Below are 127,737 nucleotides of genomic sequence, written 5' to 3'. Positions count from 1 at the left end.
AGTAATTGCACACGACGAAGACATAACTCCTTCAATCTCCCACTTGTCTGAGACAAGGGTGCAATATTCAAATTTCTTAAGTCAATGTATATGTCGATTTGATAATATGATTGCATCACATGTCGAGATCATAATAATCTACAAATCGTTTCTTGAAATCTGAGTTAGAATTACAAAACCAAATGATTACTGAGTAATGCATTTGAACGCGGCCACGTATTTTCTGAATTCTCCCTCTTCAAGCGGCCATGACACATTTCCTAATTTAATAGGTAGACTCTATCCATCCAATCTTGTGGCAACCAAAGCTCCCACTCAACTCATGAAGTAACCGGGAAACATCCTTTATAATCTCCAGTTACGGCCAGACGTTTGAATGTACCACAGTTAAAACAATCATTGAATGAGATCAATGTTCCACTCATGTCAAAGGAATCCACTAATATATACGGAAGTTCTATACTTGAACTTCAAAGTAGGTCAATAGTTCGATCATGCATCATTCATGCATATCCAAGTGATTAACCGAGCATCACTATGCCCCTATAGCCCATGAAACTGCGCTATCCAATCAATCTTACATGCTAGTCCATTTATTGAAATCATTTATGTCCATTTTAATGATTTCGAACTAGGAACTTAAATAATATATGAAATTTGTTCACCTGTGGGGTTTCATTCAAAAGGTCATAAACCTAGTGAGCCCATCAATTCATAATTATTTTGGACATTTTATTTAATTTCAAACCATAATTAAATAAGAGAAATAACAATTGCTATTTTAAACATAATTCTGCAAATTGATGTATTTTCTTATGTAATATGTTTTCACAAACATACACAACTTAAATTTACATAATTTGCTTCAATCCAAGACTTTAATATGACTTTCATACCTTTGTCTATGGAAGGGGTTTGGTGATTTCTCACTCATGATAAAACTTTGCAGAACGTGACCTTCCGCTGGTCAATGATCTCATAACTGAGGCGATATCTCATATCCATTTGTTTGGATTTGTGATGTGACACTGGCTCCTTTGTTCTTGGGCAAAGGTGACCCTTTAGTCATATGACATTTTAATCCGAACTTCCTCTAAAACTATCCGACTATAGCTTAATACACATATTCTGACATTGAGCCTGCAATAATGCTCTGCTTTGAACTTTTCAAGCTCATTGTACTTCTCCATATTGACAAAATTGTGCGTCTAGATCAAAATCTAGAGTCATCTTGCCTGTTTGGAAAGAACTTGCATTCGTAAAACTTTTGACAACTTGTTTATCTTTAACACCATAAACTAGAAAAATTCCTTTAGTGCTTCTCAAGTACTCAAGGATTTGTTCTTGGTAACTTTCCGTATGCTTATTCTGTATTTGCTTGAAACTTGCTACACATGCACAAGTCATATGTAACAACTTGCTTTGTACATTTCATGGCACATGTAATGGACCCTTTTGCGAAAGCATTAGGTATACTACCTTTACAACTCAACTCTACTAGCCTTTAAAGGCATAGAGTTTCACTGAGTGTAAAACCATGAGGCATGGAAAAAATCCTCTCTTAGAGTCTTGCATCTTGAACTTGTCAAGAGTCTTATCAACATAAGTCTCTTGATTAGGTCCAGTCATCCTTCAAGATTCACTTTGTGGATTTTGATTCCAATATGTACTCAACATCTCCTAAGTCTCCCATATAGAAACAATCTTTCTAACCATTGCTTGACTTATTCAAGCATTGATATATCATTTCATATGAACTGTATGTCAACTACATACTAGACTAAGAAGACCAATTGCTCCCACTAAACTTCTTGTCTCTACAAGATTCCTTTTCATTCTTCCAAGGTAATCAAACTGTTTGATTTCCTAATAAATATTTCAACTCCTTAATGCTTACTTCAATCCATAAATGAATTTCTGAAGTTTGCAAAACTTTCTAAGAATTTCTGGAATTCAAAATCTTAAGTTGTATCATATACATCCCATCCATCAAGAACATTTCATGAAGGTGATTTTGATTTCCATAACTAGAAATAATCCGAATAGGCTTACATGACTAATAGGTTTGACCCTATTTGTAAGACTATCATGGACTAGCACATCTTTACAGACATGGAGTCCATTTTGGATTTCTTGGCTTTAAGCCACTTCTTGAGTTGGCACTTGTCCAAAGCTTGCTTGTAGGTATGGATTCTAACCATTCCAATAGGAAAATTTTAGAATCCACTACTAGAATTCCAACAAACTGTTTGTTTTAATCCTAAGTAACCTACGATAGGTGTGAGCGACAATAGAATTATTCTCTTCAACTCTTTAAAGTATTTCATTCTAGTAGGACGATAGAAGTCTCGCTACTTGAATTAGCTTGCTTCGACACATGTTTTATCAAATTAGCTGATTTCATGCGCATTCGTCTCTGATGTAGTGTTATCTACATCCCTTTGTTGCTCGTCTCGAATCTCATCGAGATCTAACTTTACTCCCACTTGGCTTTGTAGGAAGACATTTCTTTCTATAAAGACACTATCGCGAGCAACAAACATTTTGTTTTTACGCGATTGTAGGAATAATACCTCTGATTTAGGGTTTATTATGTCATCTTTGTAAACATTTTACATAAATTTCATACTCCCTCAATCCTGTTTAGAAAAGATTACTTTGGAACATTTCCAGTCTATAACATTTATGACATCTTTTCTACTGCTTTGGTTAAGTTTCTGTTTAGTATATTTGCAATTGTTGTTGTTCTAATGCATATCCTCAAAACGATATTTGTAAATCATTAAATCTTGGATCGAACCATGGCAAGCAAAGTTTGATTCCTGCTTTATACATACATTTTAATTGTAATGTTCCTGGATTGTGAACAAATTCAACAATTCCTTTAGATGATCATTTGTTTTGAGTTAAATATTTATTACAACAATCATATTGTGGTGCTAAATTGTTTATCTCAAACTTGATTTTACATTTCATTTTGGAATTTTGAACATTTCAATGATTCCAACTTTTATTTCATTAAGTAATTATCGACATATTTACTTAAATCGTTAATAAAAGCAATGAAATAGTTAAATCTCTTGCTAATTTTGAATTTATGGTACACTCACATCATATGTTTGTGTTCCAAAAGGTCATTTTAGCTCTTTTACCCTTTCAACTAAAAGGTAACTTGGTCATTTTATCAAGCATGACTTCTAATTCTCAAGTGATTCATAATCATATAAGAGTAAGAGTCCATCCATAACCTTGGATGTGCAAATGGTTTATGTGACCTAACCTTACTTTATTATAAGTAAGTTTACGTTGAATCATCTAATTTTACTTTTGTGATTTACTTATATCGATGTCATAAAATCAGAATTAACTCATATCTAGCAAAATGAAAACAATTTATTACCTTGGTCATGGATCAACGTTTGTCCAAGCCAAGTAAAACCAAATCAGTATTCAAAACAAGAAAACCGAAATATTGTTATCAAAAAATGGAAATAGTTCTAAATGTTAATGATAAACTAATCAGATATTAAAACTATGAAGCTATCTCTGGCCACTCAAATACTTCTAGTGCACCTTCAAGCTCCATCTCCATGCTAGCTTCACTTGTTTGCAGTTCCTGCGCAACATCATAATGTTAAGCTCTGCAACTTGGTATCACATACCTTAGTGAAAGTTAAAATGTTTATAACATAATACCTGAGGTTGATGCTCCATTCTTCTTCTTGAGGAAATCAAGGTATTTCTGGCAATTGCGTTTCCAATGCCCCTTCTTCTTGCAGTAAAAGCATTCACTCTCACTTGCAGCTTTGGGTTTTGGATTCGCCTTAGGCTTTTCAGGAGCCTTGGCAACTTGCTTGCCTTTGCTCTTGGCACTAGCCTTTTGCCCCTTCTTCTTGAACCCCTTTCCCTTTTGAATCATAAGAACTTCCTTCTTAGGTTCCTTAGGGATTTGTTTCTCAGCACTAACCAGCATTGCATGCAATTGATTCATAGTCTTTGCATTCGCGGTCATGTTAAAGTTCATGATAAACTGGTTGAAATTTTCTGGAAGTGAGTGGAGAATGATGTCTGTTGCCAAATCATCACTTATTGGGTACCCCAGTTTCTCCATACTTTGAATTAGGCCGATCATTTTGAAAACATGATCATGAACTGTGGCACCCTTCTCCATCCTACAATCCAGAATCTCACGATGAAGCTCATACCTTTCAACTCTAGCTTGTTTCTTAAACAAAGCTTTGAGCTCTTCCATGATTGAGTAGGCATCCTGGTCTTCAAAACGCTTTTGAAGACTAGGTTCCATGGTAGCAATCATCAAGCAAGTGATAGGCATAGCTCTATCATGAGCTTCCTTGTGCTTCTTGATATCTGCCGCAGTTGGATTTTCTGGCAGAGGTCCTGGTAATGGGGTATCAATGACATCCTCCTTACCTTCAGATTTCAGAACAAGCCTTAGCATTCTTTCCCAGTTGGAAAAGTTTTCCCCTGTCAACCTATCCTTCTCAAGGAATGGTCGTAAATTGTAAATGTTGTTGTCATTGTTATTACGGCTACCCATCTATGTCAAAATAAGGCAAAGTTTAAAAATTATGTTTAATTAAAATTAAAGTACCATAAAAAACATTTTGGTTACTTTAAAACACTTTATTCAATAATTAAATGATCCCTATTGAATTTTAAGTGATTCCAAGATCCTTTATTTGTGCAATAATTGACCAGAGTGAGGCCCTGCAATCAACCATTACATTTTCAAGGTGAGTAAACTCTTTACTGATTACAACTCTTGTAACTCTTGGTTGAATAATTAACCATCACATGTTTAATTATTACCCTTAGCTTCAAGGTTCTAAACGGTTTAGGTAACCTTGTTGAATATAACCAATTAAAAGTGTAGATATGCGGTCCTACCCCCACTTCCCCAAGATATATTATGATGCTCTGCTGAGGGCTAACCCATCATAAACGATCAAGGTTTTCGTCGGGTTTTTAATTGGAAAAGCTGCATCAATATTACTGGGATCTAGATTTATTATGTTGTGATTATTTAGTGAACTCTAGCGCATCATCAATCAACATAAATAAACCTAAACATGCATAATCTACTAATGCAATAAAATATGACATAGTATGGCCCCTTAGTCCTAAGAAAACTAGAAATGAAAAATGCTCCCACTTGAATCATTATGGATCTTCATCCACCTTGCTCCTTTGGGCCTTCACTTCATGGGCTTCTTTTGGGCTAACACCATTTAAATGACTATTCTATTTACATTAAATAAAAGTTATAAAAATACTCAACGGTACGCAGACCGTATTTAGATTACAAAAATACATCACGATGCGCAGATCGTATTTGAGAATCTATGGGCCATACTAGTCTATATATAGCAATATAATATCATATATTAGAAAAGTGCCATATAATAATTCACTCAACATGCTTGTCTAAACTACAACATCGAATGTTCATAATAAAGTCAACGCATTTCCTAAAATATCTTATATTTTAATCATAATTAGATAATATCATATATTATTCATGACGGTTCATAAAATATCATATATTTAATATAGTCATGAGATAGAATCAAATCATATTTTAATCTAGAAAAATAAATCATATTTAATCTTCCATGATTATCCTAACTAATTTAGGAGATTCTATCCTAATTACTAGCCAATCAAATAATTTTAAAATCAATTACATCCTAATCTAATTATGGGATAATCACATTATTTAAATCAATTATTATCCTTTTGGAATATGCTCAGAATATCCTCATCAATCTTATCCTTAATTAACCACTTTAATTTAGGATAATTATCAAAATAACAAACTAAATATGGATAATATCAAATATAACAACTTTTGAATATTTGATTTTATCCTAAAATAAAAGATTTTATCAAAATAAAACCAACTTTATCTTTTAAACTAAAAGATCATATTTTGAAAATATTTGAACTTATCCAAAATAAAACCAATTTTATCCCAAAATAATTCGTAATTATCCTGAAATAAAATTTTAAAACAGAATTATTTTTTTTTTGAAAAACCGCAACCACCAACGCTGGCCACCGTGGTTGGCTAGCCGAAGCTAGCCACGGTGGCTGGCTGCCGTGACAGCAGCCACTGCCGCAAGGGCAGCAGCGTGGCAGCTGCTACTGCTGGGGGTGTAGGCCACCGTGCGTGGCCAGCCAAGGCTAGCCACGGTGGCTGGCTGCCTTGCAGCAGCCACTGCCGCGCAAGGCAGCAGCACCCCAAGCTGGCAGCCGCGGCAGCAGCCGTGCAACGGTTGCACGCTGCTGCACACAGCCACCCTAGACCCCCGCCCTCCCTTCCCCTCCCTCTTGGACGCCACCTGGTCGGCAGCCGCCGTGGCTGCGCCACCCAGCCGCGGTTGCCGACCTTAAATTTTTTTTTTTTTTTTTTTCAATTTAATTAAAATAACATTTATCCTAATTAAATTAGTCCATAAGATTTAAAATTAAATCATATTTAATTTTAAAAATTAGAGTTCATCATAAAATTAATCCCAATTTAATTCTAACTTTTAAAATTAAATCTATGATCATACATAAAACATTTTTATGCATAAATCAATTCAATTAAAATTATGAAACATAAAACAAATCGAATCAAACCAAAATCAAGCACAAAAATCATATTTTAGGGCTAGGATTTTCGAAAAATTCGAAATTAGGGTTAGGGGTTCGAAAAATTCGAACATATTAGGGCATAAATTCGGTCCTCTTTATGGCTATTTGAGCATAATTAAATCGCATTTAACCTATTCCAAAAGTTTAATCACATTAAATATAATAATTGAACCATAATTAAATTAATTTCTCCCTCTTAATTGATTATAAAATTAACGTGGACATCAAATAATCGTATTATTATGATCTAGCGCGTTAATGCAAGAGGCTAACTGATACCACTGTAGGAGTTTATAGGTACTACGCAACGGAAATAATATATATGAATCATATTCAATAGAGTACCTAATCCAAGGATCGCATGCATAACACACAAGACACATAATCATACCTTTGAAGCGTGAATTCCACGAAGCTATTCGACAGGCAAATCAGGGAGAGAATAGAGCCCCAAGTGTTGCTCCTCTACTTAGTCCACGAGATTCGAACGAGCCGTCCACCAATACTAGATTGGTCGAGTGATTGAGGAAAACCGCGATCACCACCTTTTTGGACAACCGGCCACCGCACGAACCACCACCACCACGAGACACCACCGCGCCTAGGAGGAGGAGAGAGTCGTGAGAGAGGGAGTATGAGAGGGGGTTGGTTTCGTGTTTGCTAATTAGGGTTTGATCTAAATGATCAGTTAATTCCTTACTTGCAAACCTAGGCACCTAGTCTATTTATAATCTCATTATAATTAGACTAGGGCACGAAGCCCAATAGCCTCTCAAAGCCCCATATGGCCGGCCACCTAGAGTGATGAGGCCCATGATGGGCCTCGTCCTCTAATGCTCGATCTAGCCCCTTTGTGTGACCTTATAGGATCCGTCCAATTGGGCTTTGGCCTATTTTACTAGTCCAAAGATCGTTAGTACCTCTAGCTATGGCAAAACGACGACCCAAATGTCCGGACTTAATTATCTCCATAATTTGATCCAATTATATATCTAGTAATTGCACACGACGAAGACATAACTCCTTCATGGATATCCAAGTGGGGGTGGGGCGGGGATGGTTTTGGAGTTGTACCCGGTGGGGCGGGGATGGGGATGAAAATTGGACCCGCCGCGGGGATGGGGATGAAAATATTAGGTGGGGATGGGGATGGGAATGGGAAGGCCAACATCCGCCCCGCCCCGCCCCATTGACATCCCTACTCATGAGTGAGGTATTTTGTGTAAATTCACAATATATTTTAAGAAAAATGATATACACAACACATAGGGCGACATGTAGAATGAATTAAAACTTGAAAAAAATACATGAAATCCCAAAATTAAATTATTCATTATATCTACTACCTCCGTTTCGCATTATCTGCAACAAAGGGGTATTATTTGTGAGATATAAAATATTCCTTTGTTGCAAATAATGCGAAACGGAGGTAGTATATACGCATGATTTTGTCATGCATTTCTAAATAAAATACTCATTTGTAGCCCTAACAGTTACCTATATCATTATTTATATTTTAATTGTTTGTTGATTTGGCTCCAATTATCTGTAATAAACATGCAAATTTCATATCATATCTTAATATAATTAATTAAGATTACTTTTCAAAGTGCCCTTTTTCTATTAGTCAAAAGAATCAATTTTTATTCGTCCAAGATTCTTTAATCCCTCACTTTAACATTAATTTTTCTTTAATTGCTTTATCTATAATATTGTGCCAAGTGACATAGTTAAGTGGAACACATACTACTACCTCCGACTCTCCTACTAACAACTAACTAAACGAAGTTTCCTTAAACGTTGTCGTTTTGCCTTCTTTTTCCAAACCAACCTAAAATTCTAAGCATATATTAAACATTTGTTTCCTCTAATTTAGGAAATATCTTTATCAGCCGACCACGGTTTCTTCCATTGACGGTCCAAATTTCTTGTTTCATGCAATTTAATCAATTTACTTAAATAGTCAATTTTTATTTAGACACCTAAATTCCAACCCACACTAGTTGTTTCCTCATTCCATGCAGAAGATTACTATATAGATAATGTTCATGGTTAGTTATGGCAGTTGATGAAATGGTCACATGTATGGGCCCGTCATCAAATGGGCCCACACATCCAACTCCAAGCCCAATTTCTCACCACGTTACATGATCTTATGAAAGTAACTTTCAGTTTTAATTAGTTATGTTAGTTGGCCCAAATTTTGGGATAATGACTAAGACTCCGTTTAGGTGTGAATATTTTTTGGATAACGTTATTGATCAACCGACTTTGTTATATAAGACAAGAGTTTTCCATATATTTAAAATTAATGTTTAGAATGGAGTAGGTAATTTGTTATTTTCAACACAAAAAGTGAATTATGGAACAAGCAAAGGGTCATTTAATTCAATTATTTGTATTTTTTTACGACAATAAGCTAAAGATCTTAACAAATACCGGTCAAATTAGGTATTAATTGAATGAAGTGAAATTTAAATTACTCATTCAATTTCTATTTGTTAGTCTTATTTATAATATTTAAAAAATTAAAATTAAAATAAAAAATAGAGTAATGCTATAGATAATCATTAAGATTACAAATAAGCCTTTAATATTTTGCTTAATTTAATATTAATTTAAGAAGGGTATGACAAATTTACTACTCGTATTAAATCAGTGGAATTAACATTGTTGTCATTTGTTTTTTTTCCCAATTTTAAATCCTTATATCATTATATGTAGCCCTAAAAATTATGTTTATTATTTTTCAAATAAATATAATACGGAGTAGGTTATTTATTAAAATTCATTGTAACTTGTAAGCTTATCTCATCATCTAATCTAATATATGGAGTAATGTGTTTTGACAATATATTGATGTTCAAATCAAATATACGAGCATTGAAAACTAGAATAACGATAAATATGGCAAACAAAAAAGAAGCTAATAAAACATAAAATAGCAAGAGAAGAATGAAAAGTCATCAAAATCCTTAAAACTTTAATTTAATAATTACATAAAAAATAAATTATTAAATAAAAAATTACGTAAAAAAAACAAATTGATTAAAAGTTAACTAGTCCAATTTTAAAAGTGTTTAAACTGTTCGACCGACGCGTAGATCAACTCCTTATAGAGTTAGTTACAAATTGATCATTTAGAATTTTAGAATGATACTTTTATGATTTAGGTATATTAATCACCATTAATTGATTCACTTTGTACAAGCGGATCTAATCATGGAATTTTTTATCTAAAAAACATTTGCATGCAATTGGCGTCATACTACTCCATAATAAAGAACTCATTATTCCAACTTTTACTACGAAACTAAGGACGTTGGAGATAATATTGAATTTTAGTAATGTGATGATGTAAGAATATTTTTGAATATTAGATTTGATACCTGGCCTGGTAACTATTTTTTTTTGTCATTTACAAGGTATTCTGTAGTAAATATATACATAAAAAAATTGTATGGAGAGCTCGAAAGGTGGGGGTCAGGTGAATGGTAGGTGCCAGTGGGATATATGGATATTTGGTAAATAGCTGAATACCAAAAGCTAAATCTTTGTTAATGAATTTTGACTACCTGATTAATTACGTGATTTGAATAGATGATTATTTAGCGGGCTTATTGCATAAATGCACGATTTTGATGTATAGCTTATTGTATAAACTAAATGTGCTTGATAAGTAGCAGATTGCTTAATGTTATTTGAAAAAACCACACGGATTTGATTAAGCTTGTTAAATTGGCCAATAAGCTAAAATAGGCCAGGTCAAATCAACTAATTTTGCTTAATAAGCTCACCATCAAGCTAGGGATCAATCATTCTCCATCAAGCCGTTTATCAAAGGCTGATATTCACCTTACGGAACTCAACTCAATCTTGGAGGATGCTCTCTCCATCGCTTCTTGCTTTGATTTTGTACTTTGGTCTCATGTTAAAAGGGATGACAATTTTGTTGCTCATCACCTTGCTAGAGTAGTTCCTTTCGGTGTTAAACAAGTTTTAGTAAATCATTATCCTTGTGAGATTTCTCCTTATGTTTTGATGGACACTTTGTCCTTGAAGTAATAAAGCTCGCCTTTGCTTGCCGTCAAAATAAAAAAAAAAGCTAGGGCTCAATCATTCTCTATGTGATTATTATTGTATTCTTTATTTTGAATAAATTATATTCGTATTTATATGTAGAATTGATTTCTAGATGTTCTAGTAAAGATTTTTCATTTTCCCGTAGATGATTTAGCTTATATTGGTTAAAGATCGATAGATGTTTGGAAATGTCATCTTCATTCCATCTTCACAATCGCGGGGTCCTTGGGGTTTAAAATATGCATGTGTAATTAGCTTCATTCATCAAAACATATGTAGTCTTGTTTAGCATTATTGTCTAGTTGTCCCTTGTTAAGGGTAAAAGTAGACCATAAATTGTCTTTGACGGATTAAAGGATAATTGATATATGCCAACAAGATCATAGCTAAGGAACATATGTGCTAGGGCTCCGTGGCCTTGATCTTGAATGCCTCAATTTGATTTTTTTTTGTTTTTTGTTTTTTTTTTTTTTTTGTAATTTATATCCATTTTAATTTCTTCTTTATTTTTTTGATCTATTATTTTTATTATTTTGAAAAGCTTAATAATTTCATTAATTGTAACCATTCTTTCAATTCAACTTATGTATTGTACGTTTATACAAATTGTACTACCGCATGCTTAATTAAGTTAAAGTCATAAAAAAATGAAATTAGATCCTAGCCTTTTCCCTTCAATATCAATAATAGTTTAAATTGTTCAAGTTACTTTGAAAAAAAATTATAGAAATCATGAAAATAGATTCTATCTAGTGTCTAAAATAATTACAACAATATTAAAGTAAAAAAAAAAAAAAAAGCTTACAAGATCAAAATAAAAAAAAATCCATGTAAATTTAAAAACTTCAAAATGTCATTTTTTTTTTCTTTTGAATATGTGGATACTATGTACAACATTAAAAGGATTATATCTATTCAAAAAAAAAAAAAAAAACTATTCAAAAAAAAAAAAGGATTATATAAACCTTTACAAAATTACAATAGTCTTAGCTAAAATCTATACATATCGATCCTTCCCTTTGAAATTCAAGGGAGGATTTTTCTTTTTTTAAACAAACATAATCATAAATTACACACAAACCAAATTCTCACGTACATATTCTTCTAATTCCGAAAAGAAATTACAGAAAAAAAAATTGTGCTAATATATATGCACTAGATAATCAGCACTAGGCAGCAGATGGGGCGGTAACATAATGAAGAACACCAGCCTCCGTGAGTGCCGCCCTGAAAGGTTGCAATGTCTTCCGAGCCTCAACTTCCGAGTTGTAATCAAGCGATTCATCGTTGTATATGTCAAACCACATTTTCACCAGCATTTTTATGTCTTCTCTATCCATGTTCTCTTCTTTGCCTGTATACCTCCAAGGTTTTGAACCCTGTATGTCAAAAGTTAAGGATGATTAATAACATAATAAAACAAATTGAAATGGGTTGGATTTTTAGGTGGGTAAATACAAAAGACCCACTTAAAAATCCATGTAATAAAACTAATTAAGGGTATAATAGGGATTTCACTTACATTAGCACAATAGTGAACAACTTTGACTTCTTCTAAGTTGATGTTCTCTGGATGGCGCCATAACATGGCCAACACTAGGTTGTAAATTGGTGGGATGGGCCTATATACATCCTTGAAGTACATGTTCAAGAAATCCTACACATAAAATAATTACCATAATAAGTAAATACAATCAACAAATTCATCGATTTTCGAAAGTAAATCATACAAATAAATCTAAATTTGATTAAGGGTGTGTTAAATCTAAATTTGATTAAGGGTGTGTTAAATTGTTTTAATGTACTTAGAATTATTTCAATTCCTTTTTGTAAACTTGTATGTGTCTAAAATTTACTATTTTTAATTTATGTAACTTGAATATATATTATCTGAAATAAGTCAAAATAAGTTGAAGATGAAACAACCTAAGAAAAATATACGGTATCTCACCATCCAAATCCACAACAACCCAATTAGTTACTCCCTTCATTTTAATTTACACATCATCCACTTCTCAATCTTTTGATAAGGTGATCAACAATATGTAAGATTAATTAGCCATTAACTAGCATACCACTTAATCAACAAATTTGTGCAAATTAATCAGAATCAATAGAAAAATTACCTGTTCAGCAAAAGGAGTAGGAGGGGTGATTTGGAGAGTCTTAAGAAGATCATGATAAGTAGAGATACTGGGCTCATACACAAACATGCCAGCGTTGAAGTAAAGAGCGGGCTTTGGGCCCAACTCTTCTTCGGGCCAACAGACTTTATTTGGGCTTTGTTGGCAGTACCCAATCTTGTATTGTGGAGTATGACTCCATGTTTTCTCACAAAAACAGTCCATTACAGCATAAAAGTAGCCGTTTGGAAGGTCGAACAAATGGTCTATATTATCGTACACTTGTATATCCCCATCTAAATAAATCATCTTTGTGTACTCCACAAACTGAAAACACAAATCAATAAATTCGATCAGCTCAAATTATCGACAACCTAACAATTAATTTTACCAAACATGTACCTGACGTGCTAAAATCATAACAATACAAGTATACATAGCTAGGTGTAACAAAAATTTAATGAGATGAAAATTATATATTTATATTATTAATTTATTATTACCTCCCAAATGTGAAGCTTGGAGTAATTGATGACATAATAAGCCATAGCAAATTGGGTTTGATTTTCGGGCGGGTAAACGGGTTCAATCTCTCGAACGATACATCCTTGAGCAACCAACATTTTACGGTGGTCCTCCGGCACGTCGGGTAACACCGCTACCACCAAAGGGTAAGCTGATCGAGCCTTTCTTAGGCCCTTAGCTAGCCCAATAACTCCCTTGACGTAATCTCCGTTACCAGCCAAGAAGGTTACATAGGCCCGGCTCATATGCTTCCCTAGTGGTGCCATAGTTGGATCTGAGATCGCGGTTTCGAGGTTTGGTGGTGCCATTTTGTTCGATAGAGAGAAAAACTTGAAAAAATGTGTGAGTTTTGTGTGATTTTTGAGTGAAATATGCTTTGTTTGGTAAATACAAGAGAGCTTAAGTTGAAGTAATTGAGATGATGTTGAGGGAAATGGGTTAAGGGGCTATATATAGAGTTAAGGGTGGGTGTCTTAATGATGCATGAAATTTGATTAAGATAAAGTAAACCGTCATTTAAATATATTTTAATATTATTAACCGTCATTTTACGATTATAATATTGTTTTGTAATTTCTTAGATTCATCTAGTGATACTTGACTTTTCATGAAGCTAAGGTTTTGTTTGTTTTTTTGCAAAATGGATAGGCGTTTTAGGTTTTACTAGCTTTTACTTATTTACTTAATAAAATAAAGTTATCCAAACTTATAAAGTTTATAAAAATATTCTCGTCATACCGATTTTCAACTTGATCGTTCGATTTGGTTTTGATAGGGTTAGGCTAGGTTAGTTTAAGTCATTACAATATATTATTTTTTTTTTACGCGCACATCACATGTGTAATCGACGTATAATCAAGAATTAAAATCTGATTTAAATTTGAAATCAAAAATTATGTTGTTAATTAGGTATAATTATATGTATTATGTATTAAATATGTATGTTCGTGTAGAAGATGAGTATTACACTGTTCTAGCTAAGCTAGCTAGGCCTTATTTACATGTAATGAAGATCATTATAAATCCATATAGGGTATATGTACGCGATATGAAATCATGAAGTATATCTTAAACAAAACGTGTAAGTAGAACGGACTCACATGAGTCCGTTCTACACAATATTTTTTCGCTTAAGTTTTTAATTACTATATTCTTAATATTAAGTACATATCTAATACATACGAAGTTTATATAATTTGTATTTTTTTTTAATAATATAAAATGGACAATAAAAATTTGAAAATCGAAATAGGAGTAGTTACGTATATAAAAGAAAGAGCTTAACTCTAATTTCATGTAAGGAGTCATAATTAAGTAAAAGTTAAGTTAATAATTTCCAAATAATCCAAATGTAATACTAGAACATTCTAGCTTAAAATCATATTTGACCAAAAATGTCGGGTAATGTTGGAACACCCTACGTAATGGAGCAACTGTATTCATTTCGTCTAGTGAAAACTTTGAATTTTGTAGCATATACATGGTTCAAGTTAAAGCTAATTGGTTGGTAAAAGGAAGAAGCTAGAATCTAAAAATTGTATGGTTATCTTGCTTGATTAGCTGGCGCTTGATTATCATGCTATCCTCTTAGAAAGAAGAAAAAAGTTTGGATCTTTTACAAAGTATATCCAACAAACGTACATTCTCGGGATTTAACGATACATCGCGAAAGCTAGCTAGCTGCGCATGCAAGCCATCCACGGGTCGCCATCTCTAGCCATAACCCATATATATGTACATCGATTAAACAGTTAAACCATTGATTGAATATCATTGTATCAAGTCCGTAATTGAGAGTTCGAGAATAAGAAGGATAACTAAGGGACTGTTCATATTTATTGAAATGAGCTGAATTGAAGTGATTGGAGCTAAACTAAACTGAACTGAATAGAGCTGAAGTGAATATTTTATGAGAGAAGGAAATTAGGAGCTGAACTGAACTGAATTGATTGAAGCTGAACTAAACTGAACTGAAATTAAGCTGAAGTGAACAGTCTCAAACATATAAAATTTAATTTATAGATGAAATCTTTTGTACTTGTATATTTGTATGTTATAAGATATTTTCGTATAAGATAATGTTATGTTAACTCTTGAGTAGGTTGAGTAGATTGAGACTAATTATGTCACATTTATTGAATAAAGAGGAGGATGTTTAATATAACGTATAAGGTTGAATTATTATACTTATTATCCATTCGTTATTGATTTTAATTAAGAAGAAATATTGATAGGTTTTATTTCCTCTTATGATATAATATATGGCGTATATGATATGGCTATGTGCATATGTTGATATGTGTAGGGGCAAATTGACAGATCTTAACTGAATTTATTGGAGGGGTTGGAATTTGAATCTATAATTCTCAATCAAAACTACTCCGTAATTATTATGCCGTGATAGGATTTAATAACTAGTTAGTCCAAATATTTTTAAGGGTGCGGCCAATTGTGAGGTAGACCCATTGAAAATCTGCCATATATTCAATTAATTCGACATAGAATTTATACATTAACTATATTTCGGATGGCTACTTGTAGATAATCCTCCGTAATGTTGTATTTCTGTAGAGAGTCTAGAGACTGATGAAAATTAAACGTACAAGTGTCTTGTTAAACTCTTAATTACTACTCGTAAATGAAATGTGTATGAAATTATGCATGGCTCCAATCCATATTTATTATTTAATTAATGCTCATAATTTCCAAAGACACAATCATAAAGCAAAGCCACAAATCGTGCTATGCTTGACGCATAATTTGTTTGTTTACACAGTTGTATGTTTACATGCATGATCGTGTAATAAGATATTGAACAAACGTGCAAGCTAAGTATGAATAGAGAAATTAAGATAATATAGATACGGTGTTTTGGAAATTTACGCACAATTCACGATATTTGAACAAACATGTAATTGCAAGCAATATGAGACGGCGGAAGTATCAAATTTTTAGCCTAAACTTTGTTCCTTTTTTATCTTTTAACATGTTATTAGTCTCGTCTACATTTGCAGATTTAATGTGCTTATATTATATATCCACCTACAATACCTTCTTAAGCCTTGTTAAGAAATTCGACATTACAATATCATATAAGCAATCGCTATACACAAACCTTTTAAGCAATTACTAAAGAGCTAAATAAGGTTGAATCCAATTGACTATAGGGATCTCTATTCTTTTTATTACCTTGCCAACTTGCTTCCATGCTCCATCCTAAGTACAAGCTAAGTGAAATAAGGTCTAACTAAGAATGGAGTTTGGAGGACAGCCATATACCCTATATTTTACTCCTTTCGTCCCTCTATATTTGCCTCAATGCTGTGTATTTTTAATTACTTATTTAATACTTGTATTTCGTCTATTTGATCTTTGAAGAAAAATTGATGGGGGTCAAATGTAATGTACGTAGTACCTTAGTAAAGTAATGATTCCTCAACCTCAAGAGTCATGACTACTATTATGCTATGTTTAGTAAAAAGTGTTATCCTATGTTGAGTGAGTAGAAGTTAAGGATTAGAGTACAATAGGTAACAAAATTATTAATATGCCCTTACTAACTTTAACCCTTTTTTTTTTTTAATCCTAATAATCCACATCTTTTGATCCTTTTTCCCCCTTAGATCACCACCAAACTCCCCTAATAATCCTCCTCCTCATCTAGTTCTATTATCTCTATTCTTAAGGGAAAGTCTATTATCTCTTACCCTAGCTAACCTCTAATCCTCTCCTCTTTAGTGTAATGTTTGTTTAGGATGATGGGGATTAGAGGATTGTTGAGGATAGGGATAAAATCTCCTTGTTATCCCACATATCCTATATGCCTATAATTAGGGAGGAATGTCACGAAATAATTTCCGTAGTTTTCATTAGAGTATAGCAAGCGTATATATACAACCTAGCAAATAGAATAGGGCTCATGAGATAGGCCCGATAACTATACACTATACACAATAATAGGCCCTAATACCCCCCCTCAAGTTGGAGCATGCAAATCACAAATGCCCAACTTGCCAAGTAAATACATGAATTGACTTTTACTCAAAGCCTTGGTGAATATATCCGCTAATTGATCCGTTGTCTTCACATACGACGGACTAATGATACCATCCTGAATCGCATCACGAAGATAATAACAATCCACCTCAATGTGCTTGGTACGCTCATGGAAAACCGGATTCTTCGCAATATACAACGCAGATTGATTATCACAAAACAAACTCATAGCACGGGGATGCGAGACACCCAAACTCAGAAGAAGGGCCTTCAACCATTTCAACTCATCAGTAGTTTTAGACATTGAGCGGAATTCTACCTCTGAAGAAGACTTGGCCACAGTGTCCTGTTTCTTAGTCTTCCAAGAAATAGGAGAAGCACCAAGAAACACCAACCAGCCAGAGATAGAACGGCGCGACAAGGGACAACCTGCCCAATCTGAATCACACCAACCTGTAATATGTAAATCACAATCTGAACTCAAAAGAATACCCTGACCCGGACATCCCTTCAAGTATCGCACTGTACGAAGAGCCGCTTCCCAATGGTCCTGCCGCGGGTGTTGCATAAATTGAGATAAAATATGCACCGCATATGCCAAATCCGGTCTAGTAAAAGACAAATAAATCAGACGACCCACAAGCCGTCGATACTGCTCTGGATCAGAAAAGAAAGAGGACTCTGATTTCGCCAGAGTATGATTCTGCTCAATAGGAGTACCTGCCGGACGAGCACCTAGCAAACCAGACTCTGCAATAATGTCAAGTGTATATTTCCGTTGGCATAAAAATATGCCTTCCGGACTACGAGCTACCTCAACACCAAGAAAATACTTCAAAACACCCAAATCTTTCATATGAAAACAGTCACTCAAGTATGACTTGAATGTTGAAATCGCAGAAGAATCATTACCAGAAATTATCAAATCATCAACATAGACAAGAACACTAAGTTGAATAGAACCAGATTGCAGAGTAAAAAGAGAATAGTCAGAGTACGATTGCACAAATCCGTACCTTTTCAGAGAGGCGGCCAATTTAGAATACCAACAACGAGGTGCTTGTCGAAGACCATACAATGACTTCAGAAGACGACACACCAAACCAGATTGAGAACCATAAAACCCAGGGGGAAGCTTCATATAAACTTCCTCATTAAGATCACCATGAAGAAATGCATTGTGGACATCCATCTGATGCAATTCCCAATTCTTTGCAGCAGCAACAGCAAGAAAAGCCCGAACAGTGACCATTTTAGCCACAGGAGCAAAAGTCTCATTGTAATCAATACCCTCAACCTGATGATTACCAAAGATAACAAGACGAGCCTTCAATCTCTCGAGTGTGCCATCAGAATTAAGTTTGACCTTGTAAACCCAGCGACACCCAAGAGCTTTCTTACTCGGAGGCAATTTTTCCATTACCCATGTACCATTTTTTTCTAATGCATCAATTTCTGTTTGCATAGCCGCCTTCCACCCCTCATTTTGCATTGCCTCCTTGAAATTACGAGGCTCAACTACCGTATCAACAGCTGCAATAAAAACACGGTGTGGCACAAAAAATTTATCACAATTCACAAAATGCGCTAAGGGGTAAGGAGTACCTGAGGAGCATGGAGTAGGTGATGAACATTGCGAGATAGATGGACTAGGTAGAGATATAGTGTGTGCGACATAATCCCGGTGCCACCCCGGGGGTTGCCTTGGACGTTGATCACGGTCCAACGCAATAGGAGAAGTAGAAGAGGGCTCCGGAACAACCACATCAAGGCTGCCCGTACCAGTGACCGAGGAAGCAGCAGTGGGGACAGGGGACACCTCGGGACTGCCGTGGTCATGAACAGCAGCCTCAGGTGACCCGTGGGGGGTAGAAGCAGTAGCACGGGGTTGTGATGAGTTTTCGGGCACAAGAGAACCCTCACTAACCTCTAATACATATTCCAAATCATCAAGAAAATCGTGATCAACACCAACATAGTCATTAGTCCCACTCTCGGCACCCACAGTAGAAAGAACCGAATCACCATCTTCCACAAACGGAAATTCATTCTCATGAAATTTAACATCACGGGAAACAAAAATAACACCGGTTTCTAAATCATACACCTTCCAAACCTTTTTTCCATGAGGGTAACCCACAAACACACATTTCCTACTCCTAGGAGCAAATTTGTCACCCTTAGCCCTTTGGTTATGAGCAAAGCAAAGACACCCAAAAACACGCAATGTATCAAAATCAGGTTGTTTGCCAAAAAGCATTTCATATGGAGTTTTCTTATCAAGTAAGATAGAAGGAGTGCGATTAATAACATAAACTGCCCCAAGAATACACTCTCCCCACAAATCAATCGGCAAATTGCCTTGAAACATCAATGCTCTTCCTACATTTAATATATGTTGGTGTTTACGCTCTACCCGACCATTTTGTTGAGGGGTACCAACACAAGAGGTTTGAAATAGAATTCCATGTTCATCAAAATAGGGAAGCATGTGTTTGAATTCGGTTCCATTATCACTCCTTACACACTTAACAGTAACATCAAACTGAGTTTTAACCATAGCAAAAAATGAGAGAAAAGAAGAATAAACTTCAGTTTTATCATTCAACAAATAAACCCAAACACCTCTCGAGAAATCATCAACAATAGTCAAAAAATAATGAGCACCACAAGTAGAAGTCGTCTTATACAGTCCCCACAAATCACAATGTATCATTTCAAGAATACGACTAGCACGACTATCACTATCAGGAAAACTGTCACGGGTTTGTTTAGCTAGAGGACAAATTTCACATGCTTTATGTAAACACTTAGTACCAATACTACCTCGAATAGCAGGAAGCAATTTGACAATTTTCTCCGACGGATGCCCCAAACGACGATGCCACAACTCAAATGTAGAAATCGCTGGACCCGTGATTGCACACACTTTCGGGAGACGCCGGAAATAATATAGTCCATCTATTCGTTCACCACCTCCAATTAAGCTCCCCGAGGATTGATCCTGTATAGCACAAAGAGAATTAGTGAATCGGACAAAGCAATTAGAGTCATCAATCAACTTAGACACCGAAATCAAATTGCAATTTAATTGCGGAACAAATAGAACATTTTCAAGAGAAATGCCATCCGCCAAGACAACACGACCCTCCTTAGTAGTCATGGCCTTAGCACCATCGGGAAGACCAACAAGACAAGAAGTGATGAAGTGAGCATCTTGTAGAAATTTCTCATTGCCGGTAACATGATGGGATGCACCGGTGTCAATTATCCACGAAGACAATAAATAACCATCATCAGCATAATTAGTAGGAGGATCGAATACACCACCCAAGAGGGGAGTAGTGGCGTTAATAGAGTGTAGTGGTAATGTAGAGGAGGCAGCAGGGGCCACGGCCTGCCTGTGGCTGGCAGAAGTTGCCACGGACTGCCCGTGGCTGGCCCAAGTAGTTGTGGCAGTAGGGGCCACGGGCTGCCTGTGGCTGGCAGAAGTTGCCACGGACTGCCCGTGGCTGGCCGTGACAGCAGGGTTGATTACAGGGGCAGTAGCCGTGGCATACAAACCAGCAGCAGGTAGAGCTGTAGAAGCAGGAAAAGTAGCAGCTCCACAAGGCAGACCTTGCGGCATAGAAACAACAGGCTAAGAGGAAGCACCAAATAGAGCAGTAGAATCGGCAGCCGAGCGACGTTGATGACCATATTTGGTCAGCCACCATTCGGGTAAGCCATGAACTAGAAAACAACCATTGTAATCGTGACCCGTACGATTACAATGTGTACAATAGAGATTCGACTTGAGTTTGGGAGTAATAGAAGAAGACATAGGATGAGTGTCATACACCATTATCGATCAATGAATGTCTGAGAAATTCGAACCAACAATCCGAAGTAGTAGAATAGAAATTAGGGTCCAAAGAAATTAGTTTCCAATACCAGAAAATATAAATCGAACCAGAAATTAGTTTCCAGAATTTCGAAGCAAAATAATCGAGGTTGAAATTCGATTCAGATTGTAAAAAAAAATTCAGAAATGCAGTGTAGAGATTTAGAATATAGAATTTAGAAATTTAGGGATTTAGAGTTTGATTGGCTCCGATACCATGTCACGAAATAATTTTCGTAGTTTTCATTAGAGTATAGCAAGCGTATATATACAACCTAGCAAATAGAATAGGGCTCATGAGATAGGCCCGATAACTATACACTATACACAATAATAGGCCCTAATAAGGAAGGATAAGGACTAGGAATAACAAGACATATATGTCTTTTACGGTGTGTTTGGATAGAAGGAAATGGAAGGAAAAGAAGGGGAGAGAAATGGAGAGATGTGATATCTTTCATTTGGATAACAAATGAGAAAGTAAGGGAATTGGAGAGGAGAGAAATGGAGGGATTAAATTGTAGGAAAATGATCCCTCCAACAATGGAGAGATTTGGAAGGAAAACTCACCATTCTTCTCTCCCCTCCCTTTCCCTCCCCTCCTCTTCTCCTCCCTCCCCTTCTTTTCCTTCCTCTAATGTTATCCAAACACACTGTTAATGAAGGAGGAGAGAAAAGGAAAGAATCATTTTTTTGGTGTGTTAGTAAATTTGGTACTTAATTATTTCAAACATTAATTTTATTTCCTATTCTTATCTGGATCACACATTCTTATCGTTGTCTTTTGTGCTAGAAACGGTAAATAAGTTTAATACTAAAAAAAATAACTTAAAAAAGGCGAGTTCAAATTATTGGATTAATTACAAATTTACAATACATTATTTCAATATCAATTTTATTATACTAGTATTGGTTCAATTCACTTCAGTTTCCTAAGGGTCTGTTCTTTTCAGCTTAATTGCAGTTCAGTTCAATTCATTTTAATTTAGCTCAAATCAGTTCAATTCAGTTTTTAATTTCCTTCTCTCATAACAATTCATTTCAGTTCAGTTCAATTCAATTCAACTCTAATTAGTTTAGTTCAGGGCCTGTTCACATTTACTAAACTGAGCTGAACTGAACTGATTGGAGCTGAATTGAACTGAACTGATTGGAGCTGAACTGAACTGATTGGAGCTGAACTGAACTGAACTGAATTGAGCTGAAATTAATATTTTATGAGAGAGGAAAATTAAGAGCTGAACTGAACTGAATGGAGCTGAACTGAACTAACTGAACTGAAATTAAGTAAATGTGAATAGACCCTCAGTCCAGGTCCAATCTGAACATGTCCTTAATTGATTTTAAAAAACAAAAGGTACTAATTTAGTCAATTACCTATCAAAAACAAAAGACTCACAGTTTAATTCCATATGCCTTATTTTTGAAGCTAGATTAGGCCCTACAACTAACATACCTCATGCCTCCGCGTAAGCATACACCTGTACGTGTCACATCCATATTACTTTACCGTCATTTAAAATTAACGGGTCCCAGCCGACAATTTTATGGGACCCACCAAATATACATACGTGGCAACTTATTTGAGTATGTGGCTTCTGCAAATCTGCCAAATGTCACCATTTGAAAGCCTAACTTCAACCCACATGGCAAATTCAAACCTCCATAAACAACGTTAACCTCGCCATACGTCACGGCGTTTCGCTTTCCTTAACTGATCTTAGACTAATTCTAGTAGTTGGTGTTAGTTGTTAGTTGGTGGATTATAATTAAATTTAATTTTTGGATTAGAATAATACTCCACAAGTAAAGAAATTAAGGATAATTCTAGTATAAGTATGACTAAAATTTGGATAAGATGATTATTCAAATAAACTTTTTAAGATAATGTTTTTTTAATTATTTAGTTTTTTGGTACAAAAATATGAATAAGCCACCGACGTTTAGTTGTTAAATATTTGACTTAGGTTACTACCACCATGCATAAAATTCGAGGTTTCGTGTTATGGTAATGTTTTTATATTATTGGATGTTGGCTATTTAAAAATAATAAAGACGGGATGATAGTTTTTAGATTTAGTCGGTAAAGTATGTGAATGATAATAGCTAACATGTGTGATTTTAAATCGTGTTTTAACATAAAATAGCCACATATTAATTTTATAATAACCTTCTTAACAGTATAAAATAGCCACACATTAAATTACAACCTTCTTAAAATTATGAGGTGATTAAATTGAATGGATGAAGTAATTTTAAAATTGGATGGATTCAATCAATGGCATTATTATTTTCTGTAGATTAAGGGTCTGTTCAGTTCAGTTCAGTTCAGTTCAGCTCAATTCAGTTCAGTTCAGTTCAGTTCAGCTCCTAATTTCCTTCTCTTATAAAATATTCAGTTCAGTTCAGTTCAGTTCAGTTGAGTTCAGTTCAGTTCAGTTCAGTTCAGCTGAGTTCAGTTTAGTTCAGTTCAGCTGAGTTCAGTTAATGAGAACAGACCCTAACATTCCTCAAATTTGTGTGCTATTAGTTGACTAGTTGGGCCAACAACTATTAATGAAATTATTTGTATGGATCAAGCCAGCTTCCAAAAGCCTTATGAATTTGGGCTTCAACTTTTTTTTTTTATCAAGCCCAGTGGATAGCCCATCACAGATTTCAGTGCAAAAGCCGTGCATCATGATTGAGAGAAAACACAATTTTGATTTTGGAGGGCTAATTAAACAAGTCTGAGACATGACTAATTACATGATAATTACATGTAATATATTTGCATCATTCATTACCCAGCCACACTAATCTCAGATTATAATCAAATTTTGAAGAGCGCGAAAAAATGTACTCTGTAGGTTACAACAAAATATTGTTGATCATAGCAGAAAACTGTTTTAGACAGTAGCAAGGGTCTTGCCCAAGATAATGTCATCTGTTTCAAAATCAGCTGCTTTCCTGAATGTTCCCTTTCCAAAGTCAAGGTTGTATGAGTCTGTGAGGCCTTCGACTAAGTCGAACTTTGGTGTCCAACCAAGTTCCTTCTTTGCCTTTTCTATTGATGCAAAGAAATGCTGCATTTAAGAAACAAATTTACGAATTAGGACTATATCAGTTTAGAGGAATCAGCTAAATGAGATGTTTGGAATTGGAAAAAAAAATAGCAGGGATAGAACTATGATGATTTAAGTAGTCAGCGTGTTGCAAGAAAAAACTGATTATAAGTGCAAGTTCAAGGCCTTCAAGCATCTATGCCATAATTCTTCTAGGAAACCTTGACAGTAAGGCCTAGATACTCGTTGGACTATTATGCTGTTACAATACTTATTATAAGTGCAAGTTTAAGGCCCTTCAAGCATCTATGCCACAATTCTTCTAGGAAAATCTTGACAGTAAGGCCTAGATACTCGTTGGACTATTATGCTGTTACAATACTTAAGGCAGCCGTGGGCATAGCATTGCATTCAGAAATTCAGGAAGTCGTAAACAGAATGAGAGAGGTTCCTTTCTGGATATGATCCCCAAACTTAATACTTCGTATCATCCATTCATATCATATATGGCACAGATTGGCAAGACTTCCTAGTGTTATAGTGCAATGGAACTTTTTTATTCCTAGTTATCAATTGTTTTTTTTTTTTTTTTTTTTTTTTTTTTGCAATACACATTTAACATCTTATTCTGATAATGTTTCCTCTTAACACATGGAAAATGAAGATGAAGAAATGACTAAAATCAAGCATAATCAAGTGATACCTGGTCACGGAATGGGAAAGGCTTCTTTTTACCAAAATCATACTCCTTGGGGTTATAGTGGATAATCTCAGGTTCTGGAAATCCACCAGCCTGAAAATCGAACGAAATAATCAAGAAAATTGATTAGATTATTAACAGTTAGGGGTTTGTTTTAACTTCCACAAATTCAAACTTCAGCAACATTACCTTTGCACATGCCCTTGCTAGTCCATCAAAGGTTACATACTTCTCTCCAGTAATATTGAAGACTTGTCCACTTGCTGCTTCATTTCCTAGAACGTTTACGAATGCATCTGCCAAGTCCTAGTACAATTCCCCTTTTGTTACTCTTTCAGTTGTAAATCTTGCCTTCATGCAAGCACATAATCTATACAGCTAGATAGTCTATAGACCTTGTTATCTTCAACTGATTTTTACAGATAAAACTGATTATTTCTAACAAAATTGATCTTTCCTGATTTTGATTTTTAAAACTCTGACTAATATAAGTTGAAGTGAACAAGGCATATTCTTTATCTATGAAGTGCAATTTTCTGATTGCTTATACCTGATAGCACTGATAAACAGCATAAAAAGGCGGCTATAGTTTGATTGTGAGCAATACTAGTGCACTACTTTCTGGTGGTACAATGATTTAAAAGCACATAACAGGGAGTTGTTGCTAACCTTAACATGACCAAGACTGGTAATTTGAATTCCTGAACCAGGGATAGGAATTGGGCGGCCAGCCTTGAGGCGATGGAAGAACCATTCTTCGACTGGGTTATAGTTCAATGGACCATATATGTACACAGGCCTTAAAGCAGTCCAGTTTACACCCCTTGTCTGAAGCAAGCTCTCTGTGTCAAGCTTTCCCTTGTGCCTACTCTTAGGATCAACAGCATCTGCCTGAAATATATTGTTACCAGTAATGTCAAAATATATAAGATTAAAATGCTGCAAACTGTTTAAACTTCTAGCACCACACTGTCAGACACTGTGCATTTGCACATCACATATGCAACTCTGTAATTGTAGTCATTGGATTACCTCACAGTGTGGCAAGAGGTCTGATTTGAGATAAACACCAGCCGAGGAGCAGTAAATGTATCTGGTAAGTACAAGAATCGATTGTAAGTCACTTTCTGAAATTAAATTGTCAAAGACAGACTTATCCTTGACTGTATGAATCTATCTGCCTGACTCCTGAAGAAACACAGTTTAGAAGGCTAGGCTTACTGCTCTAATTTTGGAAGTGCATCCAATATCGGTTCTACCTCAACTGCCTCTCTTCCTGTAATAAGACACTACATATGTAAATATCCAAGTATGCATCAAACAGTGAAGTGTGTAATCAGGACATACATATACAAGTTACCATTTATGTCGTAAACAACATCGTAGCCTTCTGCAGCTAGGCTGCTTTTAACAAAGTCAAAATCCTGTCTATCACCTTTCAAGTGTTGGATCTGTGAATCAGGTAATGTGATTACTGATTACAATAACCATAATGGTTAAGAAAAGAGCTAGAGAACTACTGTTGTAAAGTTGATGAAATCATATTCATTTTGTAATTTGTATTTGTCAGAATACCTTGGATGAAAAATCAGCAAAATCAGCTTCTGATTCACCAGGCAATTGTTGGGCAATTGGTGCTTTTCCTCTTGTGAAAAGTGTCACCTAGAATAAGGCATAACAGCAAACTTACTGTAATTTAGCCAATCAAGACGGTACAGAATATGCACGCCCATCAGGGGCACAGGGCCATCACACATAAAAATAGAACAGTTCAGTTCAGTTCAGCTCTAATAAGTTCAATCTAGTTCAGTTTAGCTCAGCTCTAATAACTTCAGCTAAGCTCAGTAAATCAGAACAGATCCTAAGTCCGTTTGTTGTCACATTTTACATATCAAGTATGCCACTTATTTCAACTGATCCTTAGAATGTGTTGCGCCATAGTGCTAATATAAACCCGTAAATTGAATAGAGCACAAATAGTGTGATGAATGATTCGGATTCAACATGAATACCTGATGTCCCTCCTTAACAAGGAGTCTTGACAAGAAAATACCGATGAAACGGGTGCCTCCCATGATAAGGATTTTCTTGGTACTTGATGCTGTAACATGTAATGCTCCTTTTGGCTGCACCACATTTCTCTTGAACTGCAACAATATACCAAGTAAGTCAATTTGTAACAAAAAAGATGCCGAAAAGCTTAGCACAATTGTAGTTAAACTCCACTATTCCAATTAGGCTCATTTAATTTGAATATTACTTCAGGATTACATGTATATAGAATTTATTATTCACAATTGTAATTTAATTCATAAGACATTGAATTACAGTAACCAACAACCTAAATATCAGCAAAAGCACTGCAAGCATTGTAAATTGGCATAACAACACCACTAACATTTCATTTTGATATGAATGATGTCAATTGTAAATGGGCATGAATAAATCTTTTCCACTAATAACTCAAATACTCGATCAATGGACTTACGTCTTTAAATACTCTTTTCGTTCATTTTTAGTTGTCACATTATTTCAAATTCTCGTTTATAACTAAAATAATAATATATTCATATGCGTATGACCAAAACTTAAAATAGTTTATGTGACTGTTAATTCCGCATAAAGAGTTATCAATGGCCAAAGCTGTAACAGCAATTCTAATAAAAGGGCTAATTAACTAATGAACCTTGAGCTAAATAAAATACCTGAACAGAGTGGGCGAGTCTACAGCCATTGAAGTCAGAGGAGAGAGAAGAATGAAAGAAAGCTGCTTGGTTTGGTTGAACCACTACCAATCTACTAGCCATTGTTTCTCTGAGTAGTTTATGGGTGTTTGGCAATGGCTGAATAATGAAGGGCTACTTCTTAGTGGGCTAAGTTTGGCCTTAATAATATTAATCATCAATATCATCTTTGTAGTTTGTGGTGTTCTTTCTTTCAATTGGTTTCTCCCTCCCATTTTCTCGCCAGTCACTTATAGTTAGGATAAGACTATGACCCTATCTCATCCCCACACTTCGGTTTATAACATCCACACCCTTTAATTTCCCTCCCCTTGTTACATCGGTCTCTATTTTTTTTGGCTCGGACCACTAATGTATACGGAGTAACAATTAAATTAAGTACTCTCTCTGTCTTAATTTAATCATTACTCTATTGAAATAGCTCTATGTATGAGGTTAGTGAATCGTTCCCAAAAAAAGAAGTGTAACAATTAAATTGAGACAAACGTAATTGAAAAGTGTAACGAACTAATTCCTAAGAAAAGAATGTTAAGTGGATCCAACAACATAAATATCATAACTCTATATTTCAAAACTTCAGAAATGCGGACTCTCCTCCACTTCCACATTAAGAACTTCATATTGTAGGAAAAATAATAATAGAGCTTAAAACGCAATTATAATTAAGAAAGAATAAAATTCATTTCAATTCAAACTTTGTTATATTTGACTTATTTATATTTGAACCTAACTTTATCGTATTATTTTGCTTGAACTATATTTTTTACGAATTTAAACATTCTGTCAAAAAAAAAAAAAAAAAAAAAAAAAACTAATTTAAGCATATCTGAACTTATTATATTTGAAATTAGTACTACGTAAAAAATTAAATAAAAAGGTGCTTAATTTCTTCATTTTCTACGTCCAAAAAAATAAAAAATTTCTTCATTTTCTTTGTATGAGATTCAACTGTTATAGACTTTTGGAAATAATTTGAGTCACCCCAGAAATTCAGCCCATACATCACAAGCCCAAACTAATCTTCCTCCTCGCATAGCGGGTCGGGCTCGGGTAAAAACCATTGAAACGTCTGTTTTCTGTAACAAACACAAACAAACAAAAACAAGAGAGAGAAAATACAAGGAGGAACGAGGTGGAAGAAGGAGAAAGAAGCAACACAACTCGCTTTTACTTCCCTCGATATTTCAAATACGAAGCCATTTCTTACAATTTCGCAATTTTCAACGCCAAATCTTTCATTTGTCTAGCTTTTCTCCATGGATCCGGTCCAAGTAATCTCTCTTTATCTGAAGATTGAATTTGATTTGCGTTTGTTAGAAATTCTAGGGTTAATTTGATGAATTCAATTGCTGATTGATTTTGATTTTGATTATGATTGTGGTTGTTCATTACTTAGATCTGACACTGAATTTGGTTTGATTATTAAGCTTTATTTGTTGCTGATCTTGATCTTAGTGTTGTTAGTTATGTTGTTCGTCTTGAATTTTGCGCTAAATCTGTGTATTACGATTATGATTTTGTAGTAATTGTAGCATGAACATTTTCTGAGAAGATAATGTTAGAAGTTTGGTCAATGTAGTTGGAAGTATTAAGAAATTTTGTTGATCTGCAAACTATTGTTTTTTAGGGAAGGAATTTGTTGCTAATTAATTTGTTCTGATGCTGTAATCTTGTTGTATTGTCTGTTATTGACCGTGATCATTGACTTGAATTGCCTAGATATTTAGAGCAAGTTAGGCAAATCGGATTGTCTGCTTGCAAACATTGTTGCAATGGTTTTAGGGGCCTTACTTGAGGGAAGTATTATAAAGAACTGTCTCTCATTCGGTGTTAGGTTTTCGATGTTTTGTCATGGATTTGGAAACATGACACTTCATTTTGGATTAGAAATTTGCAATTTTTCAATTGACTGCCCGAGTTTGCTGGTTTGATACAAGTAGACAGATTTGACTTTTGAGTGACAAAGCTTATTGTTTCCTTTGTTATATAACATAAAACCTGGAATACCATCATTTCTATGATTAATATGATTCTACTCCTAATTTGCAGGCTCCTACTGAAAACTATTCAAACCCAAAGACATGCTTCTTTCATGTATTTTTCAAGGTATGTTGTTATAAGAGCCAATGGTTGATGGCACGCTTGGTCATAGACTCTTAGTACTGGAGGATTTTTTTTAAAAAAAACTATGTATATGTGGCAACACTGTAATAACATGGGTGTTTTGTTATGCAGGGTGCAGCTTTGGCATTTTACATTCTCTCTGCACTTTTCTTCGATAACTTCGTGATTATCTTTGTGGTTACTGTCCTCCTCGCTGCTCTTGATTTTTGGGTTGTCAAGAATGTAAGTGGTCGCATTTTGGTTGGTTTGAGGTGGTGGAATGAAATTAATGATTTGGGAGAAAGTATCTGGAAATTTGAATCTCTTGATCCTGAGGTAAGTACTCATTATTGCACTAGAATTATTCTAATAGTCATTGCATGTTGAGTATTGCTTGACCATCTTTTGCTTAGCTGAATGGCGTGCCTTTCTAAGTTTCTCTTTATAAATTCATCTTTTTGTGCTGTACAGTCATTGGCTCGCATGAACAAGAAGGACTCGTGGCTGTTTTGGTGGAGCCTTTATCTCACAGTGAGTGAAGTTCCTCATTTCACTTTATTTTCTGTAAAAATATTGTAGTCCCTTCTTGCAAATAAATATCTATCTATTTTTTTGAGCCATTACAAATACAAATTGAAAGTTACGAGGTACTCTCTTAAAATTACATCATGTTCCTGAATTGGTACAGTTGCTTCCTAAAATAACTTTGTTAAGGACTTAATGAATTATACAACGGTTCCAAACATGTCTATCTTATATTATTTGGGATGCCGATTTTGGTATTTTGCTTGCTTCGACCCAAAGCGATAGCTTCTAGCTAGTTCAGTGGATAAGATGACTGCACTATCTAAGTCCAGGTTTGTTGATTTTTCCTTCTTTGTAGGCTGCTGCCTGGATCATTCTCGGAATATTTTCTCTGATACGGTTTCAAGCAGATTATCTCCTTGTTGTAGCAGTGTGTTTGTCTCTCAGCATTGCAAACATTGTTGGCTTTACTAAATGCCGCAAAGGTGAGTAAAATCTGTGTGCATCATTGTTGATTATCTGAACTAAATTAAAAGATAGTTTTGTGTGGTGTCCCTTTTTTGGTTGCTTAATCTGAGGAAAGTTCTAAGTATATAAGTTAGGGTAGGAAAGGGGAAAAATAGGTGGAAAATCCAAAATTTAGGATAAGCTTGGGAAAATAAGGGAACGGGTATTTGACACTGTGGGAGCTCTAGGGGGTCTTGTGGGGTCCTGGGGTATTGTGGGATGAAAGGGTTGTTTAGTTGGTGATGAGGGACATTGTTTACATGCTTGTGTTTATAAAACACAAGTAAAAACTTGTGGCGGGGTGACAAAAGACTTCTGTAGTATGATTGGATTGCAACAAGGGTTGGAATTGAATCATTTCCTCTTTGCAACAATATTGGATGAACTAACAAGACCTATCCAAGATGAGAAACTCAGAATCATTAGTATGTTGCTTACAAATGATAATGTTTTGGTGGATTAGACTAGAGTTGAGGTTAATGTCGAGGCAATACTTATGCATGCATCAACAATGATAATAGGTGAGTTTGGATTTGGTAACCCTTGACTACCTCTACATCATAAATCCGAAATAGCCATATAATGTGACAAAACTCATTTTCGGAACACATAGTGATATGTTATGGTTCTAATTAACTCTTATGACGAGGGACACTTCCTACATCCACTTCAAATTTGGAAATACTTCCTAAACTCTTCTTAGAAGCATGGATTATAACCTTAGGTTTTGTACCATTTTCGACTTTTTCTTGGCCTAAAAAAGAAGAGGAAAAAGTGCTTCCACATACCCCACAAGACCCCTTGGAGATCATTTGAGTGGTTGTTATCATCAACTTTGCCTTTAAAGTATCAATAAAGCCGGTTACGTACACACCTTTCTTCATAAACTCAAGGTCATCATGGGCCTTTATGTGACCGACTAGTGGTTGCATATGATTCTTAACAACATTATATGACCCCATGATGCATCTTGAATTTTTGACACCCTGTATTATTAACTTTATTAACTTCAAATTTTGCCTTCGGAGAGTAAAGTTAGGCATCGAGGTGCTTCCTAGCCCTCCCCTCGGAGACTTACTTGGTGCCTTGAACCATTTTATTCATACCTTACGACCTTAGCGCCTTTGCACACCCCTTGTTGTCATATATTAAGATGCCTTTATTTGGCTTTGCTTAACAAGCTTAGACACATGCTTCATATGCTAGGTCATGGTATGCCTTGCTCTTGGAGCAGAGCCTGGGGCTCAAGTTTCACTAAGTACTCTAGGAATATCCAGCATAAGCAGTAATAAGATTAAGATTGGCCATAACCACCTTATATGACCCCAGGACTCACCCCACGCATTCAGTTCATTTTTTGAAAAAATGTCAAAAATTGACCCAAAATTGTGTATTATAGCCTTTAATGGACAATTTTTCATTTTTTTAGTCCCAAAAACAAAAATTACCGAGATGCTTACCATGGACCCTAATACACCATAGGAGTCCATTTGGGTCGGTAAAACCATTCAATATGCCTTTAAACTGTCAATTTACCCATTTACAACTTGCATCGATTTCATAAACTCAGATGCTACTACGGACATTCATGACAACATATAATGATCATATATGGTACCAAACAACATTATATGACCCCGGGATGTATCCCCTACTATCTTGAGACTTTTCGACACCGAGTCCCAAAACCTCCGAAATTGTCCAAAAAACGTGGATTGTAGCCTTCAATTTTGCAAATTTATGACTTTTTTTTTTTACCTGGAAACAAAATTTATCGAGAAGCTTCCTATAGACCCTAATACCCTCCGGGAGTCCAATTGGGTGGGTGGAACCATCCAATTTGCCTTTAAGCATCCAATTAACCCGATTTCGTACACGCCTCTTGTATTGCCTATAAGCAAGCTTCCACGGGGCCTTTATGTAGCCAACTAATGGTCGTATATGGGTTGAAACAACATTATATGACCCGGGATGCATCCCATAGAATTTCACGTCGGGTCTCGACACCTCCTAAATTGCTCCGATTTCGTGTATTATAGCCTTCAAATTTGGTTTCCGTACATCTTTTTTTCACACATTGAGGTATTGCTCCGATATGTGCACAGATAATGACTGCAGGTATTGAAGGATAGTTGTGTGATTCAAGTCCTGTATAATTTATTCAGTATTTTAAGAACTATCAGATTAGGGGTGGGGATCTCTGTCTCAATGTGTAGAGGAGGTTGTATTGTTAGGTTATAGCGCTCCAGCCTTGGAAACATCCTCTGGATTTGGATCCCGGGGGAAGTACACAGCACCTAGTGTGTTAGTGTCAGTTTCTTTTCTCTGTCTCTGCTGCTTTCAGCAAAGTAGGGGATTGAGGAATTTTTCAACAAGCATAAATTGAACTAGAGAAAATACAGATTAGTATTTGAGATTGATATACATTCTATCTCACTCCCTAATAAACCCCCTCCCCTTCCCCCTTCACTCTCCCTCCAAACCCCACTTTTAAGGTAGGGAGATAATTAGAAATGCTATCTCAGAGATCAACTTATCGTTTCTACTTTGACCTGTATAGAAAGGCGTGGTGTGTTGATAGGTTTATGTGCTACTATCATTTAGCAAGTAATTAGAAGTTTTGGTGGCACACTATTACTGCCTGGGTTTACAATATGCAGATCTTATCTTTCAAGCTTCCTTCACATTGCAACCATGTAGATGATTGTATTTAAGGGTTTGAGTGGTTTGGCGATAGATTGTTGGTCTTCATTGCATGATTGAACTAACTGCACTAGCTTTTATCTAGGAAATAATGGACTATTTCTGGGAAAGCATGTGGAACTATGTTCTGTTTTTTTAATGGTGTGATTATATTGCGAGTCCTCAAGAACAACCTTGTGAAGTTGGATATGGATAATAATCTGGTTGATACAAAAAGATCATACATTCCAGTTCTAAACTTTGTTGTTTGAATTTTTCATGGCCATGCCATCATTTCTTTAGTATTATCCTCAAGATTCAACCCTCTGTCTGGATTTCCTTATTATAAAATTCGATTGGTGCACTGAGAGATTTTCTGTCTTCTGTGCAGATGCCAAGAAGCAATTCCAACAATTTGCCACCCAGACACTAACATCTCAGTTTACATCCACTATACAATCAGCCTTCAGTGTTGTGTGAAGCAGGAAATTGATGTACGTGTGATTTATGCATACATGTCAAACTGTAGAAGATATTCGAAGCTGAATACTTGGAAGAATCTGTCGGGGCCAGCTGCTGATCAACTTAGTCTTGACTGAATTCATTTTTGGTGTCTATTTTCTGTAAAGATGCAGCTCGAATTTCGTGAATTCATAATGATTTTGTATAAACAACTAAATTAGAGCGTAAAGAATACTTGAATCCTTTTTCCTATTCTCTGAAAGATGGCTAATCCCCCCCCCCCCCCCCCCACACCCCAATGACCTTATGCCACATTCATATCAGAACTAGTTCCCGTCTTTGTTGCCTGTGTCGGCTTGTCTAATAGACCTAATATCCTCCTGCAATTTTGTTTTACGTAGCCATTATTTAGAAGCTCGCCAAGCATGAAGAAAGTGACTTTCAAGTATCAAGTCTGCCAATAATCTCAAAATATAGCATAACTTTTGGTGTACATATGGTTTTTTGTGTATCCTTTTGTAATGGCTAAATTCCTACTAATCTACTACAACGTGCAAAGTACCTTACAAAGTGCAAAGTACCTTAAAAAATACCTTACAAAGTCATATGGTTTTAATAAATATCACATGAGGAGAGCAAAGCTTAATATAAACATCAATCATCGTCTTCTTGGAGGTCTTGCAACATGTAGGCATCCACCATACCATATCTTAAAGAGTAACTTATAGGGTTGTAAATTGCAAATCGATTGAAAATCAAAACCCATCAAAGCTCTAACCTTACAAATATTAGGACAAGTCAATATATTAATCTATAAGTTGATCAACCTGTGTATTTAAAGATAAGCTAATTTATCATTATTTGCGTGTTCTTATGTAAGAGAGTTACAAAAGACAATGATATAGATGAGATTCGATTTCAAGTTTTGGTTACACCCTAAGACTTTGACGAATTTATGACCATCTATGACAATGTAATTTTACATTTGTAGTCCTCCTTTTTTTTCTTAACCCTTCCCAAAAAAAAAAAAAACTTCACATTGATACATTACCATTTTACCTTGTAATTTTTTAATTTTTGTTTTTATATCCTTCTACAGTATATAGTTTTTCTCCTTTCTTACGGAGTGTAATTCTTCCTCCCTCAGTCCCTTGTCCCTTCAACTTTCTCACCAGTGACAGCAAAATCTTCGCAAACGAAGTTCAACATCTAAAATTCTACTCATATTAAATTTCTCAACGCAAAAGGTCGAAGCTTTAACATCTAAATCAACCATTGAACCTCATCAAAATCTCCAGGAGAGAGAAAATCTGAGAAAGAGACACAAACATGCTACAATGCATATTCATCTTATCAGATTCTGGGTAAAATTCTTAAACTTTACAATTCCAGATTCCCCAATTCCTTCAACAAATTTCAATCTTTCATACTAATTTCAATTGGGTTTTTTCAATATTAATGATTTCATTAATACCCATATGAAAATCCCATGTTAATATTTTTTTTGTGCTTGTGAATTTAGGGAGGTTGTGCTGGAAAAACAGCTGACCGGCCACCGAGTTGATCGGTCTATTTGTGATTGGTTTTGGGATCAAGCCAATTCTCAAGGTGATTCCTCTTCCAAGGTACCCTAATTTGTGTTTCATCTGCTATGATTTCTGTATGATTCATGTCAAATTAATACAACCCAAAATAATCATAATGTTGATTACTTGAATTTTGTGATAGCTTCCATCAGTGATTGCTTCACCAACACATTACATTTTCCACATTGTACGTGATGGGATCATATTTTTAGCTTGTTCTCAAGTTGAAATGCCGCCTTTAATGGCAATTGAGGTTAGATTATTTGCTTATTGCTGGAATTATTTCTGTTGTCTTTGTTTGACTTCAAAAGAATGGCCTGAGCTTTGGTGGGGTAATGTGTGTAAGTAATTGGTTAACTGGTTGCCTTTAGTAGAAGTGGAATTGACACTCAATGTCAAGGTTTTGTAAAAAGGAAATCTATCAAATGATGAAGAAGGGATGTTCATCTCCTCGAAGCCCCGTTAACCCTTTTGTAGGAGGGTAATCACAATTAATGTTTTGCTTAACCTTTGCAATTGTTAAAAGAGAAGTAGAAACTGCATTGCTAGTTTTAGCTCTAGCATATGATAACAGTTACTCCTTACTAATTAAAGCTTCTGCAAGCTAAACTTGCAACTTAGGTTTGGTTAACACTTCTGTCGTCTAGGCACAGGAACTGTTGCACTTTATAGTTTATATCATTGTCCAAGTTTCTTCCAAACATAATGATGTGCTCGGTTTTAGGGTAGCTTGGTGTGCTGGTGGTGTTAGCACAATCTTTGACAGATGGTGTATATCTTATGTTTTGCTCGTATGTGCTATTGTGGTTACATGTCTGATTGATACTACTTTGCATATCTGAATATGCACTTCAGAGTTAATATAATTATCCTAGACCTGCCAACCTTAATGTTGTGCTTGTTTTAGGGGTGGCCTCATTAAACCCTTATGTGATTCTGCATATATGCCCTTGGTTGGAGATGGCTATCTACTTATTTAATAAGGAATGCGCTAAAGTAGCAAGAAAGAGGCATATAGACCTATTTACACACTCCCTCAATCCCGCTAAATAAGTCCTAATAATGGTGATTCACAATATTGTGGGTCACAAATAAGTATGTACATTGTTTGTGGGTGGATGAATTACTTTATAGTGTATTTGGTAGTGAGGATTTGGTGGGAAAGGGGATGAGAGGGATTCTAAGTTATCAATTACCTCTAGTGTGTTGATAATTTGCTTTATCCAAATAAAGGAATAATTTTAGTGGCCAGACATGGAAATTTTGGCAAATTATGCAGACTATAGGCAGTCCTCTGTGCAATGCTGGATCTCATCAAATTGTTCACATTTAAATCATGCACCCTGGGTTTAGTACTTTTTTACATCTTATAATATGAATAACATTGCAGATGAACTTTAACTGTTCCACCTTTAGTTTCTTTGCAGAGCAGCTGATGTACTTTCAGACTATCTTGGAGGAATGAATGAAGACATAATCAAGGACAACTTTGTTATTGTGTATGAGGTAATTATAAGTTATCTGTAATCTATTTCTTTCGTTACCCCCTGCTCTTCCTTAAGTGCTCTTATTACAGGATTTTCTAAAGTAAAATTAGACCATTTCTCTGACAACAGAGCCTAACATCCTGAGATATTTAGTGTATGTTTGCTTTAGATATTTCTGAGTTTAGTAGACAGTATTTGACGTTTTCTTAATGCTTCTCCTGATCCTATCACCCAATAGTTGAAAGTTAGACCCTCGAGTTTATGTTTCAAATGAAATGAAGATTGAAGATACAATTCTGATAGTAGCACAGTGCTGATATGTGATTTTGTCTTGTCCTGGCATATAGTAAATCACCTCTGCTATATGTATATACTTGCTCCATTGTGGCTAGTTGTCATGAACCACCTCTTTGAATATAAGGTTGTTTTTCAATTTATTACTTCAGTCCGTAATATGTGTTATTCATATGTACAAGGCTGTCTTTGGGGTTTGCTTCTAACAAGAATTCAAAGTGACTCAAGTTGTCTTGCAGCTTCTTGATGAGATGATCGATAATGGCTTTCCTCTGACAACAGAGCCTAACATCCTGAGAGAGATGATTGCCCCACCAAACATTATTAGCAAAGTATTGAGTGTTGTGACTGGTAATAGTTCCAATGTTAGCAGCACGCTCCCAGGTGCAACAGCATCATGTGTGCCATGGAGGACAACAGAACTTAAGCATTCAAGCAATGAAGTGTATGTTGACCTTGTTGAAGAAATGGATGCAATCATAAATAGGTTGGCATTGTTATTTGACTCTGCTTCCACTTTGTCCTGGAATATTTATTACTTGTAGTGTATTGAGGCTTAGATGTTCTCTATTTGATGATCTTCTTAGTTCTTACATCTCGTCTATTATCAATGCCAAAGCATTAGTTTCTGGTAATTTGTTTTGTGCTAATTAGATGTCAGCTAGATACAGCTTAACATTTATAAAGTACTTTGCTTAACTACATCTTCTTTGCTGATGTTGCTCAGGGATGGCGTTTTAGTAAAGTGTGAGGTTTATGGTGAAGTTCAAGTCACTTGCCATCTTTCAGGTGTCCCTGACTTAACATTATCATTTGCAAATCCCAGCATCTTAAATGATGTGAGGTTCCATCCTTGTGTCCGGTTTCGACCATGGGAGTCACATCAAATCTTGTCTTTCGTGCCACCTGATGGACAATTTAAGCTTATGAGTTACAGGTGAGTAGATACACTCACATACACTTCCAATTATTACATGCTTTGGCTTCCTTATTCCTTGAGCTTTTACTATATTTTTATCTTCTCTTCTATTTACAGGGTTAAAAAGTTGAAGAGTACCCCGATATATGTCAAACCACAATTCACTTCAGATTCTGGTGCATGCCGTGTTAGTGTTATGGTTGGAGTACGGCATGATCCTGGAAAGACAATCGATTCTATAACAGTGAAGTTTCAACTGCCCTCCTGTGTTGTATCTTCAGATCTGACAGCAAATCATGGAACAGTGGACATCCTTGCTAACAAGGTAACATTTTTATATGATTCCAGCAATCGGTGCAAAGATTACCATTCCTTAATTAGCTTTGAATGAATGATTGTTTCGTTTTTTCTTTTTCTTCTTCTGGGGGGTGAGGTGTCAGATTTGACTGATCCATGAACTTACATTGTACACAAATCCAGGTCTGCTCTTGGTCTATTGGCGGAATACCAAAGGACAAAGCCCCTTCTTTGACAGGAACGTTAATGCTTGAAGCAGGCTTTGAAAAGCTTCATGTATTCCCAACTTTTGTTGCAGCGTTTCGCATCATGGGTATTGCTCTTTCCGGCCTGAAAATAGATAAACTTGATGTGTCAAATGTAGCAAATCGGCCATACAAGGGTTTCAAAGCTCTAACTCGAGCAGGGGAGTATCAAGTGAGGTCATAAAGTTAAAAGCTTCTGGATATGTGCCCTGAGACCTTGGGAAACAACTGTACAAAGAACATCTGCCGTTTTGAAGCTTTGCAGAAAACAGAGTGTTTCCTCGTATCTCAATCATTCATTACACCTTGGTGCTAGGAATTGCATGATATCAGTTTGTCAATTTGTGTGAGCCATCTTTAGAGCTTTTGGTGTATGTTAGAGTAGCTGATTTGTTTATTTATTATATGAGATACTTGTATCATGTGTGTAGACTTCAAAAGGAATTAAAAATTCACAAAAGTTCAAGTTCTGGGCTCTTTTATCCTTTTATTACCACTGTAATTCCGATAGCAATGGAGGCTAATCAAATCCTTTTACGTGATTTGCTTTCTCTACCCATAATACTGTTTTATAAAATGTAGAAGTGACTGCTAAAATAGACAAGCAAATACAACTAATAGCATTCATGATCATTACAGAAGAGCTGCTTAACATTGTAATAATGTAATTCAAAATGATACAGCTCATTGAGAGTGGAAATGGAGGACAATGGATGGAGTTGGAATCACAAAACTTGCTTTGTTGAACTGAATTTTGAGTAAAAATTGAGAGAAAAAATGACTTCCACTCATAATAAATTAAGCAGTAATCTTGTTCACTCTGAAGGAATCCATTACTTGACGAAGGTCGTTTTCCTCATCTCGGAATACATCTTCGGGTACTTGTAACCGCAACTCATACAGCCTGTTGTTTTCCACCCCGAGAACTGAAAGGTACCTTCGATCCCATTCCTTCCTAACCACACGTTCCTGGGGCATCACAGCCAACTCATTGTTGTTGGCATATGACTTAATGTTCACCTGTTTACGGCATGAAAGCATGTCAGAAGGAATTACAATACAAAATAAGCAAGCGAGTTATCAAAATTCATAAAAACTCAGTTGCTACAATATGACAACAATACTACTATTTCTGAAAGACTGAAAGTGAGACATGCCATTATATTTAGAAAGAACACGGATTGTCCTGCGAGCTAGAGTTTCAAGAATGGAGACACCATCACATTATTAAGTATCAATTACAAGCTCAACACACTAGCAATCAAAAGCAAGGCAGAACCATAATGCCATGCTCAGCTTATTTAGCTACCTGCCAAGAATGCCAACGACCTAGAGCCAAAAGTCCAATTCAGTTCACACATCATATTTCCGTCTCTGCTGGATCTGAGTGGATATAGTATGCTAGGAAAGCCAATATTATTACTAATCCTAAATCTCTGAACCTAAAATTCCAGCACTCTTATTTTTTTATGCTCTAATAAACATCTAATGTTTAGTTGTCAAGGCCAAAGTGAGCCAGACACATGATCAGAACAAACTATGAAACTATAACAGTCTATAACATTTCAGATAAGTAAGGTCCTTACTTCAATTTGATAATAGAGCCTCCCATCATCAGCAACTCTAGAAGATGTGGAGAGAACATTTGATTCACGTCGAACACCAAGTCTGGTAGACATGAACTCTGTTAGATATTGTTTCAACATGTTCTTCCCAGCTTCTTCTGGTGGACCCAAATCCTCAACACTCTTGTACTTAGATGATGAGGGTGAAGATATATCCACAAAAAGATTTTCGTCGAGAACAAAAGGATCCCTGAAGAAAATATCTGCCCCAGCACCTTTCACTTGAATCCAATTCTTAGGGTAGTTTAGGGAATAACCGTCGAAAAAATCTATATACTCCCTGAAACCAACAGATTGTAGAGCTTGTGCACGGTCATTGGTTATAATTTGTGTAGCAATGCATCCAGAGAAAAGCCCCACCATTGCATTCCTTCTTGAGACGGCAAAAGTTGGAGTCTGATTATATGGTAGAAAATGTCCTGTGAGAAGCCCATTGCAGTAATAATGCAAGTGTTACTAATGAAAGAAATGAGAATCATTGGAGAAGCTAAAGCAATGAACCTCTAGATGTATGAATGTATGATTCAAAAGTTCAATACAAGAAAGCTGATCAAAGCATCCTAAAGTACATCTATATTAGTACATTCAAAATTCAATTCTTTACGGCGATGTCTGTAGACAGATGAATTTGCCTGAAATTCAAAGTATATCTTGATTACAACATGATTAAAGCTATAGAATACACAACACAATCTCCAAAATCTAGAAAGAAGCCAAGTAACCAATATATACTGCCATCTCAAGGTCTTTCTCCCTATTTTAAGCAGGGCATTTGATCAAATTATTTAAAAATTAGGTGCTCTCAGTAACTAAACTGCATCTGTGTAGTCCAACATTTCTCCCCTTCTCCTGAATTTGTAATGCTGAACTCGGATACGGGTGTCCGATTCTGGTACTGTTATGAAGCACAAAGGTTAATGAATGCATATAATTGTTCCTATAACCTCTTGGGCATAATCCTATGATGTTGGGAAATGGGAAGTCCATTTTAATCAAAATTTCAAATTGTACCTAATTTGATGGTCAATTGATGATTTATGTGTAATTCCTATACTAGTTAGTGTAATGGGTTGCTTGTTCTTATGCCCATTTAGCAAATCATAATTATCACCAATGACACCAAATGCAGTTCATAATGTGCAAGAAACCCCATAAGGCCACAAATAAACAGAAATTAAAGCACTTAATAACAAATATAAGTATTGCTAAGTATAATTGTAAGTAAAAATACAACCCATTAACTAAAAATTCACAATCAGAAAATAAGAAAAAGAAGATAAGGAGATCGCAAAAAAGCTTACATTTTGAGCTTTGCAAAAAGTCCTGAAAGAAGACTTCAATTGAGGAGATAAATGTGGGAAATCAAAGGACCCCATTTTAGGACTGGAAGTGTTTGTGTTGGCGGGTAGAAAACTTGAGGAGAGAGAAGGTGGCGGAAGTGATTTGGAGATGATGATGGACGCCATCTTCGTTATCTACTTAGGACTCTCTTTCCTACTTTGTGTTGTTTCAAGAGACTACTACGGATTATTATAGATTAAAGTACAAAGTAATTAAGCCGGAGGGGCCTCGGGTTTAACCCGGCCGTGTCGGGAATGAACCAATGAAAAATCGTCTCGTATTGGGTTCGAGTTGTTCTTTTATACACCGGTACACAACCCAACCCAACCTGTATGTCGTGTTGAGTCATGTAACTCATGGTAGCAAACAACAAGCTCATTAACAATTGAAAAAACTTTGTAAATTGGTTAAAAATGGCAAGCCAATTAGTTAATGCTCATGTCGGGTGGTGCCAAATTTCAAAGATGATGTATGTGCAAGGGCTATTGCTCATCGTTGGGCCAATTTTGTTAAGTGAGAGGCTCAACCTATGGAATGACCGAAAAAGTTGCCTTGAACTTTAATTAAGTTGCTAAGGGGACGCCTAGTCCAACAAATGCGAGTGGCTTACTTAGAAATCATATATTTTGACACAAATTAGGGATTATATAGGTAGACTAATGTGTGTGCTTCTTCAATTCTTTATATTCAGAGTTGAGTTGAGACACAATAACCTATAATAGATTTAGCTATGCGAATGAGGATACTATTAAATTATGTATACAATCAAGATATTTTACTAGTCTTGTAATGGAGGAAATGCATATTGTCTATCAATATTGCCTAATGGCACGAAATCTAAATAGGGAACTTGAAGTAATCCATTTTTTGTAGAGAAGAAAACAAGGCTACAATGTGGTTAGCTATCACGGGGTGGATCCATGGATTAGATAATAAGGTTGAGTTGATTTAAGTCTTTCCATTGAAGCATATTTTTAGTTGTAAACCTAAATCCGACTTAAAAATCTTGCTTTGACTCGACAAGCCCGTTATTTTTTTGCGGATTTGGACACGAGATTTGATGTTAAGGTTCGACCTGATAGAAATTTTGATCACGCCTAAGATTAGTTATGCCTTGAAATCTTGAATCATTCTAACTAATTTGCTAGGTATCTTTTTATTATTTCACCAATTTGTCCTCATAAAAAATGCTAAATTAAAATTCGAAGTTTATAATTTAGGATTAGGAGAATAAATATTTGGACATAATCTCTTACGAATAATACTTTGCTCCATTGGAGTAAGATACTACAGTAGTATTTATTTTTCATCATGGCAACTTGCAAATTAAAGTAGCCTAATGAAAAGACGAATAGCATAACATAAACGTGGCTTCATAACAATGGCTCGTAAACCTCGCACAAAAATCAATTCTTACATGACACGTTAACGGATAATATCTACATTATCATTTTTTAATCCGTCAATTTCAATTAAAAATGGTGGGAAATTAAATTACGGCGTCGAAAAAACCAACATTAAATAAATTCGACGCTTTCTTTTTTATTTTTATTTTTTTTTCTTCCCTAAAATTAGGAGCCTTCTATAAATCCGCAGCCTTTAATTAATTTTCTCACTCCAAATTTTCGGACATTTTTTTTTACCCATTTGCCTTAATTCGCAGATTATTCTTCCCTGTAAGTTCTAATTATTCATCTGATTTTTTGTTTCTCAATTGCTTAAATTAGCATAATTTTAGTTGCTTCAAATTATATTATTGTATGATTTATATGTATGAATCATTTCTTGTATTATCATAAAATCTGAATTTAGTTGGTTATTATCTTGCTTTCAAATAATTGTTTCTTATTTGGGAAGATGAAACCTAGTTGTAGAATCCTATCAAAATGTAGAAATCTAAGGAGTTTTGCTCAACAACCCCAAATTTACCCACATTTGCCAAGTGGGGATTTGTCAAAATTTAAGGTTTTTGATTATAATCGCAAAATTCATAGCTACCCATATCAATTATTTGGGTTTCGAAGTGAATTTCGTCATTCCCAGAAAAATTTATGCTCAAATCAGCCAAGTTTTGGGCAATCTAGGATTTGTTTTAGGGTTGGATTAGGTAGAAATAGGTTTTTGGTTGGATGTGATTCTTCTGATGTGAGGAATTATTCAACATCGGTTGAACCCGGGGTGAATGATAAGAATTTTGAGAGTGTTTATCTGAAGGGAGGGGTGAATGTGAAGCCATTTGTAGTTGAGAAAACAACTGAGGATGAAGAACTTTTGAGGGGGGAACAAGGGGATGTTATTGAAAAAACTGTTGAGGGTGAGAGTGATGAGGATTTGAGGGTTGAAAGTCGAAAGACAGAGGAGTCGGAGATTGAGAAAGAGGCTTGGAGGTTGCTCCGGAATTCCATTGTCACTTATTGCAACAGCCCAGTTGGAACGGTGGCTGCAAATGATCCAAATGACAAGACGCCGCTTAATTATGATCAGGTGTTTCTTCGTGATTTTGTCCCTTCTGCGCTTGCTTTCTTGATGAAGGGAGAAGGGGAGATTGTCAAGAATTTCCTCCTCTATACTTTGCAGCTTCAGGTGATTCTGATTCTGTGTTATCTTATAATGTTTAAATTGCTGTATACATTACTCCGTATCTTTAAATTTTGTTTCTACTTGCATTTTTATCATATTGTATTATTGTTTGTTTGAAGACTTTGAACATGTTTTTTAGGAACAACTAAACAATTTATATGTACTCTTAGAAATAATGGGGTAGCAGAGGAAGATTGTGAATATAGGGGCTTGGGGGTCAGGGTTATTCTCACGGTGGGTTGGCAGCTTCTGATAGATATTAACTTTATTGTTCACAATCATGATTTTGAAGATTTGTCCTTTCAATCGGATTTTGATGGTAAATTTCATTATGTTGTTGAATCCAACAGCAAAATGTGATATCCAAAAAGTAATAAGTGAATTTATAATATTAATGCTTTCCTCATGCACAGTAAGATTATTGTTGATCAATTATGAAAGGGCTTAATAACCTAGTGTTTATTTTGTTTTCCCTTTCTACCTTGAAATAAACCAGTTATTAAATGCAATACTTGTTCTGATGGTTATACCTGCTGACTTTGCTCAGAGTTGGGAGAAAACTGTTGACTGCTACAGCCCAGGACAAGGGTTGATGCCTGCAAGCTTCAAAGTTAGGACTGTACCACTTGATGATAGTAGCGGTAAATTTGAAGAGGTTTTAGATCCTGATTTTGGTGAATCTGCTATTGGCCGTGTTGCACCAGTTGATTCTGGTAAGAACTTATATCAATTTTACAAAGTGCAAGTCTTTAGACTGAGAATTGTTACACACATGGTCAATCTTATTTTACTTACCTAAGCTAGCACGTCAACTCTCCTGTTAAACTTGATCATATCAGGTCTTGTAAGGCTTTAAACTTGTGAGAAGATAGTGGTCTTTGGATTTACTATATTTATTTTTTGTAATGTTACTAGGATTATGGTGGATCATCTTATTAAGGGCTTATGGAAAGCTCACTGGTGATTTCACACTGCAAGAGAGGGTGGATGTCCAGACTGGAATCAGATTGATTTTAAATTTGTGCTTAAGCGATGGGTTTGATATGTTTCCTACCCTTCTGGTCACTGATGGATCTTGCATGATAGATCGACGAATGGGTATCCATGGGCATCCCCTTGAGATTCAAGTAAGTTCATATTTCTCTGGTTGCATTGAAGTTTTCTGTTGTCATATTCCAAATTTGGCTGACATGTTCATAGTTTGTAGCAACATTTGGGTATTCTTCTGGAATATGCTATGATAAGCTACCTCAATTTATTCTTGGGTCACTTCAGATTTCTTAAAAGCTTTTTGAAGCTAAACTTTGAGGAAGACCCCTTTGTGCAGAATTAGCCGTTATATATATAAATTAGTAGTCTCTGGAATTTCTTTGACATAGAACCTTGATAGTCACATTTAATTCTCATCCAACATAGGCTAAAGCAGATTTGACATTATTTAAGTGATGGAGGGAGTGTTAATGTAGAAGGCCAAAGGGATAGAAGTGTCCCTTGCATAGCCAAGGAGAACTACAATCTAAGGCCCAACCATAAGTACTTTTGCAACTATGAAAGCCATCTACCCTTGAACTGGCTGGAGGTCTGGACTCTGGAGGTGCAGGAATTCAACTACTTGACTCTCTTCTAGCCTAAATGTTGCCTCATTCTTAACAATCTGCATTTTTAACTATGAATAGTAGGTTTCTTTTTAAATTTTTATTTGCATCATCATTATTTGTTTTGGATATAATGAAGTCATTTCTAATTTATAATCCATGATTTTGTCTCTATAGGCATTATTTTACTCAGCCTTGCGCTGTTCCCGTGAGATGTTAGTTGAAAATGAAGGATCTAAGAATCTCGTCAGGGCTGTCAATAATAGACTGAGTGCTCTCTCTTTTCATATCCGAGAGTACTATTGGGTAGACATGAAAAAGATCAATGAAATATACCGGTATAAAACAGAAGAATATTCTATGGATGCTATTAACAAGTTCAACATTTACCCTGAACAAATCCCTCATTGGTTGATGGATTGGATTCCAAGTGAAGGTGGATACATGCTTGGTAACCTTCAGCCAGCTCACATGGATTTTCGATTCTTTACACTCGGTAATCTTTGGAGTATTGTTTCTTCCATGGGTACTCCAAAACAGAATCAGGCAATTTTGAATCTGATTGAAGCCAAGTGGGATGACTTTGTTGGGCAGATGCCTCTAAAGATATGTTATCCTGCTGTGGAGAACGAGGAATGGCGTATAATTACAGGCAGTGACCCAAAGAATACGTGAGTTTCTTTGTACTATCTCTCTGATTGTGAGCTTCTCATAATCTTTGATTATCTGATGACATGAATTGAATTCCTTGTTCTCACAGCCCTTGGTCATATCACAATGGTGGAACTTGGCCTACGCTTCTATGGCAGGTAAGCTTGAACTCGTCTTTGATTTTTTATTTAAGCAAAATACTTAACCATGGATAATGCCTCCTTTTGGCCATGTGAACATGGTAGATAGAAAGTGTATTTATTACCTACTTTCCCTGCAGCAGATTAGGGTTTCTGTTACTACAGTCCTTGCAATTTGCATTGACTCATTAAGGTCAATTTATTTAAGGATATAAACAGCTGGAAAATACTCGTGTCTGTCCTTAAAATTTTTCACCCTGTATCTGTTCATATTATTTGATCCCAAAACATTTTGTTGCTGGTGTTGGTAACATCATTTCTGTTACTCAACTTGACTATAGACTCGTGAAGGTGGTTGCCGTGTAGTATTTTATAGTCATTGTGTCTTAGTGCAATCACGTACGTTCACATGTTTGTAGTTGAATTGTTAAACATTGTGGTACTTTCATGTTAGTATGTTACTGGATCAATTGTGGGCTGTTGCTATGATAGATTGCTGCCATGTAGAGGAAAACTCACATTTGTTGCAATGAGTGTTTTGTTCAACCTGTGTTTCCTTGTATTGTCCTGAGAGTTCATTGACAGTATAATTTGATGTTGGTAAATATTCAAAGTATCAATCTTTGAGTGTGATGGATTTCCATATCCATTGAAAGAGTCTTGGTCCGTACTCAGAGTGCTCACTAAATTTTTTAATACATGAATGCCTCCCTCAATGCATCACTTAATATCTTGTACACAATCTTCCGCACCTTAGATATGGGGAATTTCTTCGTCCCACCAGACTTGTTATATCTTACTGTGAGATATTATTAGGAACTTTCTTTATTACAAGGTTGGGATGTTAACATCTGTCATCTGTCTCTAATTGTGGAACCATATGTATGGCTTTTCAAATGAACCATTCTTACCTTTTGCTATCTTATTTCAGTTTACATTGGCATGTATCAAAATGGGCCGAACAGATTTGGCAGAGAAGGCAGTTGAAATGGCAGAAAAACAGCTTCCTGCAGATCGATGGCCTGAATATTATGATACCCGTTTTGGAAAGTTTGTTGGGAAGCAAGCACGGCTTTACCAAACCTGGACAATTGCTGGGTTCCTCACTTCCAAAATGATGCTGCGGAATCCACATATGGCATCCTTGCTGTATTGGGATGAAGATTACGAGCTTCTGGAGATTTGTGTTTGTGGATTAACCAAAAGTGGCCGCAAAAAGTGCTCTCGTTGGGCTGCAAAGTCTCATATCATCTAGAATTTTTGGAGGCAGATACCTTTGAAAAAAATGAGATTGTATAGTATGTACTTGTATTACATAATTCTTAGCTAGAGAAATGGGGGTTGTTTTTTTTTGTCCCTCACAGAAATTTGTTAATCAGTAGCATCCTCGAGTCATTATTTAGCTATGGAAAAGTTTACTCGACTTGCTAGAGTATTGAGGAAGCTCTAAACATATTTGTGTATATACTGTGACTGATGATTACTGCCCAGTTTGGGTGATCTACAGAGAAAAATAGGACGAAATTTATACAAACATTTCTGATTTCTTGTTCCTTTTTTTTTTTTAATTTGTTTTCTAAGATTTTCGTATAAAAGCTACTCTTGTTTGTAAATTTGATAGTATCACATGTTATAAATGTCCGTGATAGGCTTGAGTTCACGAAATCGGTGCAAATTGCAACTGGTAAATTGGCCGATTTAAGGCAAACTGGATGGTTTCACCCACCCAATTGGACTCCCGGAGGGTTAAAGACCATGGTAAACATCTGGGAAATTTTTATTTTCGGGCGAATTAAGGTCAAAAAAATTCCTAAATTGAAGGCTATTATCCATGCTTTTTGAGGAATTTTGGAAGTTTCGGGGTTCGGTGGCGAAAAGTCTTGATACCCTAGGGGTTACATCTTAGGGTCATATAATGTCGTTTAGAACCCTATCTGACCATTACATGTTGTCATAAATGTCCGTGGTAGGCTTGTGTTCACGAAATCAGTGCAAGTTGCGAACGGGTAAATTGACCGTTTTGAGGCAAATTGGATGGTTCCACCCACCCAATTGGAATCCTAGAGGGTATTAGGGACCATGGTAAATATCTGGACAATTTTTATTTCCGGGCAAAAAAAGGTAAAAAAATTCCAAAATTAAAGGCTATTATCCACGTTTTTTGAGGAATTTTGGAGGTTACGGGGCCCGGTGGCGAAATGTCTTGAGACCCTTGGGGATACATCTCATGGTCATATAATGCCGTTTGGAACCATATATGACCATTAAACGTTGTCATAAACGTCCGTGGTAGGCACGAGTTCACGAAATCGATGCAAGTTGCTAACTAGTAAATTGATTGTTTTAAGGCAAATTAAATGGTTCCACCCACCCAATTGGACTCTTGGAGGTTATTAGGGGGTAAACATCTGGGAAATTTTTATTTCTAGGCGAAAAAAGGTCAAAAAATTCCAAAATTGAAGGCTATTATCTACGTTTTTTTGGGGAATTTTGGAGGTTACGGGGCCCGGTGGAGAAAAGTCTTTAGACCTTAAGGGATACATCTCAGGGTCATATAATGTCCTTTGGAACCATATATGACCATTATACGTTGTCATAAATGTCCGTGGTAGGCTTGAGTTCGTTCATGAAATCGGTGCAAGTTGCGAACTGGTAAATTGACCGTTTTGAGGCAAATTGGATGGTTCCTTCCACCCAATTGGACTCCTGGAGGTTATTAGGGACCATGGTAAACATCAGGGCAATCTTTATTTTTGGGCGAAAAAAGGTCAAAAAATTCCAAAATTGAAGGCTATTTATTGTCACGGGTTTTTTGAGGAATTTTGTAGATCACGGGGCCTGGTGGCGAAAAATCTTGAGACTCTTGGAGATACATCTTAGGGTCATAGTATGTCGTTTGGAGCCATATATGACCATTATACGTTGTCATAAATGTCCGTGGTAGGCTTGAGTTCATGAAATCGGTGTAAGTTGCGAATTGGTAAATTGATCGTTTTAAGGAAAATTGAAAGGTTCCTTTCACCTAGTTAGACTCTCGGAAGGTATTAGGGACCATGGTAAACATCTAAGCAATTTTTATTTCCGGGCGAAAAAAGGTCAAAAATTACAAAATTAAAGGCTATTATCCACGCTTTTTGAGGAATTTTGAAGGTTACGAGGCCCGGTGACGATAAGTCTTGAGACCCTAGGGGATATATCTCAGGGTCATAAAATGCCGTTTGGAACCATACATGACCATTATAAGTTGTCATAAAAAGTCTGTGGTAGGCACGAGTTCACGAAATCGGTGCAAGTAGCGAATTGGTAAATTGATTGTTTTAAGGAAAATTAAATGGTTCCTTCCACCCAATTAGACTCTTGGAGGTTATTCGGGACCATGGTGAACATCTGGGCAATTTTTATTTCCGGGCGAAAAAAGGTCAAAAAGTTCCAAAATTGAAGGCTATTATCCACGTTTTTAGAGGAATTTTGGAGGTCACGGGGTCTGGTGGCGAAAAGTCTTGAGACTCTAGAAGATACATCTTAGGGTCATACTATGTCGTTTGGAACCATACATGACCATTATACGTTTTTATAAATGTCCGTGGTAGGCTTGAGTTCGTTCATGAAATCAGTGCATGTTGCGAACTGGTAAATTGACCGTTTTAAAGCAAATTGGATGGTTCCTTTCACCCAATTGGATTGCCGGAGGGTATTAGGGACCATGGTAAACATCAGGCAATTTTTATTTTCGGGCGAAAAAAGGTCAAAAAATTCCAAAATTAAAGGCTATTATCCACGCTTTTTGAGGAATTTTGGAGGTTACGGGGCCCGGTGGTGATAAATCTTGAGACCTTAGGGGATACATCTCAGGGTCATATTATGTCGTTTGGGACTATATGTGACCATTATAAGTTGGCATAAATGTTCATGTTAGGCTTGAGTTCACGAAATCGGTGCAAGTTACGAATTGGTAAATTGATTTTTTTAAGGCAAATTAAATGGTTCCACCCACCCATTTGGATACTTGGAGGGTATTAGGGACCATGGTAAACATCTGGGCAATTTTTATTTTCGGGCGAAAAAAGGTCAAAAAATTCCAAAATTGAAGGCTATTATCCACGTTTTTTGAGGAATTTTGACGGGGCCCGGTGGCGAAAAGTCTCGAGATTCTAGGAGATACATCTTAGGGTCATACTATGTCGTTTCAAACCATATATGACCATTATTCGTTGTCATAAATGTCCGTGGTAAGTTTGAGTTCACAAAATCGGTGCAAGTTTCGAATTGGTAAATTGACCGTTTGAAGGCAAATTGGATGGTTCCACCCACCCAATTGGACTCCTGTAGTGTATTAGGAACCATGGTAAACATCTGGGCAATTTTTATTTCCGAGCGAAAAAAGGTCAAAAAGTTCCAAAATTGAAGGCAATTATCCACGCTTTTAAGGAGTTTTAGAGGTTATGGGGCCTGGTGGTGAAAATTCTTGAGACCCTAGGGGATATATCTCAGGGTCATATAATCCCGTTTGGAACCATATATGACCATTATGCGTTGTCAATGTATCAGTATACTGTAAATTCAGATACTATTTGTACGAAGTAGTTTATAGTGTTAATTTCTTTATTCTTGCCTCCTTCGGGTTTAAAGCAGTGTTGTTACTTGAAATTCATGTAGCTCATAACATATTGATGAAATATCTTGACAAAAATGCAGAAAATGAATAGGTTGGCATTAGTTAGTCATATAATGGTTTTTCAACTCTTAAAGGCCATAATAGTTAGTGGTCAGCTCAATCAGCTCAATGTCAAACATTTTCATGTTACACCTTTAACAGATTTGGGGAAAAATAAATGAAAAGGTTAAAATCAGCAATGTCTCAAAACTTCACAAATTCTTGAGAAATAGATTTTTCCCTGAAATCCCGAATTCATGATCTTAGCTATTGGCATTATGCTAATGCTGTGTTTCAGCTAATAGAATGATGTAATTCTGCTCAAACTTAGCGTGATTCATATGCAAAAGCTTTAATTACAACATAAAGATCTAAATATTTGAACAAGTAGGCTTATATAGCAACCAATTTCATACAAAAATTTCAAGTATGATACCATAAGTTTTGCAGATACGATATATGATAATCCAAAATTTTTGACACTACATATTCACAAGAACATGATAGTATTTATATACAGACTATACTACAGTAGGTCTAATAATTCTATGCTATGCAAAAAACCTGGCATAAGATATGTACATATCAGACCATGAAATTAGACCGTTCTACCTATCAGACACAAAAGTTCTTTCAATGGCCAAGAAATCAGTTGTGAATTCATCATCATTCTTGGCTAACATATCTTTTAGGCTAAAGTTTATATTTCTGCTTCTTAGCAATAGAAACCTTGGCTTTATTTTCTTTTCCATTGAGTAGCTGAAATACCTGGGATAATCCACAATTTCCTTCACTGACTTGCCCATGGTGTAGACCAGGAACTGCAATTTTGGCCTCAAGACTTCCTCAATGCTGTACCCAAGAAGAGGAGAGAAGCGTACAATCATTGTAGCAATATGTCTCTCAGTTAACCCACAGTTCATCAAGTACCTCAGTCTGTTATACACGGAGAATACATAAAATCAGTTATGCTAGTATGAGTGGAAAACTTTCCAAACTAACTTTCTGCAGTAATGATTCAATTGTATGGTGTATGTGATAGCATGCTTTGTGCGCCCACTATTCTGTGGCAATATGTTTTAACAGCACTTCGGTAAAAGTAAATATGCAAAGCTAGTTAAGAGCTTCACCTTGGCTTGATGGTACTATCCACATCAGATATCAAAAACTCAGGGTATTTTTTTATTACCCGAGGGAGATCTTTTTTTGATATGCCCAAGCTAGTCAAGAATTCAAGCTTTTTCTGAAAAGTTTCCACAGTTCTTGTAGCAAAAATTTCAGGGCACCGAGCTAGGATTGTACCAATGCTCTCCTTGTCAAAACCCATATCTTGCAGAAAAATAACCACCTATATAACCGAAAACTTTCCACTTAGACAATAATGAACAGATGAAACAGCCTCCTGAAACAGGCGGTACATGACTCATTTGGCATGAAGAAGAAGAGGGCAGTTTTGATAAAAAAAGCAATAGAAGACAAGGAACAAAAGTTTAGTAGCTCTAATCAATGCTGATTCAAAGACGAGAGGTGCAGAAGTAAAGAATAAATATTTAAGCAAGTGCAGAACAGCCGATAGTTGAAAAAAAAAAAAAAAAAAAAGAACAAGCAGCACCAAGTTACCTTCCGAAACTCCTCGGGTTGCCGCAGTAGAAGCTGAGGACTTGTAGCTATAACCTTACCCAGTTTTGTAGTTCTCACACCTTGGTCATCAAACTCTTCTATCATTGGCTTCAGCTTGCTTGCTGAACAGCCTAGCAGAAGTGGCCAATCCCTAATTGCTCGCTCTATACTCACTTTTGGTACCTGCCATGAACAGATTCATCCATAAATATAAGCAAACATGAGTATGCTGCTGATACTGTTAAGTACTGTTGGACATCTACAGAGGCCTTAACCCTGTGAAGGAAGGGGGTTGGGATGCACATGACCTTGGATTCTTAAACAAGTTTAATTCAAATAGCCCAACACTAAACCATCAACAAACAAAAGACAACAATCCATAAACGCAGTAACAGATAATATAAATTGAAATGCAGGAAAAAGAAAAGGAAAAAAAAAAAAAAAAAGAATAAGAGCATCCAACATTGAAAATGATCAATCGCAATTAATATTTTCAGGCTAAACCACTACGAAAGTCTGGAGACATGTTTACAAGTTTTGAATTTCAACAATATGCATAAACTACAATACAAAGGGCCACGCATTCACAGCAAGTGGACTTGCTGCACCAAGAGCATGATTATATTGGATTTTACAAGTATTATTTGTCAGAAACAGAAACTAAGAACTGACACAGAAACTGAGGCCATGGCTTCTTTTCTAAATACACTATACCCTATAACTCTGCACAACAATGTTTTACCAGAGGATAGTCACTTAGTCAGTATCTTGCATATTATTTACAATGCAATCACATAGATCATGGAAAATATATCAATCAAGATAGCTACTGATGTGAATACATCAGGTTTGTAACACCTTACCTTCTCAGTTTCAAAGAAAGCCAAAATATCATTATAATTTTTCTGGATGCTTGATGACAGCACCCAAGGATATTTCACCAACATCCTGCCTAATTTTTTGTCCAGTGCTCCAACCTAGAAGACAGAATACGTATTAATTCTCAGTAAGACAAAGTAGGCAATAGCAAGAGTCATAATGCAAAATCATCCCTGAGAACGCAAAGTGCATGATAGCACACACGAAAGTTGTATAGCAGGGTGTCACGGTCCGAGTGTTTTGACACTGGATCGTGCGGCGCGCGCTTGTCTATTGACGACAAGGACGCAAGCCTAACTTAAGGGAGGTTCGTGAGCACACAGCAACACGGACCAAAGGTGTCTTAAAAGGGCACACGATGACAACGAGTGCGGAGTCGGGGCTTGTGACGGCCGATACTTCGAAGCGGGCACAAGCGGAACCGACGAGATGAAAGTGTATCTTGGGTCTCTTGGTTTGGTGGGGATGCTTTAAAACAAGGCAAGCACAATATCTATAAAGGCTTAAACAACACACAAGTCTTAAAGCAATAGCAACGGGGTAGGGAGCTTAGATTCAATAACCATTCGCTCCCTAAAGAGCTTTATATAGTATTACTAGAGAAATACAAGTGAACGTTGAAATGACAGTAACACAATAATTCTCCCTAGAGCCTAGAAAATAAAAAGAAAGACTTAAGAAACAATACATAAGGGAAAATACAAAGAAAATAAAGGAGAATACATAACTAAGAGGTTGGATTCTAACATCCTCCCCCACCTAAGCTGTCGACGTCCTCGTCGACTCACAAAACATACTCTAGGGATCCGAGCAGCTTCAGTCTTCTGGAGTGGCTCTTGTTCTTGTCCTGATGTTGGCGCGGTAGCTAACGTTGCGGTTGCTGTCTTCGGGATCTGGATGATAAGGTTTGAGACGGTTAACGTGGAAGACGGGGTGAATCCTCATCCACGCAGGCGGTTCCACCTTATAAGCATTCTTCCCAATCCGTTTAGTTATACGGATGGGGCCTTCGTATTTCCGAATCAGACGACGATCTCTGCCTCTTAGAAATTTCAACTGTTCTGGTAAGACCTTCACCATCACCATATCCCCAACTGCAAAATCCACCGGCCTTCTGTTTTGATCAGCCCATTTCTTCATCCGACGCGAAGCTCGCTCTAGGTAGGCTTTTGCAATGTCGGTGTTCTGTTTCCACTCTCTTGTAAACTCCCGAGCTTGAGCGCTCCTTCCACCTTCCCAATCAGCCACTGTGTGCGGAAGGAGAGGTTGTTGACCCATGATCAGCTCAAAGGGGCTTTTGTTGGAGGAAGAGCTCCTTTGAGCGTTGAAGCAAAGTTGTGCGACGTCCAAAAGTCTCACCCAATCTTTCTGATTAGCGCTCACAAAGTGACGCAAGTATTCTTCAAGAAGCCCATTGAATCTCTCCGTCTGTCCATCGGATTGAGGGTGGTGGCTTGACGACATGTTGAGATCAGACCCCATCATTTGGAATAGCTCAGACCAAAATATGCTCGTGAATCTGGTATCCCGGTCGCTCACTATGCTCTTCGGCAATCCCCAGTACTTCACAATATGTTTAAAGAAGAGCGACGCCGTTTCTTCTGCACCACAAGCCTTCTGCATGGGCACGAACGTTGCATATTTGGAGAACCTGTCTATCACCACCATGATAGAAGAGAACTGGTCCACCTTCGGAAGGCCGCTAATGAAGTCCATTGACACACTCTCCCAAGGTCGAGTGGGAACTGGGAGGGGTTCTAGGAGACCTCCGGGTTTTTGTCTGTCAACCTTGTCTTGCTGGCACACAAGGCAAGTTTTGGTGTAGCTCATCACATCTTCCTTCATTCCTGGCCAGTAGTACCCCATCGCGAGTAGACTGAGGGTTCTCTCCCAGCCTGGGTGTCCCGCCCATAGCGTGTCATGGCATTCCTTCAGCAACATTTTCCTCAATCCTCCTGCTTTAGGGATGAAAAGCTTTGTCCCTTTAGTGAAGATAAGTCCGTCGTCCAACCAGAAGCGTCTAGTCTTCCCTTCTTCAATCAACTTCGTTATGGTCTTTGTCATCGGATCATCTGGGAGGTAGGCTCGCACTTGATCTCTCACGGACGTGGCAATGCTGCTTGCATTCATTGGCGCTAGCTTGTACATTGCAGCAAGGTCGGCACGCCTACTCAGGGCATCCGCCACTCTGTTGCTGGACCCCGTCCTATAGGTGAACTCCACGTCGAAGTCGGCTAAGGCCTCTTGCCACCGGGCTTGTTTTCCTGTCAGCTTGGGTTGGGTGAGAAAGTGACTCGCCGCGGTGTTGTCTGTGCGGACGGTGAACTTTGATCCCAACAAATAGTGTCTCCATCCTCTTAGGCAGTGCACAATGGCGAGTAGCTCCTTTTCCTGTGCCGCATACCTCCTCTCAGCGTTATTTAACTTCCTGCTTTCGAATGCTATGGGATGCCCTTCCCGGAGGAGCACTCCTCCTAGAGCAAAATCTGAAGCATCCGTCTCAACCACAAATGGTTTGGTGATGTCTGGAAGGGCAAGGACCGGCTCCTTCACCACTGCTTCTTTCAACTTCTGAAAAGCTTCTTTCTGTGGGCCTGACCATTCCCAACGACTTTCTTTCCTCAATAAATCGGTGAGCGGACTTGCGATCTCTGAGTATCCCTTGATAAATCTTCTATAGTAGTTCGCTAATCCCAGAAAGGATCGCAGTTCGGAGGGGTTCTTGGGATCTTGCCAATCGCGAACAGCACATATCTTCTTCGGGTCCATCCTCAGTCGACCCTTCCCCACAAAATGCCCAAGAAACCCGACTTCTTCTTGCGCAAAGGCACACTTTTCTCTCTTCACAAACAGGTGATGTTCTCTCAACTTCTCGAAGACCAATCTGAGGTGCTCGAGGTGCTCTTCAAAAGTCTTGCTGTAAACAACAATGTCATCAAGGTACACAACCACAAACTTATCTAAGTATTCTCGGAATACTTGGTTCATCAGAGTACAGAATGTAGCGGGCGCATTCGTCAATCCGAAGGGCATGACTAGCCATTCGTACGCCCCGTATCTTGTCACACAAGCAGTTTTTGGTTCATCCCCTTCGGCAATGCGAACTTGGTGGTACCCAGACTTCAAGTCTAGCTTGGTGAAATACACTGCATCCCCTAACTGATCGAACAGATCCGCCACCAAAGGAATAGGGTAGTGATTGCGCACCGTAACCTTATTCAATGCTCGGTAGTCGATGCACAATCGAAGACTCACATCTTGTTTCTTCTGAAAGAGCACAGGGGCCCCGTAAGGAGCCTTTGATGGGCGGATGAAGCCTGACTCGAGCAAGTCCTCCAATTGTCTCCGGAGTTCTGCCAATTCTGGGGGAGCCATGCGATAAGGGCTTCGCGCTGGGGGTTTCGCCCCTGGAACCAGCTCAATCTCATGGTCCACCGCCCTTCTAGGTGGGAGAACTTTTGGTAGATCTTTCGGGAGGAGGTCCTGGAATTCTGTTAGAAGCTCAGCAAGGGCAGGAGGAAGGTCTCCGCTTACTTCATCTTCCTTAGCGGACAGAGTTGCGAGAAACGTGGGCTCGTTCCTCTTCAACCCCTTCTCTAATTGCATTGCTGAAAGGAGGGGCCCTTTCGGCCCTTTTCCCGGATTGCAGGTTCTGAGGAGACATGGTTGTTGCCCGGGCACAAGTATAGATCTAAGGTGCGGCATCGGAACTGCCTTACTAGAGTGTAAGAAGTCCATGCCGAGCACCAAGCTGAAGTCATCCATGGGCGCCACGGTAAAGTCCACCTGTCCGCTCCAATCTCCTAGCTTCATTGTCACTCTCTTAGCAACGCCGTGGATTGGTTTGGCAGCCGAATTTACCGCTTTCATACTACCTCCTTCTGGTAGCAGCTTCAACCCCAGTCTTTTTGCCTCCTTTTCTGAAATGAAGTTGTGGGTAGCACCTGTATCCACCATGGCTTGAGCTTCCTTGCCATTTACCAACACCTTCACATACATCAACTCAGAGTTTTTGGGTTGGCCTTCAGAGGCCTCTCTTTCCATAGCACACATCATACGAATGGCACCCAATCTTGAATGTTCCCCTTCACTGGGTTCTATCTCATCAGCTTCTTCAACCTCCGCCGCTTCTAAGGACATCGAGGAAAGTTTCTTTTGGAGGTTGTCAATTTCTCCCTTGTGTCGACATTCAAACCACTTGTGCGGTCCCCGACAAAGGATACACGTCAATGGCCTGGCTGCCGAAGATGAACTAGGTGTGCTTCCTTTACTAGAGAAGGAAGAAGCTCCACTCTTCCGAGAGTCTTCTCCCCCACTCCTGTTATATCTATTGTTTGAGTTGTTGGAGCTCACTTGTGAACCATATCCCGAGTTTCTAGGAGGGGGTTCGGTGTCGGACCACTATTCCCTTTCTTCAAACCTTGCCCTTTCTCTGATGAGTAGTCCATCAACCTTTCAGCTGCGGCGATGGCTCCCGATAAGGTATCAATCTTCTGGCGCCAAATTTCCCTTTGGGCCCATTCCTTCAGACCGCGCACAAAATTAAATAGACGATCTTCCTCCGACATGTTGTGGATCTCCAACATGCACGCTGAAAATTCTTTGACATACTCCCGAATAGAACCCTTATGTTGTAAAGCGGCGAGCTTGGTGCGAGCAACAAACTCGGTATTCTCGGGATAAAATTGGGCCATAAGCTCTTTCTTTAGATCCTCCCAAGTATCTACCGACGTCCTCTTAGCTTGGATGTCGGCGTACTTGGTGCGCCACCAAAGCTTTGCATCATCCACCAAATACATAGTGGCGGTATCGACTTGTAACTCACTCTCCAACTGACAGACGCGGAAGTATTGCTCCATATCGAAGATGAAGTTATCGACTTCCTTTGAATCTCTCGTGCCATTAAAGGTTCGAGGTTTGGGAGGTTTAATCTTGGCACCTCCACTTCCCCCGAGCCCTCTCTGGGCACGCATTAGGGTTGCACATTTGTCTTGTGCTTCATCAGCAACGTTTTGCACGAAGTTAAGCTGCTCTGTTAACCCATCCACTGTTGCTGCAAGCCTCTCCATTTGTTCGGCTTGTTTTATCACAATATCCTCGAGCTTGGGCAACCTTTCTTCGAGCATCGCCCAATGTTCGGACTTGCCTTCAAGCCAAGCAAGTCGTTCCTCAATTGTATATTCATGCATCTCTCCTTCTTCTGCCATATCTGCGGCAAGCTCGGCTCTGATACCAACTGTCACGGTCCGAGTGTTTTGACACTGGATCGTGCGGCGCGCGCTTGTCTATTGACGACAAGGACGCAAGCCTAACTTAAGGGAGGTTCGTGAGCACACAGCAACACGGACCAAAGGTGTCTTAAAAGGGCACACGATGACAACGAGTGCGGAGTCGGGGCTTGTGACGGCCGATACTTCGAAGCGGGCACAAGCGGAACCGACGAGATGAAAGTGTATCTTGGGTCTCTTGGTTTGGTGGGGATGCTTTAAAACAAGGCAAGCACAATATCTATAAAGGCTTAAACAACACAAAAGTCTTAAAGCAATAGCAACGGGGTAGGGAGCTTAGATTCAATAACCATTCGCTCCCTAAAGAGCTTTATATAGTATTACTAGAGAAATACAAGTGAACGTTGAAATGACAGTAACACAATAATTCTCCCTAGAGCCTAGAAAATAAAAAGAAAGACTTAAGAAACAATACATAAGGGAAAATACAAAGAAAATAAAGGAGAATACATAACTAAGAGGTTGGATTCTAACACAGGGGCAAGACTAAGTAAACTTCACCAGACAAGTAAATTTCATTATTGGCAGAATGATCTTAGAATGCACCTGACAAGTAAATTCATTATTGGCAGAATAAACTTGAGTTTTATTTAAGATGCCACAATGCTAGTGCATTCAAGCCATACAAAGTTTCTGGAAGAAGAAGCATGCAATTTTATAAGAACCAATATCTATGAAGGTAAAAATCAACCATAGAAAAAGTTATACATTTATTTTTACCATCTCAAATGTCCACGATCCAGCTCCAATTTCTTCTTCAATGTTACGAAAAAATAGTGGGGGAAATAGTAATAAAACATCTCCCATGCATTCTCTTGGAACTCCAACACTCTCCATGAAGTTCATCATTGGTTTCATATTCGTTTCTACTGATAGCAGAAGAATGCGAGGAAATGACTCAATGAGATACCTAAAAGAAGCGTCGTAGGATCCTAACATATTCAAACCACCACGTCTTGCTTCAATCTGTTGGAGCAACAAGGGAAGCAACCTTTAAATACAACACAGAAAAGCATACTTCCGCCGTTTCTTTTTAATTGCAACAATACCAAAAATAAAAATTTCAAATTAATTGCAACAAATGTTTTCTTTAATTTGCAAGTCTCTTGTTCCTATCTCTCTCTTCATCATAGGTACCATTCTCTCTCCCTATCCATTTTCCTCCAACAATAAATAATTGCCTAGGAGTCCACCCACTTGAGTTTGTTGCATATAAGACAAATGGATGAAGTATTAGTATAACTAGATAATTCACAAGCATATACTCAATTATATAATAATGTATGAAGTACTCTTATATAAACTGAAACTTGATCTTTACTAAGTACAATTAATCAAAAATCAGGTTTTACTTATGATTAAAAAATACTTTCTATGGTTGATTAGTTATATATCAATTAATCAATATGTAAACTTCTATTTTTAAAGCACATTTATTAACTTATATACATTAATTAAGGGGAATTGGGAGGGAAATTTGAGAGGTAAAAAAATGAAAGGGTGGTTATCGCTTCAGTAGTAGTTAAGGACTAGTGTCATGAAGTGATGCTTTGGCAAACCAATGGGTTGAAAGACAGTTTAAGGAGACAGAATTGAACTACAAACCCTAAGTTTCAATATAAGCTATTTTGATTTTTGATGTAATGAATATTGAACATAATAACACAATTCTTGATTTAAAAATTTGAGGCCATTGTGGGCATTCATTACAATCAATAACCCAACAAATTTAATCCTCAGGGCTCCCTTTAACCCGGAAATAAATCCACCACTTCTAAGTTCTAACAAATATTAAGTAACCAAAATGTAAACCAGCTTCAAAGTCACAAGAGATTAAGGCTTCTATTTAACTACCAGGAATACACACACACACAATACTTAAACTCACCTTTTCAAAGAATGATAAAGTTTGTTGCAGATCCTCATCTATTGAAATTGAAAGGTAGAGCATCATACGACGGGTGCGCTTACCAATTTGTCTTTTGTCATCACTGCCAGAAAAACATATTTCCTTGACATACGAAACCTATAACAAACACCATATAAGCAGCAATCCAGAAAGTGCCTTTAACACCATACACTGCAGCAATCCAGAAAGTGCCTTTAACACCATACACTGCAGCAACCCAGTTAGCTAGCAGCAAGTTAAGATGCCACAGTGATTGGAGACATTGGAAGTGCTCAACACTTCGGCAAAAGACCCCAAGAATTGTTTCCTTCCCTTTTATAACCATGAAAGAAAATGAAGAAATCATTGCAACAAAAAGATCAATGAAAGTCACTTTTCTCTCCTTTATCAAGGGAAGGTGATTACAAGTTGAAAAGGAATAACTAAAGTAGTTTAACAATTAGACAATTTCAATTATAAAGTGTCGAAAAATGAATGAATTACTACTGCCACTTCACACTACAACCAGCACATCAGATGTCAATTAATCAATTCCACAACCCTAAATCATGTTTATTCTGAATAGCATTACTTTTATTTGTAAAATACTAGGCCAACAAGGCGAACTTAAACCACCACACCCACCAAGCTCATGATGGAAGACATTTCGTTTCGCAATTTTCCAATACATGAAGCCAAAAGTCCTAGAACATGAGCATACTTCAATAATTAAACTTACAAAATTACAATTAGTAGCAGCTTCTAAAATATCTCCCTCTTCCTACATCAATACTAGAATCAAAATTCTCATTGTCATTTACCCTTCAAAAAAGGGTTATTCATAACTCTTAAGAATACCCAAAAACCAAAATCAAATGCACAGCCTAACATCAAAATTTTGCTTCTTTATTACATCAATCAACCAATCAATTGTCAACCTCATTCTAATGCAAATACATGACATGAATTTCCAACATAATTCAGCAAATAAAAATTATTAAAACAAAACATCAAAAACCCAGAAAAACAAATTGATAAATAAGACAAACAAACCTTATAAATGAGAGAAGAAAGAGACTGAGATTTTAGAAGGCGAGCAAGATGAATAGCAGAAGCAAGACTCAACCCAACACTCTCTAAATAAGGGATTTTCCCATTATCACCTTTCTCTTTTGCAATGTACTTAATCTTCTCCTTCAAACTGAAGGGTGTCGCCGCCATTTCCACCTTCTTCCCATCCTTCATCCAAGAGTTCCAAAGCGACAGCTCGTCGAGCTCAGAAACACTATCCCTCAGCATCTTCGCATACTGCGGAGCCTTACAAGCGATTTCTTCCGAAGAAATTTGTGGGGTCACCCCGGCTTCGGCTACAATCTCTGCAATGGCTTCCACGACTTCGCTTTCGGGCGAAGACAGAGAGGAAGATGGCGGGCGAAGGGAGTGGGATTTCAGGGTCAAATTGGTGTTGCTTTGAGAAATTGGTTTCAGACATTGATGATGAAGAGGAGGAAGAAGATGAAGGTTGTAATTTCGGTGAAAGGTTGAAGAAGAAAAAGAAGAAGATGGTGGAAATAGTGGAGAAACAGAAAATGACATTGTTGAAATTGAAGGTAATACCATTTTATTTTGATTTGCTGAGTTTGGTTCTGTGACATGTACTTGTTTGTGTAAGTAGAAATGTGATTGTCACAATTGAACAAACCCTAGATAAACCCTTCACTCCTTGGGTTGAATCTTGAGAGATTGAGTCAAGCAAATTGTAAGTTTAATTACTACGTATATTCCTTGAAGCACAATTGCAAAAGTCCACCACTAGTATACAATTAAATTTCACTGCCTTTTTGGTGCAGCAGGCCACACCATGTGGCCTGCTGCCAAGTCAGCAAAAATAATGGGAGTTACTGGTATTGTCAAGGTTACTTGTATTTTTCAGGTGTTACTTATATTTTTTTTTTTTCATGAGTTACTTGTATGATTATTTATTTAAGGGTTACTTATATTTTTTTTTTCAAGAGTTACTTGTATGAATTACTTATTCAGGGGTTACTTGTATCATTAAGGGGTTGCTTGTTTTATTTTTTTCAAGAGTTATTACTGATTACTTGTATTTTTTAGGGGTTACTTGTTTTTTTTTTAAGGGGTTACTTGTATGGATTACTTATTCAGGGGTTATTTGTATGATTAATTATTCAAGGGTTACTTATATGAGTTACGTTACTAGCTTATATAAGTGTTACTTGTATGCATGGGTTACTTGTATGAGTTACTTATTCAAGGTTACTTGTATGAGTTACTTGTTCAAGAGTTGCTTGTACGTATGCCCTATACCAAACCAGTAACACCCTACAAGTAACCCCGACCAAAATTAGTAATACCCTACAAGTAACCCCTGACCAAAACTAGTAACATCGTACAAGTAACTCTTGAAAAAAAAAATTGTATTCTGGGTTACTTGTTTCTGGAGTTACTTGTAGGTGTTACTTGACAGGCTAAAGTCGTATCACCTAATCAAAAGTAATTACCTAAGTCCTCTAACTAAAGTAGATAGGGAAGTAGGGTCGAATCCACAGGAAAACTAGTCTTTCTATTCCTAATTAATTAATAGCAATCTAAATTATTAGTAACAATTTGTTGTGATTTAAAGATTATACTACGAAGAATATAAGTAGGGAGAATTAAATAAGAGGAATCAATGAATTAAAGACCTAGGGCATAAGTTCACCAATAAATAATATTCCAGGGTAAAACATAATAACCAATCATTAATGCATCAATTAACCAGATAATAAAGGGCTTTCGCTACGTATTACAATCACAGAATTAATCTACCGGTATTAAATCTCATCTCTCGAATCTCGACTTAACCATTTATAGATTAACCTGCCTATTGAAACTAGACCTAAACATCAATTCTCATCTCTCGAATCTCGAATCAATATTGTTAAACTCATGCATAAAAGATCAGGCCTAATCTAGTCACAGAGCATTAAATCAATCAATAGGAAATTAATATAGCATTGATAATTAACAACAATAAATTACCCCTTCATATTATTTATGGATCCCCATAAACCCTAGAAAGAGAACTACTCACACATAATTAAATCTAAACTAATCAAAGCAATAAAATAAAACATGATAGAAGGAATAAAATAAATAACTGAGATTAAGAGAAAAGAAATCGTTACCAAAGTAATCAGAATAAAGAGTTGAGTAAACAACAAAGTATATAGTGTAGAGAGAGAAAATAAGCTTAAGTAGAGAGAGAAAATCTAAGAGAAAGAATTACAAAAGTAAAGAAAGAATAAGGAAGTGTAAAAAAGAATCCTAAACTTGCTTAACAAAAACATATTTATAATAAGCAAGAATCCTAAACTAAAACAAACTAAACGATGCTTAAAAGATCTATCAGAGACACGCGCCCGACCGGGCGCCACACCGCCCGACCGGGCGCCACACCGCCCGACCGGGCGCGCCTTTTTGATCGGGCGAAGAGCTGCTGCGATATAAGTCTTCTTTGCCCGATCGGGCGCGCCATCGGGCGGACCACCGGGCGGACCATCGGGCGGACCCCCTTGGGCCGCTTGGACTCCTCGTTTAGGCTCGTAACTTGGCCCAAACCAAATATCCTCTTTGGGGCTTTAATCATTCGGTCCAAATGCCTCGTCTTCACACAAGTCGAGCCCTTATTCACCGGTTTGATTACTCTAACCGATCTTGGGCTACGAAAGATGGCCGTGCTCCTCCAATGCTCGTAGTTGCTCCATAAAATCCCGGGAAAGTACTCCAAAGGTGCAATTCCCTACAAAACTCAACCAAAACTACGAAAACACTAGAAAACACATATTAGTAATAAAAGTGGCTCTAAAGAGCCAAAAACACTACTAATAATGACCAAGGGACGGGGGTAAAATACTACATAAACTAGACATATCATTACTTGTAGAATGTTACTTGTATTCTGGGGTTACTTGTATGGAACACTTGAATGGGTTGAGTAACCGCCCCAGACCAAAATCTCGTACCAAACCAATAACACCCTACAAGTAACCCCTGACCAAAACTAATAACACCAATACAAGTAGCCCCATAGTACAAGTAATACCTACAAGTAACCTCTGACCAAAACCAGTAACACCCATACAAGTAACCCCGGAATACAGGTAACACCTACAAGTAACCCCTGACAAAACCAGTAACACCCATACAAGTAACCCCAGAAACAAGTAACACCTATAGTAACACCATACAAGTAACCCCTGCCGCACCATGTGGCCAGCCGCATACAAAAATTTGTGATTAAATTTTTACATATTCATTTTACATAGGACCACATAAATGGTTGATTTTAACTAAGACAAGCGTAATTCATTGATAAAGGATACAAAGCTTGTCAAAATCTCTAATTCTACCTTTACTAAATTAGGCTCACCTACCTATTCTCTCTAACATAATAAAACGAGTTCCTTTTCTTATCTTGAAGCCTAAAAATAGAGCATAGCTTAACTAAGGCCCTGTTCTCTTACGTTGAAATTCAGTTCAGCTCAACTCCTAATTTCCTTCTCTTATAAAATATTTTGTTCAGTTCAGCTGAGTTCAGTCAATGAGAACAGGCCCTAATTTACCACTAGCACATATTACCCTAAACTAATTACTCCCACCAAAATATTTGACCTTCCCAACTACCCCATTCATTTAATCAAGGAAAATTTGACTTTTGCTACCTCACAAACACCTCGATTTCACTTTTGCTACCTATCAAAACTTTTATTTTATTTTGCTACCTAACACTTGCCCTTTTTTAAGTTTTGCAACCACTTAACGGAATCCGTTAAGTGAGTCTATAACGACACGTGTCGCGTTAATATTGGCCCAAAAAAATAAAAAAAAAATTTAAAATTTTTTTTTAAAAATTTAAAAAAAGATAAAAAAAAAGGAAAAACCTAAACTACCCAGCCACCACCCCCGCGCCACCACCCCCTTCCCCCCACCTCACCGCACCCCTCCCCGAAACCACCAGCCGCGTCGCGCCACCACCCCCTACCCACCGGAACCCTTCCCCTCCCTTTCCTGCAACCGCCTCGCCCCCAAAAACCACCAAACCCAAAACCCTAGATCCCCAAATGGCCACGAATTTGGCCACAAATGGCCGAAATTGGCCGATTTTGGGGCTCAGTGGCCTTGATCGGCCGATTTCGGCCTTTTAAGGCCAAATTTGTGGTCGTTTTTGGGTAGGGGGTGGTGGTGCGTTTTTGGGTTTGGTGGTTTTTGGGGGCGAGGCGGTTGCGGGAAAGGGAGGGGAAGGGTTCCGGTGGGTAGGGGGTGGTGGTGCGACGCGGCTGGTGGCTTCGGGGAGGGGTGCGGTGAGGTGGGGGGAAGGGGGTGGTGGCGCGGGGGTGGTGGCTGGGTAGTTTAGGTTTTTCCTTTTTTTATTTTTTTTAATTTTTTTTTTTTTTGGGCCAATAATAACACGACACGTGTCGTTATGGACCCACTTAACAGATTCCTTAACGGATTCCATTCAGTGGTAGCAAAATTTAAAAAAAGGGCAAGTGTTAGGTAGCAAAATAAAATAAAAGTTTTGATAGGTAGCAAAATTGAAATCGAGGTGTTTGTGAGGTAGCAAAAGTCAAAATTTCCTTTAATCAATTCATCCACAATTTAAATCTAAAGCCAATCAACCACCTCTCTGACAACCACCGATCCACTTGAGCACCACGACGATACACTCTGTCTTCCCGCCGACTAACTATGAAGGCTTCCCCGTTCCACCACCGAAAGGATGAGAGAGGAGAAACCCTAACACCACCGGCCTTCCTTTTCGTCTTCTTTTTCAACAACAATGGTGGAATGCCCCCAATAACAAAATGATACCCTAGTAGAAAAAAGAGTGTATATTAGGGTCTCATATCAATCCTTTAGGGAAATCCTCTTTTAACCACCATAGGTGGTGGCGGCGGTGGTCTGCAATAGAGATTTCATGAAGGAAGAAGATGGGTTGTTGTAATGGGAGAATGGAGAAGGGAGGAAGAAAGGGATCATGAGACTTACAACATTATCCCCCTAACTAAACAAATAAAATGACCTATATACCCCCTGATTCATATAGTTTGTCAATCAGCCTAATTAACAAGTATTCTACCAATTGAGTGTTGGTGTAGTGGTGATTGGGACTACACTTGGTAGGGAGGACCCGTGTTCGATCCCCCGCAACAACAATTGGGAGAGGAATGGAACCTAACCACCCAGAACTGATCCTCGAATCCGGATTAGCCCAAAGGGTGAACCGGGTGGAACACCAAAAAAAAAAAAAAAAAAAAAATTAACAAGTATTCTCTCCCATTATGGACATTACCGCCATTTATTTCCAATAACCAAAAGAGAATTATCCAAATGCTCTAGCCTCCTATCCCCATATGTCCCGTAACAAATATTTACTCCATAGTTTTATAGTGCACTAATCGCGCAATAGCTTAATAGTGCACTAATCTAAATCTTTCTTATATCTGGGTTAATCATTGTCCCATGTCAATTGCTCCGTATGTACTCTCGGACACTATGTCTCATGATTAATATATTTTGGCTCACCATTTTTCTAATAAAAAAAAAATCTAAATCTTTCTTACATGAAGTACACACTTGAACTACGTTTGTGTAGGTAACCCCAAATTTCAGACGCCTACACTTTGGCGCAAATTCTTCGCAAATCAAACTTTAAAAATAAGAATCCATACTAATTGTATTGGATTTCTGGGTTTTAAACTTTGATGTTGCACAAAAAAAGATGAACACTGTCAAACTATCAACCCCTTACACTCGTCCAATCCCATCAATGGTACTCAAAGCCCTTCAATGGACCCAACCCAACCCATCATTCTCACCCAAAAACCCATCTTTTTTAGCTACTAATCTCATCAAATCATACTTTGACAAGGGTTTAATCAAGGATGCACGCAAACTGTTCGACGAAATGCCTGAAAGAGATGTTGTTGCTTGGACAACCATGATAGCTGGTTATACATCATGTAACTATGACTCATTAGCTTGGACTGTGTTTAATGAGATGTTGAAGGAAGGGGTTAAGCCGAACGCCTTTACTGTCTCTAGTGTGTTGAAGTGTTGTAAAGGGATGAAGTGTTATACTTGTGGGACTTTAGTTCATGGAATTGCTATAAAGCTTGGTTTAGTGGGTTCTATTTATGTTGATAATTCTTTGATGGATGTTTATGCTACAAGTTGTAATAATATGGATGAAGCTTGCATGGTTTTTCACCATGTCTACCCGAAAAATGGTGTTTCATGGACAACTTTGATTGCAGGATACACTCATCGAGGTGATGGATATGGTGGACTAAGAGCTTTTCAGCAGATGTTATCTGTAAGTATCTAAAAGCTCATATTATGGGGTGATTTCTTTGTTGTTTCCAATTTGCTGCTCCCATAATGCAGTGCTTGTGTTTCGGATTGATTACTTGATTAGTAAACTTGGCTTAGCCAAGAGCTCAATGGCTTTGTTCGTATCTAAGAGTCTCTTTGAGGAAATGAAAGTGTATCTACCCACTAGCATAACATGAATGATAATCGTTAGTAGGATACTGGAACCTTTTGAACATGTGAACCTTTTAGTTAAGTCTATCCTGCAATCATAACTGTAATTTGAATGTGGCAGACTTTCCGTGGAAGAGTTGTATTGTGAATTAATTGCTTCTGAAAATGCCACACAATTTATTTCACTACATGGGTTGTGCTACTTCCTAATGCTGTTTTAGTTTTTAACAGGAGGGAGCTGAGCAAAGTGCCTTTAGTTTCTCAATTGCTGTTAAAGCTTGTGCTTTAACTGGAGCAAGTTCCCACGGTGCGCAATTACATGCTACACTTGTTAAATATGGACTTAATTCTAGTCTCCCTGTCATGAATTCCATTATAGACATGTATTGTTGGTGTCAATGTCTATCTGAAGCTAATCAATGCTTCAGTGAGATGTCTCAAAAAGATTTAATCACTTGGAACACTTTGATTGCTGGCTACAAAAGATCAAATTCCACCAAGTGTCTCTCTGTATTCACCTCAATGGAGTCACAAGGTTTTACTCCCAATTGCTTCACATTCACTAGTGTAGTGGCAGCTTGTGCTGATTTATCACTTTTGAATTGTGGGCAGCAAATTCATGCGAATATTCTTCGTAGAGGTCTTGATAGGAACATGGCACTAGCGAATTCCCTCATAGACATGTATGCAAAATGTGGAAGCATTAGTGAATCTAGGAAAATATTTGAATTTCAGTCCTCAAAAGATTTGGTCTCTTGGACTTCTATGATGATTGCTTACGGAGTGCATGGTTATGGAGAGGAAACTGTCAAATTGTTCAATGAAATGGTCAGATCGGGCATACGGCCTGACAGAGTCGCGATCATGGCAGTTCTTAGTGCTTGCAGCCATGCTGGCCTTGTAATTGAAGGTCTTAGGTGTTTTAACTCTATGCTGACAGAGTATAATATAGTTCCAGATCAGGATATATACGGATGTGTGGTGGATTTACTGGGGCGTGCTGGGAAAGTTGAAGCAGCTTATGGACTGATAAAAAATATGCCAATTGATCCCAACGACTCAGTTTGGGGGGCACTCCTTGGATCTTGTAAGGCACATAAGCTTCCAAATTTGGGCAAGTTGGCTGCCCAATTCATGATAGAGGCAAGGCCAGACATGGCCAGGACTTTCCTGATGTTATCAAATTTGTATGCATCAGAAGGGGAATGGAGAGATTTTGCGAAAATGAGGAAATTAATGAAAGGATTAGGAGGCAGGAAAGAGCCTGGTTGCAGTTGGATTGAGTTGAATAGTGATGTCTACAGCTTTGCGGTTGGAGATAAGTTAGGACCTCAAACTGAGAGGGTTTATGAGGTTTTGAGCATGATGATTCTGCATATGGAAGCAGTTGGGTATGTTCCTGATCTAAACTTTTCCTTACATGACCTAGAAGACGGGACATAGTGAAGATCATATTTCTATTGCAGTTTAACCGACTGTCTTTTCTTAGCAACTTTCCTTTCTGGCATCAATTATATTCCCTTTCTGTTGGTTAGCTTCTCTGGTATATGGTGGAATCTCTGGCAATTTCTTTTCTGGCTGCCAAATCATAACTTCATAAGTCAAGCAGTTAAGATGTCAGCTGGTACATCAGTTAATACAAGCAGGAAGCTTGTACTTGTATATGGATTGTATCTTTATTGTGAGAGATAGCAAATAGTCTTGGAATGATTGACGGAATGGAGAGCTATGAAGATTTTGGGCGTGGAAGTATAAAGTCCAAGTAACAAGTCAGTCGTAAGGGCATCGACTGAGTGAAGATTTTTGTTTCCAGGAAAACTTTTTAGACCTGAAACAAAGAAATACAGAAAAAGTATACAAAGTTACATTCTTTATTCTTGTGTGACATCATATGCCTGATTGAGGTCTCTTTTATTAAACTACTTGTATTTGCTAAAGCAAATTAGCTTGATTTAGTCTTCAAATTCAGTCTCACTTTTTTTTATCTTGCTAGTCGCAAGATGTGCCCAAATAATTGCCTAAAAATTCAAGCACAGCCATTGCCTTCAATTAAGCTCCACCTTGGAGTATTTTCTGTTCCATACTATCCCTTTTTGTGCCAGATCTCAAGTACACCATTCCAATCACCTTTTGAGGCAATATTGGACAACATTATATTCTCAGGATGCAGCTCAATGAGCTTTCCAATCCTCTCTATCCTATAATGTTGTGACCGTATTTTTGACAATCCAAGCAGTACACCTGAAGTGGTGACTTCAGGTTTCATTGGCATATGAGTTGCTCTGTTTTTGAGAGAACCTGCCTGTCCAAGGAGGTCTACCATGCATCCATAGTTTTCTACATTTGGTTCTATATTGTGCTCTCTCACCATGTGAGTGAAATGGTGATGATCATTATCTACTATACACTCATAGTACCATTAAAAGTAATCTCATTTGGAACCAATTCATATATTTTAATCTCCAAGAAGATCTCAAATGCCCTCTCAACAATCCCTTTCAATGCTAAACTAAGAAATACTCCATAGCCCATTGGAAGTAGAAACCCATATATCATGAACCAATAACATTAAAACAAATTTATATCATGGTGACATTGATTATTTACAAAATAAGTGTAAAACTAACGTCTTGTCCTAGTGGAAAACATCGAAGGTGTTTGTACGAGAAATTATTACAGGGTCAAATTCCCTCTCATTCTGATTAAAATAAATAAATAATAATAATAAATTCCGACAAGGTAGAGAAATATATATCAATGAAGAAAAGGTGAAGTTAACAAGATAAATTGTATTTCTCCCTAATATTTTGACCCTTGCATTATTAAATTCTTTTTTCCTGATTTAAATATGAAATGGATTATTTGCAGGTCATAAAATTCTCCTTTTTTGCAAATAATATAAAACGCTGGTATTAATAGATTGTACTCGTCTCATTGTAAATCCTAACTCATTCAATATCTTATCTTTACGAGTAAGTAATCAATCAATATTGATGAGTCTGTTTACACTTTACATCTCGATCCATCATTAATTAGGTTTTATGTAAGTAAAATACTATAAGTTTAATTGTATCTACAATCAATTCAGATCAGATCAAATCAAATCATTGAATATAAATTTTTTTCCAATATAAACTAGAGTTGAATAGTTGATCATCAATGATGTGACCTATAAAAAGCAGAATTGGGCAAGCCTTACAACAATTTTAGTTTAAAACCCGAGCAGCCCCAAAAAAAGCCCAAAAATCCCACGTTGGCCCTATAAACTCGTTATTATTTTACGGATTTGGACATAAGATTTTATACAAAAACCCGATCCAACACGATTTTTAATCACCTCCCTATAAAAGCAACTTTTAAAACCCTAAACTTATTCCCATAGTCCCTCACCTCCTTAACTCCTCTCTTTTCCCTCACAATTACCCCATTGTTTGTCTTCCTCACCTCACAACTCCATACCAATCACAAATTATCAACACCCCCCACTAAAAAAAAAAAAAAAAATTAGAAAAAAAAAAAAAATTCAACTTTTCCTTCAACTCCCTTGGTTATCCCTGTTTTCTTCATATAAAACCAAAACTCAAGATCCATATAACCATGTCTAATTTCCAATTTAAAAAGGGCACAAAGGTTGAAATCAGCATTGATGAAGATGGTTTTAGAGGGGCGTGGTTCCCAGGAATAGTGGTAAAAGCACCAGCAAAAAATGACAAGAAAGTAATGGTGGAATATGAGACATTGTTGGCTGAAGATGAATCAACCCCATTAAAAGAAAAGGTCGATTTGGTACAAATTAGGCCAACCCCACCAAGAGAAAGCAAAAGGGTTTATGAATTGAATGATGAAGTTGATGTTTCATACAATGATGGGTGGTGGGAAGGTGTTATAACTCAAGTTCTTCAAGGTGGTCAATACTCTGTCTATTTTAGACCTACTAGAGAACAAAGTGAGTTCAAAGATGCTGATTTGCGGCTCCATAGAGAGTGGGTTCATGGAAATTGGGTTCCTCCATTGGAAGAAGAGGTATGAGCAAATTTTTTTTTATTTAATAATTATTTTTTGGATTTAGTGTTTCCTATTAATGGATTGTACATTGTGCTATTTTATGGGTTAAAGATCCTAATTTTTTTCCTTTTCAAATACTAGGTTGCATGTATTATTTTAGACCATTCATTTCATAAAATATTATATCTTTGTTTTATTACCTATAACACTTTGACTTTGACTAGATTATGATTGATAGTTGAGAAAAGATATTGTCACATACTCCCTCCGTCCCCTTTTGATAGACCCTTATGAACATTTTTCACGGGAATTAATAAACACATATAAGAATAGTAAAAATACCTTGAAAAAGTAAATTGACATTGGACATGTAAAAAAGTAGAGAGGTATAGTAATAAAAGTACATAGGAAAATAAAATTTAGGAAATTTAAATTGGCACAAGTATTGTTGCAAATTGGAGGGCATTTTGGTAAAAAATTAATATTAATGGTTGTTGGAAAAAGCAAATGGGGTGAAAATTTTTGGACTAAAATTTGCCTATAAGGGACTATCAAAAGGGGATGGAGGGACTATAATCTTGGTAAAATCATCTTGATTGATACTTTCAATCAATCAATCAAAGCCTTAATCCCATAAGTGGGCTCGGCTACATGAACTAAAAATGATGTTTCGTTTTTTTTAATACTTTCAACAGTTTGACTTTTACACTATTCATATGTTTCATGGCTAGTTATTATTAAGCAAAAAAAATGTTCATGTGGGATCATATTGGATTCGTCTTGATTCAGACATATTAGTAATCAAAGATATATATGATTGAAATAATGCATCGGCAAGCGTGAAAAGTGATGTGTTGCAAGTATAAAAAAATAGAGGAAGTATACTTTTAACATATTTATTTAAAGATTTTAACAATTGAATCAATGCATTGACTAGCTTGAAATGGGAATTGTTCTAATTAAAAATAATATTCTTTCTTTGTTCTTTTTGTTGACATTGACTTGTGACAATTCACACACTCTTTACATTTATGTGAGATCTTAATAGATTTCTAATCTTTCCATTATATCCATTTGGAACCTTAATGGATCTAATCTCTAAATCATAGTCGTGTTGCTAAGTGAAGAGTGCACAAGTACAATAGCACTACATGCATGCACACGCACCATCTCTAGGTATAATCACTAGTAGTGCCATTATGCTATATTGTTAATGTGTTATTAAGATTAGTGTTGGATTTAGGGTGAATATCTTAAAGTTAGACGTGCCAAGGTTTTGAGGTTTTAAATTTACATAGAATTAGATATGGTTGTGGTCTTGTGGAAACAAATACATATACATATATAAACAACCCTTGTTATGCATATTTGAACAACATAATAGGATGGTAAGTAATGAATGAGTGAGTGTAGGTTTGATAGCCCAATGAAAGATTCCACACACCTTAATAAGACCCTAGGATATCAAGTTGATGATTGAAACTATCTCAATGCAACACAATAGCAACATCTCTATTTCGGACAACTAACTTATGTGACCTTAGGACAACCCCCTTCCCCCCACATTCACTACAATTTTGGGAAAAAAAATTTTAAATTTAATTTGAAAACGTGGATTATAACCTTCAATTTGATACCATTTTTTGCCTTTTGGAGTTTGGAAAAAAAAGAGGTTGTATAACTTCCCATGGACCATAGGAGGCCTTTTAGGTGGTTGGAATTATCCACTTGGCCTTAAAATTGTGAGTTTAGCTAGTTTTGTAGACGTCTCCCTTCATTTACTTAAGGCAACCACGAGCTTTTATTTGGCCAATTAGTGGTTGTATACTTGAGTTTTTGACACTGTGTCTCAAATCTTTATGAAAGAAAAGGTCCAATTTCTGCAGAGTATGTGGCCCTTTTTCAACATGGATTCTTGACACCTTAATAGGACCTAAAATGTTATAATTGAAACCATCTCTTGTAGCTTTTTATAACCAATGCAACATATTCCAAAATAGCCATATAATTTAATCAAACTCATTTTATAAGGCTTTATAAATCTATTGGTATGCCTGTTATAGTTTCAAACCAACTTATATGACCTTAAGGGGGATATCCCCAACATTTACTTCAATTTTTTTTTTTTTTTTTTTTTTTTTTTTTTTTTTTTTTATCCCGAATATGGTCCAAAAGCATGGATTATAGCCTTTAGTTTTGGACAATTTTTGACTTTTTTGGGCCCGAAAAAAAAAGAGATCATGCTGCTTCCCATGGATTCTACAAGACTCTAGGATGCCATTTGTGCGGTTGGAATCATCCACTTCACTTTTAAGTTGTCAATTTCGCTGACATTGTAGACGCCTCCTTTTATTAATTCAAGGGCACCACAAACTTCTATGTGACCGACTAGTGGCCATACATAGTTCCAAATATGATATATGACCTTGGAATGCATCCCCTACAATCACTTAAGTAGTATGATTTCGTGTATTAAAAATGGTCTGATTTATTTTGAATGATTCTCAACACCTTAACAGGATGTGGAGATTGAAACTATCTCTTAGCTACCAATGTAAACAATGCACTCGTTACTCATTAGTAGGCCTGCTATGGTTCCAAACCAATTTATATGACACCAGGGAACCACCCCCTCATTCACTTTATTTTTGGAATTTTTTTCTAAAATAGATTTGAAAACATTAATTATTACCTTCAGTTTTGGACTATCTTTGACTTTTAAAGAGAATGGGGTGTTTGTCATGGACCCCACGAGACTCTAGGAGGCCATTTGGGTGGTTGGAATCATTTACTGACCTTTACATTGTCAATTTAGCCAATTTGGTATACGCCTCCTTTCAATAACTTGAGGCCTGCATAGGCTATCATGTGACCAACTAGTGAACATATATGGTTCCAAAATCATTATATGACATGACCCCGGGATGCATCCCCGTTACCATCACAGTATGTGACACCTGGTCTCAAATATTTGAAAATGGTTCGATTTTGTATATTTGACCTATGGAGAATATTTTGTTAGAACCATCAAGATTAGGTATTGAGGTGCTTCTCGTGGTTACCAAATTGCCTTGATTCTAAAAACTTTTGCATTTCATTTTACATTACAAATACACATACGTGTTTGATTTACTTGTGTTCTTGTTTTGGTTATAGCTCTTGTCTCAAGGCTCAAGCCTAACAAACCCCTTTGTGAGCAAATGTCTTTTCATATGAGTTTCTCTGCCTTCCCTTTTTAGAGTTTTCCTCTACACATGTGGATCATAATAATTAAGGAGTTGACATGATAATCTAATTGTCAGGTAAGAATATCATGTTTGTTGGGTTATTGAGAGTCTCCAACATTGGTTTGCAAGATAAATAAAAGGGTTGAAGTTACATAGGGCCACTAGTTGTAGACGTATGCATCCTGTCTCATATAAATATCTGTAGTTCTGTACTATAAGTATGTATGTGCAGCACTGCAAAGAGAGGTGCATGCCTCTGGTTGTTCATGAATTGAGGCATGGTATAATATGTGTAATGGCTAGGAAAGTACATGTCGACATATGTGTACTCAAAATTAAAGACCAATGGAGGTGTATGTACTTTGATGCATGCACTCATTGCTAATGTATAATGCCAAACTCAATTCTCTCTGACCTTGATGATAAAATGTGAAGCAAGTCATTACAAAGGCCAGAACCCTGTTCACAAATCTCAAAGATGGCCTGGATGTGGCTTTTTAGACTAGGGTTTACACCATTCCTGTCAGCACGGTATAGGGATTGAAACCCCTTTGTAATAATGACTTTCTGTATCGAAGGCTACACCATAACTTAGGAAGTGGTCCTAAGTCAATAATTTTAATGATGTCTTTAGAGATCTGAGATTTGGATCTCTTAGTGGCCCTATGTTGTTAATGATGCTCAGTCTAACAATTGAGGAAGGCTTAATGAGTTTGACTCAAGATTTAAGGCAGATTTCCCTTGAGTTGTGTTGGTTCGTTGGTTTCATGAGCATAAATCATATGCTAGTCTTTTGTGAAAGGATGTCTCTATATGTAATGAATATAGCCATACTTCCCATATTATTCTGCTTGGGATAATCGGAAACATTGACACTTCAAGTAGTGATGTGTTATCGCATATCAGAATAAGGAATTTAGATATTGTAAATTTGCTAACTCATTGGTGATGACAAATCTAGCAAAAAGCTTTAATTAGGTTCAATGGATGATTACTTGTTGCTTTTTCTTTGCCAATTTGCTAGAGCAAACTGATTATCTATTTATCTGACATAATGCATGCAGTTTGCACAAAACAGATTTATTCATTTTTTTTCTTACTACTTGTCATGCTTTTAATGTAATAATTGGCAATTTGACTGCAGGCAGTGCTGCCAACAGAAGACATGGGGAAAGAAGAGAAACCTTTCAGCAAAGGAAGCTTAGTTGAAGTGAGCAGTGACGAAGATGGCTTTGAAGGTGCTTGGTTTGCTGCATCTGTTGTTGAGGTGCTTGGGGAGGACAAGTTCCTTGTTGAATATAAGGATCTTAAAACAGAAGATGATAAAGAGTTTGTAAGAGAAGAGGTTGATGCCCTGCACATTAGGCCACGTCCTCCAAAGACAGGAAAAGTCAACAAATTCAAGGAGTTTGAAGAGGTTGATGCCCTTTATAATGATGGGTGGTGGGTGGGCATCATTTCCAAAGTCCTTGGTAGCTCAAAATATCTAGTTTTCTTTAAAACCACAGACGAGGAACTGGAGTTTAAGGATGATGAACTGAGGCTGCATCAAGATTGGATCAAGGGAAAATGGGTTATGGCTTCTAAGGTAAAAACTATTAGGTTGCTGGCAAAATCTTTTCCCCAGCAAAAATCCCTGCATTTATTTTGATTGTTTTGTTGCATGGAAGAGATAGTTGTATGTTTCACATTAATTTCCTTAATTGTATACTCTACTTCCACGGAGAAGACAAATGGGATCATTCCTAGCTCCATTCACTTGGAAATTGGAAGGAGTTCCAGTACTTTTCTATCTGTTCATTTCACATAATCGTATTTGACTGTTTTTTCTGGGAAGTAAATATTTCACTGAACTCTTTTTGCAGGCCATGGATTTGTCAGGCTGAAGAGAATGGTCTGCGTGAGTGTCCTGAACTGATCCATGTGTAGGTAACCATTGTATTATAAACTCTGTATTATATGTTAATTGTCATCATCTTCTTTTCAAGGCCATGTTTTTGTCTTAGGGTGAGAATGAGAAATTTATTCGAATAGTGTGCTAACATCACACTTTGGCCGATTTGCTGGAGCTTGATTAGCAATGGCTCCCTATTCAATATGATTTCTATCAAGTGGTCTGAAAAGATGACCCAAAATTGTAATGGTTGTTCTGTAGACTTAGTCATCTGTAAATGGTGGCACCCTCCCTAGGTGCTGCTGTTGTGTACATTGTTGACTTTCCATTTATTGAAATCCCGTATAATTAATCTGCAATCATTGTTCCATTGTAAATTCTAGTTGAAGAACAGATTACTGATTATGTGATTGATCTAGATTTCATACTTTTGAAATTGACCATGGAGACTAGTCACAATTCCGGCTATAAAAAGAGTCAGCCTGAACTTGTGGAAATTGGGACGGACTGCATCAGGCAAAGCAGGCCTTAGACCAAAATGGCAAAATGGTTAATAAAATGCTATCAATGACGGGCCATAGCCCCTAAAAGGCCTTGCCTTTCAGGCTAGCTCGCCTGGACCATACTCGATTAGCTCTACATATAAGGCTGCCAGTGTCAACTTGAATGATTTGTGTTTCGAGGTGCATGTGTGGACAACCTTCCTATAATTAATATTGGGTTGTAATACGTAGACAACCTCCATTCACTTTGCATGATGTGCATCCATATTTGAGTTAGTTGCAGATCTCATTTATACTAACTTGATGGCATCCATGTTTATCTAGCAATATCTGTTATAGAGGTTTACTTGTGTAATAGCACTCCGTGATGATATATTTTGTGAGGATACGCCAAGGATGTTGCAATGCAGATGGCCTACCGGAGGATGTGTTACATGTATATGTGATTTTAGGCATAATTGCTGTATGAAATTGTATTAGATCTAGGTTTAGGCAGGGGGTTAATTCATCTGGCTTTTAGTTAAGACCTGCAAAAATTTGTGGATGCTTTGTGGTCATTTGACTAAAAGCATATTGAAAGTTGTTTGGTTGACAAAAGCATAATAAGTTAAACTCCGCAGTTCATAGGAAGGCGGAAGGACTTACCTAGCAGCTAATTCTCAGAGGAGCAAGAATAACCAGAATTTATTTGTTGGTCAGCCAAACTAGAAGACGTTTGGGTGAAGTATTGATTACTAAAAAGGTACTTTACCCCTATACATTTTACATATTACTTCTTACATATTTGTAAAATATGTGCTCAAAGTTGATATGTGTATAATGTAAAGCTCAACACGCTGCAATCGTATAAGTAGTTCATTTGATCTTTTAGTTATAAGTAGTTCATTCGTAATGCAATCGTATAAGTAGTTCATTTGATCTTTTACTTATAAGTAGTTCATTTGATCCTTTATGTCGGACAGTCTTGATTTTGTTATCGAGTCACAAGAAAGAAGGGTAGGAAGAATTTGCGAGTGAAATTCATATACATGTGCGCCTTGGTAGTTGGCTAGTTGCAGTTTATGGGTGCAATAACTTTAGATAATAGCCCATCTTTGTCTCATACTTCTTTTTTTATAACTTTACTTGTCTATATTTATGATCAATTACCCCAAAACAGTTGAGGATAACGTGATGCTATTTCTGTTGGATAGTTAAGACACCTTACTAAATACTATACTATTGCTATTATTAGAGACAAAATAAGTATATGAACTTTGTATATTGTATCATTGTCTTTTATTTCTTTGGATACTTAATGCTAAAGGAATTAAATAAAAGGACTCTAGAATGATCTTGTTTCGGCGAAAATTCTATCCAGAGTGAAACCATTAGAACGAGGATTGAACTCTATGAGATCAAGCCTTTCGTTGTTTCTCAGTAGCACACTTGCTTAAACCAAACCACCGCCATTGCTAAAATTTTAAATTTTTTTTAAAGCTTGTGAACATTATGTTACTGAAGCAAATTTGGAACACATTTGCCCATCTTTATTGTACTTATAACATATGTATACTAGGTAATGTCCTCGTGTGGCCTGAGTCATGGAGCCTGTGTGCCACACCGCGACACGTATCTGTTTGATGTGTTAATTATTTTTATTAGACTAGCAAAGTTTATAGGTTTACAACATTGGGTGGGATGTATGCAACTATGCTGTACTTATGTTTTGCATTTTGATCCATTTCAAATCAAAGCACATTCTTGTTTGGTTACGTACTTTATTCATTAATTACAATTTTACTTTATTTAACCAATAGTTCTTAATTTCTATCCTCTTCTAAAATCGTACATCTCCCACATTGCGATTAAAAGAGAACGAAGAAAGTATAATAAAAGAACGACCAGTTTTAAAGCAAAATAGCTTTTATTGCAGCAATCAATCTAAAATCCATGTTGTCTATTTATATAACAATTGTCAAAGAAAAAAAATTCTTATTCCGTTTTTGTGGTGCTCCGTTTTTTGTGGTGCTATTTGCATCAGCACTTCCGTTCTCACTTCACATTTCTTCTTGATTAGTTGAGTTTATACCAACTTATATTTAACTTTCCATTGTTACACATTTGACCATCTTAATTAATCCCAAACATTTCTATTTTTGTATATTTAATCTCATTCAATTGTCTTAATCATTCAAGTAATAACACCCTCTACATCATCTGTTGTGTGCATCTTGAGATAGGCAACTCAAAAACATTTTAACTACATAATAACCAAATCGAACTCTTTATAGAGCGTTTGGTTCAACTCGTGGTATCTAAACATCGGGTTAGAGATCAAGCTCATGGTATTAGAATGCGCGATTTCTAGAATCCAAAACCCGAAAACAGATGTTTAATTGTTCATACAAATCATACATGATGATGTCTAAAGTGATAGATTATATTCCAATAGATAACATAGAATTGATTTGACAAATGAAAAGAGTGAGCAACAATAGCCCTTTTAGTACATCAGTCCATAAATATACTTATTTCAAAAGACATCTTTTAAGTTTTAGCATAGAATCTCAACTCTCTAAACATAAACACAAACATAACATTGTTAAAACAACACTGAAATCCTTATACTTTCCTAGCTAGTTCCCTTCCTACACCTCCTTCACAACACTACCCACTTTCACATCCACCCCATTTGCCACCTTTCCGCCTGCGACTGCGACTGCAGCAGTCGCAGTCGCAGCAGTAGTAATATCAGCAACTTTAGCCGCCTCCTTCTCATCTTCAGCATCCTTCCTCAACACCTTAGTAGCCTCCTCCTTCTCCTCGACAACGAAAGCATCAGTCGGAAACACCTTAGAGATCCCCGTAGGGTTCCTGAACACAATCTTCTCGCTTTCGGGGCTGTCAACTGTGATCTCAGATATAGTCACCCAAAGAAACAACTCCTTAGCCTTAACTCCAGTAAGCTTCTTAATCTTACAAGGCTCAACATAAGCAGTAACTTCAGAAGCATAACTAACTAACTTCCCAATCTTCTCAAACTTATGTTTGATCTCTTTCTTGTGTTTAAGCCAAACAAAGCCTGTTTCTTCAATGTATCCACATTCCTCAACATCTTGTAGAGGGAGAAGCCCATTGGGCAGGCCCACTTCTCTAAGAAGTCTCTTGGATTGGGCCAGGCAGACGTCGTTACCGTGGTATAACTCCGTCGCCTTGGCCCGAATCTCGTCTGTTATCATAGACATGATGTTTTCTTCCTTTTCTTCTTCTTGGGGTTGTTTTTGTGTTTGAAGGTTTTTTTCTGAGAAAATGATGAAGTTTTTTGTGGTGTTTTAGTATGAAATGGTGAAGTGAGGAAAAGGAAAGGGGTTGTTAATATATAGGCAAATGATTAGTACAAGTTTACCCTTTGAATTTGATTATATTTACAAGGGTATGCCACTTGGAATTTTTAAGTAGTTGGTCCATTGAATTGATAATTACTGAGATCATTAAATGTTTTCTTCATCTTTTGGTTCACCTCACTCTTCTCCTGTGTGTAGGATTTGTCCTTTTTTTTTTTTTTTGGGAAGATTTTTGTCTTTGTTTTAATGCCTTTTTTTGGCTGGAATTATGTCGGTAGATGTTTGTTAAACTAACTCGTGAGCTTTCATTTACTTCGTTGTAAGGACATGTATAGTTGCTATAATTCTAATAAAATCCGATCAACTCGAGGTGGCTGTAGCTCGCGTTATGGTTGATTTAGTCTTTAGGCACGCACGATAAGCTCGTCGTGTGTTTGCTTATCGGCGTAGCATTAACCACTAGACCGGTGTATAAAAAGACTTGAGCAAAATTAGATTTGTCCGAGCTATGTCTTAATGTAGAAATTAGTATGTCAAATGTCATGTGATTTTTTTCATAAATTTTGTACCTACAACCACAACCTTATTTATTGAGGAGTTTTCTAGAGCTGGCGCAATAGCTATAGACATTTGCAAGGTGGTGTACACGTTTTAATTTTTTGACGTAGTACACAAATCTAATATTTTGAAGGAATGAAATAGAAAGTTGTTCCTAATTCAAATTTTTTTGGTGGGTAACATCTTATTAATATAATGTCGTGACAAGACTATACATTTGGACATCTCGTATTTGAATGTCCTGCATTTTTAATGCAGAAAATCAGGCATGAAAAAATGAATTAATTGCATTACTTGCTGTGAACTTAAAGCTCTATATAATGTCTCTTTCACTGCAAGTTAACTTGGTAAAAAAACATAAATTAGGTCTTTGAAAAGTTGTGTAATTAAATGAGTCTATGAATTCATCTAATGTCATTGTCTTCATTTAGTTCACTATATCTCTAGCTTACCAAAAATTCTACAGTTATTTTGGCCTATTGGATAGATCTTGAAACGATTGCGTTTTATTAAATGGTAAGGTTAAATGGCAAATTGTTAGCCACTTAACGATCATTGACGTGAAGTAATCAAAAGGTCATTTATATTCTCATATAGTCATATGTGGCTATTCTTTTTCCTTAAGTCTTAAGTTATGTGGCCCTTCTTAAATTCATCCTTCAATTCACATGTTTATTGGATATTTTGTTAGTTTGATTATTATTAAGTGGCTAACATGTTCTCTTTATTTCTTTAACAGGCTCATTAAATAATCTTTGGAGAAGTGGTTACAAGAACTATAAGAAGGAAATTTCAAAGGAAAATCCAACAAAAGCATCATTTGGTTAAACTAAAAAGAACAGAAAAAAATTGATGGATGTGACTTGTATGCAACTTGTTAAGTACTGAATAGATCAATTTATTTTACGATCATATATTAAGAGGAAGTCACAGTTAATCAATTAGCTAAACTAGATAGAGAAGATACTTTAAAGACCATATGAAGAAATTTTATCATTTACTACAACAATGGTTGGTAATAAAATACATATTGTTCATATTAGTTAGAATCACCGATAACAATAACATGGTGATTCCGGACCACCCAATAATCTTTGAGCAGGTTGTTTATTTTCTGTTGTAAATTTGAGCTTAAGCCTAAGAAAGGTGAGTCCTCTAATCAGGCCATTTCTATTCTCTAATTATTAGATTAACAACATTTTATTGATTATTTTAATACTTGATGCATCAAAACAAATAATTTGGTTAACAACACAACTGCACTAGGGTTGAAAGAAATTTTCTTATTCCGCGTGGCATAAATAGAGGCTGTTGCCTGTTGAGATTATTTATTGTAAATTTTGATATTTTATTTATAAAATAGACAGATGATATTAATAATTGATAAAATGAATGAATAGCAATGTTTATGCACCTTGGTTCTTCTTACACTGTCCTTTTTTTTTTTTTTTACTTGTTCTAAATAAATTCTACAAGTACATCTGTACCATTACATATTAGCCAAGTTGACTTTTTGGGTCAAGCTAATAAAATTTGACGTTACTTTCTTATGTATACGATAAATTGGTGTAAAGTATAATCGAATTAGTAGTTTTCCTTGTTCTTCTAATGTTCTTAATAAAACCAAAAAAAAAAAAAAAAAAAAAAATAGTGTATAATTTGTACACTAATTCAACATATACATGTGAAGAAATAATTAGGTAGCAAAATTCTTTTGAAAGAAATTCAGGGGGAAAAACATTTACAAATGTATTGACTAGTGATGCAATGTAGGTGGAAGTTGTTAGCCCACCTAAGGGCCTAGTATAGTAAGCTCTAATGTAGGTGAAGGCAACAATATTGAGAAAGCATTGAAGACTAAAAAAAACAACTCAAACATTGATACTACCAATTGACATGTGATTTTGATGTATCTTCGTAGATTAGTCCTTACTTTTCAAATACGGAGACGAAAAAAAAAAAAGGAAAATACTTCGTATATGTCACTTCTTATTTATTAGCAGTACAGAGAATCCAATACGGAGTAATAGCAAAACTAAAGAGACTACAAGTGTACTATAACATCATTATGACCTTTATCTAAACCCTTCTTCCAGAAGCCTTGCAATTAAATGGTGATGGATTTAATTTATGAGCTATTTTGGTAGAGAGTAGCCATTTCAATGCTACCACCACCTTCCCAACCCTTATGGTGAAGTAGTAAACTATTCGGCAGTGAAAACACTTGTGCTCGCAGAGGCAGTAGGCTTAATACAAATTGCATTAGGAATTACTCTCGTGAAAAGAATTTTCTAATGTTTTCTCCTTTTCGAATCTTTATAAGCTGAATCAGAAAGAAATTGTGTGTTTTTACGTCAAAGGTAATTATGTTTCACTTATTGTGTTATTAGGGATCACGCAAAAGGTAGATATGAATTGAAACCTCGGCCTCAAAGCATGTTTTTTCAAACAACTACCTTGTACTGAAGCTAATACAATCAGATCTAAGTGGAAAGATAAATATGGCATTTGCGAAGAAATTGTTAATATATGGAATACATCATAAAGAACGAACTGTCGAACAGGAAGAAGCTACCTGACTAACTTCTTGAACTAATACTAGAGCATTGTAAATCTGTAAGCATTGTTCAATTATTTATGCAACACCCCAGTAGCATAGTTTGAAGGAGGTCGTGTTTACGGACAGCCATTAGATATGAGCAATGTTTCCCTAGGCGCAAATCAAGTTCCAAAAGAATCACGAAATATTATATTTCAGTAGCAAAATTTGAGAAGTATATTTTCCTTTTCACATTATCTTTCATCTACAACTCCATAAGCCATTACAACTGATCAGCCAAATAGGCCACGTAGAGTACCGGAATTTTTGACATGTTTACATGAGATATCAAGCTACAAAGATCCAAAGAATACTTGTAATACATTTGCTTCTGTCTGAGTTAGGAGTATTTTGATTGGGACCTCTACCACTCTAACTTGATGCTGCAGTCCGTATGCAACCTGCTTCTGTTTGTGGGGAGTAGTCGTTTAACATGGATTCGAGGTGACTTATTTCTTTAGGCATTGACCCAGTAAGGACCTGTTTCCAACACCATAAGATGCTTTAGCAGAATGCTGTTTAGAGTAAAGGCTATAAATTACAAAGCAAAACATACCAAAGATGCTTAAGTAGAAGTCAGAGTTGATGACATCCAACAAAACATCAACATAATAGGCCAAACTCTATGTAGGTGACAAATTACAACAACAAACCGACATTAGCCAATACCTCGTAACCACTGTCAGTTATAAGGACTTCATCCTCAATCCTTATCCCAACGCCTTGATACCTGCATATTACACAAATACAACCAATTAGTCACAAGTCACAACGCTCAATTCCATTTTTTTCTCAATAACTTTATGACAATTGGAAATCAGTCTAAGGATTTCTGGTGAGATGGAATATATACATATACCCTAACAAGACATAGTCAACTCAACTCGTAGTAGTTGTTCTCAAATCAACATCTTATGTGTCTATAAAATTGAAATTTCTGGTCAAATATAGAATATAAACAAGTTCAGTGAAAGACTAACAAAAGATTCTATAAGTCAGACCACAAAGATCTCAGTTTAATAAGGCGGGTCCTCCATCAAAGAAGGAATTGAATCCTCCCCACCTCCCTCAAAATTATCAAATGAATGATATAATATATCATTCTACCATCCTTCCCAATTAATAGTTAATCCTCTCGCCCAAATACACTGCTTAATTGAGGAAATTACCCTGCCCAAATAGCCAGCAGCTCCACATTTACAGTAGATCCAGGGCCACAACAGAGCATAAATACATCACCAATAGATATGGATCTCATCTTAAATCTTAAGAATAATCTAGGTCACGGTAATTACAAACAGACCTCTGCATTCCATAGCTTTTACTTACTTCAGACCTCAATGAATAAAAATTACAGTAATTCTAAACGGCATTGCAACAAGCAACAAAAATTGACTGCCTCATCTGCTAACAACATTTAATCATACAAGTAATGAAATCAAGACATAAACAGATGCAACCTAATACTCCATCCATACCTTTACAAGTGACACATGGTCATGCACACAGATGGACACATACATTAGTTAACTAACTAGTAATACTTCATCGGTTTTTTTTTAATTTTTGTTTTTTTTTTTATTTTAAAAGTAACATCTAAGATTGCATAGCTATATTAATGTGACCAATAATATGGAATAAGAAAGTTGGTTAAGTAATTACATATTAAGGAATGGAGGGAAATACCTCTCAGGAACACTGAAGGAAGATGGAATATATACACCTGGCTCAATCGTTATAATCTGGAGAAAAAAGCAGATACAGGAATTTTATCAAACAAAACAAGACATCTCCAGTGCATTCCATTCAACAGACCAAGCCCCATCTCATGTCACAAACAAGGGAAAAAATGTACCATAAAACACAGCCTGGGCAAAATTACAGGGCTGCTTTCTTGTTAGCGATGTGCAGAGGGGAAAGAAAATCAAAGATAGAAAAATCAAGGTTAAAAAATAGTCTACAACTTACAGCCCCTGGCTGCAGAGGACGATCAGTGCTGATTGTAGAACAATCATGTACATCCATCCCTAGATAGTGTCCTACACAGATCAGAAGCAAGTGGTAAGAAGTCAGAAGGTTCATATGTGGAACATATTTTTACACTTGCCAGTACAAGATCTAACTTGTCATAAGTCACAGTCCACTACGTCTAATAAGAGTAGCCAGAGAAAACCTATATTAGTTGGATTGAGCTGATGGTATGTTCGGCTACTGCTCGCTCTATTTTTCAGTACTCCAATATCTTTCAGTCCTTTGTAGAGTTTCTGAACCTGCAATTATACAGAGCACAGAGTTAGTTAACATACATCAAAAAGTGTCATTACCAAGTCAACAGATGGAACCCTTAATAATATCATATTGGAAAGAGATCAAAGAGATGAGTAATTGCTTGTTAATATATCGGTACAGAATGTCCTCTACATTTGCATAACAAAAATACCCGATTTTATTATTATACTACTTTTAAAATCAGATAGCATGAAAGTACTAATGCAGATATGTATATTATACTCCTTTTCCTCAGAAATACGTCTCACACTTTATTGTGGTAGATTTGAAAAAGCAGCCTATTAGAAACATTAACAAGGCAAACTTTAAGTGGAGCATCAATATTACAGAAAAGGTAGAAAATTTACAAACTCCAAGATAGAAACTGAGACACTTATTTCACAATAAGAGACTAAGATTAATAACCATGTGATGATGCGAATGTACATGGAATTATGATAGAGGTGTCTGAAAAGTTACCACAGGGATAACTAGCTTTTGGTAGCCAAGCGTTCATAGCGATGTTGCTTTTTGATCCTTCGATGTCGGCTCTTCCTATCATTGTGAAGCAGAATTCATCAAGTGTTGGATTGTTCACCCACCAATAGGGAACGTGACCTGGGTTTAGACCATTGTGAGACAGGTTAGTTTTACCCCTACTGATGACAATGTCGCAATGGTAATTCAACCTAGTACAAGAGGCCGTTGATTCACACAATTGGTCATCCACTTTGCTGAAAAGCCAGTGACGCGAAGCTACCTTGTGCTGGATTATAAATAAACGCCACTAAGTCAGAATCCGGGCTAGAAGCGACGCACGCGCCCGCCGCCCGATTGCCGTCCTACAATAGGGGTTCTGAGTTCCGTGCACTATTTGCGACTCCCAAGGACAAGGCATACCCGGTACCCGGTATGTCTGATTGCACCCTAGGACAAGGCATACCGGGTTCCGGGCACTATTTGCAACTCCCAAGGCCCTTAAGACATAATGATTAAAGATGACTCCCAAAGTTCCCCTTGGGAACCCTTGGAAGTACTTGGATGCATAATCTTGCCGGGTGAAAAAATGATATACAGATGGAAAATATGAAGGCTATAATACACGGAATCGGAGCGGTTTAAGAGGTGTCGAGACCCAGTGTCAGAATTTCACGGAACATTACGGGATACATCCCGCGGTCAGATAATATTGTTTCGACCCATATATAATCATTATCCGGCTACGTACAGGCCACGTGAAAGCTTGTAGCCAATACAAGAGGCGTGTACGAAAATGGATAAATTGACCGTTTTAAGGCAAATTGGATGGTTCCACCCACCAAGTTGGACTTCCGGAGGGGATTAGGGAGGGACCATGGTAAACTTCTCGACAATTTTTATTTCCGGGCGAAAAAAGGTCAAAAAATTCCTAAATTGAAGGCTATAATCCACGCTTTTAGAGGAATTTTTGATGTCACTGGCCCGGTGGCGAAAAGTCTTGAGACTCTAGGGGATACATCTTAGGGTCATATAATGACATTTGGAACCATATATGACCATTATATGTTGTAAAAAATGTCCGTGGTAGGCAACAATTCACGAAATCGGATCAAGTTTCGAACAGGTAAATTGGTCGTTATAAGGCATATTGGATGGTTCCCCCCACCTAATTCGACTCTCGGAGGGTATTAGGGGTCAGGGTAAACATCTTGGCATTTTTTATTTCCGGACGAAAAAAGGTTAAAAAAAATTCCAAAATTGAAGGTTATAATTCACGCTTTTAGAGGAATTTTTGATGTTACAGAGCCCGATGGTGAAAAATCTTGAGACCCTAGGGGATACATCTTAGGGTCATATAATGAAGTTTGGAACCATATATGCGAATTATATGTTGTAAAAAATGTCCGTGGTAGGCTTCGCTTCACGAAATCGATGCAAGTTTCGAACGGGTAAATTAACCGTTTTAATGCATATTGGATGGTTCCACCCACCCAATTGTACTCTCGAAGGGTATTAGGGACCATGGTAAATATCTCGGCAATTTTTATTTTCAGGCGAAAAAAGGTCAAAAAATTCCAAAATTGAAGGCTATAATCCTCGTTTTTGTAGAAATTTTTGATGTCACGGGGCCGGTGGCGAAAAGTCTTGAGACCCTAGGGGATACATCTCAGGGTCATATAATGACGTTTGGAACCATATATGACCATTATATGTTGTCAAAAATGTCCGTGGTAGGCTTCAATTCCCGAAATTGGTGCAAGTTTCGAACGGGTAAATTGACCGTTCAAAGGCATATTGGATGGTTCCACCCACCTAATTGGACTCTCGGAGGGTATTAGGAACCAATGTAAACATCCTGGCAAATTTTATTCCCGGGCAAAAAAAGGTAAAAAAGTTCAAAAATTGAAGGTTATAATCCACGCTTTTAGAGAAATTCTTGATGTTACGGGGCCCGGTGGCGAAAAGTCTTAGGGGATACAACTTAGGGTCATATAATGACGTTTGGAACCATATATGACCATTATATGTTATAAAAAATGTCCGTGGTAGGCTTCGGTTCACGAAATCGTTGTAAGTCTCGAACCGAGTAAATTGACCGTTTTAAGGCATATTGGATGGTTCCACCCACCCAATTGGCCTCTCGGAGGGTATTAGGGACCGTGGTAAACATCTCGGTATTTTTTATTTCCAAGCAAAAAAAGGTAAAATAATTCCAAAAATGAAGGCTATAATCCATGCTTTTTAGGGATTTTTTATGTTTTGGGCCCGGTGGCGAAAAAACTTGAGACCCTAGGGGATACATATTAGGGTCATATAATGATGTTAGGAACCATATATGACCATTATATGTTGTCAAAAATGTCCGTGGTATGCTACAGATAATGAAATCGGTGCAATTTTCGAACAAGTAAATTGACCGTTTTAAGGCATATTAGATGATTCCACCCACCTAATTGGATTCTCGAATGGTATTAGGGACCATGGTAAGCATCTTGGCGATTTTTAATTTCGAACGAAAAAATGGCACAATTTTCCAAAATTGAAGGTTATAAATCCACGCTTTTAGAGGAATTCTTGATGTTACGGGCCCGGTGGCGAAAAGTCTTGAGACCATAAGGGATACAACTTAGGGTCATATAATGAGATTTTAAACCATATATGACCATTATAAGTTGTCTAAAATGTCCGTGGTAGGCATCGTTTCACGAAATCGGTGTAAGTTTCGAACGGGTAAATTGACCGTTTTAAGGCATATTTGATGGTTCCACCCACCCAATTGGACTCTCGGAGGTTATTAGGGACCATGGTAAACATCTCCGCAATTTTTATTTTCAGTCGAAAAAAGGTCAAAAAAATTCCAAAATTAAAGGCTATAATCCACGCTTTTTGAGGAATTTTAGATGTTTTGGGCCCGATGGCGAAAAGCCTTGAGACAGTAGGGGATACATCTTAGGGTCATATAATGACGTTTGGAACCATATATGACCATTATATATTGTCAAAAATATCCGTGGTAGGCTTCAGTTCACGAAATCAGTGCAAGTTTCGAATAGGTAAATTGACCATTTTAAGGCATATTAGATGGTACCACCCACCTAATTAGACTCTCGGAGGGTATTAGGGTCCATGGTAAACATCTCGGCAATTTTTAATTCCGGAAGAAAAAAGGTTAAAAAATTCCTAAATTAAAGGTTATAATCCACGCTTTAAGAGGAATTTTCGATGTGACAAGGCCCGGTGGCGAAAAGTCTTGAGACCCTAGAGGATACATCTGAGGGTCATGTAATGACGTTTGGACCATATATGACTGTTATATGTTGTCAAAAATGTCCGTGGTAGGGTTCGGTTCACGAAATCGGTGCAAGTTTCGAACGGGTAAATTGACCGTTTTAAGGCATATTGGATGGTTCTACCCACCCAATTGGACTCCCGAAGAGTATTAGGGACCATGGTAAACAGCTTAGAAATTTCTATTTCCGGGTCAAAATAAGTGGAAAATCGTCCAAAATATAATACACGATTTCGGATCAATTTGACATTTTTTCAAAAAATGAACTAAAGAGTTCATATAAGGAGGTTTGAAACCATAAGACACCGATATAGATGTCCATAAAGTACCAAGAATTTTGAAATTCATGAAATATAGTGAAGTCATATAAGTATAATAATGTGATGTGATGTGACTTGATTATAGTGACGTCATATATTTATAATGATGTCATATAAGTGTATTGAAATGATGTGACTTGACTATAATGATGTCATATAAGTGTATTGAAATGATGTGACTTGACTATAATGATGTCATCAAAGTATATAAGAAGTGATATGACTTGACTATAATGATGTCATATTATGTAAATAAATTTTTAATGATGTGATGTCATAATATGACATGAGTTGACAATAATGATGTAATAAACACATTATATGCTATATATGATGTAATATGGGTAAAATAGTGATGTGATGTGATGTCACCATAATAGTGATGTGATTTAATAATAGTAATGGAAATAAACACATTATATGTTATGATGATTGATTTTACAATAGTGACTATTCATTGTTACTATTCACATGTGTGTGTTGATTTGACAATAGTAAAGTGATTATTCATTGTCACTATTCACATGTGTGTTGATTGATATGATGTGTGATGTATTATGTTGAGTAGATTGATATATTTGAACAAACTATTCATGTTTGTAATGTAAGTATCATATCTTATCTCATGTAAATAATCACCAACAACCTTAACTGTCCCCCAATCACCCTGTTTTGGGGTCAATCACCATATTCTCGGTCCCGGTCTCAAACCTCGAAAAAAGCACAATTAGGGAAATATGGGATGTAAAAACTATTAAAAACCCATCTCCCTCTTATTTCCCCATCTTCTGGACTGTTTCAGCAAATTTTTATATTTTTCCAATTACAGCCATTTTTCCCGTATTTTCCTTTTTTTAGGCCCACAAAAAATATTTTCTGGAAAATAAGTGTCAAAATGTAGATTAATACCCAGTCATTGGATTCCACAAAAGAAAACGAGGTGTTATTATCACATTTTCACAAGTTTTGACCCATTATTGTGTTACTGTGAGCCCGTGTTCACTAAGATTTTACAAGAGGTACAATATAAAGCTCTATAGGGGAAGGTAGGCAACTCAATGTTGAATAGCTATAATATAGTTATTCAATGTTGTTTCCTTTTCCGAACCAGAGGGAGGTTGTGTGCATTGCCAGACGCTAGGAAGAATGCACACAAAAATCTCACCAGGGGCAAGGCGGAAAATATGACGGTGTCATAGCTTCGAGGCCGGGAATGTACTTTAGTCAAATAACTATAGCTGTCTAACTTGTCTCAAAGCAACATGACAAGGTAGCATGGGATAAAGCAGGGTAATCAAACCATTGGCACATATTCTTCAGATGTTCTAGTAGCTTATGACTTGACAATAAAGATGGAGCTACATTTGGTCAAAGAAGTTGATCAATTGCCGAATATAGGGTAATTATCAAATAAAATACAGTGTTTATAGTATAAAATATTTCAGAATGAATAGCATATATACTCATGCTCCCTCCCCAAAAAGAAAAAGATAATTTGGGTATTGTATCTGCTTGTGAGATATCATATATCTGACAACCATAGCTAAGAGTACCAAGATTAGCAAACACACAAATTTCAAGCCTGAAATAACAGGCAAATAGAAAATAATCACCACACAGCACATACCGATTGCTCATGTATTTGTCGTATGCTTATGCCAGGTTTGCAGAGCTTTATACATTCTTTATTTGTCTCCAAAATAAGCTCATAAAGCTCAATCTGTAATTATGCGAAAAATGTCATCAGAGATTACAGCAATAAACTTGAGATAATATTTCCACTTTCCAGAATATAATAGCATTGGAGGCTTACGAAAGTAAAATTAAAAGGATAAACTAATGGTTTACCATGGCATCTTGGTGAATCATTTTACAAGGCAGATAAGAAACAAAAAAAGAAGGATACAACTAATAAGATTTAGAAAGAAATATTGCATAAAATATCTTAGAATAGAAGTCTTGGAGGACCCAAACATAAGTAGAGACAATCACTCCAATGCTGCTTTAAATTAGTCTTAAAGCCTCCTTACTTTGCAAAAATTTATGCCTAACACCTAGGTCTCAACATGATAGGGGTAAGCATCCATACAGACATACTGGTAAATATTTATTTTTACGTGAGATGGAGAAAACTTTCAAAACAAAGCTCCCAAGACATTAAGATGAAACATCTTTCAAAAAAAAAAAAAAAAGACATTAAGATGAAACAGATAACATACATGAGCAGGTGAAAATCTACCGTAGGGAGGCCATGTGCGAGTCATATCACTAACATAGCCATGAAACTCACATCCAATATCCATAAGTACAAGTTCCCCATCATTAACCTGCAAAAAATATATATTGCTTCATAGGATGCAAAATATGCTTAATATTTAAAAGGATAAGTAACAAGATGAACTCACTTTACGATCATTTCGAGAATAATGTACCACGCTGCCATTAGGACCACCACCCACAACCGGGTTGAATCTAGTAACGGTAAACAAAACAGAAATCACTCCAAAATTCCAAAAATCTTCTGTGCATAGCTATGGGACAAAATTCAGCATATTAGAATGTAGGAATTCGGCACATCAGCCAACAAGATCTTTTATACTATGTAGTATGTACATTTAATAGCACAAATTGCAAGGTAATGGCCAATAAGTCAACCGAGATTATCGCTATTGCCATCTTCCTTGATAAAGGTAAATTGGTTAGGCTAAAAATTAGAACTGAACTGCTGATGCATAAGGTTCATAATAAAAAAATATATGTATATATATATATATAACAAAAAGGGGGGGTGAATGTGCAATTTATTTCTCCAGTTTTTTTCCCTTTTCTTCAGGGGGGAAGGGGGGATGAAATCGGAACATATTATGTGAAAACATGACAATATGAGAGTCACCACCGTCTTATGCCTGAGCATGTTCAAAAGGGAGGAAAAGCTTACGCCATTCTTTGGGCACCTCTCATTTTGCATTCATATTCCACCTTTGCAGCCAACATACCTTCATGTGGATATATCTTTGAATGAAACACGGTCTGCAACTGAGCCTATGTATGAAACAAAAATGGCATTGGTTTCAGACAATTAACAAAGATAGTCACATCATTTACTACCAAATGAATTGAAACTAATCAATTATAGAAGGCGGAAGCATATTGTGAAAGATGACTATGAGATAGATACTGGTTTTTGAAATACTGTCTCAACAGTTTGATTGATTGCCAAAAAAATGCAAGAGAAGAAACACAGTGGGAAAGACAGACATCAACATGACATGAATTACAAAATCTTGGCCTCAATTAGAACTCTTCAACTTCTCAGAAGATACAAGCAATCCTGATAATCCAGAATTTGAGGATAAAGCAGAGCAAGCCATAAATCTAGAGAAGACATGGTAGCAAAGCCAAACAGAAATCACGTAGTTTCACAGGCTCATAGACAGCAGCATCGCCATCCCTGCAGTAGCACCACTTCCACGAAAGATTTTTCTTTTATAAACAGGTACAGAAAACTTGCAAATGAAAAAGAGATTACCTGACAAGCAATTGAAGCAGCCTTTCTCATCAACTCAACTTCAGCTGGTGATTTGAGCCAACGCAACTCATGAGTGTATTTAGAAAGATCTTTCACTTTGCCTTCAACAACTGTCTTTTGAAAAAACTCCGAGTCTGTGTAAGCTCTTGTAGCAGTTTTCACATTATGAAATACTTCAGAAGATCTTCCTAAAAATCCTGATAGCATCTGCATGCGTATGTGGGTCAGTGGATGAAGGATTTATTATGAATATTACAGCTATAAGGAACCAATGTAGAAACTTCTTTTATGCTACATGTATTTTGCCTTTGAAGTAAGTACCTCCTTCTCACTAGTGTAATCCAATAAGTAATATGTCAAACAAACAGCAATCCATCCTAGTGTCCCCCTTTAATGTCTCCTAATACAACACCCACAAATCAAATTTGGAGGGTAGAGAGAAAATTTAGATCCAGTTTTCTGCTAATGAAGATGAGCAGCACAGCAAGATTTAAGGTAAATGCCACAGAAAAAGTTTGACAAAATACCTGTTGAAGTTCGCTAATGGGTTTTGCCTGATCAGCCTTGAATATCTCCAGTGCCTCATTCACGCCAGCAGTATTCCCTTCCCAAGTGACATCCTAGGATCAAACAGAAAATATTTTCACGAAGTAACGAATTCAACGTATCAGAAATACATAACAGCATCATGATTACGCTGTCACTATAAGAACCTTAACTCCCATTCTTTTGATTAGGATTGCAGAAATTACTAGATTACATGTTGGAAGTCTGTTGTACATACATGAAGTGTTGGCTCTGGCATGAACATACACAAACCGATATCATGACCTAAAACAGCTATGCCACCGGGTTGCTGACAGCCAGTGATATACAGATAGTCAGCATCTTGCCGAAACGGGTAAGGCACAACATCAGTCATCATCTTCACCGGGGCAGCTGCAATGATGGCAATACTCTTCTCAGGGAGAAGCTCTAACAATTTCTTTCGTCTGGAGATATATTCATCACAAGTTATACCAGGAGTCATCTCCCCTTCTTTCAGCAACTACAAAAATATGAAGTAAATTATCAATTCCTTTTCCCCCTCAAACACGACAAATTGACAGTCAACAAAAGCAAAAACAAGTGATCAATCCAGCAATACCTCAGGATGAGAAGCTGCAGTCGGCTGACCCGCATCAAAGATCTTTGTTGAACAATATGTCCGGCATCCATTTGCCTAGAAAACCAAAATACCCAACACTCAACAGTCAACAGCATATTTGAGATAGAGGGATCACTGACTAATTAAATTTGGATTTTAAAATAAAAACCAACTTCTCCTATGAAAAGTATGCTTGTATAACAATCAAATTTGGATTTACACTCAGAATCTAAATGTAGAAAATTGTCAATTGATCCATTTCTATAATTATTACGGAGTACTTCGTAAATCATAAGTAATTTCTCGATCAACAGGTTCGTATCGTTTCCACAACAAATCAGTCCAATCCCAAGGTCAAAATGCGATTTCTACTACTTAGCTGCAATTGTAAATCTGAACTCTAATAATCCAGATAGAAAGACAAAGTGATGATTACATTTACATTGACATTATGTTACACAATAGAAACTGATTCCTGCACTTCAAATAACAGAATGTAATGATGGAAACAATCACAAAAGTAATTACAATTAGATATGATTCTAATGATTGAACAGCAGTAGAAAACAATATTGAGTAAAAATTGACATTATTAGTAGTTCGTATAAACTCAGAAAAGATTGGAGCTTCAGAATTATAACAAAAAAACAAATATTAATACTAGAAAATTCATTAATTTGACATTAATTGAAAACAAAAACAAATTTATATTCAACACTGAAGCAAAAATAAGCAGAATCAGAAATCATAGAAGATTTGAAGCGCAAGAACCATACTTTACTGTAAAAATTTCTGTGCAACAATCTTCTGGTTAAGGACTGCATCATTTATGGAAATGGTGATCCCGAAAATGGGGAATTGCTGAATTTTGGTTGAAGAAACCTCGTAATAACACTTCAGAGAGACAAATTGTCTAAAACCCTTTAATTTAGGGTTTAAGGTTTTTTATTCTCTTTTTTTTTTTTTTTTTGGTATGGGTGAATAAGGGATTATGGCCTTAAACCAACAGATGAGAGATCATAGGTGGTGTGTAATGTGTTATACTGTTGTGTATCTTTGGAAGTGGACAAATCACAAAGCATGAAAGCACCCCTTCCTTAATCGAGACAAATTAATCAAATCGGTGTTAAATTTAACACTCGTTTTATTGTTTAACATTTAAAAAAAATTGTTTTTTTTTTTTTTTTGACAAAAGAGTTTTTTCTCGTGTTTTGTGGAATGTCAAAAAAATTTGTCATACAATCTTAAATCGTTATACATATTGGCATATTGCATCCTCAGGCAGTGATGAAAATATTCTTTTATTATAAGAGGATGAGGTTACGTGAAAATCAATTTCGGACAAGATTTCCTACTTATTTTTGTTCATTTTTCTCTACAATGTGCTTGAAAGTGTCCCTGTTTAAACTATTTCAAAGAATTTAACTTCACACTATCAGAAACTACTTGGATTCGAGGGGCAAGTAAACCACAGTACATAAGGACATAAGGTGATAAAATCAGTCTGGAAAGCAAAAGGGTAACAAGTTGTTTGCATACAAATACATATTGCCATATTGGTTGAGTGCGTTAAAAAGTATTAATGTTACATAAATCGCCTAAGAAAATCTTTGACCTCATCAATATATGGAGGTCTTGTAGGAATTATATGACCAGAATCGTGCTCGATAATCACTCTGCATCCATCTTCAAAATATGATGATAGTTCTCGGCTAAAACCAGATGATATTTGCCTATCACCTCCATCCTCACTTCCAAAAACATGAAGTGAAGGGAGAGTAATGGATCCTTTTTCATGTCCAGTTAGATTAACAGCAAATCCAGAACATAATATTACAAATCTGAAACCTAATTCAAGGTCTAGTCTTCCTCTCTCAGCACACATAAGAGCCACCATAGCAGCTCCCTGTGAAAAACCCAAAATGCCGTCAAAGGGCCCATCCTTAGAAACAACAAATTTCAGATACAGTAAAGACTCGGTAAATCCCTCAGTCTGCTGCTGATACTGAAGTGGATCAAAAGGCTTTTCAGTCCTTTCCCAATGAGTTGCTTCCTTCTTGTGGAAATCAGGAGCTACCAACCATGCATATTTCTTGCTGCAATTTTTAGTAGGTGGGGAATAGTCATGATGAGGAGGACTTGATATGCACTCCTCTGGTTTACGAGGTTGGTATATAAATGGTAATTCATGGGGAGCATTCACAAAAACAAACTCTGCCAAGCTTTTCAGTTTTTTTGCCAACGAGGCAGTTCTTCCTTTGAAACTAGAAGCATTCTGACGAAATCCATGAAGACACAATATCCGGAGTTTCTTCGAAGGCCCTATACTTCATCAGATGGAAAACCATAATAGAGTTTAGCGGCAGTTGTAGCATTTACTTTCTAAAGGAAAGAATAATGATCAATTCATGGTGAAACAACTTTGATCCAGAGAGAACCAACACAGAAAGGTGTTCAGTGACCTCATATTAGACAGAACCCATTTCTTTGTGTAATCATGGAAAGATTCAGTTACTACAATTGTGGTGTGTAAGTCAATAGAAAAGTCTGAAGATGAAACCTTACCAGGAATGCAGGGTAATTGAGAGTGGCTTGCGCTAAGAGGGGTTGGACACTCAGTGGGAGCTGTTTCAACATCACATGCCAGAATTACTTCAGGACTATTATCATTGACTAGTGGAACAGACTGGGCAACTTTTCCATATTTCTGACACAATTCACAAGCATATTGGGCATTCTCCTTCTGTAGAAACAAGAACCGAAGCTTTCAATGGAGTACAATAATCAAACAATTGTAGACCATCATAGATCTAGAAACTGATAACTATGATAGATGTTTGCAAAAGTAGGTGAATATGATGATTATTCGCAATCAACGTCAAGATTTACCAGTCAAAAGCTCAAGTTTAGCGATTTCAAAAAGTCAAGGAAAACACTTGTATAAAGCGGGAGTGTTGTATACAATAGACCTATAAACCTTAAATCACATTAAGGGTAACTTCGCAAAAAAGGTAGCTTTAATGATTTGAGGTGATTAAGCCTGGTGTATACAAGAGAGATAATGGAGGTTTCTTGAGCATCAAGGATTCAAGGGCAGTGAGCTAAAATTCAAATGATATAGTTCTTCCCAGCATTCACTACAAGAATACATCTCATCCACAGCTTAGGGACTCTAGAGATCATAGACCACTTGACCATAATGCCTCAAGACAAGGTCCCCAAGACCATCCCTAAACAAGTGACATGCTTTCCCTTCGACTTCTTTTCAGGCATTAATTGGTTCTCAAGGATCAAGATCTACAAAGGAGAAGTTAGAATTTTACTTCTAGCAAATCTTCATATATATCATTTTAAATCTCTAAGAAAAACATATTTCCTCCAATCATCCGCATTATCGACACTTGTTCAAATTTCGAAACTCACCCAATATGCAATTAAAAATCATTCTAGCCTCAAAGCATAACATATTTCCCGCAAGGACTTCTCTATATCAAGTGTAGTGTGGAGACTATAAACCCTACCCAATAAAAATCCATGGTGACTTAATAATCTCCAGCAAATAAGCCATCCTTCAACCAAAGCTCATTCTTAAAATGGGTATCAGTCTATCAGATGGGTAACAATGTAAAAGGATGTTTGAATTTATTGTGTAAAACTTTTATTATTCATTATCCTTACCTGACAATCAATGCAGACCAATACAAGCATCCGACAAAATGCACAACGACAGCGTGAGGAGTAATCATCAAAAGAGGTCCCACAAAGGAGGCATTTACCCATGATATATTTACTCGAACTCCCAACTGAAATCCTACCAGAAGAATAAACGGCATCAGCCAAATAGTATAATAGCATTATGATTAAACAATGATTAATCAGAGAAACTCTTATGTAAGACAGGCATGCATATTAGAACAGTCCAAGACATCCCAATTTCAGTAGAATACTATCTTATATACCGATTAAAGCAACTGCCCCCAATTGCAAGACGAGCACCTAGCCAAATTTTTGTGTACTTCATTTTAACAAAATCAGACAAGAAACAAACTTAACAAGGTTGCAGAAAAATAATGTATTCTAGATATTCACTTACTCAGCAGCTTAAAAGTACATTCTAAGATTGTGGAACTGGTGAATCTAAAGGCTAAACATAATAGATATTGAAGAAGGCTCAGACCAAAAAAAGGCTTACCGGGGGTCATAGACAAAGTTTTTTCCTTTAAAAAATCCACCATCAGGAAATTGTTCTAGGTAACGCTGTATTCTGCCATACAACTGCAGTTAAACTACATTGGGTCATGAAAAGTCTCTTAGACACAAAGTATGAACAACGAATTAACAAGAAGGCAACAATAACAAGACAACAAACAGTAGTTCATGAAACAAACATAGATACATATGCCAACCTGAAATACATTCTCAAAGCCAGCACCTTTCGATCTTATGTAAGCAGATGCCATCTCACACCTTATTCCTCCTGTACAATACCTGAAGCATAAATCAACAAGCTGAGGTAAGGTCAAAACAGAGATAGGAACATTATTTCACAAAAAAAAATAAAAAAAATATAAAAATATAAAAAAAATAACTTCAGCAAGAACCTAGCAGCAGCACTCTTTCTTATTAAAAAACTAGACTTCAGTTCAAGTAAGAGCTCTTCATAGATAAAAAGATGAGCCCAAATTTTCTTGACATGGAGGCAAGTAGCATAACCAAATTAAAGAGATACTGTGTTTAGTTAACTCCATCATTTGTCAGTGACTTGAAGTTTTGAAGAGCATCGGCATCATCACAGGATTTAAACCAGAATTTCTATTTTTTTTAAAAGCTCTACAGAGCATCAAATCTTTGGTGGAATTTAGAATGAAGCACAGTACCGATACTAAAGTCTTCAGACTTGATGATCTACAAACAGTATAGTGAATATTAAGCTCTACAGGGAAGCTGTGTAATGAGAGGACTGAAGATCAAGCTTCAAAAGTTTGATTTGTTTGATCGATGAATCTATGACCCATTAAGTGAAGCCCTGGAGGGACAGTTAAAAGGGCCTTTATATTCACTATATTTCCCAATGATACTGAAGTGGAAGTAGTCTTTAGATTGATGGAGTTGTAGCTAAAGGTGATGATTTAAAATATTTGCATAACAGCTAAGGCAGTTTTCCCATTCCCCATGGGTTGACAGTTTATTTAGTGTAATACCTTTAACAGGATAAATTTGACAAAGCACGAGCTTCAGCACCAATCTTACCTAATGTCTCAAAAATAATCCAACTTGGGATGCAGTAGGCAGATTGGATGCATTAACACTACTAAGCCTAATCCTAAAAAGAACAGAGAGATGCCCATGATAGCCTTCTTCTAAAGTGCAATGATGTTAATATCTACGGTTGGATATTGATTTAATACATTGAGATCCAACACCAAGAAATGGTGATCTTTTGGAGACACGGAAAATTAACAAATATGGGGAATGAACTCAGAAGAAGAAACCTCAATCTTGAAAATGGTTTATGTGGAAGAAGATTCAATTGACAAAGCCCAAAGGAATATTTAAGATTATTGGGTTGAGGCAGACTAATGAGGACATTATAAAGCAGGTAAAGGGGATGGTTAGGAGACAAAATGGTCTTCTATACTTTGGGAACCCGAACTTTCCAACTTGATTACATCACCTTCATTATTTATAGAAACATTGTTCTACATTGCTAACTAACCCCCCTCCCCCCAGAAAGAACTTAGTAAAAATTAAGCCTTCAAACTTACATGAGGACGCAATTGCCACGCAGCTTATCAGCATTACTGTCTATCCAGGCAGGCAAATCACTATACTGCCTTGTAACAGGATCCAAAGTCTCAACCTCTGGAGACTCAAACTTCCCAATTCTCGTCTCATACAAGTTCCTTGCATCCAGTAATACAAGCTTTTTAAAGTCGATTGGCGACTCCTCTTTTAAAAGTTCTCCTTCCAAACACAACAAAATTCACATTGCCAATTAAGTACAAACAATTGCCAACATACCTCCAACAAAAATGACAAAACAATTTACAACATTAAGACTACTCCATCCCACTTATATAAGCCACATTCCTACCATCCTACATTGCCACCACTTTTTTTGGGGGATTAATTTGTAGTATGATACTTAAACATATGCTCTCAACAATAGTAAGTAGTAGTTATCATTGATAATAATAGCATTTTGAGCAATTTCGAGCAAATTCCGTAAATTGAGGACTTAGAAAGCATTATTCTATATACACCAATCATCAGATAACTCATAATTAACCTAGAAATGCAATCAATATACGCATTTAAAACCAAAAATATGAGCAATTCTACAAATTAACGATCAAAAGAACATAAAACTCCTTCAATTCACAAACAATCAAAAGAAATACGAAATTACATACCAGAATTCTGAAGAACTGAGTGAAATTCAAGCGCAGAAAGATGCCGCCCAGCATTCGAAATCGAAGGAGACTTAATCAAAGGATTCGACGAAAGAGTAACCAATTCCTTAACAATTCGAATAGAAAGCGAAGTGAAACCGCACTCTTTGGCAACCTCCATACTCAAGGGTTCATCGCAGGAAGCAAGCTTGAAGTCGGTACCTTCGAAGAAACCGCCATAACTGTCGAGGAGAGCAGCGATGTGGTTATGGAGGAGAGAGAGTTTACCGCCGATTGTGACATTGACGCCTTGAGGAGCGAGTCGAACTCGGCCGAGTAGACCGAGTGAGGAACAGTTTGACTCGTAGAATGTGAAGAGTTGGGTTAGGTTTTCGATGGGAGAAGAGGTGTACTTGTAGTATAGTAGGACTCCTTGTTTTTCTTCTTCTTCATTGGTTTCGGACATTGATGGAGTTGTTTTCTGTGTTTCTCTCTCCTCTGTGTTGAGCTCAGCAATGGCGGCCATTGATGGAGAACAAATGGTGAATTAGAGGGTATCGGGTAATGGGTTGCTAAGCCCAGACTTGTAAAGTAATTCCTCCGTATTTTTTATAGTTGCAACAGTTTGACTTTTACACTATTCATGTGTTTTACTTTGACTAATTTTGACGGTTTATAAATTCGTCTCGGTTTATACAATTTTAATATCAAATTTTTATAAATTTTACATATTGATAATTAGTAATATTAAAGATTGAAAACATACATCGATAAGCGTAAAAAGAGAAATACATTGCCTTTAGGTTAGATGAAAATGAAGTACAACAAAGAGTATAATGCATTGCCTTTAGGTTAGATGAAAATGAAGTACAACAAAGGAAGTATAAGTACAACAAACGACAAGCGTGAAAAAAAAAAAACAAAGGAAGTACTAAAGTCTAGAAATAGCAACAACATAACATGAAAATGTGTAATGCATTGCCTTTAGGTTAGATGACATTGGGCCATGTCGAGCTCGTATCCATACAGTTGGTTAGAACAATAGAACCACCAAACCATGATACGACCTCCTAGCCATATGGCATAGTATGTCAAAGGGCAGTTTTAACATGGTTGGTCAAATTTCAAGTAATTAAACGTGATTTATACTATGGCGGCTTTTTTACAGATTCATATCATCTATCTTGGATAGACTTTGTTACTTTGTCCAAAAGTGGTGCGAAGTGGAAAGAAAGTAGTGAAGTACTCCACTTGTAAAGTACTTGTAACGAAAGGAGTTAATAATCAAAACATGACCTCAATTATGTTAATATACTTGCATGGTACTACGTATATTGGTATTGCCTTCTTCATCATAAGTCATAGGACTCAAGGCACAACAAAGCACCCATATGCTATTGGTACTTTAAGTAAAACTGTAAAACACAAGGTCAATTGAACTAATTAAGGTTAATGCAATAGATTAGACTTTTGAATCAATTTCAGATTTGACAAATCCATAGTCAACTGCTGGTATGCATTGCATGTTTAGCTGCGATATATTCTTCACTGAGTTTCGGTGAACAGTGATGATGTTTGAGTGCAAAATATTTTTTTTCTTGCAACACAATATTAGAACAAGGAATAAAAAAACATTAACTAGACATGGGAGTTCAATCTTTACACCTTTACCTATACCAGAAAATTATACAAGTAAAAATTAAGGGAACAACACAGCCATATAGCAGTAGTTATGCTTATGCATAAGCAAAACAGCAAGAACATTCTCCTTACTTAGCTTGATGACCAACCTGAAACTTAAATTTTTCAACGAATTCAAGGTGCCAATGGCAAGAAACTTTTTACTACACTTGTGCAACTAAATACAAATTCCGAGTATAACATAAATTTTCCTGTGAGAGGCAGAAACACAAAACAAAATAGACCCATAGTTCATGATAAAACAATGAGCCCTAAGAGCAAGACCAAAACACTGGCTCTAAGGGGGACTAAAATAGCAAAGACAGCTTCCAAAATTCAGTCCGGGGGGTTCGGGTGCAGGGAAGAGGCCTAAGAGACACGGAGACTACAACCATCAAAAGCTCCACTTTAAACAAACTTGAAACCGCCAGCTGGAATATTGGGTTGGGTAGCACCAAAGTTGAAGCCCTGCTGGTTCATAACTGCACCATCTTGAACATTCTGTTCCTCTTCTTCCTCAGCCCAGTATTTTTCCAAGACTTTCACTGCCTTCTCGTATATGTCATTATTATCATGAGTCTGCAAGTTCTCAATCTTGTCCAATCCTTCACATTCATCAATCATTTGAGCATAGATATTAACTCCGCCATTCATTCCCATTTCTTTGTCAGCTTCTCCTACCTTGAGTATGTTCTCTAGCCCCTCAAGGCAAACCGTGACAATTCGAGGATCAGGGCATATAAGAAGATCACAAAGTGGTTTGATACAACCTTGAGTGACCAAAAATCTGCGAAAACAAAACAAAATTCAGAGAATATTCAAACTTTGTACCACAAAAGATGACTTGAAAATCAAATAAGCATTACCACTACAAAGATCTAAGACAGTCAAGCAGATCTCACATTTTGTTTGGATTTAAGGAAATGTCAAAGTTATAAAACAGAGATGCAAAAAGCATCAATTGACAATTTTTACTCTAAATCTTTGAATATTTTGTACTTACTCATTTTGTTTTAGTTGTCACATTTCCTTTAGACACATTTGCTAACGCACAGTTTCAAACATTTATATCTTCAGTTGTTTTAAAGCTAATATTATAAAATTTTGATATTTGGAAAATAGATGTCAAGATGAATTTCACGAGACGTAGCATAGCTATAATTTTATTATATATTTTTAAGAATACATCACAGAAAGAAGTCAAAGGAACTAGTGTAAATAGTGCTCAAAGTCAGACGTGTCAACTAAAAAAAATGAAGTATGATTTAATGAGTGCATGCATGAAGAAAATTCTTATTTTCCCTTCAAAAATTACTTGAAGGCTTAAAGCTAGCCAATATTCTAATCAATGAGGATGCTGGGGCACGTAGGTCCGCCCATGAAACAGCACATGCTAGATATTCAATTATATATGGGGAGTTTTGGATTGCATCTAATTAAATCTAAGAATCAAGCAGCACATGCTATTCAGTCCCACAACATACGTTTGCACATGAAGAGCTCTATTTACTGTAGCAAACTAACCAAGGCTACCATGCTCCATCTCTCTCTCTCTCTCTCACACCCCAAAAAAAAAAAAAAAAAAAGAAAGACATTATTTCTTCTTTTATCTTCAAGTTCTCCAATTATAATTCACTCAACAACATACAGTATACACCAAATAACATGTCCCAAGCGCCCAACTTATTTGTATCCAGACTTACAGAGCCAAAACCCAGTTCCAAGAGAGCGGTATTTGCTGGTCAAAAAAAAAACTTGCCAAGTAATGGCAATGTTCCAGGGTCCAGGGACTATTGCTAGTAGAATCCACACCTCTGCAGCTCTACCATTAGACAAAGTCTTCCATCAAACTTCTCTGAGAAATAGTAGGAATTTCTAACTGTTCAACTAACACTTGATACTGATGTATGAACAAACATTCTGGAAAAAGAAATATCAATATTATCAGTGTTCAATGTGAGTGGTTTCCTCCCTTATAATGTGTGCTCCAATAAGTTTAGTGTTTGTAATCTCCTAGGTTTTTTGTGTTTAAGATTGACAGTTTGGGGCTGTTGGGTGATTGATTGATAATTACTAAAGGAGTTCGATTCAATTAAGCATTCAGTAACCACTTAACATATAAATAAGGATTCTCTTCAACCAAGCTCGATGACAAAGAAGATAAATGAGGTACCAAAAAAATCCAATATTCCATAATGGAATGGAAAGTTCAAGAGTATTGATTATGAAATGGAGCAGATAGATAGGGACTGCATGTAACAATGACACCACTAAAGTCCTATGCTTTTTGAGCTGATGAGCGAGTGTGATGACACCCTGTTCCAAGAATTAGTTTTCTTCTTGAACTTGAATTTGGTTACTTGTGCTATTGAATTCCCAGAATATGGTTGCTTACATAAGTATTGTAGTTTGATCCTTAGAAAATTGAAGCTCTCAAACAGAGTTAGCTCAATAGCTCAGTACCATCTAGTAAAACTCACATTGTCTCTCTACAGTTGTAACTTTTGTATACTTCTCGACTAATCCCCAATCTCATGCTATGACCACCAAAGCAACCATAACCCATTAACTCAATACCAAATTAGCCAAGTTCCAGTAGAAATTAAGTAAAATTCTATAACGAATCAATTTTAAAAGCTGATCAGAAGATGACAATAGAAAAATGTTCCTTGTTGCTTACTTGTTCACATAGTTAGCATAAGAAACAAAATTGTCTTACATGCCTTAACGTCTTTTCTATACTTCCCATTGTACCTTCCCCAACTTGTATTCCAAAAAGGAAAAAAAAAAAAAAGAAAAAAACCCTAAGGTTATTAAAAATGGAAAAATAGCATTTACGGTTTTACACTTTCAACTCATAATTAAATAATAGAAGAAAGCAGAAAACTCACTACCAGTAAGGATGTTAACCCCAGCAATCCATGCACAGTAGGCAAAAAGGGATACAACTATTCAGCTAAGTGCCATCTAATCATAACCAAAGGTGTTGAAAATAGGGCATTAAAAAATACCAGGGAGAACAATCCGTAGTCCAGGCACATTACTGGAGAGGCAAAGTTTAGTCCAGCCCACCCTTCCATAACATTCATCATAATTCATGAAGTCTTAATTTAACAAAGAACAGTGCAGAACCCTCTATCAATAAAAACACAACAAAGATACCAGAAAGCACGGATAATGTATGGCATACCGTATCTGATCAGGAGATCCCCCAGATGTGGCATTTGAGATTGCCCATGCAGCCTCCTTTTTAATGTCAAATTCTGCATTCTGGAGCAATTGCACGAGAGGTTGCACAAGACCAGCCTCAATAACGGCCTGAATGACAGGAACAACAAAATGTCAACATTTTTATCACAATGGCATAAATGCACACGGTTCCTTAATCCTAGATCACAATGCAACAATACTGCTAGCAGAAATACAATCAAAACACAACAGAAACACAAACACTCATAGAACTCAAGATACAAAATGCTCTAAGCTCAGCATATACCATGGATCAAAAAGACAAGCAAGAATTGAGAAACGTAGCAGTAATTATGGAAAAATAAAAGCAACAAAAAATCCAGCATGGAAGCATATCAAGCATTTCGTTCAGCCACAAGTCATCCAATACATTTGCAAACACATTAGAGAAAGAAATGGTGGCAGTTTTTACACATTAATCATATAGGTATTAGGTAAAGAAAAAATCTTCACAAAAGAAAGCCAAATATTAGCAAAATCAAATCAGTACCTGAATTTGAGCCTTATTTCCAGCAGTTATGTTCGATATTGTCCAACATGCTTCCTTCTTGATGCTCTTTTTGTGATTTTGAGTGAGAAGTTGGTAAAGGCAAGGAAGAACTTGGTTGTCCAATACAAACTGCAATATTAATTTACAAGTCAGGTAAAGAAAATTTAGAGGGATAAAAGATTGACATAAAAATATAAAAAGAGAGCTAGACATTATTCATTCACAATAAGTCGTTGCTACGAAAAAGCTTGACTGCTTGACCATCTAAGATCACCTTATTTTTCACCTTATAATTCATATTACCAACTTCTTCCTAAGGAAATTTGTTTTACATATATGCTTGCACAACATCAGACCCCTAAAATATGTTCCCAAAAGTAATCTCAATGAGTCATAGCCTTTCTTTGTTCCATTAGCTAAAGCAACCTCCAGAAGAAAAATAATTACGTTAAAAAAAATACTACATTTTAACTAAAAAAAAAAAATAAAACAAAATAAATAAATAAAACACTCTTAAGATACAGCTAGGTACATGGCGTAAGACAAAACTAAAAGATCACCAGCTATAAGTATTAAGTACACCAAGATCAGTACCTGGGTCTGGTTATCATCTCCAGTGACAATATTCCCTACTGTTCGAAGAGCAGGAATAAGAACTGTCGGTGAAGGATGACTACATGAAGTAAAGATTCAAATTAGTCACAACATCAAGGGTAGAGTATGTTTCGAAAAATGAATCACCAAACTAAAACACAATGAAAAGAAAACAAATGAAAGCATGTATATGTACAAAAAAAAAAAAAAAAAGAAACAGCACATAAGTATAAAAACATACAGAAGGAGCTGCATGAGCCGATGGCATACTCCAGCTTCAATGACAGCCTGAATTTTGTCGTTAGGGCCATCAGACAAATAAGAAAGGGCCCAGCAGGCATCGGTTAAAACTTCTTCATCATTTAGATGAATGAGGTGTTTAAGAACAGGTAACGCAGGTTTGACCTGAGAAAACCAAGCAAAACATATTCAATACTGGTCTCACTCTTTTATTTCTGCCAAAATAACACCATCAGATAAAATAAAAACCTGGTCAAAGGGTGCAGGTGGTTTTCCACGACAAAAGTTGGACAATGTCCAAGTAGCATTCCTTAGCATTGACAGTTTGGAGTTTTCGTTCAGCTGAGATAACAATGGCACTAGTGCACCATGACTCAGTACGAGATCCCTACAGCTCGGAGAATCACCAGCAACATTTCCCAAAGCCCATACAGCCTGCACGTCAAATGTCAATGATAGAGTTCAAGAGCTCTTACATCTCATTACACCATCACCAAGAAAGATAAACACAAGCATGACAGATAGAAGATAGACAGAACTAAACAAAGTTCCTAAGAAACCGATAAATATATCTCATCAAATCCTTACAAGAAAATTAAATAGAAGAAATATCATATATCAAAGAAAATAAAACTTATATAAACTCTATAAAGGCAATAATTCAGACTGCAAGATGGTGTGATTATTCACAAAAAGAGACATACAACTGAATTAAAAAATTTGTTTATAATCAAGATTAATTTCAAGAATTAATCCAAAAAAGTGCACACCAAGAAGAAGAAAGGGGAAAAAAAAATTACCTGTTCCCTGACATCATCACTAGCAGACGCTAAAAGTTGAACAAACTTTGGGACAGCACCATGGTCAATCACAACTCTTGTGTGCTCTGAAGTCCCAGATGCCACATTGGTCAGAGCCCAAGCTGCCTCAAACTGCAGATAAGACAGATTACAGATCATCAACCAGAGACCTACAATGGTATCAATAATGAACAAAAAATTAAAAAGAAATCCAACCTGAAGTTGAGGTAGATCATGCCTGTCAAGAAATTCCACAAATTTTGGGACAACACCAGCTTTAATGACTTCATCAATTGGAGGACAGCGTTCTGTACAGAAATAAAATACAGTATCAAAAGCATGTTCCATGAAAGAAGGATGTATACCAGAGGGCAAGTTCATACTAACCGATAGACAAAAGCTTCCTGAATTGAGTGGTCGCCTCTAATTGAATATTAGGATCAGCAGACGCCACTCCTTGCACCATTATAGGGATGCTTTCCAACTGGTACACAGAAACGAGATGAAACAGTTGAAATGTGATATGCCACCACTAGCCTATATGCTCACAAGTCGCATTATCAATTTGTCATATGCCCTCCTGATATAATACTCTAACTACTTCTTTGGCCATGTAAAATTTAAATCTTTAGATGTTCAAAAATATGATTATTGTTTGCATATTATATACTCAATTCCGACAAAATAACCACAAAAGCCATACTACAATAGCCATGTCAAAATGGATAAACTCAAAAGACAAGTATACAACTTTATGTACAATTAGAAACATCAAGCTTTAAGGTTTAAATCAGATTGTAGATAGCAAGAAAAAACTGCTTTCTCATTATTTCCATACAGGACTTCCTGAACAAAAGACGAAATAGTAAAAAGACATCAAAGCTTTTTCATCGAAAAAGAGACATTACTTTCCTAAGTTGATCTATATAGCTATCAAAATATTAAACACACATATGAACATATCAAGGGATACCAGAGAATTTACCCTATACCAATATCACAGAAACAAATGAACATCCCGCCCCACAATTTCTATGAAGGCGAGAAAGGAGGAAAAAAAAAATCATATGTGAATATCTCACATTGTGACCTTGGTAGATGATTCACACTTTCAAAATAAGGCTAAACCACATATCCACTTCGCAATTTTGAGGATACGGTTACATGATTAACAAACTATCCATGTTGCCAGCAACAGTGGTTCCACACCCATTACCAGTTTACCAAGATCAGATCTGAGATTAATACTTACCTAAACTTATTATTGGTTATGATTTTTAGTAAATAGGGCTTGGTAGCCCTTATCTACTTATTGGCCCTAACCTGAACCTATTTCTCCCCAGGTTTTTTTTTTAATGAAGATAGCAAGTATATTCCCACAAAAATGGACAACCGCAAATGCAAGCATTTAATCATTCCCTCAATCCATATATTATTCTACATATCCCTCTTTTCACATGCATCATCTGCAACAAATTACGCTTTAGCTCAGGCTCATCTCTCTCAAAGGTAAGTACAACTATAAATCAATTTAACGGCCCACTTCAAATATTAAGTTCTCTACCAGCTAAATTAACTTTGTTTACCTAATAAGCATATGATTCTTCATAATGTTGAGGGGATAATAAACTTCACAAAGTGGCAGCAACTATTTATTCCATAAACTACGCTAAAATTATGTCACTCAACCCTTCCCAGAGTTCCCACCTCCAAATTAGATTCAAATTGTTCAAACTAGACAGATTATAACCTATTTTATTTCTAAAAGTCATAACAACAAGGCAAATCAGAAAAAACACAAAGGAGGTGGCACCAATTGACAACAGATGGCTGGAGATGGTAAAGGGCGAAAACAACCAACTGGAAGCCAGTTAAAACTCAATGAGGCAACAATCTTAGCACAACCCTAAGAAATCCAGAAGCTTCTAGAGTTTGAGTCAAATAAAATCAGAAGACTCCTCTATGCTCACTGCTCTAGAAAGATAATGCAAATCGGTGCTCCATCTGTTTTAGTCAAACTTGAGGCAGCATATATTTTTGACTATACTAACTCTAAGATATTCAGCGACTTATTATGTAACTAAACTTGGTAGTGATTTTAACTAGTTTCATAAACAGGCCAACAGTCTACCTACTTATACGCCTAAATCCCAAAGCTTCTAAAATTCAGGGTTTGTCAAATGTCAACTAAGATATATTTGACTATCTTCATTGAATAGCATTTAACAAAATACACGGCGCATCAAGCAGGCAGATGTAAGAGGTAAAACCTGGGTGACCATTCCCCAAGCAAACTAACTTGGCAATGATTTAAATCTCTTGGACTTTTATTCCAACCCAAAAACACTAAAATTAAGAGGATTTGATCTCACATTCAAACACTAAAAACCAAACCAAAAACAGACAAAGCTACTGTAAAATCGACGATCACGCCTTGTACTCGATCCTTATCCCAAAATCCAAGTAACATAATTCACTGGATTCAAAATACTGTCGCAAGGAAAAAACCAAAACTTTTCATCAAACGCAATTCTCAATTCATTTCTATCCCCTCATTAACCAATCACGCTTAAAACCCATCAAATCTGAGGTATAACATCAATTGATACTCTGGGCAAAACTCCAACACAGTAAATCAACCCTAAAACTACACTTCCCAGGTAAAACAAACAACACGACCAAAAACCTAAACCTAATCAAAAGCATAGATTAATCATAAAACAAAACAAAAACAGCCCAGAAATCAAAGGATCGGCACAAAAAAAAAAAACCAACAATTTCAAAAAAAAAATGTACGATTAATTAAAATTGTACCTTCTTCTCGATATTCTGAGAAGCATCGTGATTGAGGGGTTGAGGGTGAGATTGAAGAACCATACCCTCTCTCCTCTTCTTCAAAAGATTATCTTCCCTCTTATTTTTCCTGATCTCAACCAAATTGTCCTCCCTACGACGGCGAGCTTCATCGGCATCGACGCCAAGTTTGTAAGACTTCTTCCTGACCTCGGTTCTGGAATTGGGTCGAAGCGACATTGTTGAATTTGTTGATGAGATGAATTCTGGGCAATTGATTGGAAGGTGTTCGACGAAATGCCGGAAAGAGGAGTTGCAGAAGAAAGAAGGTAGGAGAGAGAAAATTGAGGGAAATGGGGGAAGAGGAGAGGTTGTGAATGGGGGGAAGTGGGAGGAGAGTGAGTTGGATTGTTGCATTATTTTATTATTTTTGGATAAAAAAGAAAAAAAATAATGGGCGGGTTTGGGTTGAAAAATGGAGGAATTTTTGGAGTGTGCCAACTCAAATGATATGGAACAAATTATTTCAATTTGGGGCCCAATTATAAAATATTTGTTGTCCAAGTTCTTGGTTTCAACTTAATTCATGAGAGATTGTAAGTACAATCATACATGTATGATGTATGTAAAGTACGGGTGAGCACGGATTGGATATTCGATCTGAAAATTATCATATTGGAAATTTGATACTCAAAATATTATATTATTATAATTTTTAATTATGATTTAATTTTAAAGAAAATGTAACTTAATACCCATATTTTTGGATATTTGGTTCGAATATCAAATTATCCGATATCCAAAATATGGATATATGGATAAGATATCTGTTATCCAAATTCGACATCCAAAATATTTCAGATATTCAAAAATCCAAAAATTGATATCTGAAAAGATATCCGATATCCAAAAATTTTAAAATTTAGGATTGGATATCCGATTCGAAATTAGTATCGAATCGAATATGCCAAGGGATAGGATGCGAATCGGATATTCAGATCTTCAGATAGTTGTGTTCAGCCAATGTAAAGCTTACTAGGGCCAACTAGTATCTCCTTACTACGAAGTAGTAGGGAATGGGAGATTACTATTACGTATTACCAATTAAGCTGATTGAACAACTAATTGGTTGGTCAATTATGGGATTGATTTGAAACAAAACTTAGTTGTGTTTGAGGCAGTTCCTAAAGATTTTTATGTAATATTATTGGAGGATCTCAGAGGTGTGATGTGGCATGACCAGGCCAAAGTGGTGCTGAGAAAGACTAGGGCTCTTGGTTGATGTTGAGTAATTGCTTTATTAATTAGGTTTTCTTGTGGTTTTTTAGTTTGTTGTTTATTTAATTCAGGATAAGTCTAAATTATTTTAGGTCAACTTTATAACAGATGTACAATATATATTGTATACCCGATTTTTTAAAAAAGTTATAATCGATACATAAGGTATTTTTAAAGGGGACATAATTAATATACGTAAACTATAGAGGCATACATATAGTGAAATACTCATATTGCATATTTGATTTATTTCTAATGTATTTATAACGAATTTTGGTGTGTATTTTCAACAAGTAATGAAGTCAATAGTTTCATACTACCTCCGTTTCTTTTTAGTTGACACATTTCTTTAGTCACGTTTGCCAATGCACGTATTCAATCATTAATTAATATCTTTAATTATCGATAAGTAAACATTATAAAAAGTTGATATTTTGAAAGTATGTAACGTGACGAATCTAACAAGATCCCACATGACTATATTTTTCATTACGTAATAAGCATAAAATATGGTCAAAGGGAGGTGGATAAATAATGCTAAAGTCAAAACGTGTCAACTAAAAAGAAACAGAGGTAGTAGTTTGTATGGATTATGAATTTGGGATTTCCGCACTTTTACGTTACACAATTACACAAACAAAGCTCATAAAATTGTTGCTGTAGAAATTCACCCACAATGGGTAAAAAATGTGGAGGAATATTTCTAGTTGACGGTCCATTGCTGAATATGACAACAGTCACAACACGAAATCCTCGTGAATCCCAAAATCCACATGAACAGCTGAAGTACACCGTACTACGGAGTACTGAACATGTAACATCTAAGTTCTTGGTTCCTTTATCCACAACTACTCATAAGCAATGCAATCCCATTGTTAATGCATCTCAAACCTTGGTTGGCCTTTGGCTTTCAAACTAAGCAACTTGAAAAAAAACTTAATATTAGTGAGACAGTTGAACTGTTGAAGTATGTAATACTTGTAATATTGTAATAGTATCCACATTGTAAAAGGTATGCAATTGTAAAAAAAACTCCTAGAATATTGAAGGCAAAAATTAAGTATTGTAAAAACTCCTAGAATATTGAAGGCAAAAATTAAACATTATAGAGTTTTTTATTCATAATTTTGAACAATTTAAACAATGCAGTCCAAAAATGGTATTTAAAGAATTTTAAACCAGATCGGACCTAAATTTTAAATTTCACGATTCGAAAATAAACCAGACTGGTTTTTTGGTCCAGAATAGCTTTTGACACACCACTATTGGAGCAAGTCAAAGCGATCGTTAATGGGCCGGGCCATATGCATTCTTCACACTTGTAGTTATTATTTGTATGTCATTCGAATACGCTGTTTTTATTTATACGTAGTATGAGCCTATGAGCCCTTCAATCGACTACTACTCTACATTATGTCACCCACCGTATTACTTACATATGATATCAATACTATGAAAATATTAGTAAATTAGATGCCTTATCATGTGTTACGTGCTGATTAAATTGGACCAATTATAAACTACACATTGTTTTTATAATTTATTCGCTTATTTCTTTTTCTTCCCGGCCTTAAATTTTCTATTTTTCTCTTCCGATTATTCCTCCAATATTGCTTTGTTCTAACTGAACACTTTGGTTAGGTCCTTACATACACTTGTACTAGCCATTCGATATAGACGATACCAATACCGAATTCTTTGTGTTTTGATACGAAGTATGATGTGGTTTAGGCGTTTAGCCTTTGTACAAAAAAGTATGATGATGCACAATTCAGATAGTAGCGGCGGATGTACGTACTTTATCCAAATATAGGTAATTTTTTGCATTTTATCTCGAGATTTAGTCTTGAACTCTTGATGGTCCAATTTCATTAAAAGTACCTTATCTTTGGCGTTAAAATTGTACTTTCGAATTTCCAATAATGTACTTCGGTTATTATTATTTTTTTTCTTTTTTTCTTTTTTTCTTTTTTTGGAGGGGGATGTTAACTGTTATAGCATATTTTGAATATTGACTGTTCAAATAATGGAGTACGGATCAGTAACTAGCTCACAACTCACATTGTATTTAAGACAACGTAACATTGACTTATCAACAATAACAACATCTACTTCATACGTAACTACCAACCATAACAATACAACTTCTCATTCTCATCTTAACATCTTACATCAGCATCATATATTTATATCAACCATAACAGAAAGCAACTGCCAACGCAAATCAAACCAGCAGTATCACACTCATAATATCTAAGTATAACACATTGATACGTTAAAAAAAATGAATTGAAGTTACAACTCTTAGAAGATTATATGGATTATATTCCATTATACATTAAAAATCGATTTAAATCCTACCTTGTTGCATTGGCATGGTTTAATTTGTTTGTTTGATTTAATTGCATGTATGATTATCACTACTTAAGGATGAGGTGTATATGCCGCGAAAGTATCATTAACTATATCAATGAGCTCAAAGACATTATGTATTGGCTGTTTGGTTGTATAAGAGACGTTCATAATTCAAGTATGTATGTATGTATGTATGTATGTACAAGTATAATTTTAAAACGGTTAACACTCATCACAGTAATCACAATATTATTTTTTCGATAAATTTGCACTTTCTCTACTAGTATCTCGAAATTTCGAGCCATTCCAAGTTTCGAGTTTATATATAGGAACCCAAGAGATGGAAGCTAAGGCTAGGCCAAGGGGGTGAGTTTTGGTTCATTCCAATGTAACCGGGCCGGTATGTATGGGTTCCTTTACTGAATGAACCGGTTTCAAATCAACCATCCTATATTCCTATGCATGATCACGTTAGCTTGATTAATTAGTTGAAACTTTTAACTCGATCATTTCGTTTTCTTATAATTAAGTCATAAAAAATGGACCGTTCGACTAATATATATTTCACACACCACCCCAACTTCACTATTAGTAAGCAACTAGTCTCACAAATTATTACGGAGTACGCTACTACGTTACATTCATTGACAAGTATGGTTCAAGAGGCTTACCGATAAATAATAGACTAATAGTGACTGTTGAACTGTACGATAATTGAAGGCCAACGAATCCATTCGCAAATCGCAACCTGTTTGATAGCCGGTTAATTATAATTAATTAATGGTAACGGGAATGATTTTAGTTGTGATAATTCAATAATTAATGGTAATGAAATTTGTAGAATTGTAGAGTAAAAGAGATAAACCGGTAACATTACCATGAAAATAGACCTAGCTTGACTATTCTTAAAAATTTGTTTTTTTAAAAATTATTTTTCTCGATCACCCGGCGCTAATTATTTATGTACGTAGGTAACCCTATTAACTATACTTTATATCATAATCCCCTCTAAAACAATAAAAAAAAAATTCTTTATATCATTAAATATTCATTTTGGCCTACTCCTTATTTTATACGAGTACATAGTAATTTTTTTTAAAACTTTTATGCACACCCTATTATTGCAATATATAGTTAATCAGAAACAAAAGGAGTATAGAGATTTATTCTTATTGCAACTATTATTATCACTCATCTAACGAAATGTCACAGATATGTTATACGTAGTACTTTGTATCAACAAATACAAAGTACTCGTACTAATTAGAGGATGGGTAGGAAACTAAGAATAACCGTCTTTGGCCCCAATATAGGTCCCCAAAATGTCCCACAATTAATTAGTTAGCTTAATTTTAATTGATTTGGTTAGATCCTTAAATAAGCGCATTTGGTTTTCTTATATAGTCACATTTAAGACTTAAAGAGTATAAGTATCATGCATGAAGAAACCTTTTTGTGCATAAACACGAGAGTTTATTTGTGTATGTAACTTGTAGTTAATAATAATTGAGGACAAAGACCTTAATAAATGCAATGTTGCAATCTTTGCTTAGGTGGTGGCCTAAATCAAGGAGCTGAGCTTGCCTACACGGTACGAATTCGCCAACAATAGACCTTAATCACTGTCTTAATTAATCACAAGTTATATTAAGACAGATCAAGCGTCCATTTGTCTATAGTTGTAGACACTAGCTAGGTGTTTTCACTAATGCAAGTTTAATTTGATATAGATTTGAGGTTTGAAAACGGCCGTATACTATCTCTACATAGTCCTTATATATGCATGCGTATAATCTAAGCCTAAACTACGTGTTATGTAACTTATATATGTTACCAAAAAAAATTGTTAGATGTGATTCTAGTAAGGTACCACAACAAAATGGTAGCAACCGCGTCATGTTTCTTGTATGTATGTAAGAAGCTTAGGAATACTATTGATTTTTCTCATAAGATAGAGTCACCAAAAGTTCTTGTGTACACTTGTTTATCCTCGCGGTTAGAGGAGCTACTAAACCATACATTGGTCTTTAATGTGGAGGAAACTTTGCTAAAATCTTCTTCATGGTTCCCTTTCTTCATGTTGGTGGCATTTGAAGGCGGAGGTCTTTTACGTGCTTTTTTATTGCTCGTTTTGTACCCGTTAATTTGCTTGGTGGACGAAGAATGGAAGCTAAACATAATGGTTTTCGTGTGTTTTGTTGGAGTTAAAACGAGTACCCTAAAAACAATAGGAATAACTGTCTTGCCGAAATTCTTCTTGGAAGATGTGGGATATCAAGGGTTCGAGGTACTCACAAGGTTTCGAAAAAGGGTGGGAGTTACTAATTTCCCTAGGGTTATGGTCGAGGTATTCTTGAAAGAATATTTGGGAATTGGCACAATTGTTGGAAGGGAGATTAAGGTATATAGAGGGTATTATTTAGGTTTGATGGAAAGAAAAAAGGGTGTAACTAAGGAAATTACAAATCTAGTTTGCAAGGAGGAAAATGTTATTGTAATATCTGGATGTGAGAAAACATTTAAAGATGAACAACTCATTACAAATTGCAAGGTATGTTACGCATATGCTTAACATTCTGCCCCACCATCAGTACTTGATCTTTAGTCCTTCACTCATTTAAAGCTAGGTTCATAAGTTCAATATCTTTAGATAAAATTTATGTAAAGAAATAAGAATGCCAGATGAGAAGCAATGAATGTCATATTACGCCATGTTCAGTTCAACTTAATTAAGCTAGTAAATATTTCTTATCTTAAAAATGATCAAATAAATACATGCATGTCAGGTCAAATTAGAGTTTATCAGCGTTCATTTGTCGTTTAATTTCATTACATAATTAGTTCATTTCAAAAAATTGAAAAAAAAAATTAAATCAATTTGGAGAGTACATAAAATACGAATCTAATGATATCCATCAAGTAGTGTACAAATAAGGTCAAATTTTGTTCAAATCGAAAACTAGCTAGATCAGAGTTGGATATTTTGCCTAGACGACCGAGTATTATTAAAAGCTTTTAAGGTATCATTATTAAACTTTATGCATACGTAAAGGAATTACCCTCTTTATTAGAAATTAGAAATTCCAGGCCACTTCATGGCAATAATTATGTTTAGTTCCACTGCATGCACTGTTACACTACACTCAACTTTCAATTAATTGAAATACCCATGGTACAAAACTACAAAAGACTACTAATCATATTAACTAGAGTTATATTTGGATGATGGTCTAACTTAATTAAAGTTCTATTTAGATCACCTGAGGAATGAAATTATATTTCCTAACTATACTATTTTATAATTCGTGAAATATGAGATTTATAAAAACCTACCTACAGAATTATATAAATTATGTACTCAGTACTCGTACTCTGTATGATGTAGTCTAATTATAGGAAGTAGTACCGGTAAAAGTACCTAATTGAGATATTGACAAGTGATGAAAAAATATACTACATCCGTTTCATATTTTTTGCAAATTTGGGGTATTATTTGTGAGATATAAAATATTTCACACTTGCTAAAGATATGAAACGGAGGTACCAGTAGTATTTACTTCTCTCCTCTTAAATGTTTGATTAGCTACTCAAACTATCTTTCTAATGTTATATGCTAGGGCTTCTACTTGGTGAGAAAAGTTGACAAGGAAAAATGGGATTATCTTCCAAGGGACAAATACCCTAAACCCTTGATATTCCACGATGGAAGGTTAGCATTTTTTCCAACCCCTATGGCTTCATTGGCCATGCTCATATGGCTACCCTTCGGCGCGATCCTATGCATCACAAGAATCATAATCCCAATTTTCCTACCTTTCAAATTCTCCCTCCCAATACTAGCCTTCCTTGGAACAAGTGGTTTAACGTCAAAAAATTGTTCACAAACACTATTAAATAGCTCAACCAACCAATTAAATAGAAATTCCAAGGGCAAAATTTACGTGTGTAACCATAAAACGTTGCTTGATCCTATCTACATATCATATGCTTGTGGAGTCCATCTAACCGCGCTTGCCTATAGCATTAGCAAATTCAGCCAAGTACTCGCCCCAATAAAGACCGTTATCCTTACAAGGGACAAGGAGAAAGACGCGAAAGTCATGCAAAAAATGTTAAGCAAAGGCGGTGTTGTGGTTTGCCCGGAAGGGACTACGTGTAGGGAACGTTACGTGCTAAGGTTTAGCCCCTTGTTCGCGGAGATGACTGATGACATTGTTCCGGTGGCTTTAGAGGTTAAAGTTAGCATGTTTTATGGTACAACGGCGAGTGGAATCAAAGCATTGGATCCAATATTTTTCCTCTTGAATCCATATCCTTATTACTATGTTAACATACTTGAAAATGTACCTAAATCTCATACTTGTGGAAGTGGTGGTAGGTCCAATATTGATGTTGCTAATTATGTGCAAGCTCAGATTGCAAAGTCATTAGGATACACATGTACGGTATTAACTAGGAAAGACAAGTATATGATGTTGGCTGGTAACTCTGGTGATTGAAGATATTAATTTGAATGTTGCAATATATTGGAATACTGATTAATTATTGTAATTAGATTCGAATAAGAATGTTGCAATATATTAAAATACTGGTTAATTATTGTAATTAGATACGAATATGAATGTTGCGATATATTGAAATACTGATGAATTGTAATTAATTTCTATGTAATTAAATTTTCTTGTGAACAAATTATGTACCCCCTCTGTTTATTTATGTATCTACATTCACTAGGGGAGTCGATCACTTAAACCTACCAACAAACAAGCACGTTTTTTGCTTCAAACATGAAGTCTGTTTTAAAATTAGAGACGTAAAGAGAAAAATCAAAAATTATATTGTCAATTACAAGTAAAATAAAATTATATATATTACGGGCATGTTCACATTTACTGAACTGAACTGAACTGAACTGATTGGAGCTGAACTGAACTGAATTGATTGGAGTTGAACTGAACTGAGCTGAAATAAATATTTTATGAGAGAAGGAAATTAATTAGGAGCTGAACTGAACTGATTGGAGCTGAAATAAACTAAACTGAAATTAAGCTGAAGTGAACAGACCCTGTGTAATTTTATAAAATTGCTATAGCAAGTAAAAAAAAGACATATGGAGAGAACATCATTTATGTTCGGAAAATTCAAATGTAAGGGAAAAGGTGCCGTGAAGGACCGGAATCTCTCATAAGTCATCTCGATCCAAGTTAACAGGCAAAACTCATTAGAAGTGTGTGAGTGTGGGGTGGGGGATAAGGGAATATCCTCGCCCGACTCCAAGTTGCCTCCAGTGGGGGGTGGATTGACACCACAACCACATAGTTATGATAAAATCCTTACCACAAAACCAAAAACTGATGGTTTAAAAACTTTTTTTTTGGTCCAAACATTTAGTAAACTTATACTTGTATTTGTCAAAAGTACTCAATGTATGTATAAAGTAGTTAGTAGGTATACTTGTAAGTATTTATTGTATGATAATTTGTGAGTTGTACATACAGTACAAGAGTGGGTCGTATTGTATTTATACTAGGTCCATGAAAATACAATACTATTCATACTTGAAAAAAGCATGAAATAATTAGCTAGCCTCTTAATATAGCCGATTCACGTAGCTTTCAAGCACTTTATCTTATGTCCTACAACAAAGGGTTTATACTTTATACACTAACCTGTATATATGGCCATATGGGGTAACTTATTCAAGTACAAGTCCATGTCTATACATATCATGTAGGTCCATGCGCCAAATTTTCTTGCATTGGTCACTCGTTCATTTCTCTCTTTAATCAATTTTGTTTCGCATATTAATTAAGGTCAATTTTTTCCTAGCTAATAAAAAGACCGATTTAAATGAGCTAGTATATATTTATGAAATAAATAACATATATCATGTTCAATCATTATTTATACTAATGGTTAAACTCAATGACAATGCTTAAGTAATATAATGTGGCGCCATATCATAGTTTTATTGATCTGATCATCAATTTTTCATTATAAAGAAATTAATCATACTCGCTACTCGTGTTTGATGAACCGATGACCGCCACGTGTTCATTAAATTAATTTTTGAACAGTACTTCTCCAATGACACCCAACATATAAAACAAATAAAAGTTATATTAAAATGAATTCATGCTCATAAATTTTAAAAAATTTATCACGTACTAAGCTAGCTTATACATTATCTCTAGTAATAATAATGTACTTCATACTCCGTATATGATAACAATATTATATCTCATCTATCTCTCTTTGATTGCTTAAATCTATAGGTTGTTGCTATTTAAATAATTTTTCGAATAATAAAAATTATTGTAATTTTTTTTTTTGGTGCCACAAAATACTCATTGACTTTTAAGATCATTTTTTTTTTTTTTGGAAACATAATATCAATTTAATTGAACGATAAAGAGTTTCTTATAATTGAATAAAACATTCTAAAATTCAGGTTATTATTAAATTTTGGATGATGAATAATTTTTTCTAGTATGAAATTATACTTGTACAAATAAAATTTAAATGATACGGAGTACCTTTTATAAATACTTTGATTTTTATAAATAATTTAATTTTCAAACAAACCTAAGTAATCTACTATTTCAGTATATTATTGTATATATGAAGTATATCAGAATAATATACTCCGTATAATGACTCTAAATACGTATTGTCTGGCCTGGGCCAGCCAGTAACTACTACTCGTCATGTACTGTATATGGTCATATACGTAACCTATTAATTAGATCTCATTGTCTGCTTTTTTATTTATTTTTGGACCACCCTTGACTCCCTAATTGAGTGACACATATGGATGAATGAATGATATGATTGAGTATATCAATTAATACATATACATGATCTATCTTCTCTATTGCAATAATTAATCCCTACTAATTGAGTATTTTGCAGTAAAAATGGGTGGGAGGGAGGAGATAGAGGGGGGTTGATAGGTCATGAGTGGATTGGAGAGAGGGAGTGTTCTAACTATCTACGTAGTTTATAAAAAGAGGAACTAGTCTAAAAGACAGAGGTGGTCACATAATCTTGTTATGTCACAATCTAACTATCTACATATCTAAATGTCTAATAATAGAAGAGATTTCCATTATGATAGGAGTGTATCATATCTTATAATAAGCTAAGCTTCTCGTATCGTGCTAATCGATCATTATGATATTTCATTAGTATTTTCAAATAAGAAGGTGATAAACGTTGTCTTAGAGTTTTAATCGTGAAAATAAAAAATAAAATTGAAAATTTTATAACATAAGATAGTAGAAAACATACTTTGCAATTTGATTTTGTATAAAAATATTAAAATTATACATTATGCTATTATATGAAAATTAAATGATATACATATAGCCCTAATTCATGGGTGACATATAAGGAGGAAAAATACAAATAATAAACATATGCTTCGTATTAAACATTAATTAATAGCATCAATAGATGTATAACATACCTTCCGATCATACGACATATATTTATGTTGCGTTTTGTTTAATTTATTATCTAGTTTTCCCTTATCTAAACCTATCTGGACTTAATTATTTTCGCTAACTTCTAACACCCCTTAGCTTATTAACCCGACCTTTATCAAAACTTATTGAATTGAATTAAGTGTAAAAAAAAAGTAAATACAATGAAGCCTTTATGTTTATATGCATTGCTAGATTATATATGACACCGACCATACCATATGTTCCTTTTATGGATTATTTTGGATTTACCTACAATATAAAGACCTAATAGCTCACCAAACAACTAACTTTATGAACCATTAATCAACATTAATTTCTCACCCAAAAAAAAGTTATGTTAGATCATTAGTTATACTTAATTTGGTGAGAAAATCTTTCTAATTATATAAATCGGTCCCTCACCCCTAATTGTAGCTATTTTTAACCAAAGAGGAGAGTGACTTGTCCATTCAAGCTTGTGATTTTTATTTGTTAAAAACTTAAAATCTTATAAAGTTGTGATTTAGCTTGGCTTAATTATTTGATTGATTTTGAAGTACACTACTTAAATCACATGAAAACTGAAGATAGATCGACTTCTTACAAATAGTCTCAATTTAGTTAATTTTAAAATAAAAATTTTAAAATAAAAAAACAAAGACACTTGTTATTTATAGAATTGTTACTGTTGACTGTGTCAAGGAATAATAGATCGAATATATAATATATATACCGATTAATTAGAAACTTAGAAATTGGAATTAACATTTGGAATGAGGATAATGGTAACCCTTTCAAGGGGAGAATTTCTAAGGCGAGCATTATGTATGCTCATCAACCAATTGGATGTTGGTACAGTGGTGATTGAGACTGCACTTGGTGGGGAGGACTGCATGTTCGATCCCCCACAACAACAATTAGGAGGAGACTGGAACCCAACCATCCAAAACTGAGCCTTGAATCTCGATTAACCCAAAGGGCGAACCAGAGAGAACACCCAAAAAAAATGTATGCTTATCGTAATATTGAATTCATATTATACGAAGTATACACATTTCAAATATTACATGCAATTATATTTTAAGTACAATTTTTGAAATATATGCTTATTTTTGCTATTGAAATATAAGAAAAATCAAATACTCAATTTTATAAATTTAAAGTGTATGCTTATATGTTAAGAAGTTTTCTATTTATATGATTTTCACTTATCTTATCTGAACTTATTAAACCTTAGGACCAGACTACATTTATAATGTCATGAGAAGGGCCCAAGCCCCCTCCTTAAACTTTTTGGACCGACATATTTTTGGAGTAGATTATTTTCTAGAATTTGTATTGTAATAAAGAGGTTTAAAATATAAACCATATATTTTTAATCAAATTTCGCTAGTCGTTATATCTCTATTTATTATGTACCTATATAAAGATGGGACGGATTTAAGGATTTCTTATGACATACACCATCGTCTAGCAAGCTAGTACAGTTTAGTGAGCAGCTAGTACATTATTGTAAACCACGTACAAAATGCAACAAAACTATCACAAGTTCACTTCCCTAACCAATGTAAAGGAAGATGATGAAATGTTTCAAAAAAACACCTTAGTTTTTAGTATGGAAGACATTCTACTAAAATCATCTTCCATGTTTCCTTACTTCATGTTGGTGGCTTTTGAAGGCGGAGGGCCGATAAGAGCCCTAATCTTGCTCCTCATATACCCACTCTTGTGCATCCTAGAAGAGCATTTGAGGTTCGAAATCATGGTTTTTATTTGCTTTTTCGGCATTAAGAAAGAGACTTTTAAGATAGGAAGAATTGTTTTGCCAAAATTCTTCTTAGAAAATGTTGGTTGTGAAAGCCTTGAAGTGGTGATGAAGTTTGGTAGGAAGGTGGGAGTGACAAAATTGCCCAAGGTAATGGTTGAAGGATTTTTAATGGATTTTTTGGGTGTTGAAGACATTATTGGACGAGAGATTGGTGTTTTTGGTGGATATTACACTGGTTTTTTGGATAAATCGGAGATTGGAAAAAATAAGCAAGAGAAAATCTTCTCACATATGATGTCCGAAGAAAGCCAATATGTTGGGATTTGTGGCTTCACCAAATCTTACAAAACTCGCCCTTTCAACATTTTAAAGGTAAATGCTTTTAACAAATATTTTGTAAAATTGTTTAAGATTTGGGAACTAATTTTCAACACTTAAAAATAAGTAATTATAATTCATATGAATACTTAACTCTTATAATAAATTGGGTGAATGAAAGTAATAAGGTTCTCTTGTTCCAAAAATAAGATGATACTAATATGACTAATTCATGTATATGCATGCATGCAAACTTGCAAATTATAAATAGAGGCTTATTTCAACATTAACCTTTCCAAATAGTTTTAAGCATACAAAATCAATAATTTTTTAAAGCATAAATGTGATTGGTTATGTCGCAAGTTTAAAATTAGTAATAATAGTACTCCATGTAAGAAGTATCTATCTCTAGCCTTAAATATATATTTATTCGTTTCATATTAGTTAATACATTATATCTAGTCGCAGTTGCCACTCCATTTCAAACAATAATACTTCGTATATATCTTCAATTATGTACAACCAAAAATCATATTACTTTGATGTTTGGAAAATAAATGTTGGAACGAATCAAACAAGATCCTACTCAACTATGCTTTTTTAAGAATAAATCACAAAATGAAGTCAAAATAACTTATGTGAGTAGTGGTGAAAGTCAAAATGGGTAAACTAGAATGAGATGAAGTAGTAGTAGTTTAAAAATGAATTGCTTATGAGTTGTCTTGATAAATAAAGGCCATGAACTAGCTACTTAATGTGGTTGATAAATGATAATTAAGTTAGTAGTTGATTGAATTGATATATAAGTGGTTACGATACATTGATGAAGCCCTTATTATTAGCCCCCCACATAACTACATAAGTTTATGCTAATTATGCAAGTTTTAAAACATTAGATTAAAATCTAAAATTAATTGTAAACAGTCTAAAGCTTTAATCTTTTTTATTTTTTATGTGTGCAGGATATTTATTTGGTAAGCAAGGATGATAAGAAGAGTTGGAATAATCTTCCAAAAGAAAAATACCCTAAACCATTGATATTTCATGATGGTAGACTAGCATTTATGCCCACACCATTAGATACCCTAGCTATGTTTATGTGGCTACCATTTGCGATTATCCTTAGTATCACAAGAATACTTGTAGCTGTTTTGCTACCTCACGAAATGTGCTCACCCATCGCGGCCTTCCTTGGACTACGCTATCCTTACACTCCTTCAAAGGACAACCCTAAGTATACAAATAAACCCGAAAATTCAAAAGGAATGATCTATGTATGCAATCACAAAACATTACTTGATGCAGTCTACGTCTCACACATATGTCGAATGAATCTCTTCACGCTTACCTATAGCATAAGCAAATTGTCCAAATTTCTATGTCCAATTGATACAATTGAGTTAACAAGGGATAGGGAGAAAGATGCCGCGATCATGTACAAGGTGTTAAGCCAAGGGAGGAACGTTCTTTTATGTCCCGAAGGGACTACGTGTAGGGAGCCTTTTTTGCTAAGATTTAGTCCCTTATTTGCAGAGTTAAGTGACGATATTAATCCTGTTGCCCTACAAGTAGACGTTAGCATGTTCTATGGGACAACCGCGAGTGGGATCAAGGCATTTGATCCGTTCTTTTTTATGATGAACCCGTGGCCTTCTTATCACGTGAAATTCCTTGAGAAATTACCTAAGGAATGGACTTGTGGGAGTGGTGGGAGAACCAGATTTGAAGTTGCTAATTATGTTCAAGATATGATTGGTAAAGCATTAAATTATACATGTACTGGCTTAACAAGGAAAGATAAGTACTTGGTTTTGGCTGGTAATAATGGACTTTATCATTAACTGGGGATTAAACAAGTGATATGCACTTGCCAAAAAAGAAAAAAAAAAAAAAAGCATTGATTGCATAAAAGTTGTGAAAAGAATAAAAGTGGTGCCAATTGGGCTCAATTTGTGATGGTGTATTTATTGTGTCATTAAAACCTAAAGCACCTACTTTTTTTAAAAGAAAAATTGTAAAAACTTTTTTTTTCCTTAATTATAAACAATCTATCATCCAAATCATGTACTTTGTATATTCATGAAAAAAACATGTGTAATATGGATACTTTGTTCATGTAAGTACTTGTATATTTTTTGGTGTAATAAATTTTAACTGAGTGCAATGTTAATGTAAGAATGGTAGAAAGCAAACTCTTAATCATACTGATGTACGGGCATGTTCTCTTCAGCTTAATTTCAGTTCAGTTCAGTTCATTTCAACTTAGTTCAGTAAATCAGAACATGCTCGTACTGACGTACTACTATTAAAAAGCAAAGGTTTACTCCTAAGGAAGGAGTACTGAGTGATTGTTGTCAATGTAATAATCTACTCTATTTCTCTAATGGTTCTTCCTAGTTTCTCATCAGTAATTATCATAGACTTCATAGTTAAAATTTCGTACTACTCATATAAATTGTCCTTATTGATTTGTATGTGAAGAAAATCATGGCTAA

General features: G+C 36.0%; 15 protein-coding genes across 17 annotated transcripts; 7 read left to right on the top strand and 8 right to left on the bottom strand.

Moving 5' to 3' along the window:
• Positions 1-11,612: 11,612 nt before the first annotated feature.
• Positions 11,613-13,791, bottom strand: LOC145604544 (galactinol synthase 2-like). Its single transcript, XM_081660431.1, has 4 exons — positions 13,370-13,791; positions 12,870-13,193; positions 12,266-12,400; positions 11,613-12,122 (listed from the first exon to the last, which is right to left on the bottom strand). The coding sequence occupies exons 1-4, from the start codon at positions 13,697-13,699 to the stop codon at positions 11,913-11,915; spliced, it is 999 nt and encodes a 332-aa protein (XP_081516557.1). The 5' UTR covers positions 13,700-13,791; the 3' UTR covers positions 11,613-11,912.
• Positions 13,792-23,953: 10,162 nt separating this feature from the next.
• LOC145604696 (chloroplast stem-loop binding protein of 41 kDa b, chloroplastic-like) lies at positions 23,954-27,901 on the bottom strand. The gene is made up of 10 exons (XM_081660611.1): positions 27,720-27,901; positions 27,027-27,161; positions 26,590-26,676; positions 26,375-26,465; positions 26,236-26,290; positions 26,047-26,107; positions 25,684-25,905; positions 25,204-25,320; positions 25,018-25,107; positions 23,954-24,335 (listed from the first exon to the last, which is right to left on the bottom strand). Exons 1-10 carry the CDS (start codon positions 27,819-27,821, stop codon positions 24,159-24,161), a joined length of 1,137 nt encoding a protein of 378 aa, XP_081516737.1. The 5' UTR covers positions 27,822-27,901; the 3' UTR covers positions 23,954-24,158.
• An 878-nt stretch (positions 27,902-28,779) lies between these two features.
• LOC145605201 (Golgi apparatus membrane protein-like protein ECHIDNA) lies at positions 28,780-34,292 on the top strand. The gene is made up of 6 exons (XM_081661239.1): positions 28,780-29,029; positions 29,808-29,864; positions 29,994-30,197; positions 30,333-30,392; positions 30,745-30,871; positions 33,967-34,292. The coding sequence occupies exons 1-6, from the start codon at positions 29,015-29,017 to the stop codon at positions 34,053-34,055; spliced, it is 552 nt and encodes a 183-aa protein (XP_081517365.1). The 5' UTR covers positions 28,780-29,014; the 3' UTR covers positions 34,056-34,292.
• Positions 34,293-35,191: 899 nt separating this feature from the next.
• On the top strand, positions 35,192-39,354 carry LOC145604721 (AP-3 complex subunit mu-like). The gene is made up of 8 exons (XM_081660645.1): positions 35,192-35,401; positions 35,560-35,662; positions 35,766-35,876; positions 37,040-37,129; positions 37,644-37,891; positions 38,132-38,341; positions 38,441-38,648; positions 38,804-39,354. Exons 1-8 carry the CDS (start codon positions 35,367-35,369, stop codon positions 39,047-39,049), a joined length of 1,251 nt encoding a protein of 416 aa, XP_081516771.1. The 5' UTR covers positions 35,192-35,366; the 3' UTR covers positions 39,050-39,354.
• Positions 39,355-39,488: 134 nt separating this feature from the next.
• LOC145604722 (psbP domain-containing protein 1, chloroplastic-like) lies at positions 39,489-42,005 on the bottom strand. Its single transcript, XM_081660646.1, has 3 exons — positions 41,792-42,005; positions 40,452-40,886; positions 39,489-39,885 (listed from the first exon to the last, which is right to left on the bottom strand). Exons 1-3 carry the CDS (start codon positions 41,954-41,956, stop codon positions 39,664-39,666), a joined length of 822 nt encoding a protein of 273 aa, XP_081516772.1. The 5' UTR covers positions 41,957-42,005; the 3' UTR covers positions 39,489-39,663.
• Positions 42,006-43,415: 1,410 nt separating this feature from the next.
• On the top strand, positions 43,416-48,350 carry LOC145604720 (alkaline/neutral invertase A, mitochondrial-like). Its single transcript, XM_081660644.1, has 6 exons — positions 43,416-44,414; positions 44,959-45,124; positions 45,327-45,538; positions 46,184-46,677; positions 46,767-46,815; positions 47,729-48,350. The coding sequence occupies exons 1-6, from the start codon at positions 43,689-43,691 to the stop codon at positions 48,050-48,052; spliced, it is 1,971 nt and encodes a 656-aa protein (XP_081516770.1). The 5' UTR covers positions 43,416-43,688; the 3' UTR covers positions 48,053-48,350.
• A 3,518-nt stretch (positions 48,351-51,868) lies between these two features.
• LOC145605330 (uncharacterized) lies at positions 51,869-62,797 on the bottom strand. 2 transcript variants are annotated; one of them, XM_081661367.1, is made up of 7 exons: positions 62,180-62,797; positions 61,127-61,264; positions 59,947-60,204; positions 53,935-54,048; positions 53,072-53,254; positions 52,582-52,799; positions 51,869-52,387 (listed from the first exon to the last, which is right to left on the bottom strand). In XM_081661367.1, the coding sequence occupies exons 1-7, from the start codon at positions 62,744-62,746 to the stop codon at positions 52,060-52,062; spliced, it is 1,806 nt and encodes a 601-aa protein (XP_081517493.1). In that variant the 5' UTR covers positions 62,747-62,797; the 3' UTR covers positions 51,869-52,059. The 2 variants fall into 2 exon arrangements, with proteins under 2 accessions (XP_081517493.1, XP_081517494.1); XM_081661368.1 differs by having other exon boundaries at positions 51,872-52,387; positions 59,959-60,204; positions 62,180-62,796.
• Positions 62,798-67,882: 5,085 nt separating this feature from the next.
• Positions 67,883-70,617, top strand: LOC145605830 (putative pentatricopeptide repeat-containing protein At1g56570). The gene is made up of 2 exons (XM_081661893.1): positions 67,883-68,504; positions 68,906-70,617. The coding sequence occupies exons 1-2, from the start codon at positions 67,911-67,913 to the stop codon at positions 70,115-70,117; spliced, it is 1,806 nt and encodes a 601-aa protein (XP_081518019.1). The 5' UTR covers positions 67,883-67,910; the 3' UTR covers positions 70,118-70,617.
• A 1,420-nt stretch (positions 70,618-72,037) lies between these two features.
• Positions 72,038-78,153, top strand: LOC145605375 (protein AGENET DOMAIN (AGD)-CONTAINING P1-like). Its single transcript, XM_081661420.1, has 3 exons — positions 72,038-72,697; positions 77,051-77,494; positions 77,772-78,153. Exons 1-3 carry the CDS (start codon positions 72,272-72,274, stop codon positions 77,790-77,792), a joined length of 891 nt encoding a protein of 296 aa, XP_081517546.1. The 5' UTR covers positions 72,038-72,271; the 3' UTR covers positions 77,793-78,153.
• A 2,614-nt stretch (positions 78,154-80,767) lies between these two features.
• LOC145605599 (uncharacterized) lies at positions 80,768-81,622 on the bottom strand. Its single transcript, XM_081661673.1, has one exon. The coding sequence runs from the start codon at positions 81,528-81,530 to the stop codon at positions 80,934-80,936; it is 597 nt and encodes a 198-aa protein (XP_081517799.1). The 5' UTR covers positions 81,531-81,622; the 3' UTR covers positions 80,768-80,933.
• Positions 81,623-84,913: 3,291 nt separating this feature from the next.
• LOC145604934 (intermediate cleaving peptidase 55, mitochondrial-like) lies at positions 84,914-96,847 on the bottom strand. The gene is made up of 14 exons (XM_081660924.1): positions 96,596-96,847; positions 95,820-95,894; positions 95,457-95,720; positions 95,200-95,292; positions 94,673-94,879; positions 94,082-94,185; positions 93,549-93,615; positions 93,363-93,470; positions 92,771-92,863; positions 86,960-87,056; positions 86,755-86,825; positions 86,473-86,528; positions 85,456-85,516; positions 84,914-85,266 (listed from the first exon to the last, which is right to left on the bottom strand). The coding sequence occupies exons 1-14, from the start codon at positions 96,644-96,646 to the stop codon at positions 85,159-85,161; spliced, it is 1,455 nt and encodes a 484-aa protein (XP_081517050.1). The 5' UTR covers positions 96,647-96,847; the 3' UTR covers positions 84,914-85,158.
• Positions 96,848-97,250: 403 nt separating this feature from the next.
• LOC145605678 (rhodanese-like domain-containing protein 6) lies at positions 97,251-102,766 on the bottom strand. Its single transcript, XM_081661750.1, has 7 exons — positions 102,233-102,766; positions 101,585-101,783; positions 100,226-100,307; positions 100,012-100,094; positions 99,498-99,630; positions 98,385-98,562; positions 97,251-98,141 (listed from the first exon to the last, which is right to left on the bottom strand). Exons 1-7 carry the CDS (start codon positions 102,735-102,737, stop codon positions 97,405-97,407), a joined length of 1,917 nt encoding a protein of 638 aa, XP_081517876.1. The 5' UTR covers positions 102,738-102,766; the 3' UTR covers positions 97,251-97,404.
• A 1,227-nt stretch (positions 102,767-103,993) lies between these two features.
• Positions 103,994-112,493, bottom strand: LOC145605679 (importin subunit alpha-4-like). 2 transcript variants are annotated; one of them, XM_081661751.1, is made up of 10 exons: positions 112,079-112,493; positions 109,652-109,751; positions 109,481-109,572; positions 109,265-109,396; positions 108,714-108,899; positions 108,466-108,629; positions 108,225-108,303; positions 107,631-107,759; positions 107,082-107,209; positions 103,994-104,678 (listed from the first exon to the last, which is right to left on the bottom strand). In XM_081661751.1, the coding sequence occupies exons 1-10, from the start codon at positions 112,472-112,474 to the stop codon at positions 104,300-104,302; spliced, it is 1,785 nt and encodes a 594-aa protein (XP_081517877.1). In that variant the 5' UTR covers positions 112,475-112,493; the 3' UTR covers positions 103,994-104,299. The 2 variants fall into 2 exon arrangements, with proteins under 2 accessions (XP_081517877.1, XP_081517878.1); XM_081661752.1 differs by having other exon boundaries at positions 109,652-109,748; positions 112,079-112,490.
• A 5,023-nt stretch (positions 112,494-117,516) lies between these two features.
• Positions 117,517-120,313, top strand: LOC145606040 (putative glycerol-3-phosphate acyltransferase 2). Its single transcript, XM_081662103.1, has 2 exons — positions 117,517-118,241; positions 119,308-120,313. The coding sequence occupies exons 1-2, from the start codon at positions 117,570-117,572 to the stop codon at positions 120,187-120,189; spliced, it is 1,554 nt and encodes a 517-aa protein (XP_081518229.1). The 5' UTR covers positions 117,517-117,569; the 3' UTR covers positions 120,190-120,313.
• A 4,308-nt stretch (positions 120,314-124,621) lies between these two features.
• On the top strand, positions 124,622-127,465 carry LOC145605548 (putative glycerol-3-phosphate acyltransferase 3). The gene is made up of 2 exons (XM_081661617.1): positions 124,622-125,296; positions 126,205-127,465. Exons 1-2 carry the CDS (start codon positions 124,685-124,687, stop codon positions 127,081-127,083), a joined length of 1,491 nt encoding a protein of 496 aa, XP_081517743.1. The 5' UTR covers positions 124,622-124,684; the 3' UTR covers positions 127,084-127,465.
• The last annotated feature ends 272 nt before the right edge of the window (positions 127,466-127,737 follow it).

Source organism: Chenopodium album, chromosome 22 (genome assembly GCF_948465745.1).
Source record: "Chenopodium album chromosome 22, dcCheAlbu1.1, whole genome shotgun sequence".
NCBI lineage: Eukaryota > Viridiplantae > Streptophyta > Magnoliopsida > Caryophyllales > Amaranthaceae > Chenopodium > Chenopodium album.
Note: the sequence above shows the minus strand (reverse complement) of the source record. Positions and strands in the feature narration are given on the sequence as shown.

Excerpts from the sequence above, each read along its gene's own strand:
- LOC145604544 (XM_081660431.1), bottom strand. The coding sequence starts at position 13,699 with ATGGCACCACCAAACCTCGAAACCGCGATCTCAGATCCAACTATGGCA. Across the intron at positions 13,194-13,369 it reads CCAAGCTTCACATTTGGGAG|TTTGTGGAGTACACAAAGAT; the intron begins GTAATAATAAAT and ends TTGTGTTTTCAG. Across the intron at positions 12,401-12,869 it reads CTACTCCTTTTGCTGAACAG|GATTTCTTGAACATGTACTT; the intron begins GTAATTTTTCTA and ends TTTTATGTGTAG.
- LOC145604696 (XM_081660611.1), bottom strand. The coding sequence starts at position 27,821 with ATGGCTAGTAGATTGGTAGTGGTTCAACCAAACCAAGCAGCTTTCTTT. Across the intron at positions 26,466-26,589 it reads TTGCTGATTTTTCATCCAAG|ATCCAACACTTGAAAGGTGA; the intron begins GTATTCTGACAA and ends CCTGATTCACAG. Across the intron at positions 26,108-26,235 it reads GCACTTCCAAAATTAGAGCA|ATACATTTACTGCTCCTCGG; the intron begins GTAAGCCTAGCC and ends TGTACTTACCAG.
- LOC145605201 (XM_081661239.1), top strand. Across the intron at positions 29,865-29,993 it reads TCTTTCATGTATTTTTCAAG|GGTGCAGCTTTGGCATTTTA; the intron begins GTATGTTGTTAT and ends TTTGTTATGCAG. Across the intron at positions 30,393-30,744 it reads GGTGGAGCCTTTATCTCACA|GCTGCTGCCTGGATCATTCT; the intron begins GTGAGTGAAGTT and ends CCTTCTTTGTAG.
- LOC145604721 (XM_081660645.1), top strand. The coding sequence starts at position 35,367 with ATGCTACAATGCATATTCATCTTATCAGATTCTGG. Across the intron at positions 37,130-37,643 it reads ACTTTGTTATTGTGTATGAG|CTTCTTGATGAGATGATCGA; the intron begins GTAATTATAAGT and ends GTTGTCTTGCAG. Across the intron at positions 37,892-38,131 it reads ATGGATGCAATCATAAATAG|GGATGGCGTTTTAGTAAAGT; the intron begins GTTGGCATTGTT and ends GATGTTGCTCAG.
- LOC145604722 (XM_081660646.1), bottom strand. The coding sequence starts at position 41,956 with ATGGCGTCCATCATCATCTCCAAATCACTTCCGCCACCTTCTCTCTCC. Across the intron at positions 40,887-41,791 it reads CTTTTTGCAAAGCTCAAAAT|ACTCCAACTTTTGCCGTCTC; the intron begins GTAAGCTTTTTT and ends CCATATAATCAG. Across the intron at positions 39,886-40,451 it reads GGCTCTATTATCAAATTGAA|GTGAACATTAAGTCATATGC; the intron begins GTAAGGACCTTA and ends TGCCGTAAACAG.
- LOC145604720 (XM_081660644.1), top strand. The coding sequence starts at position 43,689 with ATGAAACCTAGTTGTAGAATCCTATCAAAATGTAGAAATCTAAGGAGT. Across the intron at positions 45,539-46,183 it reads GGCATCCCCTTGAGATTCAA|GCATTATTTTACTCAGCCTT; the intron begins GTAAGTTCATAT and ends TTGTCTCTATAG. Across the intron at positions 46,678-46,766 it reads GGCAGTGACCCAAAGAATAC|CCCTTGGTCATATCACAATG; the intron begins GTGAGTTTCTTT and ends TTGTTCTCACAG.
- LOC145605330 (XM_081661367.1), bottom strand. The coding sequence starts at position 62,746 with ATGGTATTACCTTCAATTTCAACAATGTCATTTTCTGTTTCTCCACTA. Across the intron at positions 54,049-59,946 it reads TTGAGATGGTAAAAATAAAT|GTTGGAGCACTGGACAAAAA; the intron begins GTATAACTTTTT and ends TCTGTCTTCTAG. Across the intron at positions 53,255-53,934 it reads CTTTCTTTGAAACTGAGAAG|GTACCAAAAGTGAGTATAGA; the intron begins GTAAGGTGTTAC and ends TGTTCATGGCAG.
- LOC145605830 (XM_081661893.1), top strand. The coding sequence starts at position 67,911 with ATGAACACTGTCAAACTATCAACCCCTTACACTCGTCCAATCCCATCA. Across the intron at positions 68,505-68,905 it reads CTTTTCAGCAGATGTTATCT|GAGGGAGCTGAGCAAAGTGC; the intron begins GTAAGTATCTAA and ends AGTTTTTAACAG.
- LOC145605375 (XM_081661420.1), top strand. The coding sequence starts at position 72,272 with ATGTCTAATTTCCAATTTAAAAAGGGCACAAAGGTTGAAATCAGCATT. Across the intron at positions 72,698-77,050 it reads TTCCTCCATTGGAAGAAGAG|GCAGTGCTGCCAACAGAAGA; the intron begins GTATGAGCAAAT and ends ATTTGACTGCAG. Across the intron at positions 77,495-77,771 it reads AATGGGTTATGGCTTCTAAG|GCCATGGATTTGTCAGGCTG; the intron begins GTAAAAACTATT and ends CTCTTTTTGCAG.
- LOC145605599 (XM_081661673.1), bottom strand. The coding sequence starts at position 81,530 with ATGTCTATGATAACAGACGAGATTCGGGCCAAGGCGACGGAGTTATAC.
- LOC145604934 (XM_081660924.1), bottom strand. The coding sequence starts at position 96,646 with ATGATGCAGTCCTTAACCAGAAGATTGTTGCACAGAAATTTTTACAGT. Across the intron at positions 94,186-94,672 it reads CTGCTTCAATTGCTTGTCAG|GCTCAGTTGCAGACCGTGTT; the intron begins GTAATCTCTTTT and ends TTTCATACATAG. Across the intron at positions 85,267-85,455 it reads TAACTGACAGTGGTTACGAG|GTCCTTACTGGGTCAATGCC; the intron begins GTATTGGCTAAT and ends TGTTGGAAACAG.
- LOC145605678 (XM_081661750.1), bottom strand. The coding sequence starts at position 102,737 with ATGGCCGCCATTGCTGAGCTCAACACAGAGGAGAGAGAAACACAGAAA. Across the intron at positions 100,308-101,584 it reads CGTGGCAATTGCGTCCTCAT|GTATTGTACAGGAGGAATAA; the intron begins GTAAGTTTGAAG and ends TTTATGCTTCAG. Across the intron at positions 99,631-100,011 it reads AACTTTGTCTATGACCCCCG|GATTTCAGTTGGGAGTTCGA; the intron begins GTAAGCCTTTTT and ends TTCTTCTGGTAG.
- LOC145605679 (XM_081661751.1), bottom strand. The coding sequence starts at position 112,474 with ATGCAACAATCCAACTCACTCTCCTCCCACTTCCCCCCATTCACAACC. Across the intron at positions 109,752-112,078 it reads CTCAGAATATCGAGAAGAAG|CAGTTGGAAAGCATCCCTAT; the intron begins GTACAATTTTAA and ends GTTTCTGTGTAC. Across the intron at positions 108,900-109,264 it reads GTGATGATGTCAGGGAACAG|GCTGTATGGGCTTTGGGAAA; the intron begins GTAATTTTTTTT and ends TTTGACGTGCAG.
- LOC145606040 (XM_081662103.1), top strand. The coding sequence starts at position 117,570 with ATGGTAGCAACCGCGTCATGTTTCTTGTATGTATGTAAGAAGCTTAGG. Across the intron at positions 118,242-119,307 it reads AACTCATTACAAATTGCAAG|GGCTTCTACTTGGTGAGAAA; the intron begins GTATGTTACGCA and ends GTTATATGCTAG.
- LOC145605548 (XM_081661617.1), top strand. The coding sequence starts at position 124,685 with ATGCAACAAAACTATCACAAGTTCACTTCCCTAACCAATGTAAAGGAA. Across the intron at positions 125,297-126,204 it reads GCCCTTTCAACATTTTAAAG|GATATTTATTTGGTAAGCAA; the intron begins GTAAATGCTTTT and ends TTATGTGTGCAG.